Genomic DNA, 142,605 nt, shown 5'->3' on the forward strand with positions numbered 1-142,605 from the left:
GAGAAATAGTAATTTGTTCATCACTGTTTCAGACCAAAGGGTCAAGTTAATCGGAAAGAGCTTTCAGGGGGGACATTAGACCTTGGATCTGCTCGGAACCCAGGCCCAGAGGCAGTCAGCCTTGCAGAATTGTGTCATCACTTGTTGAGGATACGGCTAAAGCACAGTTGAAGAAACCGAAGGGATGGCAACACTGTCCTCGTCACAAAACACATGGCATTAAACGAATGGCTTCTTAATTATAGAGGGCTTTGTTGGAAATATGTAGTGTTCAGAGCTCTGGAAGCCACAGGGTGTATTGGGATATTCGATCACACTGTGAAACCCAAGACTGGGCTAATAAAATCAACCTTGGGTTGGGAGGTGGGGCCAGCAACTAGCTGACAGGATTAGCCATAGAGAGTGTGGAGGAGCCAGGAAGATGGATGGAGAGATGCCCAGGTAGGAGCAGGGAGGGACTTAGAGCTTTGAGGGTGTTGTTTGTTTGTTTGGTTGGTTGGTTTTTTTGGTTTGGGATAGCTGGAGAGATGCTCTCTGGCTGGGTCTCTAGTCAGAAAGGAAGGTCAGCTGATTGCTTCTCAGCCTCTCAGAGCTAGCAGGTTTTCACCCAAATGTCTACTGACACCTGAGTCTTAATGGTAAATAGAATGATAGAGACTTAGTTAAATTTCAGGTGCAGCTGCTAAGCTAACAGAAAAACAACATCTGGCACCCAACATTGGGCATGACCTCACAAATGAAGAAGCCATGCCAGCTGGTACCACCCACATCAGCTGCCACTCTCTTGAGACTCTGCTCCAGCTGCCAAAGCCACTCGTGGGGACTCCTCACTGGAGCTCCAGAGGGCAGGCTCATTCTCGGGAATTGCAGAAGGGACCCTGAGATCACCACTGAGAAGTGGGCAGATTTGGTGAGACACCTAGGTGATGTGAGATATCCTTATGTATATATGTTGCTTTTATTGGTTGTTGAATAAAGTTGTTTTGCCCAATGACTTAGCAGAGTAAAGCCAGGCGGGAAGTCTGAACAGAGATAGAGAGAGTAAGCAGAGTCAGAGAGACACCCATGTAGCTGCTGAAGGAGAAGGATGCCGAAACATTACCGGTACGTAGACCACAGCCTCATGGTGATGCATAGATTAATAGAAATGGGTTCATTTAAGATGCAAGAGCTAGTTAGGAATATGTCAGAGTCATTGGCCAAACAGTGTTGTAGTTAATACAGTTTCTGTGTGATTATTCGGGTCTGGGAGGCCAGGAAATGCACGAGCAGTCTCTGTCCACACCTGGAAAGTTCTTGAGGAGAGAGTTAAGTGCTATCCAAGTACAACCAGCAGGCGAAAGGCGCCCCCAAATGTAGATGGAGATTTTTCTCCGTCTCACCAGTCCCTCTGAACTGGTTTCTCTCTGTCCACCAGGTCCCTGCAGCCACTTATGAAATAACCACTTTGAGACTTATCAGTTACAATTGTTTGGCCAATGACCTAGACTTCTTACTAGCTAGCTCTCACGTATAAATTAATCCATTTCTATTAATCTATGTATCACCATGTGGTTGTGGCTTACCAGTGATGCCCTGGCATCTGCCCAACTCTGCCTTCTCTCTCTCTCTCCCTATCTTTGCTTTGATTTCCTGCCTAGCGATATTCTGCCTGGCCATTGGCTGAAACAGCTATATTCATCAACCAATAAGAGAAACTCATGGTCACAGCATACAGAAGGACATCCTACATCACCCAAGTTAAATGGAATCCTATAGAAATAGTAAATTTAAGGAGCTTTATGGAAGCAGTATGCACTCACCGTGCGTGAAGCAGATGTTAAATTCATGAGCAACTCAGAATAGAATTATCCACCAAGGCTGGAAGGATTTAGTTATGAAAATATTGGAAGCTGGTCCTCAGATATAACGGTGAACATGGTGGAAAGAGGAAGCTAAGGCCACAGAACAATGAAATAGGGCTTGAGCCATTAATATTTCCTAAGATCAGCTTCTAAGTGAAGGTCAATATGCTGAGTGGCAAAGACAGTGTGAATTTGATGATTACACATTGGTCCTAGGTAGTTTAGCAGCCTTAAATGCTTGGGACAAGGTTGAAGAATCAGGAAAGGGATTTGAATCATTTACTAAAATTATACAAGACCCCAAAGAAGCCTTCTCTGATTTTTTAAATAAAGATTGACTTCAGCTATAAATAGAATAGTATCAGAAAGGGTTTTTTTTTTTGGTTTTTTGTTTTTGTTTTTTTTTTGGCTCAGGGTTCAGGGTCACAGTCCATCATGACAAGGAAGTCGTGGCAGCAGGGACTTGAGGCAGTGGGTCACACTGCAACGCTAGTCAGGAAGGAGAAAAGGGAGCATGCTGTTGCAGCCAGGGAATGGCGCCACCCACAGTGGGCAGGTTTTCCTGCCTCATTTAATGCAAGCAGATAACCTCCAACATGAATACCTAGAGCCCACTCTCCGCAGGTGAATCTAGGTTCTCTCTTGACAATAAGACCAGTAAACAGCTGACAAATGAAATTAAAAGCACAAAATCATTCATATTAACATCCAAAAAGTAAAGCAACTCAGTATAAATCTAAAGACATATGAACAAGATCTACAGAACTCCGACAAAAGAAATCAAAGAACAGCTGAGAAATCAGTGTGTCTTCTATGTTCACAGACAGGAAGACCCAACAGCCAAGATTTCCATTCTTCTCAAGTTAATCTACAGATTCAATTCAACCCACAGCTACAGTTTATGTGAAGCAGGAAAAGATCTTAGAATAGTTGTAATAATAATTAAGGAGAACAAAATCAGAGGACAAACATTATTCTACTTTAAGATTTATTATAAAGATACAGTAATTTCTAGGTATAGTGCACACCCCATATAATACTAGCACTTGGGAAGCAAGGGTAGGGAGGCCAGCCTGGGCTACATAGGGAGACCAGCCTAGGCTATGTAGGGAGACTGTGTCTCAAAAGAACAAATGAAAAACAATCAAGATAATGAGAAGAGAAGCCTAGACGGGGAAAGGCATTTGCAAAAGACACATCTAAGAAGGAATCTTATGCAAAATATTCAAAGAACTCTGAAGACTTAGCAAGAAAATGGACACCTGACTTCAAAATGGGCAGAAGACAGGGCGGTGGGTATAGCTCAGTGGTGGAACTCGCCTAGGATACAGAAAACCCTCAGCATAAAAAAAAAAAAAATCAACAAAAAAAACCCACCTCAGCATGCATGTGGTGCACAGAACCACAAATAAAAATCAAAAGCTGTGGTCAGTACCTCATCCAAGAGTAAAGATGCTCCACTTAGAGGTGCCAAGGTGTACATTTGGGCAAAGGTGTTTGCTGCCAAGCCCAATGACCTGAGTCCAGTCCCTGGGACCCACATGGTAAAAGGAGAGAACTGACTACCAAAGTTGTCCTCTAACCTCTATCCATGTGCCAAGGGAAGCATGGCCCCTGCCACACACACACATGCACACACACACACACAACGCACACATATATAAATGTAATTTGATTTTTAAGTGATACACCAATATTGTGATTGATAGATTGACTATATTAAATGTATTTTCAACTGTGACTTGCCACATATTTATCAGGATATAATTTATCTATCTGTTATCAAAAGGTGTTTCATATCATATGTATCAGAGACTTGCAAATTGTTATGAGAGAGATGCTGGTATACACATACCAGAATAGCAAACATCCAAAATACTGACATCATCAAACTCTGGCAAAGGTATGAAGCAACAGACGTGGACTCTTGCTCACTGCTGGGGGAATGTAAAGTCCCCCTGACAAGTTGCAAGAGAGTGGACACTTAACAAAACCAAGCACAATCAACTATATAATCTGTCAGTTGCACCCACTGGTGGTCCAAATGAGTCAACAAACTGTCTCCATCCTTATGTGTTGTTTGTATCTGCTTTGTCTATGATCCTAGGAGCAACCAAGATGTTCCCCAGTTGACAAATGGGTCGAGTTTGGTATAGCCAGACAATGGGAAATTATTTACAACTTTCAGAAGAAATTGGCTAAAAAGGCAGGAAACTTAAATGAATACAACTAAGGAAAAGAAGGGAAAGAAAAGGCTACAAACTATGATCCTGACTCCATGAAATTGGGGGTATGGGAAGGGTCCAGACCACACCCTCTCCAGAGGGCTCTGTCTCTGAAACAGTCAACTGTACATTATAAGTGTGATTGAGAAAACGAATTTTCATTACTGAAAGAACCTAATTTTATTTTATTTTGTAGCTCTGGGCATACATCCCAGAACTATATATATGTATATGATGCCTGGCTATCATGCTATCATTGGGTCCTAATCCCAGCCACTCTTTATGTGATACACACATGGTCAAAGATTGCTAACATTGAAAGCTACTCATTTGTAGGAGATTTTTTTTTCTTTCTCTTTCCTCCTTTCCTCCTTCTTCTTTTTTTCTTCTTCTTCAAGACAGGTCTCACTATACAACCCTGGCTGACCTGGAACTCACTCTGTAGACCAAGCTGCTTTCAAACTCACAGAGATCCGCCTGTGTCTGCCTCCCGGGTGCTGGGATTAAAGGTGTGCATCACTACAGCGGCAAGAGATCTTTTAACAGGATCTCTTTTTTGCTCTTTTAAAAAAAAAGACTATTATTTTTATTGTACACTATTAATTGTACAAACTAGTGGGATTCATTATGGCTCAACAAAGTCCCTTTCAGTATGATCTTTTCAAGTGTTTGTTAAAAAAAAAAATCAACCATCGGGACACAAAGAATCTCTCCAAAGGTAACAGAACCTGAGAGGATAATAACTAAGCGAGACCTCTGCACATTTGGCAATTTTCCAGCCAATTGACAGCAAGGCAAACGCCTGCTGTCCTGTCTGCCACAGTCCTCTTGTCAGGGTTGGCTGCTGTGCCCTGCACCTTTGTCCAGCTCCGCCCAGCGCTGTCTGGCTGGGGCCCCTCTTGTCTGTCCATCCACCTCGGAGTCAGCTCTACCCCTTGCTGAGATGGGGCTGCCCTGGCTATGGCTGTGGCTGAAGCGGCTAGGAATATTCCTGCAGGTGGCCGTGGAGGTGGCTGTGGGCAAGGTGCTGATGACACTGTTCCCAGAGAGAGCCAGGCGGAACATCCTGGCCATGGGTGAAAAGACAGGCATGGCCAGGAATCCCCGATTCTCTCCCGACAACTGGGTCCCGACCTTCTTCAGCATCCAGTACTTCTGGTTCGTCTTGAAGGTCCGGTGGCAGAGACTGGAGGACAGGGCTGAGCTTGGGGGGCTAGCCCCTAACTGCACGGTGATCCGCCTCTCAGGACAGAAGTGCAACATCTGGGATTTCATTCAAGGTCAGCAGGCTGAGGGCTTGGAGCAGGGGGGCCAGTGGGTGGAGAGGTAAATTGGAAAACACCAAATTTTCTATCACTACTCAGGCTGCTCCTGTGGGGCTTCCTGTCCTCAGGGCCAGCTCACGGAATCCACGGGATCAGTTAACTGTCCACTCTGACTTAAAAAGACTTCAGCTTTCCAGGCACGGCAGCAAACACCTGCTGTCCAGCACTAGGGAAGCAGAGGCAGGAGGATTGGAGTTCAGAGCCAACCTGGGATGTGTAATGAGAGCTACATTAAAAACCACTGGTTGGGGACATGCTCAGTGGTGGGGCAACTTCCCTAGCATACCCAAGACCCCGGGTCTGATCTTCAGTACAGAAATAAGAACGCGTCAGGCATGGTGACAGGTGCCTGTAATCTTAGAACTCTGGAAGTGGAGGCAAGGGGATCAGAAGTTCAAGGCCATGCTACCTTGAGAGTTGTAGGCCACCATGGTCTACATGAGATGCCCATTAAAATAAAGAAAGTGGGATGTGGTGAGCTGGAGAGATGACTCCGCAGCTGAGAATGGTTGCTGCTCTTCTAGAAAGTCCAAGTCTGGTACCCAGCACCCACGTTAGGCAGTTCTCAACTGCCTGTAACTCTAGTGTCAGGGGATCTATCCACCTCTCTGTTCTGGTCTCTGCGGACACCTGGACACATGTACACATGTGTGTATACACACACAAAAAAAATAAGCCCTTTTTAAGAAAAGATAAAGGAGTGTACACTTTGTGCCTGATCCCTGCAGCTGCATCAGAGAATAAACCATGTGAGAGGCCGAGCTAGACCTTCATTTATAAAACGGAGTTGGCTTTCAGCACCTTGACCCGGTGTGCCCTGAAGTCACTGGCCCTGGTGAAACAGACATGAATGCCGCTGGCCTCTGCCCCAGCATGCCAGAGGGAGAAAGATGGCCCTGAGCAAGGATGTCCTTACCTGACACCCTCACGATGCGGACGGTGGCCTGTGGACACCAGCAGGGCACCAGGCATGAGCACCCATCCTTCCTCTCTGTGCTGCCAGGTCAGCGGGGCACCAAGTGTAGACTTTACCCCCCCCTCCATACACCACTCATCACCATGACGACCACTCTCTGGATACGTAAACAAATGAGTCTGTCCCTTTTAGGGCCTGTTGAATTTTTGCCCACTGAAAGCAACATTCCGGAAGGCTAACATTTCGAGCTGGTCTGACCTGAAAGCACTTTTCTTATCTGAAGAGCGAGTCTCTAGGGTCATTACAGTCCAGTGATCAGCCACTCGTCAGTATGACTGGCCTCGGAGCTTCCCCTGCTAAGGCCGGGGCCTCCCTGTCATGTGGTAAGAAATCATCAGGCAATCAATGGTCAGAGAGGGAGAAGGCCCCACTCTGGGACCTCCTTGGGCCACCTAGGAAAACAGTCTGCAAGCCAAACAAGGAGGGCTTTGTGTCTGCAGAGAAACCAACGTGTCTACCTCTCACCCTGAAGGCTGAAAACTTTTTTAGTTAGCATGTGTTTACATGTACACATGCCACAGTGCACACGTGGGGTCAGGGGACAACACAAAGGAGCAGGTTCTCTCCTTCCACCATGTGGGTTCTGGGAATCTAACTGAGGGTGTCAGGCATGTCCGCAAGCACCCTTACTTCTGAGCCATCTCGCTGGCCCCGTATTAGGAAATTATAACTACTCGTGCTTCTCCTTTTCCTTGACTACTAGAACACTCAAGGTCAAATGTACAACTCTGTCATAATGAATGCCCAGTAGCTGGGGACCCAGGTCAGCGGTAGAACTCTTGTCTAGCATGTTTGAGGCCTTGGGTTCAATCTCCAGCATCGCCAAAAGCTAAGCTGAATTTCTAAAGGCACATAGCACCCGAGAGCCTCTTTGCCCTGCTTCCTCTCCTGTTCTACACTTCTCAGAAGGCCAGGATCTCTTCCCTTGGTTACTATTTGCTATTTCAACATACGTGCAAGCTGCTTCAAATCCTGTGCAGAGGAAGGGAGATGTGTAACTGGTGACACGAAGCACAAGCCAGCTGAGGAGCCCTCTGCCACCATCTAGCAGCCTGTCCTTTGGTTCTGCCTGCCTCCTGCTTGTGTATTAGCTGATGCTCCCACCTCTCCAGTGCTGCCCAGCTGCTGCCTGCCCCCATCCCCACTCTGGCTTCTCTCCACACGATAGCCAGTATGCCTTTCAAATGTGAATCCAATTGCTACGTGAAGCTAGGGGTTTCTGTAAGCAACAGACCTCACCCTGATCTCCTTTCTAAAATTTTATTACATATTCTAATTTATTTTTATATGGATGTGTGCATAAATGTACATGGATATGGGTACAAGTGTTCCACAAGTGTGCCATGATGCATGTGTGGAGGTCAGAGAACAACTTGCGGCCCGGCAAAATGGTTCAGTAGGTCAGCGTATCTGTAATCAAGTCAGACAACCTGAGTTCAATCCCCCAGGACACATAAGGTGGCAAGAAAGAACAGACTCTTGCAAGTTGTCATCTTCTGACCTCCACAGAGGCACCTACATACACACACATACATATACACACATATACTACATAAATACACACATACATACACATATACACACATATACACACACATGCACACACATACATACACACACAAATACACACCACACACACACACACAGCACGCTTGCACTAGTGCCAAGGAACAAATGAGAAGGAGCTTGGATTCCCTAGAACCCAAAGCCTCTGGAGACTTGGGTATGGGACCTCTTTTAACATCAACGCTTAGAACAGATCTTGCAGTCACCGTGGTTGGGATACCCATCGCAATCCCTGAGGTACCACCAGGCTCTGAATGAGTTCTTCCATCTCAGTCAGAAAGACCTGAATGGGGAGTGCTGCCCGCCCCCACTGCTGGGGCAGAGGGCATTCCTGCTTCTTCTGTCTTCCACATAGCAAAGCTGGGCACTGGGAACAGGGAATTCCACATGAGAGAAAGGACTAAGGACAGACGGACAAGGATTACAGCAAACACCTACCACCCTTGCCTTACAGCTCCAGGACTTCCCACCACAGCTAGAATAAAACCCAGCGCCTCCTGCTCTGGCCCATGGCAGTCTGTGCCAACTCTGTCCTCGGTGCCCCCTTGCCAGGTTCCAGACAGCGGTCTTGCAGGGCCTTAAACAAACTGGGCTCTGTCCCTCCTCCAGGACTTTGTCCATTGACTTCTTCCATTCCCGGGCTGGTTTGTTCCTCCCCTTCCCCCTCTCAGGTTGAATGGCCGCTCCCTAGAGGCCCTCCCTGCTCCACATGTCTGCACTGGGTCATTCCTCCAGGATCTCTTTCTTAACATTTATAACAGTTTCACAACACTTCACTTACTGTCTACTGGCTTGTGGCTAGTCTCCCTGCTGAACACACCTCACTGTACATGGCGTCTGATGGCCTTCCCCACAAGCTTGAAACTCTGCGTCCAGCCCGGTTTTCATCCTTGCGTCTATATTTAGTTGTTAAACCTTGTGGGACAGTGGATGAGCTCCGAGGGCTTGGACCCTCAGCCCACACAAGTACAGCCTTTTTCTGAACGCCTGAGACATGTCCTCTGGGTCTCACTCTTCTATTGCTGGGTGTGCCTTCCTGCTCCCACAGTGGCTGATGCCACCTTCTGCTCCAGAAGGGGCAAGATCACTGACCAGGAAAGGCAGGATCTGCTACGTTCCTGGCTGAGAACGTTTTAGTCTGCAGGGGATGGGAGACACATGCAGAAGCCCACTGAGCTATGGGGCTGCAAGATGACCATGGGGGCCTGTTCTCACCCTTCCAATGTCCTTGGCTTAGGAGAGGATGGCATTAAATAGCAGTGTCCCAGCTGATGAGAGAGACCACAGAAAGCATGAGGCCTCTGCTAAGCAAATTTAGCAGCATCAGCTTTGTTTCTGAAGATTTCATTTTGCAGCAGGTCCCACCCCTGTTCCCTTTGAGATGCGCTCTATGCTCTTTCTCTAACCGAGAGCTCAAGGAGTAGATACAATGATGTACATTTGCTGAGGGTCTAGCTTGTACTATGTACGGTATTAAGACCTTAGCAGCATTAGTTTACCTAATCTTCATAATGATGCTGTAAAGTGTGTATTCTTTTAAGATTTACATTTTTATTGTATGTGTATGTGTGAGTGCCTATGTATCTGTATATGTACCAGCTGTGTGCCTGGTGCCGTAGAGACCAGAAGAGGGAGTCTGATCCCTGGAACTAGAATTGCAGGCAGTTGTGAGTCACCTAATGTCCTCTAATGTGGGTGTGGAGAACAGAACCTGTGCAAGGTCAGGAAGAGCTCTAAACTACTGAGCCATCGTCCCAGCTTCCTGTAGAATGTGTATTATCATGTCCATTGTGAAGGGAAACTGAGGCACTTTTCATAGAAAGAGCACCGACTTCTAAGTCCATTTGAACTTCACTGCTGACCTGCTGTGTGTGGGTGCTGAAGCAAGTCCATGAATTTCAAATGCTTCCTGAAAATGACAGGCCTGGTGGTGCACTTAAGAGGCAGATCTCCGTGAGTTCAAGGCCAGCCTGCTCTATGCAGTGAGTTCCAGGCTAGCCATAGCTACAGAGTAAGACCTTGTCTCAAAGAGGGGGGTAACTGCTCACCTAGAATATTAGCAACCACACTGCACAGGGGATGGATATCTGCCTACTTTATAAACTGCGGTCTGAGGGGACTCTTCTGCTATTTTAATTAACATCTAGTATCTACAGTGGTCACTGAGACCCCTAACAAAATGTCTGGTTTCAGGGGACAAAAGCCATGCTTAGCCCCCAGTAGCCATGGTGTGTGTAGCCTTGGGCGCTACACTATCCCGCAGGGACAGAAGGGACTCATCCCACAGGGACAGAAGAGACAGATTTGCATGCAGGAGGGAAGATGCTACATGCAGAAAGAAAACTGTGCAGGTTGTAGCTCCCGATGGCTCCTTCTGTTGCAGGCAACCGGCCGCTGGTGTTGAATTTTGGCAGCTGCACCTGACCTTCATTTCTTTTCAAATTTGACCAATTTAAGAGACTCGTAGACGACTTTGCCTCCACAGCAGATTTCCTCATCATTTACATTGAAGAAGCTCATGCGACAGGTACAGAGACTCTGCCTCCTCTCCTCCCACCCCTCTCTCTCCCATCCTCTGAGCCCACCTTATAGTTGGCAGGGAAGGGGGAGGAGGAGGGAGGACCAGAGAAGCCCTGCCCTGGCTCTCCCACCACCTCTTCTCCGCCCCCCACAGTCTGCTTTTAATCAGGGCACACAGAGCAGAAGTCTGAAGAGGAACATATACAAGGGCGGGGGAGGAGGGTGTTCCAGGGAGGGCAACTGGTTTGAACTCAATTTACAAGGAATTGAGACCTGCTGTGTCACAAATGAACATGGCTGCCCTATAGCTATTTTTCAGGATATAGCCTAAGATCAAAGAGACCTTATTCCTGTCTGGATTGTAGCTCACCAAACTTTAGGGAGGCCCCATGCTCCTAGGGGACCTGCCATGGCGGACACCTTCACAGATCTGGATTGAGATCTAGGAGATGACTCTGCCTCTGGAGTGAGGACCAAACTCAGAGGAGCACTGCTATAGGACAGCTCTTACCCGAGGAAGCTTCTGCTCTCGTTCACATCTGGGGGACAACTAAAATATGATGGGCTAGTAAGGGCGTGGTTATGCGCATACCCTTCTCTGCAGTTTTATGCACATTTAAACTTCTTCATAATAGAATTTTTAAAGAACAGCTTAGGCAGCAGAAGCTCCAGCACAAGGCACAGTGACTCTCTTTGTGAGTAGTGGGCCCTGGGCAGTCCACCGAGATCTATGAGAGTCTCCATAGCCGAGATGAGACAGGGTGTAGACAGTCCCCAAGATGACAGAGCTGATTAGGTCCTGGGGTGGCACTTCTCAGACTTCCATAAGGTCACCTGGAGATCCTACTGGGATGCAAGAGGACAGGAGTGTGGCCAGGTGGAGCTGGGGCAACTGGTCCAGGGACCACACTTTGAGGAACGGAGTCCGGGAGGACCCAACTTTTATTTCCAGAAGAACAAGTTGCTTGCTGTAGTGGGGGTGGGATCACCCCCAGCACTGGCTTGTGGTTCTGATGCCTGCTGCAGTTTCCCTGAAGTCAGACCCAGGAAGACCCACCCTTTCTAGAGCCCAAACCTGTCCACCTGAGCCAAAGAGGAAAAGCTTCCTGTCACTGTCCTGCTGTAGTCATCCCCCCCCCCCCCGCAACTTGCTCCATTGCAGCAGACAGTTCTTCCTCCCTGCTTCCTGCTTTTTTCTGTCAGTTACACAGAACTGGACATGAACTTGAGAGAGAAAGTGTGCAGAGTCAAGGGTCCACCAACCCTAGGGGCTCAGGGTCTGTAGCCAAAGTCAGTTGGTTGGCTTTCCCATGTTTATCCAGCTAAGATGCATGGGCACAGGGCACCAGGGTGTTGTCACAGACTGGGTGTTAGACCTGGGTGTGATTCCTACTCCATCACTTGCTGGCCATATGACCTTGGTCAACCTTCAGGCTTGTTTCTCTGCCTCGGAGACCATGTTCAACCTGCACTGGCTCTGCACTCAAGCAGGTGCTGGAGCCAGCAAGAGGGAAATAAGGTACCTGCAGCTCCTCCTTCTTGTATGCACTCAAGCGGGAAGACACTAAGGAGCCTGGGATCGAGCTTGAAAGTGATAGGGACCCCTCAAAAGATCTAGGCAGGAGAGTGGCAAGGGCAGGTTTGCATACTGGAAAGAACAGCATTGTGAGAAAGAGTTAGAGGAGGAAGTTGTCTAGATTCCACAGTAGTAGGGTTCGTTGTTGTTATTGTTGTTGGTTTTCCCAGACAGGGTTTTTCTGTGTAGCCCTGACTGTCCTGGAACTTGCTCCATAGACCAGGGTGGCCTCAAACTCACAGACATTCCCCTGCCTCTGACTTCCAGTGCAGGGATAAAGGCACGTGCCACCACTGCTCAGTCATTCAGTCAGGGTAGTAGTTCTTAAACTGTCTTGTACATTAGAATAACAGAGAAGACTGAAAACACACACTTCAGAAACTGTTCCTCTATGGCCTAGGGCAGGACTGGGAATTCCGGTGACTAACAACTTCCCAGGGGGCCACACACCTGGATAACCACTGCTCTGACCTTTGCCTTTAAATGCAGTTGAGGTACCAGCAACCTTGAGGGCTACACTCTCCCTGCCCCCCTCGACAGGCTCTTCCTCTATCAGAGTCCCACATAGCTCAAACGTAGGCTAACAATCAAGAAACACTTTGCCCCACCATGTCTCACTGAAGACCCGAGGTCTGTCAGTCAGCATCCCAGGTAGCGCATGAGTTCTCTGGTAATCCCTGTGTGGCCTTGCATTTCAACTCTGACAGGAGACTTGACTGATCTGCTATGTTAAAAGTGGGTGGGACTGAGACCATGGTCACTGTGTGCCACATCCACGGGGCTGCAGTCTAACTTTCCTCTTGCAGATGGCTGGGCTTTTAAGAACAACGTGGACATCAGGCAGCACCGGAGCCTCCAGGACCGCCTGCGGGCGGCACACCTGCTGCTGGACAGGAGTCCCCAGTGTCCTGTGGTGGTGGACACAATGCAGAACCAGAGCAGTCAGCTCTACGCAGCTCTACCCGAAAGGCTCTACGTGGTACAGGAGGGCAGGATCTGCTACAAGGTGACCTGGGCTCAGAGGTCCAGGGAAGGGTAAGGGGTTGGTGTCCCAGGGGCAGAAGAGGGAGAGCCATATCTCATTGCTTCTCACCATGTGACCTGGGAAGATCCTTTCACCTCAAAGCCTTCCTGTCTTCTCTGTTGTAAAATGAGATTGGTCTCCACCCAATGCAGTGTGAAACATGCCCCAGAACATGCCAGTATCTGAGCAGAACTGCAACCTCCTGCCTCAGCATCCAGAGCCTGGCTTAGTTCTTATCTCTTCTTGTTTAGTATTTATTATTTATTTTATTGTGATTTATGTATTTTATTATTTGTTATTTGAGACAAGATCTCTCTACATTGCTCTGGCTGTCCTGGAACTCACTCTTTAGCCCAGGCTGGGCTTGAACTCACATAGATCCACCTGCCTCTGCCTCTGAATGCTGGGATTAAAGGTGTGCACACCATGCCCAGTCTTTATTTTTAATTTTTTAAATTACATTTTTTTATTTATCTTCCATGTGTGAAGGATGGCACCTGCATGCCACTGTGAGTGTGTGTGTGTGGGGGGGTCAGAGTGTAACCTGGGGGGGTCAGTTTCTTTCACCAGATGAGTCTTGACGGTCAAACTCAGGCCATCCAACTTGGCAGCAGGCCATTTACCCACTGAGCCATCCCAGGGGCCTTTGGCTTTAAGATGAGTGGGAAAATGTTTCTATTTTATCCATGGTGCTCAGAGAAGGGATAACTTGCCCAAGTCACCAGGCAAGCAGAAGAGGAAGGCTCTGGAGCTGTCACTACCGAGAAGGACCTGGTGACTAGAAGCTAGAAATGAAGTAGGTAAATGAAGTAGGAAACCGAGTCAAGCCAGCCTCAGCAACCATTTCCTAGCCACAGTTTCCCCCAAGGACTCTGCCTGGCTAGGGTAAAGAGGGTAATCATAGCTGTGACCCATCAGGCACAATTGGCCTACCCAGAAAGTATAAGCTAAAATGTGTAGTTCTGAGGGGATTTCAAACCCTGAGAACAGACTAGGAATGCCTAGTCGCATAGAGGACAAGCTGCCTCTACAGTCTGCTGGTAAAACAAAGAACAATCTACAGATGGAGCCCCAGGGTGCAAGGGTCACAGTAGAAGACCCATCTTCCCTTCTCCCTGAAACCTCATCTTCTGATGCCACTATTAAGGCAAACTGGGCACCGAGTCCCTATCCTGCTGGGCAGGTACAAGAAATACAGAATGCACTTAAAATGATCCCTGACTTACGTCAAAGGGATCCGTAGTCTAAAGGCTAAGAAAGATCCAAACAAGAGCAGTGGCAACGGAAAGATGGGTCAGCCATTAAAGAGCTTGCCACACAAGCACAGGGCCTTGAATTTGGTACCCAGATCCCATGTGAAAAGCTGAGCCCAGTGGCATGCATTTGCAATCCCCATGCTGGGGACTGGAAACAGGCAGATGGACACTGCCCTGGACTGACAATCTCACACAGACATCGTTACTGGGTTGCCAAGACTGTAGACAGGCAGATCCCTGGGACTCTGTAACCATGAGTCTAACCTAATTGGTAAGTCCCAGACCAGCAAGAGACCTTATCTCAAAAAACAAGGTTATAGCTGGAAAGATGGCTCAGCTGTTAAGAGCTTGTTCTGCTCTTCCAGGGGACCTGAGTTCAGTTCCCAGCTCCCACGGCAGGCAGTTCACAACCTCTGGTAACTCCAGCTCCAGGAGTTCTCACACCTTCCTTTGGACTCCATGAGTATTTGCTCTGGAGTGTACATCCCCCTTTCTATATAGAGGATGGAAAGAGAGAGTCAGAGAAAGAGAGAAAGGGGGAGGGAGAGGGAGAGAGAGAAGAGGCAGTGACGTTAAGCGGCTGAGAGCTCTAAGATCCAGAGCAGAGGTCAGTGAAGCTTTTCTGTTGATGAGTAAATATTTTACTTTATGAGCCAAGTTTCTGAATCCACAGCAATTTGATGCTGCTGTTAGAACACCAGAGCTGTTGAGGGCAACATGGAAATGAAAGAGCGTGGGTGTCAGGATTGATCTGGCTCTCAGATTTCAGGTTTCCAGCTTCTGGGGGAAGCACAGGCTTTTCTGAGGATCTGGTCTGCTTGGGCCTTGAGCTGCATGAGGAGGAAAATTTGTTGAGAATATCGGAAACAGGTGTGGGCAAGGTGTGAGGCACATTAGGGCAAGGCATGAGGAGGGAGGAAATTAAGCATTGAGACAGCCAGAGAAATTCATCTTCCCCCAAAGGCCAAGAAGAGTCACAGGAAGGTTTTGAACAGGACAGGCATGATTTGATCAGATCCGCACTTTAGAAAGATCACTGGTGTCTGTGGAAAGAGAACAAAGCGATTGGGGACCGAAGACAGAAAGTACCGCAGTTGCCCCAATCAGGATGGAGAGGACTGAGTGAGGGCGGAGGGTCTGGGGAGTCAGAGGCGTTTCTGCAGAATGGAAAGAACTCAGTGTGAAGGTTGGTGTTGCAAGGACTTGGGGTTTTGTCCCCTTCTCCTAAACCTCTGTCATTTTGCCTCTGGCCTCCCTCCTAATTCCCTGCCCAGTCTTCAGGTTAAATGTTGGTGACACTCTCCACAATTTCCCTGAGCAGCATGACCTACCTCAAGGCTGCATCTGCCCTGTGTTGACAACTCCGTAGATATCATTAGCCCAGATCTCTCAGCCAAGCCGCAGACATGACACTGTAGGAGGGGATCGATGACACCTGACTCGTCTCTCTTGCAGGGTAAACCTGGCCCTTGGAACTACAATCCAGAGGAAGTCCGCGCCGTCCTGGAAAATCTTTGCACTTCATCTGAACACACGCCTCAGCTCTAGGGAACCAACAGGGTTCCCCAAGCTTGGCACTCCCCCACCCCAGTCCAGGTGTCCTTTATCTTTGACCTGTGTTCCCAGCTGAACTACCAGCTCAGATTTTTCTGATCTAAACAAATAACTCCCAGGGAGGCAATGTAGGTCGCAGCAGACAACCAACACAAATCGTTACAACCAAAAAATAAAGCAACACTGAGTAGTTGGAAAAAGTCAATGCTCAGCTCCACACTTTTTCACAGTGGAGACCAGCGCAGTGCACAGCATCCTCCGGCAGCAGGACACACAAGCGCCACTGGCAGACTTCTGGTGTAGTGACTCTTCTAATGGTGTCAAGAGCTCCGACGTGGCGTCCTCGACATTCAGCCAATCCATCTGACCAAATTTGTCACTCTGAGAATCAATCATTTAAAATGCAGAACAGTTCTGTTTGTTTATGGTTTTTTTTTTTTTTGTAACAAGCAGAGGATATATTTCTACTTGTTAATGAGAAAGTGTGAACCAGAGACAATAGAAACCCTTTTCTGGCCAAAAGATTGAAATCAGTTGGTATCGTTACTGGTAGGTGTTTCCATGGCAACATATATCTGATTCGCCTCTGGTTCTCTGGTGCTGACCAGAAGCTTCATAACTTTCACCAAACCGAACTACAGGCATCAGCTAAAGCTGCCGTGCAGGCCCTGTTGAAACTCTGTCCCACTGACTCACGTGTCTCTTACTGGTCCTTCGTGTTAGATGACATTGGACTGACGGGCAACCATGGGTCCAACTGTTGTGACTGCTTCTTTTCATATTTGCTTATGATGGTCACAGTGTAAAGTACACACAGCTGTGACTTGATTTTTAAAAATGTCGGAAGAGGCAACAAGCTAACAAACAACAATTAAAATCTGTCTATTTTGAGTGGTGTCGGTGTGATCCGTACATCTTCTTTTCTGACTTGTGTTGGTCTGATCTATCTTTCGTGCTACCCCACATGGCATTTCATCAGCGGAACTTACATAGGCTGGAGGGGTTCCGTGCTAGAGGAAGAACACTCACCCGTGGCCCGTGTCAGATGTGTGTATCGTCTTGTGAGAAGTTGCTGGGGGAGAGTGTAACTGTTCATATCACAGCAAAGCGCCTTTAAAGGTGATGAGAGAATGCACGTGGGAAACACACCAGTGTACAAACAGCTTCTCCTTGACTTTGCCTCGGGGGCTACACTTTAAACAATTTAATGTTGCCCTTATTTATCCATTTGGGTGAGGCAGGATCTAGTTATAGAGTCCAGATTAACCGTGAATTCACAATCCTCAGACTCCAAGTAGGAACCGAAGGTGTGTATAACTGTGTCAAACCATTTTACACTTACATGTACTTAGTTTATTTCATTTGAGACAGTGTCTCACTTATCTCAGGTTGGCCCCCAACTCTAAGATATCCACAACTACCCTCAAACTGATCCTCTGTCCCCACCTCCCAAGTGCTGGGGATAAAGGCGTGTGCCACGATGCTTCGCTGCTTTACTTTCAAAAAATTAGGCCAGGTATGGTGCTGCACACCTTTGATCTCAGCTCCTGGGAGGCAGAGCCATAGACAGGTGGATCTCTGTGAGTTCAAGACCAGCTTGGTCTATATAAAGAGTTCCAGGCCATCCAGGGCTACATAGTGATACTGTATCTCAAAAAGGGGGTAGGGCTAGGAGACCCTGTTGGTCAGAGGTTGCAGTCTCCCATAGCTTGGCAGCTCTCTCTGAGCTCGGCAACATGGAGGACTCCCTCCCATTGGTGGAAGGTGCCCCATTCTCTACCTGACCTTATTTGGAGATCTCCCAGCCCGGATGCCTGACTTACCTGGGGTATGACCCTTGATGCAATTCATTGCAGAAGTCTTCCTCCTGCTGCCCACGGTAATTAGACACTGTGTCAGGAGCTTTACAATAGGTTCATGCTTCCACAGACGATAACTGAGACTTGTGCTAGGAGCTTCACGAGAGGAGCATGCTGTTTAATGCAGATTAGATGATGCCACTGTCCCAGTCCTTTAAATCTCCCCTCACTCTGGAATCAAGTTGAGCTAGCTCACTGAAGCAATATCCCAGAAGGCTCTTTCTGTCATGTTCAGAGACCATACAAAGTTCTCTATCATTGCTTCTGTCCCTTTGTCCTCATGGACTGGTGGCCAATGGACCACAAGGAAAAAGGGAACCCCAGGTAGTTGAGAACTCCTTATTCTTATAGAAGGCCTGAGTTTGTTCCTGGCACCCATCCAGTTGGGTCACAGCCACATGTATCTCTAGTTCTAGGGGTCTGATATTCTCCTCGATCTACAAGGGTACTCCAAGATAACACAACAAACAGTCACACAGACACACATACACATACTCAAAATAAAAATCTTAAATAATAATAATAATAATAAAGAGATGGATCAGTGGTTAAGAATCAATCTTTGCTGTTCTTGCAGAGACTATGAATTCAGTTTCTAGCACCCTATGGTAACTTACTGGCATATATAACTCCAGTTATATTGGTAGTGATGCTCTCTTCTGGCTTCCTTGGGTACCAGACACACACACATGGTACACTTGGTACACATACATGCAAGCAAACACTCATACAAGCCTCAAACTCTAGGGTCGCCATGGCTATTTGCAAAGTCCTGATCCTCCTGTCTTCCTCCCAAGTAAGGATTATAGACCTGTGCCACTCTAAAATAAATTATTTCTTAAAAAGTAATAGTGCTGGTGTGTGGTGCATGCCACTTGAAGGATGAAGCAGAAGGATAAACTGAGGCCAGCCTGGGTTACATAAGACTCTGTCTCAAACAAAGCCAATAAAGCCCTCCAAATCAGTTACTAATGACTAGTTACCGTAGGCACCTTTAGATGTATTCTCAAGTTCTTGTATCCCCTGTCTTAGTTAGGGTTTCTACTGCTGTGAAGAGACACCATGACCATGGCAACTTTTATAAAGGAAAACATTTCACTGTGCCTGGCTTACAGTTTCAGAGGTTTAACCCATTATCATCATGCTGAGAAGCATGGAAGCATGCAGGCAGACATGGTGCTGGAGGAGCTGATAGTTCTTCATCTTGATCAACAGAAGTGAACTATGTGCCACACCGGATGTAGTTTGAGCATATATGAAACCTCAAGGCCCGCCTCCAGTGACACACTTCCTCCAACAAGGCCTCACCTACTCCAACAAGGCTATACCTCCTAATAGTGCCACTCCTTATGGAAGCCATTTTCTTTCAAAGCACCACATTGCATTCCCTGGTCTCCAAATGCTTGTAGTCATATCGTAATGCAAAAATACATTCAGTCCAACCTCAAAAGTCCCCATAGTCTTTAACAGTCTCAAGCTTGTTTCAAAGTTATTCCTGAGACTCATGGCAATCTCATAACTGTATCCACCTATAAAATTAAAATCAAAAGCAGATCACAAACTTCCAGCATATGATGACACAGGATATATATTACCATTCCAAAACATAGGGAAGGGAGCATAGCAAGGAAATATGGGACCAAAAGCAAGACTAAAAACCATCCAGGAAAACTCCAAACCTGCATCTCCATGTGTCATGTTAAAACTCTCTTCAGATTTCCAACTCCTTTCAGTTTTGTTGACTGTAACATGCTTCTTTCTCTTGAGCTGGTTCCACTCCCTGTTAGAAGCTCTCCTCATCAAGTATCCAACGACTCTTGGCATCTCTAACATCTTGAGTCTCCAAGGTAGTTCAGGCTTCAACTTCTTAGCTTTGCACAATGGCCTCTCTAAGCCTCCATTCAGTTACACCCCTGACACATGCCTGGCCTTAGCAGCTTTCCTTAGTAGCGGTGGGCATCCATAATGCCTTTCTTCTATCCTTGGCTCTAAAGCCAGAACCACATGGCTGAGCTGCCAAGTTCTGCTGCTTGCTGGGGCTGGAACATGTCCCTTCATCCAACTACATCTTCACCAGTTTTCTATTTTCCACCTTCACTGCCTAAGCTTGACTGTGCTGAAACTGAATTTCTAGACCAGGCTGGTCTTGAACTCACAGATCTGCCCGCCTCTGCCTCTCAAATTCTAGGATTAAATGCATATGCTGCCACCACCCAGCTTTAAGCTTTTCTTTAATTCCTTTTTACAAGTTGAAAACCTATCTGGTCGGGTTCTTGCCCTGAAGTCACCACTCCCTTTATTTCATTTCTTAGTTTGTTTATCTCCCTGAACAGGGAATTTGGCTCCATTACACTTCTTGGTGCTTCCTTATTCCCGGCTCAGCTTGCTCAATTTCATTATAAATCTTCATAGGCATGAACACTAGTAACCACATGACAGAGTCTACACTAGGCTGTCTTGAGAGTTCATTAATTCATTAATCCAACTCTCTTCACTTTAGCCTCAGGCAGACTCTTTGGACAAGGACAAAAAGCAGTCACTTTCTTCACCAGCTGCAAGTCCACCAGAAACCACTCCCCTGTCATCAGAAACTCTTGAGGGTCTCGTGCTAAACACAGGAAAACAAGTTGTTTAGTCAGAGCAGCTGCAAGCATAGGAAAACAAGTTGTTTACCCCAGCAGGCAGGGGGGGTCACAGGAAATTCAGGGTCTGGGGGTCCACAGTCCTCAACATATACACACATGTATTATATATTCATATATGTGTATATATATGTATGTGTATACATATATGTATGTGTGTGTATATATATATATGTGTATATGTAAAGCTAACTGAGTAGGAAAGAGTGGAAGGGGTAGTGGAGACAGGGTGCCAGTAAGCAACATTGGTCCATGGTCTCTGATTCCAGGTTCCTGTCTGGAGCTCCTGCTATGACTATCCTCAGTGATGGACTGCAACCTGGAGTGTAAGAGGGAAAACCTCTTTCTTCTCCATGTTGCATTTGGTCAGGGAGTTTATTACAACAGGAAAGCAAACCACAGTGGCATTTCAGGAGGCTAGAACCGCACCAAAGAGAGAAGCAGGGACAGGTGACTGCAATGCTTGAGCTTGATTCTATCTGATTGATGTAGTGCGGTGGTGGCTGTGGTGGTGGTGGTGGTGGTGGTGTGTGTGCGTGTGCGTGTGCGCACGCACGCGTGCGTGTGCTCACGCACGTGTGCTTATGTATGTGAACTTGCTAGATCTAGATTCCAAGAATAAACCCATTTTGCTTGCCTACCATCATGAGTTCAGTACTAATGACCCATTTAGTAAGATTTAGCTCTCAGAACCACTGACCTAAAGGACAAAATTCATTACTGGTTACCACTCTGGTTAGTTAGCAGCATGAACCTGGGAGAGTGGGCCTAAAACTGAGGCGGAGTAAAGTCTCATACAAAAGCCAACTTGATTCAGAGCATCAGACAAGGTATACTCTGAAGGCTAAGAAGAGTCGTTTGAGAAAGGGGTTCAAGCACAGGGACATGCCACATGTGGCAAAAACATGTGTTTCCATAGAAACGTGAAGAGCAAGAGCTGAAGTCAACCCAGTCCTGTCCTCTACACCTGGGAGGAGCATGAAACACATTCCAAGAACGAGTCCGCGTTTTTGAAGACGCCGAGGTCACAAGACTCTTGTTTTCTTGGCCTTTTCTCATACAGCTGCATTCCCGAATTGTATTTTGACACATTACTAAGTATATGCTTCCTTCCTTCCAGTACTTTTTCTGGTTTGTTAAATGGGATCAAGTCTAGACCTCTGAATGCTGGACAAGTGCTCTCCCATTGAGCTACACTCACGGTATGGGTCTGTCTTTGAAGGAGGGCTCCTGCATCATCATCTGCTTGTCTGTGAGGGTGGTGCCCTTTGAGTGCTTGGCTTTATGTAAGGATTCTGAGCCTACACTGATGTTTGACAGGAACTGATGTTTGATGAAGCAGTGTCTTCAAGGCAAGAGGCTGCGGAAACCAAAGCTCTGCAACATCAGAGCTGTTCATCTTCCCAAGTTAGGTCCAACCCATTACAGGGAACAGGGTATTTTATTTCGGATAAATACAGCCATTAACTTTAAAAGGTTTATTAAAATAGTACATCCAACCCAGGAACGGTAGCACACTCTTGTAACCCCAGCACTAAAGGGTCCAAGACAGGAAGATTTTGTCAAGACCAGCCTAGGCTGGATAGTGAGTTTTAGGATAACCTGGGCTAATGACACATGACCACATTCCTTCTCCTCTACGTACATGTGATTTTAGCAAATATCATTAGCTATTTTAGAAAAGATTCCAAGATTAGGATCCCCCAGGAGATTAGTTCACTGGATCTACCAGTAGTTTGCCAAGGAGGCCACACGGACCGTATGCCCTGAAATTGCACAGACTCACAAAGCCCAGATGTCATCTTTAAGCAGAAACTGTCATGGCTAGGCTGAGGAATCTCACGCTCCAATCTCTGCCTGAGATTTGTGGACATTGCTAGATGATCTTCTGGCTGCAGTCATAGAGGAGGCATCTTGGAGCAGCTTAACTTACTTCTCTCTTGGCACTCGCATCACTTATTCTGCCTGGAAAGCCATACATCCTTTTATATTGAAGTCCAGCAACTCTACCAAGGCCTATCCCAGTGGAATGCATGTGTCAGAGGAAGTGGCAGGTGCCCAGAGTTCTTGCTACTCTGCCAGGGGATCACGAGTCTGAGGATTCTGTGTGTAATCTCTCTTGCAACACACGTTCTTCATTTTCCCAGGACTTGGCCTGTTTTACAGTTCCCAGTCATCCGCCCCCCAGCACAGTGGTTCTCACATGTGGGCACGTACTAAAACTACCAGGAGGCTTGATAAAGTGCAGATGCTTGAGCCTCATTTCCAGGATGTGAGGTTCAGTAGACTTGGGGGTGGACTGAGGGACCTGCCTCTCCAAGTTTCCAGAGACGATGCTGACGCTGCTGCTCCAGGAGCAACAATGCAGACGCGCTGCCTCCGTGGATGCTGCCGGTTCTCTGCCCAGGCGTCAACTCGTGTGTCAGCTTCTGTGAGTGCTGGCTGCTTGGGGCTCCCTGCTCCTGAGACTGCCCTAACAGATACGAGTCATCTTACCCAGAAATGCCCAAGAGATTATCCTCCACCTGAGTGTTGGGATGGTGCACGCAAAGACTGGTCTGAATGGAAGCCACTTTGGTCAATCCCAGCATTCCAGGCCCCTGGGTTCCCTCAGCTCAGTGTGGTCTAGCCTGGTTCTGGAGAAAATGAAGTTTGTGCACAAAGAGGCTCATCGGCTGAAGAAGTGCCACTTTGAGGGCCAGAAGCTTCAAAAGAAGTACCCAGAGCAGCCCTGGTGGTAGTAGAAAAAGCTTCCAAAACTTGGATAGGAGACTGAACAAAATATAGCTATGCCTTCTCCTCTTACAGTTGGTCAACTCTTTTGATCCTGAAGCAAATGCGCCTGCGTCCTGCCTTGTTTCCCTTTGTGAACAACATCATTCCACCTGCCAGGCAATGGGGCAGGTAAACTAGGAGTTCCACGGAAGACATCTTTCCATATGCTGCCTACAGTTACCAAGGGTCTGCAGTCTTCAAAGCTGCTGTCTGAAGAAAGGAGAAGCCCTTTCTTTGATTCAACCCTCACCTCCCCCTTTGGGAGCAAACACATCTTCTTTCTTCAGGACCCACCCTTCAAGCTTGAGGTTCTCTCTCTGGGCCCTTAGCAGGGGTAATGGGAAACCCAGGCCTCCTGCACTTGTTTTTGTTTGCCCTCCATTCCTGCTCTGCTTCTTCATTGTCAACCCTCGTGACATCCAAGGATTGTTTTGTTTCTATTCCCTTGCTAACCGCCCAAGGAACTCAGAACCCTAACAGTTCCTTCTGTTTCACTACCTTCCTTTAGGGAATGAACTTAGGCAGGGGACACACAAAAAGGCAACCACTAAGATGAACTGGAAATAAAAACAGTATACACTGTTAGCTAACTATATTAAAAACTCGGGCCTGGGATTGGAGCTTAATTGGTAGTATCTCTCAGCATGAAGGAAACCCTGTATCTGATACCTAACATCCCATAAACGAGGCATGGTAGCTTCACCCTATAAGGCCAACATTCTGGATGATGGAGGAAGGTCATTGGTTAAAAAATAAACTGCTTGGCCCTGATAGGTAGAAAATTAGGTAGGCATTGTAAACAGAACAGAATGCTGGGAGAAAGAAGCTGAGTCAGGAGTCGCCATGTTTCTCCCACTCCAGACAGACGCAGGTTAAGATCTTTCCTGGTGAGCCGGTGGTGGCGCATGCCTTTAATCCCAGCACTAGGGAGGCAGAGGCAGGCGGATCTCTGTGAGTTCGAGGCCAGCCTGGGCTACAAGAGCTAGTTCCAGGACAGGAACCAAAAGCTACGGAGAAACCCTGTCTCGAAAAATCAAAAAAAAAAAAAAAAAAGATCTTTCCTGGTAAGCCAGCTCGTGGGCTACACAGATTATTAGAAATGGTTAGATCAATATGTAAGAGCTAGCCAATAAGAGGCTGGAACTAATGGACCAAGCAGTGTTTAAAAGAATACAGTTTCCGTGTAATTATTTCGGGGCATAAGCTAGCCAGGCGGCCAGGAGCCGGGGCAGCAGTAACACAGCCCGCAGCTCCCACAACATCTGGAGGTAAGGCAACTTTTCAGTTTAGGAACTTGGCGAAACGTAAACCCTCAGCATTTCTGCTACTGAACATGAAAGCAATTGCTCTAGGTCATATTTTCAAAAACCTCTTGGCTCCATGTTACAGGAAAATACTTGAAAGCTGCACAGGTTCTTTCCCTCACCAGACGTCTCCATTCACACTGCCCCAGGTGGGATGTATGAGCCAGTACTCACCTTCCCATCTTTGAGAACAACATGGCTGCTCACGTGTCTTTCTGACTTCCTTTGCTCACTCTCAAACCTTACTTTTCAGCACCAAGTTGGTGTCGCAGATTATTGCAAGCAATTCATCAGAAATCCTAAGAGCCTTAAAACCCTGGGCTGAGGAGGTAGCTCTGTGAAAGAACACTTGCCTAACAGCTTGAGGCTGGGTCCTGACTTCTCCCTGCAAACAAAATAGCCCACCGTACACCTAACATAAGCACAAGATGTCTTCTGAGGTATTCCTCCCTTGGAGCCCTATACTCAGGGGTTCTCATCACATTCTTTCAAAAATATATGTTCAGGCTGCTAAAATACAATAAAGGTTTTCTGGGGCATTATTTTTACTTTCATCCTCAACAATCTTAAGAATATATAAAGGTAGGCTTCCATATAGAACCCCCATATATCTAACACCCACATTCAATAATTCACGGATATACTTGCTTCAATTATTTTCAAAAACATTACTAAAAATCTAATTAGGCTGTAGTGTAGCTCAATAGTAAAGCACTTGCCTGGTGTGCTCAAGCCACAGAACAGTAAATATCCCTGCTTCTGTGTTTAAAATTAAATCCTAGCAAGCTCCCAAAGTCCCAATGAGGAGCAGAAGGAGGGAGAACATGAACATGGAAGTCAGGACCACGAGAGGTGCACCCATCCACCGAGACAGTGGGGCTGATCTATTGGGAGCTCACCAAGGCCAACTGGACTGTGACTGAAAAAGCATGGGATAAAACCGGACTCTCTGAACATGGCAGACAATGAGGGCTGATGAGAAGCCAAGGACAATGGCATGGGGTTTTGTTCCTACTTCATGTTCTGGCTTTGTGGGAGCCTAGCCTGTTTGAATGCTCACCTTCCAAGACCTGGATGGAGGGGAGAAGACCCTGGACTTTCCACAGGGCAGGGAACCCTGACTGCTCTTCGGACTGGAGAGGAAGGGGGAGAGGAGTGGGGGGAGGGGGAGGGAAATGGAAGGCTGGGATGAGGCAGGAATTTTTTTTTTTTTTAAAGATTTATTTATTATGTATACAACTTTCTGCCTCCACACACCAGAGGAGGGCGCCAGGTCTCTTTACAGATGGTTTGGAGCCACCATGTGGTTGCTGGGAATTGAACTCAGGACCTCTGGAAGAGCAGACAGTGCTCTTAACCACTGAGCCATCTCTCCAGCCCCAGGAATTTTTTTTAATAAAAAAAAGAAAAATAAATCCTAGCTATTACTTTATTTTTTTACCCACACATAGTTCCATGAATAATTTTTGAAATACCTGAACAGCTTTTTATAATTTAATTTTTGTATTTTGAGACAGGCTCTCTCTACATAGCCCTGGCTGTATTGGAACTCACTATGTAGAAAAGGTTGGTCTCCAACTCAGATCCACCTGCTTCTGCCTTCAGAGTGCTGGGATTCAAGGCTAATGTCACTATGCTTGGATCAACAGGCTTTTTAAACATAAGCTCCATCTAGGGTATCTAGAAAGAAATACAATACCCATTCCACAAGCAAATATCCCGATTTATCTCTAAATTATCTTTTCCCAGTTGTTTTGTTCAAGATGCCTCCAGAACAAGACCCATACAGGACCATGGCTGAGGGAGCTCTTGCGTCTTGGAACCTAGGGTGGAAACCCTTCTTTAACATTTCCCACGACACAGACAAAGCCAGGTCACTTGTGTTTGGCTTGGGATAGGTAAGGGCAGACTGTAAGGACAGGCAGCTCCAGAAGCTCCCAAGCACAGAATGCCTTCCCATTCCTACACAGTCGATTCAGGTTACGCTTTGCTATCTGGAAACCACTGGCCTCAATCCCAGACCCAAGCTGGATTTGCTACAAAACATTGCTGGCCAGAGGAGCAACAGAGAAGAGCCTTAAAGGTTCCCACCAAGGCAATTAAGTGCTTAGTCTTTAACTATATTACTCTTCATCTCATTGGCCTGAACTGGTCACATGGCACTACCCAAAGAAGGCTAGGAAGTCAGACCAGGACATTTCAGTTAGCTGCATTAATGGCCGTCTGTCTATTTACCTTTCTTCAGCTACCCTGTGAATTTACTGAAGACAGAAGTTAATTCTAGAGCACAATTAGATGACTCAAACTCTGTCATTTTGGCCAGAGTATCTCACAGGCTGCTCTACACTACTCCAGGAGAAACTCGGTATAATGGATTGCAGCAGCAGCATTACTAGCCCCCATGCACACCTCGCTATACACATGCCCTTGGGTAGACAGTTTTATTGTGGTACTGGTCTTTGCCCTGTGACAAGATCGGGAATGAGGGCAGACGTAAGCATGCCTGCATTTGGGCTCGCCTCGCCCTCTTGCTACTTTTTAGAAAACTGAAGAGGCTGAGGGTAGATCACTGAAGGAACTTCCGGGGCTGAGCACTATCCCAGCTGAAGTCACCTAGATCCAGCAAACCTTTGCTACCTAGACTAAGTTGCCAGCTGACCAAAGAAATCAGCCAATAAGGTGCAAACTGGGAAAAAAAACCTACCAGGACTGATGGGTGAAGCTGTTGCTTTCTCCAGGACATTTTGGGCTTGTCTGTAACTAAGCAGAAGCTAGCTTATACATACATCACTTAGCCCAAAGAAGCCAGTAAGCGCCGACTTGCTAGGAAGCTAGGGAAGGCTGGCAAGAGGAAGACTCAGGGAGAAGCCAAAGCCGCAGCTTGAGTTTTTGTTGGGGAAGAAGTCTTTATCCTGTTAAGACTTCCAGACATCTAAGCAAGGCCTAGCACTTTACGGAGTGCAATCCACTTTACCAAAACCTACCAATTTACATGCTTAGTTTATTAAAAGTGAACACCTTCACAGAAGCACCCAGAATAATATTGACAAACCTCTAGTCACCATGGCCCAGTCAGCTGATAAATAAAATAACCATGACAAATACACTATGTAGTGGGTTGAACTTCATCTCCCCAAATGACACAATAAAATCATAATAACTAGAGGCTATGAATATGGCCTCACTTGGGTCCTTCAGTGCAGTTATGACTAGTTAGGATGAGCTCATACTGAATAGGGTAGACCCTTAATTCAATATGACTGCTGTCCTTAGAAGGGGAGACACAAGGAGACAGTCAGTCAGAGGGAAGAAGGTGTATTTTGTAATTGTTTTATAATTTAGTTTTTTGCTAAATTTGTTATTTAAGTAAAATAAAACAATAATAAGACATAGTCAGAAGTCTTGATCAGTCTATCCACAAGGTTCCTTGTTTCATAAAAATATCAGGACTTAATGCCAATAATGACTGTTTTGGGAAAATAAAGATGTTTTTAAATTTCTTTGACATCTTTTCAAATCATAAATAAGTAAAAAAAATTCATCAAAATCAAGACAAACTATCAAAAAACAAAAACACAACAATAACAAAACAAATAAAAAAAAAACCCAAAAGCCCACAAAGCTTGATTTTAGTGTGGCTGGGTCCTGGGACTGTGGTCACACCTTCCCTTCAGTCTGGCTGGGTCCTGGGACTTAGCCACACCTTCCCTTCAGTCTGGCAGGGTCCCAGGACTGTGGTCACACCTTCCCTTCAGTCTTGGCTGGGTCCTGGGACCTAGTCACACCTTCCCTGCATACTCTCCCTCTTCTATACCCCCACACTGTTTACTGCTTACACTGCTCTCTCAGCTTTTGCAACAATCACTTAATAATTTAGAAACTTAGTGCACAGAGAGCTGAGAAGCTCTTATAGTAGGTGCTATAGAGGCACAATGAATTATAAATTTAATGAAGCATTCTGAAGTCAAAATTTCCTCATTGCCGCCAACAGTGCTGATTCATGTAACCAGAATTTGCCAAAAATACTGAAGAAAATATGAATAAACATGGAAACAGAGTGATACAAATCTCTTTAATAGCAAACATATCAAAGATAACTTTGTGTTTCTATAAATATATTTTTAGAGTAGTTCAGAGCATTTTGTTGTAATTACTAAGAAATATTTGAGACTGTTAGTCCCTCTGCAGAAATGCTATGAACAGATGCAAAATGGTCGAAGGCTGAAACAATAATGAATCTCAAGAAAGTGGCGTAGCCATCTCGTGCCTGTAAGGGGAAAAAAAATCAATATGGATGTTTCTAGCAATCCTAGCAATCTGTTAACAGGCAGCTGGCAGAAGAAAGGCCTTGATGAAGAGAGCTTTCTAACATGTAACAAAATGTAAGACAAGTCAGCTCCGTCTAGCAGTTGTCCGGGAGTGAGTCAGCATGGTATCTATCACTCCTGCTTTTATGATACACAGTGGGAGGACTGGACTATACATTACAAATGTACACTGCTGACCAACTGTTTACAAGTGTCTTTCTAAAGTACTGTTTGTGCTAAGCGGTTTCTGTTGGTTAGTGATGACTTGGAATATACTATACTGAAGCATGACTATACTCTCACATTTATATAATTTCCCTGGAAACCAATTTGGAGATATATATATCTTGTGACCAGCAATTTCATTCCATAAAATTTAATCCTAGAAAATTAAAAATAAAAAGTTGAAGGTCATAATGTTCAGAGCATGTACTAATGTTCCCTAGGAATTACTTGTAATGACAGAGAAAAATAAACTATCTTAAATATATGTAAATATGTAAATAGTACCTTAAAAGCATAATTATAAAGCTTGGGATATAATATTAAGTTTAAAAAGATGATATAAAGTTTTCTACACGTCTTTGCTGTACCATCTGGGGTTTATGGTCAGCAGCTAGAACACCGAATGGAGCTGATCTGCTGACAATAACAAAGTGCCCATTCCACCTCACCACTTTCCAAACGTTCCATAACCCTCCCCAGTGAGTCCTCAACAAATACCAAAGAATGCAGAGGCTTCCTAACCTGAGCCATAAAATTCAGCATAATTAATCTTTTTTTTTTTTTTTTTTTTGAAGGGGGGAATCCCACTGTCCTCTCCAGTCACTGGATGAACTTAGGTGGGAGAAAAGTGAACTGTGGGATTCAAACACTGCCATGGACTTTCTGTGTGTGCATGTATATGTCAGTGAGCCACAAAGATCCCTCTGTCCCTGTCTCACCAGCACTGGGTTTACATGTGGGTGCCACCTTGTTCCACATCTCTGTGGGTGCTGGAGAGCAAGCTCAAGTCTTAACACTTGTATTGCAAGAGGACTGAGCTCTCCCCACCCTCTGAGGAGTCTTTGAAATGCTGATTTCACAGCTGCTCTGGGCAGGATGAAAAGCTACAACCCTGCAGGTAGATGTTCTGGAAGAAAGCAGCTGAACACCAGCACTGGCACCTAAACACACTTGGAGTGGTTTACTAGTTCCTGTTTGTTTAAAACTAGGGCATGACAAACTAGCAGAGACAAAAGACTCCTGACGTCAGCGGGCATTCATTCCACTTGACAGGAGAGTCCAACGGAATGCTGTCGGAAAACATTGGTTCATTTCCACTTCAGCTGTCTCTGGCTTATTTGTTGCTGATCCTATGCTCCAGTTCCCTTATCTAAACCTCTCTTGTCCTTTCACGCGTAACTAACACCCAACTTTGACATCTCAACACTTTTAGTCTCCTATTCTAAATGGCCCCCAGAACCATATGAAAGAAAGTAAAGAAATACTTTAAAAATAAATTATTGAGCAAAATAAAACAAATAAATGAATTCAATTCTGTTTTTCCATACAGCCACTTTCTCCAAGATTGGTTTTAAAAAAGAGCCTAATTAATAATACATTTAGCTAATAATATTATTGAGAATAATCTCTAATGGTTAAGAAGGCAAAAGGCTACTAATACCATGAGGATATTCATCATGAATAATTCATACTAGGAAAGTTTAAAATCTAAATTGGGCTCACTAAAGATAATCTTATCTCTAAAAAGTATATACACTTACCATAATTTCTTCATTTTGAAGCTGCCCCTCTGTATGTACCAAATCTAAAACACAAAATTTAATAAAAATAGATTAAGGCTCAAAGATATGAGGATAGCTATGGAAATTTGTGAGCAGCAAAACTGATTATTTGGCAAACTATAAGTTAAAGTCAGATTGAAAGAAATTATCATTACTTAGGGGTTGATTTGATATAGACATTTGACTTTAAAACAACTAATGAGCTATAAAATACTCTAGTCAGTATAAACAAAAGACAATTCATATGTAAATATAAAGAAAGAAATTGATAAAATGCAGAGATTCTCCCCCTGCTTTTACTGATCAAGCTCCTAACAGTAATTTCAGACTTTTATGGAAGAAACCATCTTTCCCGCAGGAAAACTTCACTGTGAGGCAGAATGGCTGTAACATGATCTCTCCTGGCACTTAAGTCTAATAATATACAACTGGAATAATTTACTTAGCCATGAGTTAATTATTTTGAGTATTCAGAAGTGTGAACTATTTAATTAATATAATAATACCTTTTGACATTAATGTGTTCCAAATAATGTACAGAATTTCAAAAGCTACCCAGGACCAAAGGGGAAGACTTTGGGAAGTATGATCCCAGCGACCTTTTCTCTCCATCCTAATGCTTTTCTTAGATAATGAAAAACTATTATCCCCTGCTTTCCTCTGTGCCTTCTCCTCTAGCTATGCTGCCAATCAGTAAATGTTTCCACTTTCTAGCTTGGTATCGGGTACATACCCGGAATCCCAGCACTCAGGAGCCTTAGGCAGAAGTTCTAAACCAGCCTAGGCTACATACAGAATAAAAACATGTATAAAAAGTGGGGTGGGAGGTGGCGGGGAGGGGGGGATGAAGGTGGGGGCTGAAGAGATGGCTCAGTGGTTAAGAGTACTAAATATTCCTCTAGAGGACCGGGGTTCAGTTCCCAGAACCCACATAGCAGTTCACAACTGCCTATTAACTACAGTCTCAGAGGATTTGACGCCTACCTTCTAGCCTCTGTGGGCACCAGACGTGGATGTGGTGCATAGATATCCACGCAGACAAAATATCCATACACATTAAATAAATAATTCTTTTTTAAAAAATTTAGGTTGTTTTTGTCTGGAATTTTATGTTTATACTCTTTTTCTTATTTATCTGTAAGTTAAGTTTATATTGTGGTAAGTATAAATCTAGGTTTCTTTAACCAATACCCATGCCCTGGTCTAACTACATGAACAGCAAGCAGACTGCTAAAGTAAGAAACCAGTTATGAACCAGTTATGAACTAGTCTCATTTATACTTTCCACATCACTACTCTCAAACTCTAGGCCTTCCTGGAGATCCATGTAATAAATTAGCTTACTTCTTGATATTTTCCTCGGAAGGAACTAGGTTACAACCTAATCTGCTGTGTTCTAGAAGTTACTGCTATCGCTCTGGCAATAACATCTATTGATCTACATTTGCCTGGTTTGTTTTCTTTTCTCGCTTTAGTTTTATATGTTTTTATTCTACTGTTTTGACAATATTTTCTAAGAGAAGGAGATAAACACATGAAGTTATTCTGTATGTTTGTGCTTAAATGGATAGCAATTTAGTTGGTTATGTTTATCGAAAAGAATTTTTTTTTTAAACTGGGACTCAATATGTCATGCTGGGTAGCTTAGAAAGATCTATGTAGATCAAGCTGGCCTCAAACTCAGAGATCTCCCTGCCTCTGCTTTCTGAATCCTGGGACTGAGGACATGTGCCATCATGCCTGGCTTAGCTGATAATTAAACAGTACCATTAATCAGGAAAAAAGGTACAAAATCAACATTTGTTTGTCATACATAAGCCATTAGCTCACAAAAGTCTTAAATGTGTCATCTCTATATCTCTATTTTTTTTTTAAAGTTTTTAGTTTTTCAAGACAGGGGTTCTCTTTGTAGCTCTGGCCATCCTGGAGCTCGCTTTGTAGACCAGGCTGACCTCGAACTCACAGACAGCCTCCTGAGTGCTGGGATTAAAGGTGAGCACCACCACTGCCCAGTTTCATCCCTATTTTTGAAAATGTTAATTGTTATATAAACAGCACATGAAGAAGACTACAAAATATGTGGGGTTTTTTTTGCTTTATCTGTGTTAAAGAATCATTAAATCACATTTATTTACCAAAATGCATTTGAACTGATAGCATAGAGTCAGAGGCCAGGCATTTACTCACTCATACTCAAAACAGTACTGGCAACATACACACCTTTTTCAACCCACTGCTCAAAATCGAATGGCTCTTTAGATGTGGTCTTTTCAATCCTCAAGGTTTGCACTGGCATTATAAACAGAATAGAGATGTTAATTAGCTATTTAATTCCATTTTGTTGTTTCCGTTCTTCTTTTCCCTGCTACTTGACTGCCATAAATTGATGGGTATTAATTACACAAAGTGCTAGGACCAGGAATAACACATTCTGGATGCTATGACTGTTTTTCCTTAAGTCCCTATGGCAAAATATAACACTGTATCATGGCAATCTTGCCAGTGTTTATCACTACAGAGCACAAATCTAATAGAGCTTTTCTGAATCTGGCTATGATACTTCTGGTAGCCATGATCATAAGCCTTTATGGAGAACAGGCTTTGAGTCAGGCATGTTTGTTTATTCTCTCTTGGCTGAAGTCTTTATGAGAAAGGTATTACTAACCACTTTCCTGATGAGGACACAGGCTTACAGTGCCAGGCAAGGTGTCCAAGGGACTAAAGCTAGCAAATGCAGACAAGAGTCCACACATGAGGCCTGCCTGGCTGTAGAGTCTCCACATTCATATGAGAAGCATACCAAGCATCAGTTAACTTCCTTCTGCACAGGCTTTCATCCATTGTCCCCACATGACCCCCAGAACCATCCTTCCCCTTCTCTGTCCTATTCTGGAGGGGCTGACTTCTATAGATTAGATCTCCTGGACTAACTTACCAATTAGCTTCTCTGTGGAGTTGGCTAGAGGCATGCACCAAAAGATTGGAGGGCAGAATATTTTATCTACACTCTGTCCTGATTCATGCCATGTCTTTGATAGTGGTCCTGTCCTTTCAAGACTAAAAAAGCTCCTGCTAGCCAGACCCACTGCTAGTACAATCCCCAAATCTCCCTGGGCTTTAGTAACACTTCCCTTTCCTTGTCCCAGGACAGCAGTGGCTCCCTGCTGCAGCTAGTTTCTGAGGGCCATTATCCTTTATTCATTCCTGCAGCCCAGGCCAGGATTTCATAAGTAGATCTATTAATAAAGTCTCTTCATTGGAAACATCTGGGATCTAGTCTGTTTCTTGCCATGATTCTGTCTGATACACTCACTGTATTACAGATAGGACTTGATGTTCCAAGGGGAGATTCTACTCTTACTCCTCAGAAAATATCATCAGCAATAGACGAATCAAAACTATCCAATGGGTATAATTGGGGTTATCAGATTTACAGAAAGAATCTGAGAACTACAGGCTAAATGAACCTAGGATGAAGATGTCATAGAACCTAGTATCTTGGCAAGCCAACTTCTAGCATTCCTAACAGAATCTTCTGCCAAAGACTTTCACCTAGTAAACTGCATGGCGATTATGATGTGCTTCGGAAGGGTCTCAATTGAACAGCGGCTAATTGTGCTGAAGGTAGCCAACCCACCCATACTTCCCACCTCCCGTTTCAGCAATGAAACTCAGTCCCATGCTGTAAAGAAAGACTAGTCTTTTGCCAAAAGTTGACATCTGTCTTCTGCCTATAGAAAAATTAAAAGAATAATAAAAAATTAAGTGTGATTTGCTTACCTAAGTAACTTTGGATCACGAGTTTTTCAATCTTTACGTGTTTGTGAAAACAAATAATGAACTCCTGGGGAAACATACCCGTGGTGGTCCAAAAGGTTTCTGGATTCCTAATGGTAATTTTAAAGGAATAAAAGAAATAAACAGATATAAAAATGTAATCATAATGTTCTAATGAATAAATATTAAAAACGGTTACTGTCTTATTTTAGAATCCTTTTCTAACTTAGTTCTGCCTATAATCTCCCCAATTTAGTACTTTAATTGACAGATATTCTCTTCTTATGCTGAAACTGAACTGATGTCACTCTCATCTAAAAGGCTGCAGCGTTCCCCTACTGACTTTATAGCCAGCCTCTTCAGTTCCATCGTTAAAGTATATTGCCTCCCATCACTACGTCACCCCATCACTGCTGCCACAGCCAGCTGCTACCACTCTCCAACACATCATGCAGACACATGCTTCTATACCGAACCTAATGAGTTCTCTTGATCCCAAAGTCCTTCTTCCTCTTGCAAAAGTTTATGGTCCCTTCTCCAACACCAGCTGATGAGAATCATGTCCTCTGTGCTTTTCACTTGTCTCACAGCATCCGTTCCCACCCTAGACACGTATCTCTTGTGCTTTTATGACTCCTGTGGACCCAGGCACTTGCCTTTCGGTATTTTTAACAGGCTCTTATTTTTTAAAGATTTACTTATTTATTAAGTATACAGTGTTATGTCGGCATGTATGCCTGTACACCAAAAGAGGGCATCAGATCTCATTATAGATAGTTGTGGTTGCTGGGAATTGAACTCAGGACCTCTAGAAGAACAACCAATGCTCTTAACCTCTAAGGCATCTCTCCAGACCCAACCTTTCTTTATTTTTATGTTCTTAATAACTACTATAATAGTTATTAATATACCCATAGTATATTCACTATGTTTGCTGGGGAAAAAAAGCCATGAAGTTCAATTCAGGTCTCATTTACACACACTTTATATATATAAGCATATATATATAAGTATATATATAACATATATATATGTTAAAGACATTTGTATAGTCAATATGATATGTGAAATAGTCTATTGCAGGTGTTGGTGTAGAATGTCTGTCTTTGTGTTGCTTTCATTGGTTAATAAAAAAACTGCTTTGGGCCCTTCATAGGGCAGAATTTAGGTAGTTGAGGAAAATTAAATGGAATGCTGGGAGGAAGAAGGCAGAGTCGGAGAGACACCATGAAGCTGTCAGAGTCAGACATGCTGAATTTTACCTGGCAGTGGCAATAAACAGATTAATAGAAATGGGTTAAATTAAGATGTAAGAATTATCTAATAAGAAACTAGAGCTAATGGGCCAAGCAGTGATTTAATTAATACAGTTTCTGTGTGGTTATTTCGGGGCTAAGCTAGCCAGGCGGCCAGGAAGAACAAGTGGTACGACATTGGCTAAAGGAATATTCATTTCTATTTTAACAATTTAAGCCTTTTCTTTCTTTTTTGGGAGTAAAAGTTAAATACAATAAAATTTAAGTGTAATGAGTTTTGATAAATGTATATTCTCATGTAACTAATTCCCTAAGGTAACCAATACCCCCAGTGAGGATAGAGAACATTCCCATGACTTCAGAAATTCCCTCTTTCTTCCAGACAATTTCTACACTCCCTTAGTCAACAACTGCTTTGATTTCTATCATAGATCACGCAATGGTTTACGCAATGAACATTACTTTATTCATTCCTTTGCAGTTTCTTTTTCAGTGCTGGGGCGTGAACTGGAGACCTTGCATGTGCTAGGCAAGGGCTGTACTGCTGAGCTACATCCTTAGCCTGTTCTGTCCCTGCCTCCCTCCACCCCCCACCCCCCCACCCCCGCCCAAGATGGAGTTGCTCTGTGTAGCCCTAGCTGCCTTGGAATTCACTCTGTAGACCAGGCTGGCCTTGAACTCACAGGTATCTGTCTGCCTCTGCTCCTGAGTGCTGGGATAAAGGTGTGCGCCACCACTGTCAGGCGTCTGTACAGTTTTTTTTGAAGCAAGGCTTCCCTAGGTTGCTCAGGATGGCCTGAAACTTGCTACACATCTGAGGATGACCTTGAACTGTTCATCCTCCGGCTTCACAGCTCTCCACTTCCCAAGTGCTGGGCCTACATGTGTGCACCACCACACTCAGTTTTATACCATTCGGGAACTAAACCCATGCTTCATGCATGCAGGCAAGCACTCTACCAACTAAGCCACATCTCCAACTGCTAAGTGAAATTCACAAATCGTTACTTCCAATTAATATACAGCAATACAATTTATTTTAATAACCCCTTGATTTTTTTGCATCCACTGCGTTTACTTACTAGTTCTACTAATCTCTCCCCCTCCCTTTTATCTTTCGAGTCAGGAGGTTGAGACAGGGTTTAACTATGAAGCCCAGCTTGGTCTTATCTTCCTATCCCAGCTTCTCAAGTGCTTGGATATAGGCTTTTGCCATCATGGCCAGTTTTTTTTTTTTTTAAATATTTATTTGTTTATTATGTATACAATATTCTGTCTGTGTGTGTGCCTGAAGGCCAGAAGAGGGCACCAGACCTCTTTACAGATGGTTGTGAGCCACCATGTGGTTGCTGGGAATTGAACTCAGGACCTTTGGAAGAGCAGGCAATGCTCTTAACCACTGAGCCATCTCTCCAGCCCCCAATGGCCAGTTTTTTTGTTGTTTTGTAAATTTTATGAAGACAGCCACATAATGTGAGAACAGACAACTTTGCTGTGTTTCTCATCTCTCTCCCTTTTATGTCTGTTCCCATCTTACTGTACTCACTAAGATCTCCAGAAGACAGAACCAGCAAGAACGTTTCCAATCTTAGGGGGAAAGTATTTTCAGTTTTACCACTGAGCTAAAAAGGTCTTCTATGTCTTTCTTAGACTGAGAGATTCTCTTCTCTTAGGGTTGAGAGCAGATACCAAGATGAACAATGGAGTTTGTCAAATGCTTTCTTAATATAAGATTTTTTTCTTTCTTTTTAAAAAATTCTATATACAGTGCTCTGTCTGCATGTATGCCTGCAGGCCAGAAAAGGGCACCAGATCTTACTACAGATGGTTGTGAGTCACCATGTGGTTGTTGGGAATTGAATTCAGGACCTTTGGAAGAACAGGTAGTGTTCTTCACCACAGAGCTGTCTCTCCAACCCCAGCTCTTTTAAATCTTGAGGCAGGGATCATACATATAGCCCAGGCTACCCCCAAACTCATGCAACCAAGACGAGCCTTGAACTTCTGATCTTGCCTTTACCTCCCCAATGCTGGGGTTATAGACATGTGCTCATTCTACTAATATGTTCTAAATTTCACCTTGTATTCATGTGATATTATGAATGGATCAGTCTTGTTTTCCCAGGGTAAACTATACTTTTTGAATTCAGTTTTTTGGGTTTTCATCATTTTTTGTTTGTTTTTGTTTGGTTGAGACAGGGTCTTCCTACAAAGATCAGGCTGCTTCTGCCTGGAACTCATGATGATCCTGCCTCAGCCTCTCCAGTGTGGGGATTACAAGAATGTACTACTATGTCCAATTAAATTTAAAATCTTTTTATTAAAAATTTTCAATTTAGGGCTGGAGAGATGGCTCAGTGGTTAAGAGCATTGCCTGCTCTTCCAAAGGTCCTGAGTTCAATTCCCAGCAACCACATGGTGGCTCACAACCATCTGTAATGAGATCTGGTGCCCTCTTTTGGCCTGCAGACATACACACAGACAGAATATTGTATAATAAATAAATAAATAAATATTTTTAAAAAATTCTCAATTTACTTTCAGAAAGAACAATGGTCTTCAATATTCTTTCTTGCAATGCTCTGCCTGGTTTTAATAATAGAAAAATGCTAGCATAATACTTGATGGAAAATCTCCCCTTCCCATCTGTTGAGGGTTGATTTCAGGCAGCCCAAAACATGGTAGGCAAGTACTCTATCACTGAGCTATTCTCCAGCTTTATTATTATAAGGGTTTGTAAAACATTGGTATTGCTTGAGTGTTTGATAGTTTCTGTAATGGGTAGGAGTTTGTTCTAGTTTTCTACTTCACCTTGTATCATTTAATTTTTAAGTTTTATTTTATTGTATGGGTGTTTTCCTGCCTGTATATCTGTGCATCATGTATCGAGTGAGGCCAGAAGAGGGCATTGGATTGCCTGGAATGGAGTTACAAACTCCTGTGAGTTGTCACATGGGTGTTGGCAACTGAACCAGGATCCTCTGCAAGAACAGCCAGTGCTCTTAACTCCAGCCCAACCTCATGTCATTTTTACAGTTTAATTTATTAGCTTGATTTTGTTATTTATAATGTAATGGCTATATTTTCAGACTTTGTATGAATATGGTTTCTTTCTTTTTAGTACCGAATATTTATGCTTTCTGTATTTGTTTGCTTGTTGAAACAGTCTCTTTATGTAGCTTTGCTGGTCCTGAATTTAGGAGTCTCCTGCCTCACCTCCTAAGCACTAGAATTACAAATTAGAGCTGGAGATCATGCTCACGGCTTCACGCATGAGCAGGTAAGCAATCTACTAACTGAGAGACATCCACGGTCATGTTACATTTACTTCCATTTTCTCTGGGTCTAATTTGTTTCTTTTTCTAGATTCCCAAGTTGAAATTTTATATTGGTTTTATTTTTTTCACTTTTTCAGACAGGGCCTCCCTATGTAGCCTGGAGGTCTTCTGGGTACTAAGACTGCAGGGGTGAGCTAGCTTTCCCAGCTGAGAGCATTCTCTCCGTGACTTCAGTCTTCTGAGATCCACAAGACTTGTTTTCAGTACACTTCAGGGAAATTCAATGTGCGCTTGTTTCAGATCCCAGCGATGACAGTATTTCAAGTCACTTAATCAAGATAACTGAGAGCATTGTTGAGATCATCTGAATCTTTATTGACTCACGTTGTTGTAGCTTTATTGAGAGACGGATGTTAAACTATCCAACTGCAGAGTTCATTCATCTTCCATACATATATGGACTCATGTAGAATTGTAACTTCCTAAGTAATTGATCCTCTTACAGTATAAAATACCCCTTTATTCCTAAAAATCCTGCCTTGATTTCTACTTTATTATGAATGTAGCTAAGCCTTTTTTTTTAAAATGTATTTATTTATTATATATATAGTGTTCTGTCTGTCTGTATGCTTGCTGGCCAGAAGAGTAGCTAAGCCTTTTTCAAATATATAGTTTGCGGGGAAGATAATTTTTTATTTACTCACTTTCAACCTATTTACATTTAAAATTTTTGATTATAGTTTCTTGTGTGTGTGTGTGTGTGTGTGTGTGTGTGTGTTTATACACACACTTTCTGAAGCCAGTTTTCCTTCACCGTCTGGGTCTCAAGGACTTAACTCAAGTTACTATGCCTGGTGGCAAATGCCTTTATCTGCTGAGCTATCTCACTGACCTCTATGCAGGGGTTTCTGTTTTAAAGAATGTTAGCATTTAATTAATCTCCTTATGTGGCTTCAAGCCATCAGGACACAGAAATTGCCAAAACCCTTAATATCCTCAGCTCTTCTTCTCAAGCATTTGGCTTTCATGATGACAGGTTGCTAAGGGAATGTTCTCTTCCACAGAACAATGTGTACATCAGTGATTGGGGCAGCTCTGGTCTTGTTTTTGGAAGCAGACTGCTCACTGACCAATGCCCACAGTTTATCCAGGTTGTCAGGGCAGAAGCTCTGGGTTTTTTTTGTTTGTTTGTTTGTTTGTTTTTTGTTTTTTGAGACAGGGTTTCTCTGTAGCTTTGGAGCCTGTCCTGGAACTAGCTCTTGTAGACCAGGTTGGCCTCGAACTCACAGAGATCCTCCTGCCTTTGCCTCCCGAGTGCTGGGACTAAAGTCATGCGCCACCACAGCTTGGCTTAGAATGTTTTTTTTAATCACTAAGTGATTAGCTAGCTCTCAAAAATACTCAGAAAAATATAGTTATCCAAATATTTTTTTATTTCTAGTACATTTCATATAGTTTTTTCTGGTATTATACTTCTTCAAAATTCCTTTAATACTTTCTGTCATGCAGGTTTACCTGTAACAAATAAATTATCTTTGGAAGTATGTTTAGCAAGAGAAAGAATTCTGGGTTGACAGCTTGTTATGTCTGTTTCCATCTCTTTTTCAGCATCTGTCAGACCCTACACTGCTGATGCACTCTTTCTGGTAAACAGGCTTGTCATCAGGCTTGTGTAGCAAGTGTCTTTACTTACAGAGTCCTCTCACTAGCCCTAAGCTGGTGTTTTTATGTAAAATTAGAAAAGCAGAAATAGTGTCCATCTACTTTAAAATGCATAAATACTATGTTCTCTATCAACATAATTGAATATTGTTTGACAGTAAAAGTTAAATAGTAGTGTGTACTACCAGATATAGGAACCTTAAAATCACTTAAGTGAGATTTAACAGTCCCCATGCTAAACAAGGTGCTAATATAAGAAAATCCTGGCAAGTTCAAGGCCAATCTTATTCACACCAGGAGTTCTAGGTCAGTCAACTCCACACTTAAGCTTTGTCATAAAAACACAAAGGGGCTAGAGGGTGGCTCAGAGATTAAGAGTACTAGCTGTTCTTGCAAAGGACCTGAATTTGATTTCCAGTACTTACATGGTGGCTCACAACTATCTGTAACTCTAGTGCTAGGGGATTTGACACCCTCTTCTGGCTTCTGTGGGCACCAGGTGCACAGAGTGTACAGGCAAAACACCCATACCCATAAATTAAAAAAACAAACAAGTCACAAAACCCAAAACAAATCAACAACAGATCTCATGTGAGACAGGCATAGTGATGCACATGTGTAACTCTTAGCATCTGGAAAGCTGAAGCAGGAAGATTGCTATGGGTTTGAGGCCAGCCTGGAATACACAATAAATTGTTTCAGCTAGGGACATCCTCAAAAAAAAAAAAAAAAAAAAAAAAAAAAAACCCTCAACCCACAATATGTATGATTCCATTAATATAATTCAACTATAATATTCAACTATACTATGCAAAAAGGACCATCTCTTTCTCACCGTGTGGGGTGGATGGATATGTATTGGAACTGAACACAGATTACATGTGTCCAGTGATCTACCATTATAGTCCTAGCTTTTCTTTTTAATTTGAGACAGTATCTTGCTAAATTGCCCACACTGGCCTCCAATTTCATTGAAGCACCCCTGTCTCAGCCCTCCAAAGGCTGAGACATCTTACATCCAGCTTTGTTGTTCTTCTGTGGCGTTTCTTTTCTCCTTTTTCAATGATATATTAAGTACAGAGGGCAAAGGCAGGGCCAAGAGGAAATAAGCACATTAGTTTTAACCCTTCTTTCTAGTCAAGTGTAATCCCAGGATTGGGGGAATAGAAGCAGAAAGAGCAGGAACTCAGGGTTATCTTTAGCTACACAGTGTGTTCTAATGCCAGTCTAATTACAAGAGACTCTATCTCAAAACAAAACAAAACAAAACAAAACAAAAACAAAAACAAAAAAAAAACCAGGACAAACAAACAATAACAAAAAAATAGTACAGCTAACTTTTAAGGAAAGTTAAAGTATTCACCAGGGGCATAGGATAATCCTCACTGTAGGGATACATTTACAGCATCACTTTCTCCAAGTAACTGTAGCTATTTCCATTTAGATAAAACAATCTGAGCAGAAAATCATTTTTAGTATCTACTATATAAAGCATGTTTGTGTTTTCTAGAACTACATAAGATTAAAAATCTCTGGGGCTGGAGAAATGGCTGATTCCTTAGAGAACTAGGTTCAATTCCTGGCTCATGACTGCCCTATAACTCAAATTTCAGGGGAACTGATGCTTTCTTCTGGCCTCCATGGCACTAGACATGCACATGATACACATGCATACATGCAGGCAAACACTCATACACATATTTTTTAAAGACTTTAAAGGAGGGGGGAATAAATGGCTGATAAACTGATCTTGTCTTAGAAAAATTATCCATCTCTAATTAAAGTGAGGGGTGTTTCTGGAAAGAGCTCTATTCATACACTGTAAAGATTTGTCACTCATATTGGTTTAATAAAACGCTGACTGGCCAGTAGCCAGGCAGGAAGTATCAGTGGGGCGACCAGACTAAGAGAATTCTGGGAAGAAAGAGGAAAGGCAGAGAGACAGAGTCACCAGCCAGATGCACAGAAAGCAAGATGAGAATGTCTCATGGAGAAAAGGTATCAAGCCACGTTGCTAAAGATAGACAAAATTTATGGGTTAATTTAAGTTGTAAGAGCTAGTTAATAATAAATCTGAGCTAAAAGGCCGAACAGTTTATAATTAATATAAAGCCTATGTGTGTTTCTTTGGAACTGAACGGCTGCAGAACCAGGCAGGACAGAAACTTCCATCTATACCTCTATTCTGAATGAACAACTTAAGACAAATTTCTGCAGTCCTGTGTATACATGTACACTAATTTTTCTATACCACGTCAGAGTCATCCGAATCACTATTATTTGTCTTTCACAGGAAATAAAAAACAAAGGAAAACTGTGAGAAAAAGGCAAAGGCAGGCATTAAGTTTTTGATTCAAGCTTTAGGTTTGAGTTATCATATAGAACCTTTAGTTGGGAGTTAGAAGACAAGTGTGTTAGTTGATTCTCTCATTTGTTTATCTGTGTGTTTTTTTACCAAATTGTTTTACCTTTGGTAATCCTTTTGCTTATCTTTAAAATGAGGATGAAAATACTTTCTTTTAAAAAAAAAAGGTTTATTTACTTTATGTGTATATGTGTGTGACAGGAGGTTGTGATCCATCGCCCTGTATGCTAAGAACAAAACTCTAGTCCTCTTCAAGAGCAGCAAGCACTCTTAACCTCTGAGACATTTCTTCAGCTCTTTTTTTGAGACAGGGTCTCACTATATGGTCCAGGCTAGCCTTGAATTCCAGACAGTTCTCCGGCCTCAGTCTCCCAGTATTATAAGATTATAGGTATACAATGTCCTGTTGAAAATGGTTTTTATAAGTTTAGCACTTCTCAAATTGTAAAACCCTATACAAATTTGCAGTCACATATATGTGTGTGTATACATTTATATATGTGAGTAGACAGAAGTTTGTGTCCCACCTGGTTCCATAGTAATTCAGTCCCAAAGAAACACACAGAGGCTTATATTAATTATAAACTGTTTGGTCTATTGGCTCAGGCTTATTAGTAACTAGCTCTTACATCTTAAATTAACCCATAATTCTTATCTATGTTTAGCCATGTGGCTTGGTACCATACTCAGTGTGGCATCAATGGCATAGGAGGTTCTTCTGTTTATGTGTTGCTTTCATTGGTTAATGAATAAAGAAACTGCTTTGGACCTGATAGGGCAGAACTTAGGTAGGTGGAGAAGACAGAACTGAATGCTGGGAAGAAGGGCAGAGTGAGAGATGCCATGTATCTTCTGCCTGAGACAGACTCTGGTTAGAATCTTGCGGGTAAGCCACAGTCATGTGGCGATACACAGATTAATAGAAATGGGTTAAATTAAGAAATAAGAATTAGCCAATGGGAAACCACAGTTTCTGTGTGGTTATTTCAGGTGTAAGCTAGCCAGGTGGCTGGGACAAACAAGGGACCCTCTCCTTGTAACAATTGACACCCAATCCTTGTAACACATTCTCATCTTGTGTCCTGTGTCTGGCTGGTGACTGACTCTTCTGCTTTCCTCTAGTTGCCCCGCCTATACTTCCTGCCTGGCTACTGGCCAATCAGTGTTTTATTAAACCAATATGAGTGACAATTCTTTACAATATACAAGAGCATTATCCCATAGCATATGTGTGCATGTAAATAAACTACACTCTCAAGCTTTCCAACATTAGTAAACCTTAACAAATATTTGTTGTTCTAAATCAACAAACTAGTCAACATGCAATTCAAGACTCAGTAGCATCAAAGATAAGCTAAATACAGGTTAATTTCCAAGAATTCACTGCGAGAGATGACACTAACATTACAGATAAACAATTACCAAAAAAAAAAAAATCAAATCACATAATTCCATAATAGGGACTTAAACCAAATGCTACTGGAGCCTAGCAAAGACATGAAGTAACCTCACCTGAGGGAAAAGGTGCTAGAAAGGAGCAGCAACTGAACCTGAGGAAAGATCTTGTCTTGTCCAAGTACAATATATTATGGAGACTTATAAAAGTTCCATCTTACAACTGGATCTGCTTCAATAATTAAAACCAGTGTTTAATGTGTATACCTGTCTTACTATAAGTCTGAAATAAAGATAATCTAAAAGATCCTTTCAGCTCTAAAATAATATAATTTCACCAGTCAAATTGTGGTTAAGTATACACACTGAGAGGATTTAGAAGAGTAATAAGCCAGAACTATTTAAAAGAGGTATTCTCAGACTAGAGAGATGTCTCAACAATTAAGAGTACTGGCTATTCTCCTAGAAGACCCAGCACCCACAAAGTGGCTCACAGTGATCTGTGAGTCTAGTCAAGGGGATCTGACATCCTCTTCTGGCCTCTCCAGGCACACTGCACACATCCAATGCACAAACATACGTGCAGGCAAAGCACCCACATATAAAGTAAAATTTTAAAATAAATAAATAAAAGGGGTGTGTTTTCTATTAGTCATTTTTTCTTGGTGTTACAGTTCTGAGGATACCACTTATCTCTGCCAGAATAAGCTTCAGTCCTACCCAAATGGAACCTGGAATGAAGCACACAATGCAGGATGCTTTGGAATACTTGTGTACACTGTAAAGATGCGTCTCTGCCTAAGGCGGCTTCTGATTGGTTTAATAAAGAGCTAAACAGTCAATAGTTAGGCAGGAGAGAATAGGTGAGACTTCTGGGCACACAGAGAGAAACTAGAAGGAAAAACCAAGGCAGAGGCCAGAGAGACACAGAGAGGAAATAGGAGAATGCAGAAAGGTATGCACAAGGCAGAATGTAGATTAATATAAACATTAATTTAAGTTTTAAGAGCTAGTTGGGAAAAAGCCTAAGCTAAGGACAAGCTTCCATAATTAATATTAAGTCTCTAAGTTGTTATTTGTGGCTGGAGGGCCAAGAAAGTCTGACTATAGCAGGAAAGGCAAGAAGTGAGGCATTTAGCTCAGCAAAGATGCTGTTTAGACCAGTAAGCAAACAGACTGTATATAGGAAGTAACAATGTTTATATAGTTCTATTTCCAAGAAAATTTGGAATTAAACCAAAGCCAGATATTAAAATTTATTCTTCCATAGAATGAAGTTGCTGTCTTGGTAAACCACTCTTAATATCTATTTATGGACTAAGATATAGCTCAGCAGTTAAGAGCACTGGCTGCTCTTGCTGAGGATCTGGGTTTAGTTGTTGGCACCAACATAGCTGCTCACACTAACTTACATCTCTAACTCCAGTTCCGGGGATCCGACACCCTCTTCTGTCACTGAGCATTGCACACACGTTGTACATATGCATACATATAAGCATAACATCAGTATGCCTCAAATAAAAATGAATAAAATTTAAAGCACACATACACACCTATTTGCAAACTACGAATGGTAGAACAACTCTAATCCTGGGCTTTGGGGGCTAAGACAGGAGGATTTTGAGTTTGGGACAAATCTAGGTTATACAGTAAGACCCTGTCTTAGAAAACCCAAAGCACAAATAAATAGAAAAACAGCTGAGGGAAGAGCATGATGGTAGAGTACTTGTCTACTCTGGGAGGGGTGGTAGAGTACCTGTCTACTCTGGGAGGGATGGTGGTAGAGTACTTGTCTACTCTGGGAGGGATGGTGGTAGAGTACTTGTCTACTCTGGGATGGATGGTGGTAGAGTGATGTGGGAGTGATTTCTTACTAATAAAGAAACTGCCTAGGCCCATTTGATAGGCCAACCCTTAGGTAGGCGGAGAAAACAGAACAGGATGCTGGGAGAAAGAAGCTGAGTCAGGAGTCGCCATGATTCTCCCACTCCAGACAGACGCAGGTTAAGATCTTCTCTGGTAAGCCACCTCGTGGGCTACACAGATTATTAGAAATGGGTTAGATTAATATGTAAGAGCTAGCCAATAAGAAACTGGAACTTATGGGCCAGACAGTGTTTAAAAGAATACAGTTTCCGTGTAATTATTTCGGGGCATAAGCTAGAGCTAGCTGGCGGCCGGGAGCTGGGGTGGCAGGGAAGCGGCCCGCAGCTCCTCACAACAGTAGAGTATCTGTCTACTCTGGGAGGGATGGTGGTAGAGTACCTGTCTACTCTGGGAGGGATGGTAGAGTACTTGTCTACTCTGAGAGGGCCCTGGGTCTAATTTCCAGCATTGAAAGATAATAAACTGAAAAATTAATTGAACCTGTCTGCCCAAAGAGGTCAGTCTAAGAATTATTGAGGTTAAAACCTTAAATACTCACAATTGAATTAGTTCAAAGAATGACTCCACAAATAGACACTATGAAGTCATCTAGCTCACTAAATGATTATTAAACTTCTTAACAGTGCCAGTTGTTATAAAATAGGCCCAGTACTCGAGGGGCTCCCTGATCTAACCGTAGCCTGGAAGCAGGACAGAAGGAAGAGCCCCTCTTACCCATCGATGATATTCTCAGGTGGGTGCTTCTCATCACTTGAGGTAGCCAGAATCACTTCAGTCCCCTCAGTACTCGAACAGAGATCAACCTTCCTCATCTCAAAGTGTTTAACCTGAAAATTTGATAAAAATACAGTAATAAAAAAGTAAACTCTTGACTCTCAACACAAGAGAAAGCAAGGCTGTAGCCCGGCACACAGTTTAACAACCAAGCTATTGGAAATGTGGGAGGAGCTGGCACATGTTTGCGTTGCAAACTCTTGCCTTCTCCTGGGATGACCTATAGAACATGATCCCCACTTCTTTTTTTTTTTTTTAATATTTATTTATTTATTTATTATGTATACAATATTCTGTCTGTATGCCTGAAGGTCAGAAGAGGGCGCCAGACCTCTTTACAGATGGTTGTGAGCCACCATGTGGTTGCCGGGAATTGAACTCAGGACCTTTGGAAGAGCAGGCAATGCTCTTAACCGCTGAGCCATCTCTCCAGCCCCCATGATCCCCACTTCTATACTCCACAAAATGTCTTTGACTGCTTTTAACTGACATCATGATTCTGCTTCTAAAATTAAAACCCTCAGTTAATTTTATATATATTATATAGAGATAGTTAACAACCTATGGTGACATAAATAATGGGTGATTTTTTTTTACTGTAGTTATCTAGCTGTATTTATGAAATTTTAAAATTTAGAGGATAAATACAGGTATTTTGTGAGTATCTCTACCCTTACCAATCCAAGTATCAAACAATATTTACTTTGGGGTTTTTGTTTTTGAAACTGGGTCACTCTGTAGTCCAGGCTGGCCTAGAATTTACAGTAATCTTCCTGCCTCAGCCTCCCAAGTGCTAGGATTATAGATGTGCTTCACCATGATTGGTTTACGGCTTGGGTTTTGTTTTTGATACAAGAGTTGCCTACCCAATTGTAACATGCACAAAAAAGGGACCGAATCATAAGCATATATTCAACAAAGCTTTGCAAAGCAAACACATCAGGGTAAGGAAGTATTAGAGCTTGTGAGAAGTCTTCCTCACCCCTTCCTGATCCTACCTCTCCTTCCTCCCTACAAAGAATAATGGTGCTATTTCTAACACGGTGAATTAATTCTGTTTAAATTTCATGTAAGTGGAATCTTAGTCCAGGCTTGTCGTTGCTTGGCTTCTTTCCCTCGTTATGTTTGTGAAGTTTATCAATGTCATATGCGGCACTGTTGAGTACAGTTAGGTACAGCTGCAGCACAGCCCCCGTGCAGGTCACCTGAGATGAGATCAAAGAAACAAGCCCTTGTGAAGTTTCACCGGAAACTGGTGCTAGCTGAAAAGCAAAGGAAGGTTTCTTTGGTTTGGGGTACAGAAGAGACAAACCCAATGAAGGAGAAGTTACACTTACTACTTAGTTATTTGAAACCAGAAGTAAACTGAACATTTAAAATTGCCACGTGGTCTAACCCAGCAGAATTGATTTGTCTCTTCCCCAGCTCCCAAAGGAAAAGTGTGAAAGACATGAACTCTCCCGGGGGAGACTACCTATTTACTCCACCTTCTGCTGAGATAACTGCATCAAGTAAGATTAGAAGCAGCTCGACAGATGAATGTAGCACAAAATTCTAATTGTCCTTAATAATAAAAACTCAGAGTCAGATCCAAGGGGGTGAAAGTTAAGGGCTCAGAGAAGCAAAGCAGCCAGCCACTAGAAAGTTCTTACCTCTACCAATGCTCAGAATAAAAGGGCGAGATCCCATCTCCATGAATCTTCAGACTGAATGCTATCTCTATGAAACCTCAGATTGCATCTTTGAGCTCCTTCCGCCTTATATTCCTCTCTCCACCCAGCCATATCACTCCTGTCTCCATCTCCCTAGTGCTAGGATTAAAGGCACAGTGATCCAAAGTTCTGGAATCACCTTTGTGCGAGCTCTGTTTCTCTTTGAGACTGGATCAATCTAGTGTAGCCTAGGGTGACCTTGAAACTCAGAGACCTGTCTACCTCTGCCTCCTGAGTGCTGGGTTTAAAGGTGTTTGCCACCACTGCCTGGCCTCTATGGCTAACTAGTGGCTTAGCTCTGCACTCTGATCTTCAGGCCAGCTTTACTTGTTAGATTGCAAACAAAATATCATTACAATGATTCAAGTGCTGGAGTTACCCATGTGCTAATTCATATTAGAATATACAAAAATAACTATATATAAATCTGTTAATTTAGAAAAAACATGGACAAAATGGATGAACAGAAAGTGAGTTTTACAAGACAAATGAAAACTCAAAAGAAACAACACAGAAACTCAGGAATTGAAAAATACAGTTATCTAAAGCTTTAAAAAAAAATGCTAGCTAGGCTTAACATCAGATAGAATTTAGCATTAAGCAAAAATCAGCGAGACTGGCAAGATGGCTCAGTCAGTAAAGATGCTTCCAGCCACACTGATGTGGCTTTAATCCCAGAACACACAGTGGAAGGAGGAATCAACTCTGCAAGTTGTCCTGACTTCCACGTGTGAACCGGCATACACACGCAAACCAACACACAATAAATAAATAAATAGAAAAAAAAGATCAGTGAACATAAATATGGGCTGAAGGTGTAATGTAATGGCAAAGTACTTGCCTAACATAAAAAAGAGAGATACTCAGCAGTTAAAGCACTTGCTGCTTTTCCAGCGGATCCAAGTTTAGTTTCCAGCACCCATATGGCTTAGAGCTATCTCTACCTCCATCTCAGGGGATCTGACACTCTTTTCTGGTCTCCACAAGCACTCATACACATACAGCATACACACAGAAACACAGGCATAAACAAAAATAAATCTTTAAAAACACACACACACAAGTGTAGGGAGCTGGAGAGATGGATCAGTGGTTACCAGCACTTGTTGCTCTTGTAAAGGATCCAGGTTCAGTTCCCAGCCTAACTACCATCTGAACTCGGGTTCCAAACGGTCTGATGCCTTCTTCTGGCCTCTGAGGGCACTAAATGTATGTGGTATACAGACATACATGCAAGCAGAACACCCATTCGCATAAAAAAAAAACTTAAAAAAACATGTGAACAGAGCATCAGAATTATAAAATAAAATCAAACTAGTCTGAAATATGCACAATTGGAATTGGTATCTTAGGAGAAAGAAAGACTAATGTAAGAAAAAATTATGAAGAAAATATGGCTAAAATTTTCATCAAATCTAAAATATAAACTCACAACTCCAAGAAATTCTGAACTTTAAGTTGAACAAACACAAAAGACGATTCTACTTAGTCACATTAGTCAATAGCTAAAAAACCAAAAGCAGTCAGAGCAAAAACCACAACACCACACCTCAGGAAACACCGACACCTCCAGAGGTATACTTTACTAATGGAGGTATTGTTAGATCAATCAAGACTAACCATTACGGTAAATGGTTCTAGGCTATCTACATATGTGAAAAAGAATAAAACACATGAGAGATGATAAATACACTGTTAACAGAATAGCTTAAAATTTTCTCAAAATGACTACTGACCTGGGCTGCAAGTGTGACTTAGTAATAGAGTACCTGCCTTATATACAAGAGGCCTGGGCCGATATCCCCAGCATCAAAACAAGAACAACAGAAAAAACCCAAGTCTACTGAATGATCTAAAGGTAATAGCAACTGAAAGTAGGGATGATGCAGAAGCAGCTAATACAAGCCTGGTGGTGGCATACGCCTATAATTCAAATACTCAGGAAGTGGAGGTAGGAAGGTCAGAAGCTCAAGTTTATCCTCAAGCTGAACACCAATCTGGGCTATACAAGACATTTCCCAAAAATAAAAAATAAAACAAAGCAAGAAGAAGGTAATGAAATTGTACTTACAGATCATGTTAGTAAAGTTCTTAACACTGAACATGAGTAATACAATATTAATTCAAAACAGACTAGGGGGCTGAGGATGCAGCTCAGTGGTGGAGTACTGGCCTCACATGCACCAAGTCTTGGGTTAGATCTCAGCACTGAAAAACCAGAGACAGACAGACACACTAGGATGATAAGGATGCATGTCATAATCCTAGGATTGTATAGTAACTAATAATGATAAAACCAACAAATAAAGAAAGAAGGCTTCTCTGGTTTAGATGCCGGAAGTTTGGTCCTAGTCTCTACTATAAATATATTGTATGGCGGTGGGACCTTTAAGAGATGAAATCTACTGGGAGGTGAACAGGTCACAATAGGTCTCCTGGAGGGATTATTAATGCTAGCCTCAGAGAGTAGGTTGGGTTTTATAGAAGTGGATTCATTTATGTGAACAGGCCTGGTCCCTCCCTGCTCTCGTCTTCCTCCTCTTGCCTTGTGATCTCTCTCTCCCCGCTACATGCTACCACCTATGAGGTCATCACCCAAGCCAAGCAGATGTTAGCATGTTCTCTGCCCTCCAGAATGGTGTGTTAAATAAACTTATTTTCTTTACAAATTACCCAGCTTCAAGTAATTTATCATAGAAATACAAAACAGGCTAAGAAAAAAGCTAAGAGAGAAGATAAAAATGCAATACCAGAAAAATACTTGACTATACTGAAAGAGGGCCAGAACACAGAGTAAAACAAAACACATTATTTCCCCACTTACCATTAGTATATTAAACATTAGATTAGACTGAATTTAAAAATCAAATAATATTTTCAAAAGACATCTCTAATTTAATAAAGACACAAACTGAAAGCAAATGATAGAATATGGTATGCTTTGTTTTTATTCTTTCTTTCTTCTTAGGCAGAGTCTTTTTAAGCAGTCTGAGCTGGCTTTAAACTTGCTATGTAGTACAAACTGACCTTGCATGTTTGATTTTCCTGATTTATATGACAGGTATGCATTTTAATATTTAGGAAGGTTAAGTCTATTTAATATTTAAAATTTGTTTGGTACTATACTTTGAACCTTAATAGAAACAATTCCGTTAAATGTATAGATTAAATTGAAGAGAATTAGCATGGTTCTATGAATAAGTGTCACAGAGCTAGGATATATATGCATTTACTTAGGACTTTTTAAGTCAAAAAAATTACAGTTTTATTAACATCTCTCTACCTCATCTTAGATTTTTTTTAACTGTTGGTCACTATAGTTTCTACTGCTACTGTAAAGGGGATCTTTATAAAAATAACACTAGACAGGCGGTGGTATTGCACGCCTTTAATCCCAGCACTTGGGAGGCAGAGGCAGGTGGATCTCTGTGAATTTGAGGTCAGCCTGGTCTATAGAGAGAGTTTCAGGACAGCCAGGGCTATTACACAGAGAAACTCTGTCTCATTAATAAATAAATAAATAAATAAATACTCAAAATTTCTTATTCTTAGCCAAACAATGGGTATTTACCACATTTTAGCACTAAATGCCACATTCACTGATATTTTATTAGATTATTGTAAGAATTTTTTACTAGTTTGTTAAGCTTTTCTTTTAAATATGAATAAGCATTGCATTCTGTCAAATACATACTATTAAAATGGTGTTTTAAATTTTTTTTAAAAAACCTATTTATGCATTTTTTTAGGTATGAGTACTCTGTTTGCATGTATGCCTGCATGTCAAAAGAGAACATCAGATCCCATTACAGATAGTTGTGAGCCACGATGGGGTTGCTGGGAACTGAACTTAACTCAGGACTTCTGGAAGAACAGCCAGACCTCCGTATGGCTTTTCTTTTCTTTATCTCTTTTATTTGGTGGGGGATGTTTCAAGACAGGGTTTCTCTGTATATCTCTGGTTGTCCTGGAACTCACTCTGTAGACTAGGCTGGCCTCGAACTCACAGAGATCCGCTTGACTCTGCCTCCCAAGTGCTGGGATTAAAGGCGTGCGCCACCACCGCCTGGCCCATATGGCTTTTCTTAAGGGATTAATGTGATAAATTAAGTAAAATGTTTCTAATGCTAAGTATTCTCAGGTCCCGTCCCCCGACCCAAAGTCTACATGTCCAAGAAGTATTATGTTTATCCAGAGATTTGCTATGAAACTTTTTTCCATTTAATCAGTTTTATAGCCCTAGGATTAAGATGATATTTCGAAGGAAATAAGGAGCTGAAAGGTCTTTCTCTAGCTATTGGAACAATTTTATACAAAGTAGGGATTATTAGAGGATGGAGAAGCAATTTAGTGGGAAAATACTTGCCTAACATATTGTCAAGGTTTGGTAACACACACATACATACACACACACAAACAGGGGAGGGCAGTGTTTGATCCATACCTGGGTAAGTGTTTGTAGAGCCTGTTTTTGTTGCTGCCATTTGTTTGATAGAGACAAGTTCTCACTATGCTTACAATGCTGGCCTCAAATCTGTGTTCTGGCTGCAGCCTGCCTACTGCTAGAATCACAGGTGTGTGCCTGTGTAACATCCAGAGCAGCTCTAGAGCAGTCTTTTTACTCTTTCAAATTTGATAGTTCAGCAACTTTTTATTATTTCAAATTTGATAGTTCTACTCAGGATTTCTACAACTTCTTGAATTAATTTTTATATTTTAAATATGTTTAAATAATTTTATTTATTATTAATGAGTGTGCATACATGACGTTTATCTGGGTGTGAGCTCTATGGTGCCTGTGAAAGTCAGGACAACTTTAAGACATTCTCTCCTTCTACCTTAATGTGAGTTCTGGGGTATTGAATGCAGATGGCCCAGGCTTACGTACCAAGCACTTTCCCAGCTGAGCCATCTTGTAGGCGTTATATTAATTACTGATAACTTTTAATTCATTTATTTTCAGTTTTTAGATGAGTATAAAGTTCACTTTCTATTATAGCTTATAAACCAGTATTAATAGTGCTGACAGCCGTGGTTAAACTGTGAAAGTCATGTTCTAACACTTCTGTGTGCATTTTTCTTGACCAAACTTACCATGACCTTCAAACTATTGATACCAGAGAACTAGTACTGGATTAATATTGCTAATCCTTACTATAAAGAGGAGAGAAATGGAGAATTCCTACATATATGTTGATGGACCTAGATATTAATTACAAACAAAATTCTTAATTTATTAAGAACTGAAAATGTAGACACAAGTAAAATTGCAGGCAATAATAACAATAACTAGCAAGTTACACCAAAGTAGTTTTTTTTTTTTTATTTCTTAGAGTTCCTATCAATTAGGAACATGTTTGTTCTGAAAATTTTTAACAGATACTTTCAAGATACACTTTGGACCAGGAAAATATGGGCTGAATGACAGTACTTTCAACAATTATTTATAACTCTCTGAATAGCTATATTTGGAGAATAATTATTAGTAAAACAAAATAAACTTGTGGAAGATTTATATTATTATCCTATTTCACACTTCCTAAATTTAAAATTTATCTTTTACAGTGCTAGGAACTGAACCCAGCTAGAGAGGAAGATCCTAAGGCCCCCCCCCACCATGGGATTAAGATTAATTAAAGATATTTTAGATAACATCTTTGTTAATTAAGGATATAAAAAGCGTGTTTATCAACCCTGCAAACAGCCCAAAGCTGAGATGCCACCTTATATGCTGAATGACAGAACTGACCCTCAGAAAGAAACGGGGGAAGGACAGAGGTGTAGTTCAGTTGTACAGCAGGTGCTCGGCATGTTCATGACCCTGGGTTCCGTGAGGAGGGGAGAACGAGCCAGAAAAAGTTTCATTGGCACAAGGTCACGCTCACCCATTTACACGTCTGTGTACGGCGGAAATTGTCAGACTATAAGGCCTAAAATACTGTTTGACCCTTTGGACCCTTGATCTAGCTGTATTAAAATTTAACTGGTTTGGTCCACAGCAAAATCAACACAAGACAACACTGTTCCAAAGGTAAAATTTTAAAATGCTATTTTAGATTATACTAAAAGTTAGGCTGGGGGTGTAGCTCAATGGGAAAGTGCCTGCCTGGCAAGCATGAGACCCCAAGTTTGATTTCCAGCACCCCAACAAAACAAAACATAGTTAAGAAGTTAAAGAGGCACTACATTCCATCAAATTCTTTGACCACCAACCAGCAAGGGGCCCACGTGTACTAAGTACCAAGGCACTATACCAGCAAAGATTAATACAATCTGTAACTGACATTTGGTTCTTGTCAAACTGATAATAGACACACAAATAGTAGCTGGGTGCTACCAGTGTGATTCACATCTAGACTACTGTATCCAGTTCTAGCTAGAGCCTTTTAAGGGCATTATGAAGTTCAATACTGTTTGGGGGAGAGAAAATGTTCAGAGCATGTCCCCCCACAAAAACAAATAAATGTAATAAAAAGGTAAAGGAACGAACGTCTTAAAAAGTTACAGTGCCCCGGGCAGGCATCTACCAAAGATGCACGTCCTCTGCCAGAGATGACACATTTGTGATGTGCTTTCTAATCCTACTTTTGCTAGATGAATTGACACGAATGTCTCAAAACAGGTCAATGTAGTATGTATATTTCACTTGGATAAAAACGGATAAGGGAGAATCAGCACATTTAAGAAAGGGATGATGTCACCTATACTGGGAAGGTGAAGGCTGGAGGACTGGAAGTGAGTATAAGGCAGTCCTGGGTTATAAGAGAGCTGTTCTCAAATAAATAAGAGTTAATATTTGGGGAAGTGTTCTCACATTGATGTATTAGTAGATGAATGGGATACAGTGTGTACTCTTCAAGTGTTTTCTTGTCTTACCTCATTCTTAAATGATCTCAGACGTCTATGGAAAGAGCAAACAAGTGCTCGATCACATAATGTATTCCGTACCTCCTAAAACAATCAGTATCTGTTCTGTTAGAGAGGAAGAAAGGGGTAGAGATTGGGTTTCCACTAAGCTTTTGTTGCAATTAATGAGAAAGAGTTAGCCCATGAAGCCAATTAGTAGACATGTTTCCACAGCTTCAAGATGCAGGCATGTTTGAGGACATGCTTGATCTGAGGAAGCATGAATTCTCTTAGGGAACTCTCTGTTTGTATACGGTAGGCGCTAGGGTATCGTCTTTCTGTATTCTACAATCAGGGAGCCGGGTGTCTTATCCTTCACCAGGGCCATCTGTTTACTTCTCTTGTACACAGCGTGACCATTTCTGGTACTTCTTTCAGAAAACCTCTGGGCCAAGCCCTGAGTTGATCTTGTTGGCCAGCGCCCTTAGCTCTGGGTGCTCTTAAATCGGCACACCCCACATCCTTTCCTATACCACCCACTGGTAACTCTTGTGTAAATTTTAAAAACGGACATCCTCTGTCCCCCAGGGTGGCGGGCCCAGACACAGTCCTCTCACCTCCTCCGCAAGCCCCAGTCCCAAAGGATTTAAAATAGCCTAAATGCACCCATATAGACTTTAAATATAATTTGTAACAGTTTGAGTTTGGACGATGCTGATGATGTCTTACATTTAGGTATATTAACTGTGATTTGTAACTTTTCTTCCTTTTGAGGGGTCAAAGTATCATTTCAGGTCACTAAAAGGTTCTTGGGGAGGGGCCTAGGTCTCCAGGCCAGAAAGGGGCCAGGCCCTCTCCTAGCAACGTCGCCGCACCTCACGCGGTTGCCTGCCGCGCATCCCCTCACAACCCCTCCATTCCCGTCTGCATCCCTCCGCCCGCGCCCGCCACGCCACCAGACTCCCACCTCTGCCGTGCCCGCCCAACGCGCAGCGCAGACCCGCACGCCTGGGCCTCGGGTAGCTCCGCGAAGGGACTGTGGGCTCGCGATGCCCGCCCGCCGCACCGCGCCCGGCTCCGCCCCGCCCCCGCCTCGGCGGAGTTCCCAGGCGCGCGCCCGGCGCAGCCCCGCCCCGCCCCGCCCCCTCCCGGCACTGGATCCGCCCAGATGCGCCACCTCGCCGGCGCGCCTTTCCTCGGGACAACCCTTACCCGGCTCTGAGACGCCTCGGGGGCCCCGCAGAAGTCTCAGGGGACACGCCCCCGCGCGGGCACGCACGCGCGCCGTTCAGCCCCGCCCCTTCCACCCTTTCCCCGCTACTACCCAGCTTGCTCGGAGCCTCTGTCCCACCCCACTCCCGGCCCCGCCCCACTCCGGCCCCGCCCAACTCCAAGATAGGCCACGCCCTTCATGCCGGCCCCGCGCACGCGCGCCTACCCAGCCGAGGCCTCCCCCGCCCCGCTGGTCCCGCGGTCCCGCGGCGCCAGGTCGCCCCCAGCCCCTCCCTCTTGCCACCCTCTGTGTGTGTCCCACCCTCACGGGCTTTGTGGCCTAGGTGCCGAGCCGCCTGCTTCACGGTCAGCCGGGCTGTGGAGGAAGGAGCTGCCTGTGAGGTGCTGCCGCTCGCTGCCCCGGGCAGGGGCACAGGTAGGTGGCGGCCGCGGGCCGGGCCGCTCGCCGAGCCTCCGGCAGGGCAAGGGGACGGGGGCGGGCAGAGTGTGAGGGGCTGGGGGAGGGGAAGGCCCTAGGGACGAGGTGGAGCTCTCCGAGGGAGAGGTGGAAGGATGGAGATGTAGGGGTGTCTGAGGTGGGCTTGAGGGTGGGGTCAGCAGTGTGTGGGGTTAGTCTGAGGGTGTGTGGGAGAATTGGGGTTCTGGGCGGGAGAGGGAACGGATTCAGCTTGGGTGGACTTGGGGAGAGGCTTGGGTGGGAATGCTGGGGAAGGGGCAGAAGAAAAGGGGTTGAGGCGTGCACGGAGGGAAGGAGCTAGGATTGGAATAGGGGGAGGGGTGGGGCTTGGGGGCCGGGAAGAAACAAGTTGAGGCTGTGGGATCGTGAAGTTGGGGATGGTGAGGCTTGAAGAAAGGGGGTTGTGAAGGTTGAGGACGCAAACCCGGGAAAGAGATGGAGAGACTAGGGTGCTGGAGGAACCCCGATGGCGAGAGAGAGGAGGATGGGGGCTGGAAAAGGGCGCGGGGAGGCAGATGGAGGTGGGGATTGAGTCTGGAGGTCCGGGGCCGAATTTGGAGGGGCACGAAAGAGTCTGAGGTGTGAGAGGAAGATGAGTCGAAGAGCTGGGAGTGGTGAATGGGTAAGGTTAGAATTAGGAGGGTGGGGATTTTTTTTTTTTTTTTTGTATGAAAAGCTATGGAGTGGGTCAAACTATCAGGATGTGGGAGAGATTAGCTTGCTCTTGGGGAGAGAGGGGCCTAGATGTGCCTGAGTGTCTGCAGCTTGGGGGGGAACGCAGGTAGGGAAGTGCAAGTTACAGGAAAAAAAAAAGAAGTAGTGGCAAACTGAATAATGGCGGTGACACAGAACAATGAAGGTGAATGGTTAGTTGGTTAGAGATAGTTTAGAACTACTTGCTGTTCGGATTTCAAAAGTCACTGCGTTTTCAGATAAACCAAAGGTGTCTGCAGTCTTGCGATGAAGGTCATGGGTTGACAGATGTTTTCCTGGTGTGTGGATATGGCGGATTTCTGCCGGGGCAGAGAGGAGGAGGAACGCCTCATCCTTAAGACAGCCCTGGTTCTGTTTCCACCCGCTCTTTCCTCAGATGACCACTGTTTTGTTTTTTAATCTATTCCCTGTCCTCTTAACCCCCAGCTTGAGCCAGTGTGTGAGGACCAAGGTGAGGCTGATTTTTGAGTGTTTTAAAGACATTTTTAGGGCTGGGTGTTGTATTTTTATTCTTGAGGTACAGCATCCAGCAAGTGGAAAGATCTTGTGCTTTGGAGTTATGCAGCCCTGTGATTGAATCCAGCCTGTGCCACTCAGCACTTGTGAGCCTTAAGTAAGTTATGCCATTTCTCTGAACCTCTTCATCCATTAAGAGGCAATATTGACCTCATAGAATCCATGACTGCATGACATCATTTTATGCTGTACCCAGCAGTGCTTGCCAGCTGGTAGGTACGTAGTAAATGGTAGCTTTCAATCACGTCTGGTATCATTAACATCTGTCATTTCTTTGGCCTATTTATTATTCTTAAGAGATTGTTAATTGATCTACTGGTTGGGTGGGTGTTCATTTTGATTTTGTTGGTTTTTTTCCCTTCAGATTAACTATAGGCTCAGCTCACAGTTTAAGCACTGTTATCCCGTTGCCTTGTTTCTTCTTTTCCCCCAGTTCACCTGACTGGGATAATTGTTATGCTTTTTCCTTGGAAACTGGCTTCAGGGCTTAAAAACTATCATGTTTAGTTATCAATTATTTTAGCTTGTCTCTTATTTAAAGAAGTTGTAAAGAATTGAACTTTTGTTTGTTTGTTTGGGTTTTTTGCTTTTCCAGGCAGGATTTCTCTGTTGTAGTGTTGGAGCCTGTCCTGGAAGTCACTCTATAGGCCAGGCTGGCTTTGAACTCACAGACATTCTCCTGCCTTTGCCTCCCAAGTCCTGGGATTAAAGGCGTGCGTCGCCGCCACCACCACCCAGTGGAAACTGAAGTTTTAACGTACTAAGGTTACATTTCATTTATTTGAAGAAATGATATGCTCTGTGCTCCCTTTAGCTTCACGTATGGTGATGGCACTACTGAACCAGACTGTTAGCTAGGTCACAACCCTGCTTCTCTGTGGTGGCCGGAAGACCCACCACACTGCTTGTCACTCTGCTAATCTGACGTATAGCTACAAGAGAGCTACACTGAACATTGTTATTCTATTATCTGAATTTTCCAATCTGGATGAGCACCCCCTCCCCCAAGCAAGAAAAGGCTCTGTCTCTTAAGAGGTCAGTTTGTAATAGGCCGCCATGAACAATATCCAGTATAGAAGCTCTACCCTTTATGGTTCTTAAAGTTGAAAGTTCAGACATTCGTTTAATCCTTAGATCATTTTATAGTACCTTACAAACTTCAGGAAGTGCCCTATTGGGAGAATACAGGATGTTAAAAAAAAAAAGTTACCATGATTCCCTAAACTAAGGGTAGTTCTTCAGGTAGTATAATTGAAGAAAGTAAAGCCTTGGATTACTGCCTGGACAAATGGTGTGGATTTACTCTTAAGGAAATACTGAAATTTTTTTGTCATTTAAAAGGAGAGTACTATTTGATGACTAAAGATATGATATAGTCATATAACTGCCCCCTTTTTTGAAAAATGCTCCTTGGAAGGTAAAGGTGTCAGGATTTGGGGTAGAGTGAGGGAATAGCATCCGCACTCTGGTTCCAACCTACTTGTGCCCTCTGCTGGATAGAATCAGACTTCTAATTTTCATGAATCCTTGCCATGCATTCATTCCGTTTTACTCCAAAGTTTGTGGAAGGTTATTGTTAAAGATGAGGATTAAGAGCAGTTCATGTATGTAGAACCTGGGTTTTTGTCTTTTTCTTCCCTCTTTCTGCTTGTCAGAATTCTGGTGTGTTGGTCCACTAAGGTACATTATCTTCCATAGGATTTGCCTTTCTGCTGTTACAGTTAAATCATTAGGCTAAGCATGGTAGCTTATGCCTGTAATCCCAGCCCTTGGAAAGCTGTGGTAGAAGGATCGCTGTGAGTTTGAAGCCAGCGTGGACTATATAGTAAGCTTCAGGCCACTCTAAAATGGTGGTGATGATAAAACATTTTCTTTCCTTCATTCACTCATTTGTTCATTTTCTTGTCTATGTATCAAATAATTTCTTTTTGGGGCCATATCGAGTATCTACTTTCTGATACTTAGAGTTGCCTCTGAAGATCTACTCTTAAAGATCAAAGGATGTTTTCTTTTTCTCCTGGGTAGGATTATGGTCTGTGAAGTCGAAGGAACCAGATACTTGCCCCTGCTGAAAGAAGCGCTTAAAAGAAGTGGGAGGGGGCATCTCTTCAGCAGCAGACCCTGAATGCTGGCAAGAGAAGAGTATGGAGTGTTAGAGCTGGCACAATCACAAGGCTTTTTTTCTTTTTTAAACTGGTTTTTACTTTAGTTGTTTTGTTTTTCTCCCTTGGCAGTACCAGTAGCAATATAGCCCCATCATCTGCTCCGTTTCTACCACCTGCAGAAGAGCTGACAAGTGGGGGGAGGAGCTTGCAGCTGTTGCCTGGAAGAGGCGCTGGCTCCTAGCAACAATATCAGAGCACTAAATCTGCCCCTTTGAGGTCTCATTCAGTTCAGCACATATCTGTTGAGTGCTTACTCAGCACCATGTTAGGCCTGAGTAAGAGATATCAAGTGCCTTTCCTTCAAAGAACTCCGTTTGGGTACAGTAACAAGTGAACATAGTACACAGTGCTAAGTGTTGTGTACAAGGAAACACTGGGAGCTCTGGGAAAACAAGACAGGCATGGACTGGTACAGGGCTTGGAGAAGTTTCCCAGGAGAATGGTGAGTGATGGTTGAGCTGAATGTTAATGATGAGCAGGAAATAGCTAGGTCAGGCAGAACAACCAAAAGCAGTAAACTAAGCCAATTCCAGTGGGTCGAGTGAGTGGCCAGTTTACCCGTGCAGTGTTGGCAGGGCCACAGAATAGGTCTTAGTGGATGAGCTGGAAAGGATGAGGCTCCAGGGCTGGGCTGGGCCCTCTTTCCTGCTGTACTTTATACACATAATTATTCTCAGGAGAAAAATGGATAGTACTGATTCCCACAAACCGGATCGCTGTTTGATCTCCAGAGACTCAGCATTTTTGTCATTCCCTTAATTGTTTGCTGACACTTGTAAGTGGCTTCAGGGCTACGTTGTAGGCATTGTTACAGAAGCTGAGTTCACTCTAAAAGTCAGCCAGAGTCTTTGAGGGATAATTTCAAATCCTTTAAAAATGCTGACAGGCCTACATTACACTAAAATTCACATTTTTTCCCCTTTCTTGTTGTTGAAATAATAATCTGGTCTCTTCACTTTATTTAACATAACCATTTCTCATATAATTTGAAATCTCATTTATCCAAGAAAACAAGTATTTATTACAGTTAATTCTTGGATGCATAATGTCACCAGCGTGACTGAAGAACACCCAACTGCTTTTTTTTTCTTACCTTAGAGTGCTCTAACAGAACCTGAACAGATCTGACACTCTTGAGGACTATAATAACTTTATTTATTCTTTTTTTTGGGGGGAGGGGGGTCTTTACTTTAAATTCATATTCAACATCTTGTTGCTTGTGGTTTACTTAAGGCTTATGGAACTAAACTAGTTCCATAGCATTCCCCACAGGGACTGTAATGTGCCAGAGTCCTGTTATGGAGTCTGGATGAATTAAATGTGGTCTTTCTCTCTGTGTACAAAGCAGCAAAGACAGGCCCAGAAGCAAATCAATAGGACAGCGAGCCAAGTACAACAGAGAGATGTGTGGAAGGTGCCAAAGCAGTCCAGGGTTACTTACTTCTGTCTTTCTTTCTGTGTGTAAACATTTTTAATTCCAAGATTTCAATGTGTTCATAATATCTAATGAAATGGAGTATATACTTTATTTATTAACACCCCAGTGTTGGACATTTAGGTGTTCCTATTGCTCTGCTAACATAAACTGTACTGCTGTGAATTTACTTGTAAAAGAATTGTTGCTGGGGGGGCTGGAGAGATAGCTCAGTGGTTAAGAGCATTGCCTGCTCTTCCAAAGGTCCTGAGTTCGATTCCCAGCAACCACATGGTGGCTCACAACCATCTGTAATGGGGTCTGGTGCCCTCTTCTGGCCTGCAGGCATACACACAGATGGAATATTGTATACATAATAAATAAATAAATATTTTAAAAAAAAGAATTGTTGCTGGCATTTTTGGTAACTTCGGAGTGAATTTTAGAAATGAAATTTGAGCTTAAAATTGTGAAGGATGAGTAGATTATTAAATCGGTGAGAAAAGTGAAAAGAGGCACGTCAGGTAGAAACAGTTAGGTGCCTCATAGTGACAGAGTTCTCAGCAACTGGTGGGTTTTGCTTTCCTTGGTGGTAGGATCATAAAGCTGGGGACATAGTAAGGTGAAATTCATGTTACAGATAACATTTTAATTGGATTTGCTTTCGTGTGCCTTGCTTTTACAGCTGAAATCAAGGCAATGGCTTACTACCTCAACTCAGAAACCCATGTGGATCCGGGGCCCATCTACGTTCGAGAAAATGGGCAGCTCCACATGGTCAATCTGGCTCTGGATGGTGTGAAGAGCAGCCTGCCGAAGCCACGGCCGTTCAGACTCTTTCCCAAAGGCTTTTCTGTGGAGCTGTGCATGAACAGGGAAGACACTGCACAGAAAGAGAAGACTGATCACTTCATCTTCACATACACCCGCGAGGGAAATCTGCGTTACTCTGCCAAATCCCTCTTCAGCCTGGTGTTGGGCTTCATCTCCGACAATGTTGATCACATTGATTCCCTTATTGGCTTTCCGGAGCAGATTGCTGAAAAGCTCTTTTCTGCTGCTGAAGCCAGACAGAAATTCACAGAGCCAGGTGCAGGGCTCAGGGCTCTGCAGAAGTTCACTGAGGCCTATGGGAGTCTGGTGCTTTGCTCGCTGTGCTTAAGGAACAGGTGGGTATTCTCATTAGGATGTTTGAGTACTTCAGTGGATGTGTTTATCCTGCCAGCCTCCGGGGCTTAGTGGGCTTATGAACTCTGCCATCAGACAGTTCTTTCAATTTCAAACTTAAACATTCAAAGTCCAGGCCATTTTAAAGGGAGGGGGGCAATCACCATCTTCCCTCATCTCCTACAACATTTAGCCCTACTTTTAAGAAAATAAGGATTGGGCTGGAGAGATGGCTCACTGGTTAAGAGCATTGACTGTTCTTCCAGAGGACCCTAGTTCAATTCCCAGCAACCTCATGGTGGCTCACAACCATCTGTAATGAGATCTGGCGCCCTCTTCTGGCCTGCAGGCATACAGGGAGGAAGAATGTTGTATACATAATAAATAAATAAAATCTTTAAAAAAAAAAAAAGAAAATAAGGATTAGGTTGCTGCCACAATTCTTTCAATAGATAAAAATATTTTGCAACCAACTTCTCTTTTCCTTTTTTTAAAATTTTTCCATTTGAGGTACAGTTTTGCTATATTGACCAGGCTGGTCTAGAACAGTTGGACTTGCCTGGTAGTGGTGGTGCATACCTTTACTCCCAGCTCTCAGGAGGCTGAAGCAGAAGCAGGTAGATTTGAGGACAGCCAGGTCTACAGAGAGAGTTCTAGAACAGCCAGGCCCACACAGAGAAACCCCGTCTGACAAAAGAAAACACAGCTGGGCTCTAACTGTCGTCCTCCTCAGCTTCTTGAGTACAAGTGTGTACCATCATGCTCCCTTGGAGTCAACTTTTGTCATAAGAGAATACAGGAAAGACAAACTATGACCTGCCAAATATCTCTTGGTATACCCTTGGGAATGTGAAGATTAGTACTCATAATTCTTGGTCCTGTTTCAGTTTAAGAACACTAAATATTGGGGCTGGAGAGATGGCTCAGTGGTTAAGAGCATTGCCTGCTCTTCCAAAGGTCCTGAGTTCAATTCCCAGCAACCACATGGTGGCTCACAACCATCTGTAATAAGGTCTGGTGCCCTCTGCTGGCCTGCAGGCATACACACAGATAGAATGTTGTATACATAACAAATAAATAAATTAAAAAAAAAGAACACTAAATATTGAATGTTAGATTAAAAAGTAACATTAAAAAAATGTGTGATTAAAATTTCAAACATCCCGGGGCTGGAGAGTTGGCTCAGTGGTTAAGAGCACTGGTTATTCTTCCAGAAGACCCAGGTTCAATTCCTAACATCCACATGGCAGCTCACAACTGTCTGTAATTCCTGTTTTAGGGGATCAAACACCCATGGCAAAACACCAATGTACATAAAAATAAATAAATTTTTAATATGTCTGTATATTTTTAAAAAAAAAATCAAACATACAAAAGTTTGGAAATGTTCAGAAAAGTTCCCAGCACCTAAACCTGTCTTCTACTTTTTTTTTAAAATATTTTATTTATTTATTATGTGTACAATATTCTGTCTGTGTGTCTGCCTGCAGGCCAGAAGAGGGCATCAGATCGCATTTCAGATGGTTGTGAGCCACCATGTGGTTGCTGGGAATTGAACTCAGGACCTCTGGAAGAGCAGGCAATGCTCTTAACCACTGAGCCATCTCTCTAGCCCCCCAAACCTGTCTTCTTACAAAGCAGATTTTTTTTTTTACTAATTTTCTGCTGCTCATGTACCTTTATGTATTTATTTGAAATACAATATTTATTTCACTATCATTTAAGAGAATTTTAAGAACACCTACTACTTTTAAAAGAGTAAAAACTAGCAGACAGTTCAATGAGCACAGAAGATTGTAACATCTCTCTCCTCTTATGTTTCCTCTCCCAGAGACCAACTACTGTCTTTTTATTTATTTATTTATTTTGATTACTACAGAGATACTCTGAACATTTACATCTTTTTGTGGCTTTCTAGCGTGTCAAACTGGAAATGTAGATTGCTACATGCTTCATATACCTATGTACCTTTCTTTACAATTTTAAACTCATTTATAATCAGTATTGGGGTTTTTTGTTTGTTTGTTTTTCCAGGCAGAGTTTCTCGTGTAACAGTCCTAGCTGTCCTGGAAGTCACTCTGTAGTCCAAGCTGGCCTCAAACTCACCTACCTCTGCCTCCTGAGGGCTGGGGTTAAAGGCATGAGCCACCACTGCCCAGCCCATCTGAACTTTTTTATAATTAAAAGGCAGTTTGCTATTAGTTCATTTGTGTGTGTGTATGTGGTTCTGAAGATCCAACCTGGACCGTATGTGTGCTAGTTAAGTATTCTATCTGAGACACATTTCTCCAACCTGCCAATTTACCATTAAGATGAATTTAATAAATATGACCTTATAGGTCATATTTTATAAATGAGGCCAGACAAAAGGTATACAATAAAAGAGAGAAAACAATACCAGAAAAATACAAGATAAAACTCATAAAACATGCAGAAAAGCACAACTAGCCTTTATTTAATTGGCTCAAGAGTTAATGATTTCACCCCAGGTCAGGTCACATATATTACTTTAAAAAGGCAAAGCCTAAACCGGGCGGTGGTGGCGCACGCCTTTAATCCCAGCACTCAGGAGGCAGAGGCAGGTGGATATCTGTGAGTTCGAGGCCAGCCTGGTCTAGAAGAGCTAGTTCCAGGGCAGGAACCAAAAAGCTACAGAGAAACCCTGTCTCGAAAATCAAAAAAAAAAAAAAAAAAAGGCAAAGCCTAAAGAACATGCAGAGCGGAATCTTGCATTTGCATGAAGCAGGTATTTCCTGACAGCTCTGTCTGCTGTGGCCTCAGTTGTGGCAGGAAATGGGATTGCTGCCAGTGAAAGGAAAACACTTATCTTGATAAATGACAAAGCCAATTTATTCCACATTTTATCCCCCACCTCATTCTTTCCTTCCTTGGTAGGATCTTGTACTAGCTCGGGTTGACCTTATACAGCCAATCTCCTGCCTCAGCCTCCTAGGTGCTATAGGCATGTGCCACCTTGCCCTACCTCACTCTTATTCCAAGTTATTTATGTTTATTGTAAAAAATTAGAAGGATGAAAAATAAAATTATGTATAAAAACTTCATATTTTGGAAATATAAGAAATTTTACAATCCCACCACAAGAATCATGTTCAGATACATAGTTTTATTCACTTGAGAGTGTATGCTGTACAACTGGTGTTCTACTTTGCTACTTTCCCCAAGTTTTTTTTTTTTACAGCCTAAATATTTCTAATGGTTTGGAAAATGCTATTTGTCCCTATTATTTTGTAGTCTAATTGGTTAGATTGTGAAAATAATCACTTTAATTCACATTTGAGGAGCATATTAATAATGTAACAGCTCCAGTACCAAAATAATGCATAAGTGTAACATTTCTGGAAAGTAGTTTGGCGGTATGTATTGAGAGCCCTAAAAACAGTCACATGATTTGTTCAACCCATGGCTCACTTACTTGTTTGTTTCGGTTTTTTGAGACAAGGTTGCACTGTGAACTTGTGCTTGCACCTCAGTGTAAATCCAGTTGCCCTCAAACTCATGGCTAATCTTTCTCCCTCTTCCCTGACTGAGAATAAGGCATACACCACCATGCTTGACCTATAATTCTACTCATTACCTATTTCAACAGGTATTATGATCCCCTATAAAGTAGCATCCACCTTACAGAGGAAATTTGGGCTTCAAGAAGGTGGCTATTACAAATGTTACAGTGAGAGGAGTCAACCTTCTTGTTTCTGTTCTTCTGGCTTCAAGCATAGACAGGAACTGAAACTTGACTGAAAAAAGAGCCTCTCTTGTGAGCCCAGCCATGATGGCACACAACTGCAATCCTAGTACTCATAAGGCTGAAGTAGAAGGCCCAGGAGTTCATGGCCAGAGTGGGCTACACATTGAGGTCTTGTTTTAAAAATAACTTAATCTGGACATGGTGGCCCACACCTTTAATCCCAATACTCAGGAAGTAGAGGCTCTCTGAGTTCCAGGTCATCCTGGGCTACATAGAGAATTCCAGGACAGCCCAGGCTGCATTGTAGGATTCTGTCTCAAAAAAGGAAATAATAATAATAATTTTTTAAAAATCTATTCAATCTAATGTGATAACAGTATTCTTTGTAGCACTATTTGTAGCAGTGAGAAGCTGAAAGCTAGAGAATTTGTTAAGCACATTATGGTACAGTCAGATAATGAAGTTAAATGATGTGGTAAAATGTTCAAAATGTGATAGATGAAAAAAGTGAACCTAGGCGTAAATAACACCTATAATTCTAGCCCTCAGGAGCTGAGACAGGAAGATTGCAGTGAGTTTAAGGCAAGTTAGGGAGCCAGTATAAGGCCAAAGAGAGCTATGGAACAAAACCCCATTTCTACGATTTAAAAAAATATTTTTTTAGGCAGATTTTTTTTTTTAATTGTTTTGTTTTTCCGAAACAGGGTTTCTCTGTATAGCCCTGGCTGTCTTGGAACTCACTCTGTAGACCAGACTGGTCCTGAACTCAGAGATCCGCCCGCCTCTGCCTCCCAAGGGCTGGGATTAAAGATGTGTATCACCATGCCCAGCTGCAGATGCTCTTTTTAAAGAACTTCATTGTATGTATGAGTAGGTACGTGCATACCATGGCCTGTACGGTGTGCCATGACACACAGAGATTAGAGAACAACCTGTTGAGTTAGCTATTTCTTGGACCTTAGGGATTTTACTTCAGTCCTGAGACATGAATGGCAAATGTTTTGCTGGACATGTTTTTTTTTGTTGTTGTTTTTTTTTTTTTTTTTTTTTTTTTTTTTTTTTTTTTTTTTTTTTTTTTTTTTTTTTTTTTTTTTTTTTTTTTTTTCTGCAACCTACCTGACTGTCCTGAAACTCACTTTGTAGACCAGGCTGGCTTCGAACTGACAAGTGTTGAGATTATAGGTGTGATCTACCACACCTGACCAGATTCCTTTTTTTAAAAAATTTTTATTTTTTTATTTTTTTGGTTTTTTTTTTTTTTTTTTGAGACAGGGTTTCTCTGTAGCTTTGGAGCCTGTCCTAGAACTAGCTCTTGTAGACCACGCTGGCCTCGAACTCACAAAGATCCGCCTGCTTCTGCCTCCCGAGTGCTAGGATTAAAGGCGTGTGCTATCACCGCCCGGCAACAATAATTTTGTAGTACTAATGATTGAATTTAAGGTAATTTGGGGTGACTTAAATTTTTTTTCCTATTTTAATCCAAAATTTTGTTTTAAAAAAAATATTTTTGTATGTTGTTGAAAAAAAAAGAACCTCTAATGTCTATGTGGGAATATTGCAATCGGTTTTATTTTTCTTTGTACTTTCTGTAGTTTTTTAGTCTCTCCCCCATTTACTTTATGATCATGTATTATGTTTATAATAAAATATAGGGAACATTTTCAACATAATCTTTTGATTATGTTTTGTTAAAGCAATTCCAAACTTGGCATTTTTATTCAGGTACAAGTGAGTTTTCAGTTGTTACCTAAACCCTCTCTTTTGACCCAGAAGAACATTTAGAGACCAGGGCTGTGGGGATGTGTTTGCAACCCAGGGCTGCTGTGGCAGAGGATGTACCAACACCAAAGGGGCCAGGCCAGGAGGAAGGACTCTGAGAAAATAATTGAAAATAAGAGAATCAGGCAGGTGAGACATTTGTTTGCGGTCTTATGTCAGGCCCAGAAGCTGTGTGCCAACAGGAGAAGCCATGTCTTCACAGCTGTGCTCCAGCTAGACAAGACTCCTCCGTCGTGCTTTAGTCCAATGGTGGTCACAAAGAGCAAGTGTGTCTTCCTAAAAATATCTTCCTATGTTAATCAAGTAGTTATAACCACCACTATTTAAAGATAATTCTGGAAAAAGAAAGAATGGGAAGATGCAGTCTTATAGCTGGAAAAATTGAAGCTCAGAAGGGTTAAATGATGGAGCAAGTAATTGAAGCTGTTAGAGTAGACACTGGGGCTGGCAGGAAGGCACATTGTGTAAAGAGAGGCACTTACTCCCAATGATACAAGCCTGACAGCTAACAACTCCTCATTCTCTCACCACCCCCATCTCTGTGTGTTCAAACTCAGGTCTGTGTGACGCTAAAATGTGTGTGTGTTGTATTGTTTTTCTAATGTTTGGGCCTGAAGGTCATTTGGAATATTAGCTGCAAACGAGAATCTGGAGCCTTTGTATCCTAGATTAACATTTAGTACTGCCTGTGCCTAGAATGCCAGAGCCTTGAGTTCCATAATGTTTCTTAATCACATTACACAGCATTACTTCCTTCACCCTTATTTCAGAATTACTGAAAATGTTTTGGTAATTGATCAAAGGATGTGTGTTTTCTTTTCTCTAATTACCAGTAATCCCCTAAATCCCCCTTAACACACTTCAGCACTGTGATTGGAAGGTAGAAAACAGCCTTATTTACAGTGCAGCCACAGTAGTCTGAGTAAGTAATGCTTGCTTGTGTCCCCAGCTGAGCTGTCGCTGGCAGCTTAAACTTTTCAATTTAAAGAGGGTCTCAGTACCTCAAACTGTCTACCTAGTAGGTCCATTTGAATACCAATAATTTCAGTTGGCTATAGGAAGGAAAGAGTTTGCCCTTCTGAGTATCCATCCTGTTTTTGGCAGTTAAGATCCTGCTGAGTAAGAGAGCTGTACTCTCACTAACCCTAGCATACTCTTCTGCTGTAGAAACTTCCAGGCCTCCAAAAGGAAAGTATATGAGAAATAGATGGTCTTGGCACTGTCAAACTACCCTAGTATCTTAGAAACCTCTTCTCTGTTTCTGTCACACCTAATCCCTTTTATTTTTTTTTCCCCACTGACCTCATTAGAAATAAATGGACAACTAGAAGGCAGGGCAGAGCCCAGCCAGGCTGTGAAATGCCATCTTGATCTCCTTTCCTCTCCAGAGGCCTCCCTGATGCTTCCTGATAACCACTTGGCAAGGTGCTCCATTGTCATTAAATCACTCATGCTCATAGTTTGTCTTAGTAAGCATCCAAATGAGAATCATGCTGCCACATACTTTCGGGCTAGTTAGGGTAACAGAGCTCCAGTGGTGTGGACAGGCGCTCAGACTTAAGGGTTGGTAGGAAGATAAAATGTGATCTGCTAGATAACTTTTGAAATATTTTAGAATATATGTAGATCAAAGCTTGGGCTCATGCCTATAATTGAGGCAGGATATTTATGCGTTCATGGCGAGCCTAGATTACAGAGTGAGACCCTTCCTCAAAAAAAAAAAAAAAAAAGAGTAATTGAAATTTTGAGTGTACTAAAGAGTTTGGAAATTTCCAGGGGAAATCCCAGCACTACCACTAAGGTCTGACTAATTACAAACTGGATGTTTTTTCTTGTGGCTTGCCTTGTCATGCACTTCTCTTTATTTAGAATGTTTGTCCCACCATTGTGCACCAAGCTTTTTGAGGTATGTATTAATTAGTCCTGCTCATGTGATACAGTGTCAGGGATGTGAGCTAATTTCATGGTACTCTGGGATTGTGGCACGTTTTTTGTGCCACAAGGCCACAAATCATAAGTTCTAAAAGATAAGATAAGCTCTTGATTGCTCTCCACACCACACAGGTATTTGGTGATTGCAGAAAAACTTGAAGAAATCAAGTCTTTCCGGGAGCTGACTCGCCTGGATCTTTCCTGTTGCAAGCTTGGAGATGAACATGAACTTCTAGAACATCTCACCAATGAGGCCCTGTCTAGGTACCAGCCTGCTGTCGCTTTAAATAATTGTTTTATTTTTAAAAGGATGAGCCAGTGGGATCATCTTAAGGAATGCAACTTAGTTTCCTGTGTTTATTTAATAATTGTTTTTCTAAAATCTTTTGAACCTTTGTTTACTTGATATAGCAATATAAATTGAATAACTCTTAGAATTGATTTGTTCTTTTTTTCTGATTAACCTTTACTTCACCTGTAGTAATTGAAACCATCAGGACTAAAAAATGTTGTTCCATATTTGTCCATTCCTAGTTTATTATAGCAAGAGATAAAAAATTGGGACTGGAAACCTGACTCATTGGGTAAAGTCACTTGTCACCAAGCCTGATGAGCTGAGCTCAATTCCCAGAACCCTTAGGGTTGAGAGAACCAATTCCCACAGCTGTCCTCTGACCCCCACACTTTCACCATGGTATATCTATCCCTCCCACTGTCCACACACAAAACTAAATACATGTAACAAAAATTTGGGACTGGAAAGACGGCTCAGTGGTTAAGAGCACTTGCTGCTCTTGGAGAGGACCTAGGTTCAGTTCCCAGCACCCTCATGGTGGTTCACAGTTGTCTATAATTCCAGTTCCAAAGGATTTTATGCCCTCTTCTAGCTTCCTCAGGTACCAGGTACACACATGGTGCACAGACATGCATGCAACCAAAACATGGTACATAAAAAATTTATTTTAAGGGGGCTGGAGAGATGGCTCAGAGGTAAGAGCACTAGCTGTTTTTCCAGAGGTCCTGAGTTCAATTCTCAGCAACCATAATGAGACCTGGTGCCCTTTTCTGGCCTGCAGGTATACTTGTAGACAGAATACTGCATACATAATAAATAAATCTTAAATTATTTTAAGAAATTTAAAGTTCAAGAACAGCAGCAGCAGGAAAGGATAGTTAAAACAGAACAACAGCTTAGTAGGATTTGGGTAGACTTTTATAATATTTAGAGGCGGTAATATTTTGTTTTTAAGTGAAATATCTAAAAACAGTATTTAAGTAATACTTTTTGTGGACTTTGTTTCTCTAGTGTAACTCAGCTCCACTTGAAGGATAATTGCTTATCTGATGCCGGCATTCGGAAAATGACAGCACCAGTAAGAGTGATGAAAAGAGGCCTTGAGAACCTAACGCTGTTAGATTTATCATGTAAGTTATGGGATAGCAATGTCTGGAGAATGGCTTTAGGGTCATCATCCCTCTCATCTGAGAGGATAAAAGGCAGCTGACCTTCTAGGAGCCACAGTAGCCTAGTGGCAGGACTGAAGCCAGAGGCTCTTGACTCCTGGCCCAGTGCCTTGAGCATCTTATCACCACTTTCTACAGGGAGCAAAAGGCTTTTCAGATTTCCCTTGCCATTCAGTGTATCGCCAATTTAAGAGCATATATAAGGATATTTGCTGTACTTTGAGTCACTGGTCCATGGCACCTGTCATTTAGGTTCTTTTCATCAGTATTTATTTAACAAGAAGCTGAATAAATCCACTCTTGTGGTAATTTTAGATTACCCAGATTCTCTGGGCGGTGGTGGCACATGCCTTTAATTCCACCACAGATGGATCTCTGTGATTTCAAGGCCAACCTGGTCTACAGAGTGAGTTCCAGGACTGCCAGGGTGGTTACACAAGAAACCCTATATCAAAAAAAGGAAAAAAAAATAGCCAGATCCATTGACTCCGGTGGTAAAGTCAGCAGTTGGAGAGTCCAGCAACACCATCTGTGGCAAGGTGGGTTGGTTCCCAGTGAGTGGAAACTGCGAGGCAAGAGAAGATGACGGCTTTGTACCCTTGGGCAAGTTACTTGACTTCTCTGCGCCTTGGATTTGGCCTCTGCACAGTAACGTTATTGAATCCCCTGGCGTACTTCCTAGGGAAGTTACCTATTTGGTAAATACTTTTTGAGCATCTGCTGTATAGCTGGCACTGTGTCTAGCATTCCTAGAGGAAATGGCTAAAGCAGCATCCTCTGATGTGAGAAAGTAATATGTAAGAAAAGCTTCTGGAAAAACACGAGGTAGTAGTCCCTTTGTAAGTCCGTTGGAAGTCTTTTTTTTTTTTTTTTTTTTTTTTGGTTTTTCGAGACAGGGTTTCTCTGTGGTTTCAGAGCCTGTTCTGGGACTAGCTCTTGTAACCAGGCTGGGCTCAAACTCACAGAGATCCACCTGCCTCTGCCTCCCAAGTGCTGGGATTAAAGGCGTGCGCCACCACCGCCCGGCCCTTGGAAGTCTTTTCAAACTAAACACATGCCTTTGCTTCAGAGGTGAATGGTGATGCACAGAGGTACAAACCATTTCATTTGTTTCACGCAGCCCCACTGGAGTTGTTTGGGATTACTGCTTGATCATACATCTTTCTGCCCATCCAAGGCCTAGGCAGTTGGAGCCATGAAGGGTCTAGTGTGGCTTCTTTGTGTTGTAAGAATTTGCTCTGCAGAGTTCACCCACTGTACTTTATAGCTTATTATTGTCTGGATTTTTTTTTCTGAGTTTACTGTGGGGGTTTTACCAACAGTTATGACAGAATGCTGCCTTATTTTTGACATCTAGGTAACCCTGAGATCACAGATGCTGGAATTGGATACCTATTTTCTTTTAGAAAACTAAACTGCTTAGATATATCTGGTACAGGATTAAAGGTAAGGCTTTTGGTTTCTTTCATTTTTACAGAATTTATGATTTGGTACTTTGCTTTTGTTAATTGGTGTTTAGAAAGAGGTATTATTTATGATGGCCTTCTTTTGTTTTTGTTTTGCTTTTTTGAGATACAGTATTACTATGTAGCCTTTCCTGGACTTGAATTTCCCATGTAGCCCAGGCTGGCCTCAAATTTACAGCAATCCTTAGCTTATTAGAATACTGGAATCACAGGCCCAGGTCACCATACCCAGCTGTTTTGGTGTTTTGGTTTCATTGGATAGCCCGGGCTGGTTTGGAATTCATGATCCATTGCCTCAGTCTCCCTGGTGTTGGAATTACAGGTGTGTACCACCACACTTAATTTATGGTGGGCTTTGCTACTAACAGCAAGTAAGAATTGGAGAATGTATTCACGTCTTTGGTGTTTCTCCCTCCCTAGGATATCAAAGCTGTCAAGGACAAGCTCCAGACACATATAGGCCTTGTTCACTCCAAAGTGCCTTTGAAGGAATTTGATCATAGTAACTGCAAAACAGAAGGATGGGCTGACCAGGTACTCCAGACTTTTCACTACAGTGTTCATTTTTATTCTAAAAATTGAATAAACATTAACCCTTTTGATACTCTTTTGGCTTCATTGTAGTCTTCACCTCAGTCAGCATTGGTGATAGACTGTTACAGACCCATCTTCTTATGTAGTACTGGATTTTAATGAGTTATATGTTTTTCTCTGCTCCCGCCTCTCCCCTTCAACTCTCTCCCTTGGTCCCCGTGCTCCAAATTTACTCAGGAGATCTTATCTTTTTCTACTTCCCATAAATTAGATCCATGTCTCTCTTAGGGTCCTCATTGTTTTCTAGGTTCTCTGGGATTGTGTATTGTAGGCTGGTTTTCTTTATGTTTAAAAGCCACTTATGAGTGAGTTCTTATGATATTTGTCTTTCTGGGTCTGAGTTATCTCACTCAATATGATGTTTTCTAGCTCCATCCATTTGCCTGCAAATATCAACATGTCATTATTTTTTCTGCTGTGTAGTACTCCATTGTGTAAATGTACCACATTTTCCTTATTCATGGATGTCAGATCTTAATATTCCCTGCTCTGGTTGATAGACTGGGTGCCATGCCTAGAATGCTGTCTTATTCTACAAATGATTCAGGAAATAAGTAAATTATGGCTTGCTATGCAAAAAATAAAGAAGATCTGATCTAATTGTTTTTTTAACAGTGTACTACACTCCACAGAGAATTAGCTGGTGTCACACACTGTAAAGGGTTCAAATCTGACTCTTCCCTTTCTTTTGGACTTCTTTTTCCATAGCCTTCGAGAGGAGTCTCTTGGTCTTTCTCTCTCTTGGCGTTTGCCATTGAAAAACCTGGACTTTGACTGTCTTGATTTCATAATGCCCTTGTCCAGATTGGTAAAGTACAGCCTTGAATTCAGAAAGTACCAGGTAGATGGCAGTTCACCTGTGTGGGCACCTTTCCCCTTCAGACACTTAACAGTTGTTTCCTGGTGGAAACGTGGAAGACTTTGTCCTGAGTCTCTCCCTGGCTTTAAACCAGAAGGCATGATAGTGAACCTGTCCAGCTGCCTGAATATATTATCACCTCCTGTAGATAAGAAGATAGACCTATGTCGAGTGTTTCAGAAGCACTTGAAGCTGGCTCCAGACTGGGCACGATGCAGTAATTACTAGAGTGGAACCCAGGTTGCATCCCAGGTGCATCTAGAAGACTTGGACACATGTGGGATGCTCTTGCCAGGACCTCCTATAAGTTGGTAGCAAGTGTCATGGTGGAAAGAACATAGGTTGTGGAGTCAGAGACTGAGATTTGAGAGTTCTGCCTCATAAACCCAATAGCAAAAACAGGATTTCTCTTTGGGTTTAGTACAGATCAAATAAAACACCTAACACTGTGACCTCAAAGTAATTGACTGGGCCAGCATAGCTTCCTGCCATCACCCAGGACCTCCAGGGCTTGAGAGAGTACTTTCCATCCTCCTGTTAATCTTCTATGGGAACTCCAGCCTGACCCATCCCTGAAGAGGGAAGCTGTCTAACAGGAGCCCACTTCCTTTTCTCTCTCCAAATTTCCTCTACTTTTCCAACCATACTCCACTTCCCTCCTTTCTAAAGGAAATAACTATGCCAGTTTATTCCAGTGGTCAGCCCTTGTTTATTTTTTTCTTTCAGTCTTATTCCTGAAGGCCTTCAGCTTCCTGTGTCACAAGTATTATATTCCCTTGCTTCCTCACCACCATATCCCCAGTGTTACTTCCTGATGGTGATGGCATTCTGTATGGAAATGTCAGTTATTCTTATTCTAGTGAGTCCCTCCACCCCAGTGTTCTTAGCTCTTGTCCCTCTTTGGTGCCTTCCTTGCGATGTGGTTTTAGCCTCCACTTCTATACTTAAGTGTCTCTGGAAGCTGCCAGATAGCCTTTATGTGACTTAATATAAACATGCATACCTCAGGGTTTTTCTCTCTCAGCTGATTCCTCTTTCTTTTCTCATTTATACCTCTAGTTCCCTGGTGATCTTAAGTTTCTCAGTGTCCTGAAAGAATGTCTCACATCTATCAGAAACCAAATATATTCCCAAATATTATCTACAAGATTCTTTCTGGCACCTCAAAGTCGGTTTATCCAAACTTGCTTTCTTTTTCTGTATTCACAGTTAGCCCTTCTGTTTCTGTTAGTGGAAGGATCGTGTCTTTATTTCCTACTAAATCACAAAATTGATTTAGTCCATCTTGGCTTTCCCTTGGACTAGTACCCATTTTCTATAACCAGGAAATATTGAAGGGTTCATAACCAATATATTCCAAGTACTTTCTGCATGATAGACAGTGATAGACCCTTCATGCGATTCTTTAACATCTCTGTGACTTATTCCATTACTAAGCTCTATGTAACATGTCAAGATTCAGAAATTAAATCCAGAGGTAAGGGCCCTCTGCCTAGTAAATGTGCTATTATAACTTGTGGTTTTATTTGTATCGTGAGTCTCACTGTGTATCCTAAATGAGCTCAAATTCACAGTTCTGGAACTACAGTTGTACTCCACCATGCTAGGTCTGTATTCTTAATGCTTGGACTACTCTGTATCTGCAAGTGTTTTTCCTCGTTTGTGGTCATCATCGTTGCATTGCATTACTAAGAAATATTAGATGCAAAGTCCTTGTTACTCAAGATATGCTGAAATGATCATTTAGTTTTCATTTTGTCATGTATGTTTTATATTCAGTCAAATTTCTAAAGAATTAGCAATAGCTAATAAGTAAAATTACATTTGTAACAGTTAAAAATAGTAATTGAGGGGCTGGAAAGATGATTCAGAGGGTGAGAGCACTGACTGCTTTTCCAGATATACTGAGTTCAATTCCCAGCAACCACATGGTGACTCACAACCATCTGTAATGAGATCTGGTGCCCTCTTTTGGCCTGCAGCATACGTGCAGACAAAACGCGTATAGATAATTAATAAATAAATCTTTAAAAAATAGAAATTGACATGCTACGAGAATACAGAAATGTGGGCATTCTGCACACATAGATGAGATGAGCTATTACAGATTCATTTCAAGGCATAAGAAGGGTCTGGGGGTATGTGAAAAGTAATATAACCAAGATTTTAGACTTTAGTGTTCAGTTTAAAGATGGGCAATTCGTGCAGTTGATTCCTAGTTTAGAACAAGAGTGGAACTGGGCAGGAGTGGGCTCAGCAGACTGACCTGCATCACACAGATACACAGATCGTCATACTTGCGTGTCCAGTCTGACCTGCATCACACAGATACATAGATCGTCATATTTGCGTGTCCAGTCTGACTTGATTCTTAGAAACAAAATTTATCAATGGGTTTGTGTTTCAAGAAAGGGAGTAAAGACTAGCTCAAAAGTATAGTGCTTTCCTCCCTGGTTTAAAAAAAAGAGGAGAAAAAAGGGAAGAGACCAAGGGGAACGGAGAAAGTTTGAGATTAAGACTGCAAATTTTGGTTTGGGTTCAAATCTTCCAAATTCCTTTTAGATCGTTCTACAGTGGGAGCGAGTGAGCGTGGAAGCTGTGCGGCAGCGGAAAGATGCGGAGCCTCGGAAGTCAGCCCAGTGCTTCTGTGAGGAATTCTTTGTTTTGGAGTTTTTGCTCTTGGGATTTACACTCTTAAAACACTCAGCCTGTCCAGGTAGTGGTGGCGCACACCTTTAATCCCAGCACTTGGGAGGCAGAGGCAGGAGAATCTCTGTGAGTTCAAGGCAAGCCTGGTCTACAGCACCAGTTCCAGGACAGGAACCAAAGCTACACAGAAAAACACTGTCTCAAAAAAACAAAACAAAACAAACAAACAAAAAACAACAGAAAGAAAACAGCCTGTCTTCTCTCTGAGGGAAAATTAATTGTAATAGTATTGTCTTATTTATGACCATTAAAACAAATCATTCCCTCAACGTCGCCTACAGTGTAAACAGCACCATCAGAAAAGTTGCTTTTTATTACCTTTGTCTGTCTCGTCCCAAAGAAGACTTGTAGTGGCACAAAAGAAACAGAGCACAGATTGTCACCAACAGGTAGAAGCAGGACTAGGGTTGTAGTTCAGTGGACAAGGGTCACCTAGCATCGGCAAGGCCCTGGATTCAATCTCACCTAGAGAAAAAAGAAGTGAAACCCAAGTGCCCTTCAATAGACAGATGTATGAACTGAATGCAGTATTTATGTACAAGGGATTGTGATTCAGTCTTAAAAAGTAAGGACGTTTTGGGCTAGAGAAATGTCCCCGTGGTTAAGAGTGCACACTACTCTCACAGAGCACCTAAATTCAGTTCTCAGCAGCCGTGCCAGGTGGCTCATGACTGCCTGAAACTCCTCCACCTCTGAGGGACCCAACATACATGGTCTCCCAGGTTCCTACATTCATGTGTACATACTTATATACATACATACAATTAAAAATGATACAAGTTTTTTATTTTTTCAAGGTAAGGACATTTTGACAAATGAGCCTTGAAGACGTGTTACATGAGATAAGGCAGTCATGATAGGACATATACTGTGTTATGATTGTTCCTTTGTGAGCTTCCCAGAGCATCGGGGTCATTGAAAAATAGTGGTTGGATGGAGGAAGTAGGGGATTACTGTTTAATTGCTACAGACTTTTAGTCTACAAGATAAAGAGTTCTGTGGACTGCTAAGATGGCTCATTGGGTAAACGTGCTTGCCATGCAAACCTAGCAGCCTGAGGGTGCTCCCAGATCTCATGGTGGAAGGGAGCACTAACTCCGAAAGTTGCCTCTCACCTCTGTACATGCACATGTACAGGCACATGTGTGCACACACACACACACACACAAACACAGAGTAACGGAGGGAATAAAGTGTCTGGAGGGCAGGGGCTGCAGCTGGTGGGAGAATGCTTGCCTGGCATGCTTAAGGCCCTGGTCCATCCAGCTCTGAAAAAAGAAAAGTTCTGAAGATAGGCTAAAACGGTGAATTCTGTTGTGTTTTTTGTCATTTTAAACAAGAATTATTTGATAAACTGAAGGAAACAATAGAGATGACAAAATAAGATCCTAGGACAGCCAGGCATTGTGACACACACCTTCAATGCCAATCAGGAGGCAGAGGCAGGTGGATCTCTGTGAGTTTGAGGCCAGTCTACAGAGTGAGTTCCAGGACAGCCAGGACTACACTAAGAAACTGTCTTGGGGTGGGGGTGGGGTGACTTCTAGGACATAACAGACACTCCAGAGGCAGATCATGTGCCTCGGAGGGCACAGCCAGGTCCAGGTTTTGAAAGAAAAAAAGAAGCCAACAATTTGTGAGGTTTGAGGATGTTCCTGACCCTGACATTTTATATACATTATTTATTTCTGTGTCATTCTGTGTAGGAAGCTGAGAAGATTTTGATTCTTGGGGTATTAGTTAGACTCACTTAAACCCAGTAAGAACCTACTAAGTATCTCTGCCTTGGTAGGGTTTCCACCACCCATGCTGCCCAGCACTCAGCCCAGACCACCCCAGGGCCTCATCTTAGTCCTAGGCAGTCTCTCAGACTTTTGGCACCCTGACCCACCAGTACAGAAAACTCCTCACTAGCCCCTTAATACTCTTACAGATCAGAAACGAGCTCTCACGGAAGCCTCAAGGAAATGTCCCCTGGCAGACACCCACATGAACTCTTCTGGAAAACTCCAGTTCTATAGGGAGAAGGCTCCGGACTGCCATGGGCCACTGTTGAGCCAAGAATCAAAGAAGAGCAAGAAGAGAGCTTTCGAGGAGTCAGAGGAGAAGCAGAGCACAGCACAGCCGGCCAAGCAGAAGTGTATGTGTCTGACCGTGGAAGACTGGGACTTGCTGAATTCCTACTGACAACACATACCGTCAACCTTTCCCCTCATCTCAGCACATGAGGAGGAGAGACTGCTGGTGATTTTCCTTTGGTTTGGATTTACTTATGGTATTAGCATAGCAAACAGATATTTCTACTTTTGTGGTGGGGGAGGGGGATGATATGGACGTATGTAATAATTTCTAATGTATATTTTCAATACATAGTAATTTTTTCAATAAACTCTTTTGCTCTCGTTGAGTTCTGCTTGTGGATTGCAGATTGAAACCATAGGAAGCAGCACCATGAGAACTAACACGTTTGGCTTCGTTTGCTCCTGCTATGGTTTGGCACAGCTGACAGAACAGAGATGAGAATGAAGCTGCCACTGATGGGATGCTGCCCTGGGCATGCGCTAGCCTCATAGCAAGCAGAAATGAAACTAGCTGAAATGTAGAGCCAAGAACATTCAACCTCGAGTTAAGAGTCATGTTTAATGTCACAGAGCTTACAAGTGGAAGTTAGGGTTTACACTCCTGTCTAGTTGGCTGCAAAGTCCATTTTGTTACATTTACTCTCAACAGTAGTTAACATTTATAGAAGTCCTAGCCATTGAGGGTATTCATCAAGATCCCAGTGACTCATAGCAGCCTTGGAAGTAACAAGACAGAAGCTTTTCCATCTTAAGACCTACTGAGAAAGACCCAATGATAAATATTGTAGGTTTTTCAGGCCACAGGAATTTTGTTACAAATATCAGCTATACACAGTAAATAAATACGACTGCCTGCCAATACATTTTTGTTTACAAAGACAGGTGACTGGCAGATTAGCCAGAGTGTGGGTGTGTGCCACCACACCTGACACCTGGGGGCACTTGTTAAGAAGCAGGCACCCTTGTAAGGACTGTACAGTTGAGGCAGCTTAGCAAGCAACAGTTTGCTGGTGGTAGTAGCACACTGCTTTAATCCCAGCATGCGGGAAGCCAAGGCAGGTGGATCTCTGAGTTCCAGGTCAGCCTGGTTTACATAGCGAGTTCTAGTACCACCAAAGCTACACAGAAAATCCCTGTCTCGGGCGGGGAAAAAAAGGGTCAGCTTGAGCAGGTCTGAAGGAGGCTTATGATTCATAATTTCTAGTTGAGTATGACACATACCTATCATCAAAATTTGGAGATTCATAATTTCTAGTTGAGTACGACACATACCTATCATCAAAATTTGGAGGTGGAGGCAGGAAGGTCAGGCATTCAAGGCTAGGCTGGGTGACATTTAAGGAAAGATGGCCTGGCGGTGGTGGCGCACGCCTTTAATCCCAGCGCTTGGGAGGCAGAGGCAGGCAGATCTCTGTGAGTTCGAGACCAGCCTGGTCTACAGGGCTAGTTCCAGGACAGGCTCCAAAGACACAGAGAAACCCTGTCTCGAAAAACCAAAAAAAAAAAAAAAAAAAAAAAGGAAAGATGGGGCATTTCCAGCAGGCACCCAGATGATGCCAGCGCTGCTCGTTTGCAGACCATACTGAGTACCGAGAGGCTCGAACCCTAGCTGTAGGCACACTGGGCATTAGGTAGCAAAGTGTTCATCTCAGAAGGCTTCCATTTTCAGGTGTCAGTCACATGTTAAAAAGGTGATGAGGGGCTGGAGAGGTGGCTCAGCAGTTAAGAGCACTGACTGCTCTTCCAGAGGCCCTGGGTTCAATTCCCAGCACCCAAATGGCAGCTCACAACTGTAACTCCAGTTCCAAGGGATCCAACACCTTCACACCAGTGCCCATGGTAAATGAGTGAAACGGTGATGAAAAATACTCTGAGCAGAGGTGGTGACAAGTGCCTGTAATCTCAGTGCTTGGCAGGCTGAGTCAGAGAGTCGAAGAGTTCAAGGTCTGTTTTTTCAGAGATAGGGTTTCTCTATGGATTCCTAGCTGACCTGGAACTGTCCTTGAACTCAGAGGTCGGCCACCCTCTGCCTGTCGAGTGGTGGGATTAAAAGTCATTTTCAACTGGTGAGTTCCAGGCCTGCCTAGCCTATATGAGACCATCTCAAAAAGCACACACACACACACACACACACACACACACACACACACACACCTATATAAAAATAAAGTGCCTGGTTTTACTTTTCTAATTGTGGCTACTAGAAAAATTTTCATAACATGCATACCTTGAATTTGTGGATTACATCTTATTTCTGTCTCTACAACAATGGTTCTCAACCTTCCTAATGCTGACCCTTGAATAGAGTTACTCATGTTGTGACCTCCAACCATAAAATTACTTCTTTGCTACGCCATAACTGTATTTTGCCACTGTTATAAATCGTCATGTAAATATCTGATATGCAGCCCCCAAAGGGGTCTCGACCCACATTTTGAGAACCCCTTCTCTAGACATGCCCACCTTTTAAAGGGCATGTTAGCAGCAAGTCTTAGAGCAACTAAGGAAGGGAGATACCATCTCAGTAAGTTAAAAACATTGATTTGACATTCAGAAACACTCTGGAGACTAACCGAGTTTCTGCTAAAGGTGGGCCTCGGGTTTCATTCACTGTTTTGAGCTATACAAGGTGCTACCGCTGTGCAGACGACCACCAAAAGCTCAGACTTGTAAAATTTATGACAAGGCAAACATTGCATGTTACAGCTCAGAGGCTGTTTTTTGTCTTGCTGTTTGGAGACACTATGTCTCACTATGTAGTTCAGCTTGGGATTACTGGTGGGCACCACCACACTAAGCTTAGGATCTTTTTAAAATTTTTTTATGGTTTATTTAACTTTATTTTATGTGCATTGGTGTGAAGGTGTCAGATCCCCTGCAACTGGATCTTCAGACAGTTGTGAGCTGCCATGTAGGTGCTGGGAATTGAACCCAGCTCCTCTGGAAGAGCAGTCAGTGCTCTTAACCATTGAGCCATCTCTCCAGCCCCTAAGCTTAGGATCTTAAATGTACCCAAAAGTTCAGGTGTTGAAGGCTTATTTCCCGGAGCCATGGTGCTCACAAGTGGGTTTTGGGAGGTGACTGGATCATGAGAATATTCATCTTGTCAATGGATTAACCAAGCCGTTTGTGGGTTTTTGTCTAGTGGGTCGGGGTTGGAATGTTAGAAAAGCCAGGACTCTTCGCTTTCTTTGTAGCAGTTGAGCCAAGCGGTTTTCATCTCACATGTTGTGGGGAAGCCACCGGAGAAAACTGCTCGGACATGGATCTAAGCCAATAGAAAGTCTTCCTTAGCTGGCTGGGAACTAAAGTAGGTGTTCAGGATCCCAGTGTAGCACGGAGCCTTTCTCAGGGTAAGCTTTTCTTTCTTTGGTTTTTGGTTTTTTTGAGGCAGGGTTTCTCTGTGTAACAGTCCTGGCTATCCTAAATCTCACTCTGTAGACCAGGCTGGCCTCGAACACACTGAGATCTGCCTGCCTCTGCCTCCAAAGTGCTGGGGCTAAAAGTGTGTACTACCACTACCCAGCTTCAGGGTGAGATTTTAAGCACAAAACCCATGTTCTAAATTAACACACTATGCTGGGCGATGGTGGCGCATGCCTTTAATCCCAGCACTAGGGAGGCAGAGGCAGGCGGATCTCTGTGAGTTCGAGACCAGCCTGGTCTACAGAGCTAGTTCCAGGACAGGCTCCAAAGCCACAGAGAAACCCTGTCTCGAAAAACAAAAAACAAAAAACAAAAACAAAAACAAAAAAACACTAGGAAAAAAAACAAACAAAAATAAATTAACACACTTCAGTTAACAAGAAAAGTTAGCCAGAAGTGGAACTACAGAAGGCACAAAGAAAATTTAGTACATTTATAGACTTTCCCAGAACTGTGGGTTTTGATGGATTAGGTCTTTGTTTTAGTTTTGAAAGGTGGTGCTGTCTATGTGCTGAGTTTTATAGCCTGAATGGCCTTTCATCATGGAGTCAGTTGTGCTAAGGTCCAGGGGCCTATCAGGATCTAGACTCAGCTCTTGTATGCATAATATCTGGCCTTGCCACAGGCCTAAAAGCTCTGTCAAGCAATTAATAAGTCCTCCCTTGTGGAAAAAAAATTGTGTGTGTGTGTGTGTGTGTGTATGCACATGGAGAAGAGAGGACAACTTGGGTCATCAGGCCTACACCAAAAGTGTTTTGCCCAATGAGCCATTTAGCTAACCCTTTTCTGTTTTGTCTTTAAGACAATCTTACTGTGTAATCCATGCTTGCCTAGAACTTGATATGCACGTAGTTAGGACTGACCCCAAATAGCCCTCTTGTTCCAGCCTCCCAAATGCAGGCATCACAAGCCTGTGGCACCATGCCCACTCTCAGCCTTTCTTCTTTGAGTTTGTTTACCACAGGTATTTTGGCTGTTGGGAGCTAACACAGAAAACTGGTACTGAGAGAGATGTGGCTCAGTTTGGTAGAAGGCTTGACTAGCGTAAGTGGAAGCCTGGGTTCAAGCCCCAGCACCGCGTAACAGGGACTGAATGTGGAAATGCCTGTGATTCATGTACTCAGGGGTTAGAAGCAGGAAGATCAGAAGCTTGAGGTCATCCTCAACTGTGTAGTGAGTTCAACTTCAAGGCCAGCTTGGGCTCCAGGAGCTTTACTGACAGAGAGGGGGTATTTATTATAAAGGTGAGGTCTCCTCCCTGGCTCCCCTTTGCTCCACCACACACCACCACAGAGCATCTGAGCCAAGTGCATCCTCCTTACGTTGTTTATCCCATATGCTGTGCTGTGACCAGCACAGTGCACTTTGGGTTTTTTTTAAAAGACTTATTATTATGTATACAGTATTCTCGGTATTCTGTCTGCATGTATGCCTGCAGGCCAGAAGAGGGCGCCAGATCTCAATACAAATGGTTGTGAGCCACAATGTGGTTCCTGGGAACTGAACACAGGACCTTTGGAAGAACAGGCAGTGCTCTTAACCAGTGAGCCATTTCTCTAGCCCTGCACTTTGGGTTTTTGTGCACATAAAATTGAGTTTTGAAATGTCATTTGTAGGGCTGGGGAGATTTCCCGGTGGCTAAAACTGTACTGCTCTCACAGAGGACTGGAGTTTGGTTCGTAGCACCATACTGGGCAGCTCATTCCTGCCTGGAACTTGAGTTCCAAAGGAATCCGATGCCTGTGGCCTCAGCGCCTGCACTCAAAGAACAGACAGACAGACACAGAAACACGTGTGCACATGCATGCACATAGACACACACATACACACACTCTCTCTCTCTTTAAAATAGCTCTTGCCTATTTTAAAATAAATATTTAAAAGTTTTTTTTTGGTTTTTTTTTTTTTTTTTTTTTTTTTTTTTTTTTTTTTTTTTTTTTTTTTTTTTTTGTTTTTTTTTTTTTTTGTTTTTCGAGACAGGGTTTCTCTGTGGCTTTGGAGCCTGTCCTGGAACTAGCTCTGTAGACCAGGCTGGTCTCGAACTCACAGAGATCAGCCTGCCTCTGCCTCACGAGTGCTGGGATTAAAGGTGTGCGCCACCATCGCCCAGCTTTAAAAGTTGTTTTTAAGATGCCATTTAGACGAACAGTAGCATGCCTCACCAAATTCTTAGTACCAATAAATCATTCGTCAAACACAGCATACCTGAGCCTAGTTTAATGACCCCACCCAAAATACACAGCAGCACCGCCACATCATTGCCTGTGGTCAGAGCTGATCACAGTGACAGCTGGAACATCACAAACATCTCACCTGTGTGCTTGCTTTGGAAGGAAGAGCTTCCTTCCATATTTACCCTCAGAATGACCCCTAAGAACTACTCCAAAGCATAGTGTACTTTTTTTTTAAGATTTATTAATTATGAATATGTTCTGTCTGCATGCATGCTGCAGGCCAGAAGAGGGCACCAGATCTCATTACAGATGGTTGTGAGCCACCATGTGGTTGCTGGGAATTGAACTCAGGACCTCTGCAAGAGCAGTCAGTGCTCTTAACCTCTGAACCATTTCTCCAGCCGGCATAGTGTACTTTTTTCTTTCGAGACAGGGTTTCTCTGTAGCTTTGGAGCCTGTCCTGAAACTAGCTCTAGTAGACCAGGCTAGCCCCAAACTCACAAAGATCCACCTGCCTCTGCCTCCCAAGTGCTGGGATTAAAGGCGTGTGCCACCACTGCCCAGCCTGCGTAGTGGCATAGTGTACTTTTAAAGTTCCTTTTTGTTGTTGTGTTTTGTTTTTTGAGACAGGATTTCTCTGTGTAGCCCTGACTATCCTGGAACTCACTTTATGTACCAGGCTGGCCTCAAACTCAGAGATCTGCCTGCCTCTTCCTCCTAAATGCTGGGATTAAAGGTGTGACCACAACACCTGGTTTAAGAATTCCTTTTTTTTAAGCCCTGTGGTGGTGATTCACACCTTAATTCCCAGCACTTGGGAGGCAGAGGCTAGTAGATCTCTGAGTTCAAGGCTAGCCTGATCTACAGAGTCAGTTCCAGGACAGTCAGGTCTATACAGAGAAACCCTGTCTCAAAAAAAAAAAAAAAAAAAAAAAAAAAAAACTTCCTTTTTAAAAATCCTTTCTTCCATTTTTTTCTTTGCCGATAAATTCTTTAAACAGCTATTTCTTGTGACCTGAACAATTCATTTTGTCTTTCAAGTGAGAGCCTAGGCTTTACTTTATAGAGATGAGGAAAAGGGCAAGAATTTATGGCCAGCTTGCAGGTAGTGTTCTCATCACTGCCTGCTCAGTGTCCCCGTAGTTCATGCAGTCAACATCCTACTCTGGTATAAAAGCATTATGAGCAGTATAATATGGCTAGGGTCATTCATTTGTGTTTGTCCAACATGGGAGGTTCAGTCTTTTTTTTTTTTAAACTTCCTAGTGCAAAGAATCACTGGGGCCTTGTGTGTGCCAGGCAAATGTTTTTATCATTGGACTATATCCCTGGCTCTTAGGATAAGCATTTTGTTTTGCTTTTTGAAACAGGGTTTCTTATGTTGCACTGACTGCCCTGGAAGTTGCTCTGTAGACCAGGCTGGCCTCTAACTCAGAAATCTACCTACTTCTGCATCTTGAGTGCTGGTAGGCATGTGGCTCCACAGCCCAGTCAATTTTTTTAATCTTAAATTTTCTTTCTGGTTATTTCCTATTTGTTTTTATTTTTAATTTGATTTTTGTGTTATTGTATCTTGTATATGTATTTGCATATGTGTTGTGTGAGTGCGTGTGAATGGAGGGAAGGGAAACCCACTTGGAATTTGTCTTTTGAGATTCCACTCTCCTACCATTGACTGATTTCTTTAGGTGTATGATTATTTGCCTGCATGTATGAATGTGCACTGCACGCACGCCTGGTGCCTCGTAGAGGCCAGGGAAGGGTGATGGAGTTAGAGGTGTTTGTGAACCACCTGATGTGGGTGTTGCCAACTGAACTCAGGTTCTCTAGAAGAACAGAAGAACACATACTCTTAACTACTCTGCCACCTCCAACCCCTGCTTCCATAATTTGTGCTAAAGCATAGTCAAGGGCAGAGCAGCACAAACTGACATGTATTTTGTTTCCGAGACAGGGTTTCTTTGTGTGGCTTTGGAGCCTGTCCTGGAACTAGCTCTTATAGACCAGGCTGGCCTCGAACTCACAGAGATCCGCCTGCCTCTGCCTCCCCGAGTGCTGGGATTAAAGGCGTGCGCCACCACTGCAGGCTTCAAGTTGGTAATTCTTAATCCACCAGGTGTTAAGGCCTGGCTATGCTTGTACTCTGTCTCCTGGGAAAGAGAAATTATATCCAGCAGTTCCTAGGATGGGCTGGGATGCTTGTGTGCCGAACTGAGACCCGAGTTTGAGCCCGGGATCCCACAAGGTGACAGGATAGAACTGATTCCTCTGAGGCGTTCTTTGACCTCCACATGGACACCACGTCATACACATGCCTGCACACACACACTTAGACACAATAACAGACAAACACTAGTGAGGTCAGCTCCTGCTTCGGTCGGTTTCCTCTCTCCCAGGTGTCAAAGATGATCCTTCAGGGCCCAGGCAGATCAGCACTAGGCTGAGAATCCGAGAATCCAGTCTCGTCCATTTTCCTGCTACTCAGTAAATCTCGGCCTCCTCATCTGTAGAAAGTAGTTAACCTAACCGTGAACTTCCTTGGCGGAATTGCAGACACCGAATGATGGATTTGAGTGGACGAGCAAGCCAAACCCAGATAATTGCCGATCCTGAGTTCCTGAGTTCTTTGTAGGGTCCTAGGATGCGATATTTATTTTATGGACAGGGAAGCTAAGGTTCGTCATGGTTGCCAGTCTCATGTCAAGATGACTCAGGTATGGTGCCCGGATGTGGTCACACACCAGCCTGCATGCCAGTGTGACAATATGTTGTTACTAAGGGTGACATTTAGGGCTTCACACAGTAAGCAAGCACTTACACTGAGCTACATCTCCAGCCCTTGTTTTTTTGTTTTGTTTTGTTTTTTGTTTTTTTGAGATTAGAATTCCATCATTTTCCTCTTCTCTTTCCTACCTCCAATCTCTCCTATGTATGTCTCTTTATTCCCTTTCAAATTTATGGCCTCTTTTTTAAATTGTTGTTATATATTTTAAAAACATTTTATATGTATTTATGTATATATTATACATATATTTCCTAAATATCAGCCCTTTTTAAAAATAGGAGCTTAATGTTGAAATTAGTAAATTTGAATAAAACAGATTACCCTTCAAAATATGTATGCCATGCTAACCATCTTTGAAAGATAAGACCGAGGCCCCTTAAAGAAGGGAGACCTGGGCTGGAGAGAAGGCTCAGTGGTTAAGAGCATTGCCTGCTCTTCCAAAGGTCCTGAGTTCAATTCCCAGCAACCACATAGTGGCTCACAACCATCTGTAATGAGGTCTGGTGCCCTCTTCTGGCCTGCAGGCATACACACAGACAGAATATTGTATACATAATAAATAAATACGTATTTTTTAAAAAAAGAAGGGAGACTTGCAGCCTGATGGCCTGCCCTGAAGACTTCAGACTGGCCAGCCCCCGTGTCTGCACAGGCCACTTTGTTAAAGGAAGTCTCTCAGATATGTATGCAGAGGTAGAAAATGTAGGTAGACAGACAGACAGACAGACAGACTGACAAATACTACAGAGATACCCCCTGTCTGCTTCTCTGGAGAAACCTGACTAGTACAGTCACCTCCTTTACAATTATTGGGCACCTAGAGTGGCCCGAGTAGGCAGAGCTGACAATTCCTGCCCTCGAATGAGAAACAGAAGTGACTTTCCACATTCAGCTGAACGTAGCCAGTGCTGTGGTTTCTGCATGCTTTGGGAACTGTTAGTCCACGGCAAGATGTTAGAACGGGTCATCAAGACCTGTGAGGCGAGAATGTTTCCCAAATGATAACGATGCCCAAGTGGGTTTGAGGGATGAATATGAGCTAGCAAATCACGAAGGAGGGGAGCCAGGCCTTCGGGGCTGTATGGAGTGTGGAAACTAGTGATAGCAGTCCCTCAAGAAAAGCCCAAGGGAGCCACGGGTGGGCTGAGCTGAGGGGGGCGGAGAAGAGTAGTCCTGATTAAGCCAGGGCGGGCAGCAAGGACCGCTTTCAGGAAAGGGCTTGGAGATCCCCGAACACTGAAGCTTTTAGCCTATGAACAGGGATCTGTGTTTCAGAAGGGCGCCTCTGAAGCTGAAGTGAGCTGAGGCAGGGGGATGCACGAGAGGACGTGTTCATTCACTCCATGTGTATTGGTGAAGCACCTGCTGCCAGGATGGCTCTCTACTCGGTGGTGAGGAGCCAGAATAGGCAGACACCACAGCTGCGGAGTGCCGCGCGGGAGCTGGGAGGATGCAGCACCAGACATGGATCCCTTAATTAAGAGCGACGAACCCGGAAGAGAGATTGAGCAGAAGCCAGACGTGAGAATAAAATCAGGCAGAAAAAGCCTGGAGTTGTTCGTCGGCCATTGTTGGTTTGGAGGTGAGTTTTTCTCCACAGTCCGGGCAGAAGACCCGCGGTCATCATATTCCAAAGGAAGGAAAGGAAGCCCTCAAATAGACGGTGACACGCAGATGGCTAAGGACGGGGCCCTAGGGGAGGCAGTACTTACAGGGAAACAGAGGATGGAGAAGGGAGAAGAAATGCTCAAACAGGGAAACAGCACAGCGCACCATTATAGAGACAGAAGGAAGGAATCGTCGCCATGGCGGGAGCGCTCAGCTCCGGCTTCTGCGCAGAAAGGGCACGGGAGGCGGAAACAGACAATTGGACTGGAAGTGAAAAGGTCAGAAGAGAACCTGGGAGAACCTAGGGGCTGTTTTAACGTCAGAAAGATTAAGCTGTGACCCATGTGGGTATGCTATAGGGAACGAGCCCTAGAAGAAAGCAGTCTCTACCCTTCAGAGAGCGCCAGTCACGTTTGTCCTTACCTTTCAGGATAGCTGTGGCCGTGGCCGTGCCAGCTTGACAATAGCTCATCAAGAACAAGAGGAAGCCAAGATGAAAGAAGGGCACCGTGTCCAGCTCTGCTCCCAGGCTTGTTTAACGCTTTGGGACCATGCAGCTTGAAATGTCTCTGGAGAGACGGTCCCCAGTTTGCAGAGGAATGCTCTCCAGGAACAGAGGGAGCAGATGCGTTTTCTGGATCTGGACCTAATCACTGAAAACTGAGTAGAATCAGTGTCCCAGAGTTACAGCTGTCAGAGGAAGCCAGCTCCTCGTGTTTAGAAGTGCCGAAGGCTGGGAGGCTCTTTGGCAGGGCTGGTAGGCAGGCAATTCAGTCCTCAGCTAGGGGTGGGATTTGGTGATCTTCAGGCTCCCTCCAAGCTCGGCAGCCTCACACCAGGTTTCTCTGGTCATCTTGAAGGGATACAGAACACATATTCTCAGCAGTCTTGTGGCCAGCTCTACAGTAGACCACCTCCCAAGCCAACCACCCTTTACTAGTGGAAAGAATGGAGATGATCTCTTGCATAGTATAAAATCACGGTGTGGTAAAATTAGGAATTGATTGAGAAGTGGACACAAGCTTTTTCTTTTGTGTCACCAGCTAGCTCCCAAATCATGACAGGGAGACTTACTGTTAGTTTTGAATGCTTGACCTCGTTTAGGCTCATTTCTGGCTAGCTCTTTTAACTTAACCTGTTTCTCTTTATCTACCTTTTGCCTTGGGGCTTATTACCTTTCTTAATTCTGTATATCTTACTTTCACTGCTTCTCTATGTCTGTCTGTCTGGTGGCTGCCTGGCTTCTGGCCCCAGGAGTCTCTCTCTTTCTTCCTTTCTTGAGCCCAGAGTTCGCCTCCTAATTATTCTCTCTGCCTCTCAGCCCCACCTATCCCACTCCTGCCTAGCTATTGGCTATTCAGTTTTAGTAGACCAATCAGATGCCTTAGGCAGGCAAGGTGAAACAGATGCAACACATCTTTACATAATTAAACACACATCCTTACTTCATTAAACAAATGCAGCATAAACAAATGCAACACACCTTTACACAGTTAAAATAATACTACACAACAGAGAAGAGTTATATAAATTACACAGATGCATGAAAACTGGGCAAAAACACTCTTGAATAACAAGAGTCGATGAAGAAATCAGGGAAACATTTAAAAGCTCTTAGAATCCAGTGAAAACAAAAGTACAAAACCTTTGGGATAGAGCCAAGGCAGTTCTCACAGGAAAGCTTCTAGCTAGAGAATCAGAAAGATCTTATAAAAACCAGAATAATCTCAAGTTAATTTCAGTGCAACTCAAGGTCCTACAAAAACAAGAAGAAGCTCAACTCAAAAACAGTGCATAGCAAGAAATAATAAAGGCCAGGGCAAGAAAGGAAATGGGAGGGCCACAGAGATGGCGCAAGGGGCAGAGGCACTTGTTACCAAGCCTGACATCTGAGTTCAGTCCCCAGGACCCTTGTAATAGAAGGAAAGAACACACCCATGCACCACACTGAATAAATGTAATAAAAGTTAAATAGGAAAATAAATCAGATGAACAAACGCAAACAAATCAAAGACAGAGCAGATCTAAGCTAATGAAAACAGAGGTAAAAAGGAAAGATCACTACAGATTCAGTGAGACAGAGATATGATTAGAGAATGTTTATATAACTTTGTTTTTAAAAACCCAGGAAATCTCGTAGAAATGAATAAATTTCTAGACACAGAGGCACCCCTAAAGCTTTGTAAGTAAGGGCAGGTATGTAAACGGACACGCAGCACTCGGTGAGACTGAGATAGTAGTAAGTCTTCTAACAGAGGCTGGAGACTGCTCAGCAGGGAACCTGGCTTCAGCTCTGGCACCTACACGACAGCTCACAACCATCTGGAACCCCAGTTCTGCAAAGCCAGATATGAATATAACAAAAAGCTGTAGACTGATGCCCCTGAGGAACATCGACAATGAATTCTCAATAAAATCTTTGTAAACCAAATTCAAGGCCACGTTAAGATTATACACCATGACCAAATCGGTTTCATTACAAGGATGTAAGTTTGATTCAACACACACAAATCAGTATAAGTGCAATTCAGCACATAAATAGATGTAAGGACAGAAACCACATGACCAGGGCCAGCAAGATGGCTAAGCGGATAAAGGCACCTGCCGCTAAGCATATCCGATAAACACTCTCAGTAAAGAAGCAAAGCCAGTAGCTTTTCTGTATGCCAGTATCAAACTTCCAAGAAAAAAAATAAATCAGGGGAAAAAACCCCACCTCATTTACAATAGCTTCAAAAAGATGCCTAGGAATCTACCAAATCAAGGAGGTGAAAGACTTCTACAGGAACAACTATACATACATTAAAATTTTTTAAAGTTTAAACACTAAAATTAAAAAATTTCCTTATAAAGCTTTTTTCACACATACCCGAACACTCTTCTTATAGGACTTAATAAAATGTTTTATTTGAACTGTTACACAATTTTTTGTTTGTTTTTGAGACCAGGCTGGCCTCGAGCTCACAGAGATCAGAGATCTGCCTGCCTCTGCCTCCTGAGTGTTGAAATTAAAGATATGTGCCACCACTGCCCGCCTACAAATACATTTTTATTATAAACTGATAATTCTTTAGTGTCTTACTTATTTGTGTGCACAGGCTACTGCATGCACGCGTACAGGCCCAAGCTCTCAAACTCTGGAGAGCACAGGACGTTTAGTTTGAATCAGTTCTCGCCTTCTACCATATGAGACCTAGGGATCGAACTCAGATCTTCAGACTTGGCAACAAGCACGTTTATCTCCCTGAGCCACCTGACCAACCTCAGGTTCATCATTGAGGGGCTGAGTCAGGAAGACTGTGAGCTCAAGGCCAGAAAAAGCAACATGGCAAAATTGTTTTTCGGAAGGGAGGGAGAGAGGGAGAAAGGGAAAGAGGGAAAGAAGGGAAGAGAGAGAGTGTTCCCAAATGCAAAAGTTTTTGAAGCTATAACTTATCATTAGCTATTTTTACTATGTGTGTTCAAGTTTTTGAGACAGGATCTCCTGTCCTGCCCCCGTGTGTGTGTGTGTGTGTGTGTGTGTGTGTGTGTGTGTGTGTGTGTGTTGTAAAGACACATGCCAGACTTGAATACAAAATGAGTTTCTGGAATTAGTGTGGCGTCAGAACCCCATGTCAGTCAGCAGGCAATGCAGCCAATCCCTATCCTCTCTGGGAGGCAGTGTCCTCTTTAGTCGGAAGCCTGCCTGAGCCTCTTGCTGGCTCTAGCCAGTGTGGTTCTGTGAGCTTAAGGATGAAAGCAGAGCCCCAGCAAACAGAGATGGCGCCGGCTAACCCAGAGCAGGTTTCAACCCAAACCCTGGGGCCTAGCTGGAGCCACTTTCAGTTCCATTCATCTAGCCCTTCGTGTTTGCACAGCAAAGAACCTGTTGTCTTTAGAGCCTTGATCGTGGGGCTGGGGCCAGGGGAGGCGGGGCCAGGGCAAATATTGGCACTGGCTGCTGAGCTGTGTCTTCTGGCTGTTCTGTGGCCTGGCGCCAGGGGCGGGTCAGCTTGGCCCAGACCCCGGGCCTGGATCTTCCTGGAATATCTTACAGAGAATTGTTTGGGTGGTGGCTATGGCACCCTTCTCCTTTATGAAGGGAAGGACCAATAAACAAGAAAGGAAGCAGCCACCTCCAGCACATGTTCTGTGGCGCCTGCCAGGTTCCACTTTCCCTCCTGGCTGAGAGAGCAGGGTTTCAGGAGGGTGACCGCAGCCTCTGGACGAGGGCCTGAGAACCTGGAACCCCTGGCTCTTGAAAGCTGTGTGGTTTTAAGCAAGCAACTCCATCTCTCTGTGCCTCTGGGCAGTGTGAGCAGCTATACCAGGCCCAGGAGTCGCCGTCGGTGGGGTGGAGACAGAGTGAGAAGGTTGAGATAGGCTGATAGGGGCAGGGTGAAGATGCTCACAGACGCCCTCCACTGATGCTCATGAGAGCCACAGGTCCATCTGGGCACCCCAGTCTTCTACATAAAGCTTTACAAATGTACCTCCTCTCAGTGAGCCTGCGCAGTAGCCTGGGCTGGATCCTTATTCCCCAGCCTTCTTTAAAGTCCTCTTCACATGAAGAAATCCAATGTATTCTTCCTCTGAAAACAAACTGTGGCCTGAAGCCATGACCCCTCTCCAAAGCCAGCCCCAAGGCTGCTCTGCACACTCCAGGTACTAAGCCTACCCCAAGCTCCTCCAGCAGCCAGGTAAAGCCCTGCCCATGCCCTGTCCCTGCCAACACCCACCTGTCCACCCTTCCCTGCCTCCTACTGGGCTGCGTCCTCTCCAAGGCCCTGCTTGGGCCTCTATTTGGATTGGTCAGCCTTCATAGGTCTCCTGAGATGGCACAACAGTGACGGGGTCCACAAATGTCACGCTACCCCATCTGCCCTGTCCTCCACCACGTTCTTCAGCAAGCTGCATTGCTTCTTTCTGACAGGTTTTAATTAATTTATTGTGTGTGGTGCGTGTGTGCATGAGTGTGTATATATATTTGTGTGTGTGTGTGTGTCCATCCGTGAATGCACATATGGAGGCCAGAAGTTGACATGGGGTGTCTTTGTTAATCATTATTTATAATTCCGTTTATTTTATTTTGTGTGAGCTGTGTGGAGGCACACGTCAGCAGAGGACAGGCCCCTGTTTGTCTCACTTTGTTTGTTCTCTCCTTGTGGGGCCTAGGAATCAAACCCAGGTTATCAGGCTTGGCAGCGGGAGCCTTTTCCTGCTGAGCCACCTCACTGTAACTCCACCTTCTTCCTTGAGAAAGGGTCTCCCACTGAACCAGAGTTCATCAGGTCGACTGATGGCCAGGGCATGCCTGTCTCTACACACATCTGTCACCCCACACCTGCCTTGCATGTGACTGCTGAAAACCAAGCCCAGGACATCATGCTTACATAGGAAGCCCTTAGCTCACTACCTCCTAAGACACCAAGAGACAGCTTTTATTTTATTTTATTTTATTTTATTTTATTTTATTTTATTTGGGTTTTCGAGACAGGGTTTCTCTGTGTAGCCATGGCTATCCTCAACCAGACTGGCTTTGAACTCAAAGATTCTGCCTCCTGAGTGTTGGGATTGGAGGCATGTGCCACCACTGTCTGGCAAGAGACAGGTTTTTTTAGATACTCTTAAAGCAGCCCACATTCCTGACTTAATCTCCCCTGTGTCACCCCACCACCTGCGGGATGAACTGAGATACTGTGTATTGATCCAACACTCTACCCACTACTGTGTCTGCCCCCCACCATGGAAAATCTGATGATTCATTTTCGAAGATGCCTTGAGCCAACTGAGGCCCAGCACAAACTGAACAGAAGATGCTGGCCCTCTGCTAATGCCTGCTAGTCTTCATATCCCTACCCAAACTCTGCTAAGTTACCCTACATCCATACTAGAAATTTAGGATAGAAAAATTACTCATAGCCAAGCTTGCCTGCACACATCGGATAAGCCTTAAAATAAACAGGATGTAAAACAGATGAACACGTGCAAGGTTTTGTTGAGAAAAAGACAAATGCAGAGGAGAGAGGGACCGGTGGGAAGGAGGACAGGTGGGACCCGCGATGGTGCCCTCCCGATTAGTCAAGAAAGGGAGGGAGGGTCATACCTTAGGGTTTATAGACGCTCTCTGTACTCACGGGGCAAACCTGCCATTCTGGGCTGATGCCTTACAAGATTATAAACTAAATTGATTTTCTTAGGCTCTTCTGAGTCTTCAGAGCTCTTACTATGAAGTGACGATCTTTTCTTTCCACATATGCCTGTGCTTTGGCCACCCCAGCCTGTTGGACTGTCCATGGTTGAGGAGAACCGTCATAGGGCTCACTTGTGCTAAGCATGGAATGCCCCTCCTCCTGAAGATAGCCCCTACCTTTTGTAGAAGGGTCAAGCTGAGGCTAACCATCCCTGGAGCAGGATCGCTGGGGCCCAGCATTCCCTGCTGTCCCACTCATCCTGTCATGGTGTGACGCAGGCTTCTCACAAGGCCTCACACTGCTCACAGGCTGGGACCCAGGCCTCTTTTCTGGGGGCCCAGCTCCCAGCTTGGATCAGAAATGGCTGAATGAATGCACAAATTAGTGAAAGAATGAATGAATGCCCAGAGCTCACCGGCTTCTTGGGTGCCATCTTCAGTTCAAACCTTGCAAGACACTAGCATAGAGCATCAGTTTTATTAACTTCTAGCAGACTACTTCTGTGTCTTCCAACAGGGGCCTTCCATAGCCAGATCCCAAGTCTCTCTTTCAGGACTAGGACGAGTTACTTTTGATCCCTCAAGCTACCTCCTTTTTTTTTTTTTTTAATGGTTTTTTGAGACAGTGTTTCTCTGTGTAATAGCTCTGGCTGTCCTGAATCTCATTCTGTAGACCAGACTGGCCCCTCGAACTCATAGAGATCCACCCACCTGCCTGTGCCTCCCGAGTACTAGGATTAAAAGCACGCACCACTACCGCCCAGTCAAGCTCCCTCTTTAAGACCCATCCCCTGTGCACAATGTGTGGCTATATTGTCTAACAGTGGGAAAGGCCCTAAGGTTAGAGTTCCACAGACTGACTTTAAGTCCCAGTTCCAGTGTCCATCCTGGGCAAGTCATTCCCTGGGCCTCAATTTCCTTATCTGTCTAATGAGTACATCCATCCTTGCCTGCCTAGGCGCTATGAAGCTAGAAGGAATGCAGGGGGATGGCTTACTCTGGCTTCAGGACCAAAATATAAACCCGCAGGAGAGCGTGGGGTGCAGCGGGGCCAAGGCTGAAGGCACGGATCCCCTCTCCAGGCCTCCCATTCCACAGTCACAAGCCTCCAGGAAACTGGGGAACTAGAAGAATACCATGTACAGTCCCATATAGTCCCATACAGTCGGGGGCTGCTGGTGAGTTGAGCAACATGCTACAGTGGCTTCTGAGCTCCTCAGTGGTTCTGTCTCAGGCACCGAATGGATGGTAAATGTGTGTACTTCATTTTCTATCCATGGGGCTATACACCTCTGCTTGACATTTAAGTCACACATTTGTCTATCTCTCCTAACGGTGATAAGACTGGGACCTTCAGGCCTGCCCTGGAGCCAAGGAGCATAAAATGATGGAGGCAGACTCACCTCATTGTTAGAAGCTGACTAACACGGTAGTGAACTCCTTGTTAGCGGAGGTGCTCAAGTAGAGGCTGAGACACTAGAAACGAGAAAGCTAATTCCTGTTTAGAGACAATGGGGAGATGTCGCTGGATGACGTCAAAGGCTCCTTCCCGCCCTTGTGATCTAGGGTTTGATGCTCTGATGAAAGGGTCCTGGTGCCAGCTTCCACGCTGCAGAGGGAGGCTCTCTCAGGGACCAGAACAGGTGTACTCGTCTGACCAATCAGAGCAGTGCTGCACCTGGTCCCGGCACAGAACCCTGGGGATACAGCTGCAGTACTTGAAGACGGTCGGAGTGCAGCGCCACCAGCCGGGGCCACAAGGCGGACACGTGGTTACTGGGGAGACAAGAGCCAGAGGAAGAAGCTACTGGTCCTGGACTCAGCGTACACTAGGGCACTCTAGCTCCACAACATGCCATAGCTCCTGCAGCCGTAGGCCATCTAGTGCGGGGCGACTGTGTGCCCGGTCTCCCTGCGGCGGAGATTTGAACAGCCACGACTCATAGACTGTGAGACCTGCTCGCCCTGTCAAAGCCTCAGTTTTCATCTGCTCAGTTGTTGAGTAAAAGAAACAAGGCATTAATGAACACGTAGATCCCGCTTCCCCCAGCTCAGCTTCCGGTTTCACCCTGACTCCTGCCTTAGCGACCCCTTGGATGCCCTGGGGCTCCCTCACTCTTCTGTCTTTTGCCCTGTGCCGGTGGCTCAAGCATTCCTCTGCACACACCATCTCTGACTGTTGACCCTGTTCTCCACTTGGGAAGCCTTTTCTGAGAAGTCCGTGGATTCCTCCAGGGCTCTGGCACTTCCTTTTGGCCCCAGCACGATGTGTCCAGAGATATGTCTGGCTCCTGAGTATTCCCTCCCGGAACCTGGCACAGGCCTCCCTCAACAGTGATCAGAACATGTTTGTTGATTTAACACTGGGGCTAGAATGTGTGCGCATGTGTGTACACGCAGACACGTACACACATGGATGGATGCATGTACCTGCATGTGTTCATATATGGTCTACAATGTCTTCCTCAATTGCTCTTCACCTTTTGTCTTTTGAGACAGGGTCTCAAGCCGGCCTTCAACTCCTCAACTCTACAGCCAAAGATGACCTTGCAGTTCTGATCCTCCTGCCTCTGCTCTCAGAGTATTGGCATTATAGAAATGAACCACCGTGTCTCACTTATGTGGTGCTGGGCATCAACCCTGGGCTTCATGCATACTGGCCAGGCGGTCTACCAACTGAGCTGCGTCTTCAGCGCCCTACCTTAAGACTTCCTACTTCCATGTATTTGTTGTGTGCACACATGTACCTGACATGTACACATGTGCTATTCACCAGACCCGTGGTCAGTGCTTCCATTCCAGCACGTGGATCCTAGGGATAGAATTGGGTCCCCATACTGTGCAGCAAGTGCTTTGCAGAGCACCCCCCTGTCCTGGGGAAAGGCTCTAGGGAGGGCTAGGGTACCCCCCTGTCCTGGGGGAAGGCTCTAAGAAGGGCTAGGGCACCCCCCTGTCCTGGGGGAAGGCTCTAAGAAGGGCTAGGGCACCCCCCTGTCCTGGGGGAAGGCTCTAAGGAGGGCTAGGGCACCCCCCTGTCCTGGGGGAAGGCTCTAAGGAGGGCTAGGGCACTCCCCTGTCCTGGCTCCGGACTCGACTCCACATCCCCTTCCTATGGGGGCTGCTCCCTTCTTGAGGCTTGGGATCGCCCAACTATGAATTGGGGCCACGAGTCCTGCCCTGCCCTTCTCACAGGGTTGCTGGGAGGGACCCAGGACAGAAGGCCCGGATCCGAAAATGTAGGGCAGTGTCTGCTCAGTCCCCCTCTGTGCTCCAGTGTCCTGGAAGCAAGCCCCTCCACAGGAGGGTCTCTCATACCCAGCTTCTTTATCCAGAGGAGTCCAAGTGGAAGTGGGAAGCCTCCCAGGATGCAGGCAGAGCATACAGGGGACCTGAAGTGCCCCCCACCTCTGCCCTGCCCTCTGCCCCGCCCACCCGTGCCCAGACCCCCACCTGGGCTCAGTTCGTCTGAGCAGTCCCCACAGTTGTTAACACCATCACATCTCTGGTCCGAGTAGATCCAGGAGGCTGAGTCTCCGCAGTGGGCCAGGAGGAAGCTGGGGAGGCTCCGGGGCACATCTCCTAGAGAGGGGCGAGAGGGGCAAGACACAGTTCACCTCTGACCACAGTACCTCAGCCATGTGCCGTCTGCAGCAGGATCGCTCTATCCAACCAGGCAGGCAGTGCAGCCAGGGTCTCCCCATCCATTCTGGAAAGGGTGCAGCAGACCTTCCAGGAAGAAGGTCAGGTCCAAGGAGTAGAATGTTCTTGCTCTGTGTACCTTCTGCTGGGTGGCAAGAGGCCTGGGGAGCATCTTCATTCCCTGCCTAGCCCTGGTATGTCCCCACCCTCGGTCTTGTGTATGCTCCCACCCTCAGCACCACATGCGCCACCACTGCAGAAGTCCTCCACCTTCAACCCGGGGTCAAGTTCCTTCCCACCAGGAAGCCTTGTCTCATCAGGATGTAGCAGGCTGAACCCAGATTCCTTCCACTGGGCCCCAGAGTTCCAAAGTAGCTTCTACGTCAGGTGATAGTGCACAGAGAGACCCAAATTCTCACAGACCCGGGACAGCCTCATGTAGCGAATGCCCCGGCATAGAAGCTATTAAGGAGGGGCCGGGTAGTCCCTGTTGGGCTTACTGGAGCGGCACTTGGGATAGGAGCTGCAGTGTGGACCAGGTGACCTTTCTGTTATTATTGAGAAAGGCGTCACGTAGCCCAGGTTGGCCTGAAACTTGTGGTATAACCAAGGAGGACCCGAACCAAGGAGGATCCTCCTGCATCCACTTCCTAAGTGGTGAGATTACAGTGTGTACCAGTACTCTTGGATTTGAGCTAAATGATTCTTTAGAGTCCCAACCGCTGCCTCCAGCTCACAGCTTTCTCCCTGCGGCGCGTCTCATTCATGCTTCATGTTTATTCCACACAGCCGGGCTCCTCGCTCCTAAAAGCAGGTGTTTTAAGGCATGGGGCCTTCCAATTCATTCATTCACTTGCTCATTCATCCAGCAAGCCGTTCTGAATACCCTCGTCCCATGAACTGGAACAGATTGCCAGAGGCAGTCACAGCCTGACGGAGGTGGCCAGTGTGATGCCAGTGTGACTAGGGTCAAGGCAGGGAGGCAGGGTCTGTAGGAGCCTAAAGAAGAACTGTTGAGGGGCTGGAGAGATGTCTCAGAGGTTAAGAGCACTGACTGTTCTTCCGGAGGTCCTGAGTTCAATTCCCCGCAACCACATGGTGGCTCACAACCAGATGTAATGAGGTCTGGTGCCCTCTTCTGGCATGCAAGCATACATGGAAGGAATGTTGTATACACAATATATAAATAAATATTAAAAAAAAAAGAATTGTTGACTCCCCCAGCAGGACTCAGGGAAGGCTCCCAGGAAGAGACAGCTTGTGAACTCTGCCTTGAAGGATGGCCACAGAGGCTGAGGAGTGAGAGGACGGTGAATGATCCCTCAGTGTACAGCAGAAGGGCTTGACTAGGCATGGCGACGCAGAAGTGGTGCCTGAGAAAGCTCCACAGGGCTGTAAACAGAGTTAAAGTGGCTGTAGGGGGGATGAACAGGGACACGGAACTGAGGGGGTACTCACGGCACAAGCTTTCATCCTCATCCTCACCGTGGGGACAGGTGCGAACACCATCACACACCCCGTGGGCTGGGATGCAATGCCTTCGGTCATGGCATAAGAAGCCCGTCCTGTTGGTCAACGTCACACAGGAGTGGGTCTCTGTAGGGGCAAGAGAGGCCCTGGAGTGAAGGTGATGCTCACAAAGGCAGCCTTGAGAGGGGCAAGGTGGACCCTGCATACGGTCCCCTAGTGAGCCCTTTTGATCACTGGGAAGGCCTGGCGGGGAGCGGAGAAGCAGACCCTCAACTCCATGGCATCTCTGGGGTTGAAGCTGCTACTCTGCCACTGCCACATCATGGCAGGAACAGGTGACTTGGCCCCCCCCCCGGGTCCATTGTCTACAAAATCAAGGTCAGAGCCTAGCCCCAGGGGTATGTGGAATGTTGGGGACAACATGAGAGTTCTAGACACCGTGGATCGCACAGTGTGCAGAGCAGTTCACTCACTGGTTTGGTCACGCAGGAAGCATTGAGGGCAGTGTGCCATCATTCACGTGGCCTTAATGGTGGATCTCCTGGAACCAGTTTAGCTTGTTGCAAATTGTATGTCTGTGCTGACTGGGGACAAAATGTCACAATCCCTTGCATCTGGGTATACCTTAAAGAGTCTGCAAACTTCCGTACTCTTACTGTTCCTCCAAGTACTCCTGAGAAGAGGTATGCCTAAACCCTACCAGAAGAGAAACACTCACCCCTAGAGGCAGCCCCAAGATTTAAAGGAGAAACTAGGGAGATGGAAGCCATAGCCTGTGCCTCTGGGCACATGTGTAAGTGAGGGAGGAGAAGCTGCAGGCCCGTCGGTGTGTTTGTGCCAGTATGAGTCACGTCCTAGTTCTCAGAGCTACCTCAGCCAGTCACAGGAGGCACCCTTAGGACACACGCTCACAGATGCAGACGGGAAAATGGACACATATCTGCACTTCGTGCACATGCATAAAGACAACAGATGCACACACAGACAGGCACACATGCACTGACACACATGCACACAGATACAGTGACATGCACACCAACATGCACATAGGTAGGCAGGCACCTGTACACACATGGGTGTTGTGGAATATTCACTGAAGGTGTCACACTTGTCTGTGCTGTGGAACATTTGTTTAATAATGCAAAGATGTGTTGTGTTCTTTTATGTTGCATCTGTTTAATTCTGTGAGGCTGTTGTTACTTTACTTGTCTAAAATACCTGATTGGTCTGATAAAGAGCTGACCAGCCAACAGTTAGGCAGGAGAGAGAAATAGGTGGGGCTGCCAGGCAGAGACAATAAATAGAAGGAGGAAGAAGAGGGAGGAATAGGAAAGGAGAGAGGATGCCAGGGGCCAGCCATCTAGCCACACAGCCAGCTATGGAGTAAGAATTAAAGAAAGGAATATAGAATAGGGAAATGTAAAAGCCCAGAGGCAAAAGGTAGACAGGATAATTTAAGAAAAGCTAGCTAGGGGCTGGAGAGATGGCTCAGAGGTTAAGAACACTGACTGTTCTTCCAGAGGTCCTGAGTTCAATTCCCAGCAACCACAAGGTGGCTCACAACCAATCTGTAATGAAATCTGGTGCCCTCTTCTGGTCTGCGGGCATACATGCAGACAGAACACAGCAAACAAAATAAATAATAAATCTTTTTAAAAAAAGAAAAGAAAAGAAAAGAAAAGCTGGCTAGAAACAAGCCCAGCTAAGGCCGGGCATTCATAGAGAAGAATAAGTCTCCACACATTGGACTGAGCTCCCAAAGTCCAGTTGAAAAATGGGAGGAGTGAGAATATGAGCAAAGTGGTCAAGACCATGGAGGGGGACACCCACTGAAAGTTTACCTGAGCTAATGGGAGCTCACCAACTCCAGCCAGACTGGGAAGGAACAAGCATAGAACCAAACTAGTCCCTCTGAATGTGGTTGACAGTTGCATGGCTGGGGCAGACTGAAGGGCCATTGGAATTGGCACCAGGATTTGTCCCCACTGCTTGTACTGGCTTTTTGGGAACCTGTTCTCTTTGGATGGTTCAGCCTAGATATAGTAGGGAGGGCCTTGAACCTTCCCCAAAGCAATGTGCCTTACGCTCTCTGAGGAGTGGATGGGGGTAGGGTGGGAGGGTAAGTGGAGGGAATGGGAGTGGTAGCTTGGATTGGGTATGTATAATGAAAAAGAGATAGTTTGTTTTCTTCTTTAAAACAAACAGATAAATAAAAAGAAAGAAAAATATCACCTAAAAAAAAAAAGGAATAAGTTTCCATGTATTTGGGAGCTGGATGGTGGGCCCCCCAAAGAGTAAAGAGTCAAAAAAACAAAAAACCCAACAACATATGGGCATTTACACACACACACACACACACACACACACACACACACAAGCAGACAGACATCTGCGTGCGCACGGACACTCACACATACACACAAGCAGGCAGGAACCTGCACACACATCAGCCTGCCCTTGGGCAATCGCACACACATACACAGTCAGGCATCTGCATGCACACAGGCACCGATGCACATAAACTCGCACACATGCACACCCAGGCCCATGGCTGCAGCTCCCCCTTCTGCACTGTCATGTGGAATGCTGGGATTTTACTTTTCCTCGTCATCCCTTGCAGTGGCCCTGCCTGGCGATGGAGCCATATCTCAGAAAGCAAGGAAGAAGGGTGGGACAGTCCCTTCTCTTGGCTCCTGGAACGTGGCCACCCTCCCAAGTGCAGTTTTTAAGGTCCTGGGTACCTGACCCCACCCACTCACGTCCACTGTCCTCTTGTCTTTCCTTCTCCTTAGCTTCTTACCCCAGGACCTCCACACATGCTGTTCCCTAGGCCTGGGATGCTGTTCCTGACACCCTCTTCTAAACAAGCTCCATTTCCCTTCCCACCTCAGGTCTCTTTCACTCCCCACGGTGCTTCCCACCCTAAGTCTCACGCTGATTGGATGAGAGCCTTGGTTCCAGACTCCTGATCCCCCAGTAGGCCTGCCTTTGAGTGTTTATTGGATCAAGCCCATATGGTTCTCTAAACTGGTCCCTGAGGGCGGGGGTTGCATTGGTGGTTCACCACTGCAGCCAGACTGCAGGAAAGTTCTGGACACAACCTGGTCTGTGGCTGAGAGCACCACCCAGGGCGGTCAGACGAGGGGAATGGGAAGTGCACCAGCTGTGGGAGCTGACAAAGCCTCCAGCCCAGCTCAGGGGTCAAAGAGAGTCAGGATCTCTCAGTAGTGCATGTGGGGTCTGGAGAGATGGCTTGGTGCTTAAAAGCACTTGTTAAAGCTCTTCCAGAGGACCTAGGTTCAATTCCCAGCACCCACCTGGAGGTTCACAACCATCTGTTAACTACAGTTCCAGGAGGCCTGATAATCATCTTCTGTCCTTCCTGGGCACCAGGCACACATGTGGTGTACAGACAGATATGCAGGCAGAACACCCATATACATAAAAATAAATTTTAGCCGGGCGGTGGTGGCGCATGCCTTTAATCCCAGCACTAGGGAGGCAGAGGCAGGCGGATCTCTGGGAGTTCCAGGACAGGCACCAAAAACTACAGAAAAATCCTGTCTTGAAAATAAAAAAAAAATTTAGAAATTATAAATAAAAGCCAGCAGTGGTGGCGTACACCTTTAATCCCAGAACTCGGGAGGCAGAGGCAGACAGAGCTCTGTGAGTTAGAGGCCTGTAAGTTTGAGGCCAGCCTGGTCTACAGAGTGAGTTCCAGGACAGCCAGGGCCGTTACACAGAGAGACCTTGTCTTGAAAAACAATAAATAAATAAATAAATAAATAAATAAATAAATGGGAAATCTTGAAATGATGCAGGTCAAGGATGTATGAAAGGCCTCTCAGCTTCGTGTCCACACATGCACAGGTATCTATCTCTCTTTGCACCTTAAGGGGTCACTGGAGCCACTTCAGGAAGAAGCCCGGCTGGACTAGGGCTTCCAGCTCCCTGAGCCTCCATGCCTCCCTCTTGCCACCCTGACCTGGTCCGTGGGGTGGACGTCCAAGGATGGTGGCCACAACGAGCAAGGCAGCAAGCATGGCCGTCAATAGCAGCAGGAAGGCCGAGAGGCAGGCCCCACGATGAGAGCAGCAGAAGGGGCCACAGCCTGTGGAGGGAAAGACAGTGAAGAGGCAGAGGGGTCCCCTCAGGACCGCCCCCCCAGGACCACACCCAGCCCTGCAGGAAGCCCTCCCTCATCAGGAAGCATTAGGGCTAGAGAAAGCACTCCTAAGCCCTCCGTGACACTCTGGTCCAGCCTGCCCTCCACCATCATTAAGTGCCATCAGTGGCTAGCCTCTGCTCCACGGAGGCTGTCTCCCCTTCCCATCCTTCCTTGTCTATCCTCATGACCAGGGAGATAGGACAGTAGACATCTATGCGCCCAGTCTGTCCCACGAGAGAAATGACCACAGCTTCATCACAGCCGTTATTTCTATTTACATGGAAGTCCTTTATTTCTGTGGATGACAAATCGGGGCTCAAAGAAGCAAAGGCCCCAGCCACCCTGTGCTGGACTAAGGCATGATACCCGTCTGATGCTCAAACCTAGACCTTATCCACAATTCCAACCTAAAATCTGTCCTAATGCTGTCCAGAATGCTACCTGGAGTCCAGTTCGAGCTCCATCAGGTCCTAGCTGGGCCACACAAGTGAGATGCCTCACTTCCCTGTGCCTCAGTAGTACCATGATGGTCTCTGTAGTTTGCTGGTTTGTTGAATGCTTACCCTAAAACAACAGATGCCATTGTGCACCTGCCATGTGCCAAGTTCTTGTCAAGGCACTGTAGAAACAGCAGAAATGGGAGTAGCTGACAGATGTCCCCACACTCTAGAACTGTGCTTGGTCCCCCTAATTCCTTTTTGTTTTGTTTTGTGAGACAAAGTCTCACTATATAGCTCTGGCTGTCCTGTAACTCACTATGTAAACCAGGCTGGCCTCAAACTCAGAGAGATCTGCCTGCCTTTACCTACCAAGTGTTGGAATTAATGGCATCAAACATTATGTCTGGCTTAACTCCCCTAATTCTTGCTTGTTTATGAAAACGAAGCAAAGCAGCTTTATCAGGGACCTCCTGGATGCCTTGCTCTGTAGAAGGCATGAGAGTAGCTTCCCTTGCCTTCACAGCTACACTTGGAGAGTCAGACATCATAGGAAGGACGGTGGAGCTGGTCCATAGCTCTCCCTGATCCCGTGTGTGTGTACAAACCAGAGATACAGAAGACAAGGGCAGGATTCTGATTTGGGTCATTTAATTCACACCACTCGTGTTTCCAGTCACCTGACTGCGGTGTCACATGCCAGGCTGGCTGGGGAAGTGTGGACCAGGCTCTGAGGAGCTTCAGCTGACTTATAAGGTGGGGCAGGGCAGAGGCCTCCCAGAGAGAGCAGGCTTTCCAGGCAGAGGGGGTGGGAGGAGAGGCTGGTGGGTGGCTAGTGAAGATGGAGGCAGGAGGGTGTGTGTGTGCTGGTCAAGGAGAGAGCAGCAGGCTGACAGGAAGCACACTGGACCTCAGAACCTATAATCCTACAGCTCTAGCTGGTTGCTTCTTTGTGGCCAACAAACACAGGGTAAACTTGGGTTACCAGGGAGATTGTGTTTAAACTGGGCAGGAGAGGCTTCTGTCCAGCCAAGCGGCTGCTCCTCAAATATTTGTGCAGTATACACTGTGTGCAAGGTGGGTTTGCAGGCAAGACTGGAACGGCAAGCAGAGCTCTTGACTAGGCGGAGATGCCCACTTTAAAGCCAGAAATTCCTTAGCTGCTGCCCACCCGAGCAAAGGAAGAAAAGTCACAACTACTGCCAGCCGCACCGAATGACAACGTGGAAAAAGCCACCAGCATGGAGCACGGAAGGTCCTGAGGCTTAGCCGCCTCCTTTTCAATGCTGTATTAGCTTGGCCTGATTACCTAACCTCTCTTAGCTTCAGCTACCTCTAGTACCTGACTCACCCGGGGCTGTCCTGAAACCAAGGTCTGCGATTCCAGGCAACCAAGGCAGCTCCTTCAGAACCATTCTTGGCATCTACCCTCTTCCTCCTTGCTCAACGGAGGGCCAACATGGTGCCCAGGGAGACATTCCGTATGTTTGTACTCCTTCCTTATCTCATGAAGGTCCTGGCCACACAGGAATAGGGGAACCATAATAGGTACAACTGCGTGGTGCTCACCTACTCTATCCTAAGATCAACAGAGGCACCCGGATCAAGCATGGGGTCCAGAAGTGGATTTGGAAGTCTTTGGTGTTACAGACTCAGTGTGGTGGCCTAGGAGGTAAAAGGCACATGGTACCCACTCAGAAAATGCTGGTAGCTGGAGAGAATGAACAGTTCTGTCCAGCAAGTGGCTGTCCGTATGGCTGGGCAGACAGCATCACCATCTACACTGGGATGGGTGCCGTAGTAGTAGCAGCCTTGGACTCCTTCTGTACCAGCTTCAGGGGAGGGAGTTCCTGGGGCGGACCTGCAGCACTCAGCCTGACTTCCACCTCTGTTCTTACCTTCCCCTCCAGGGCGGCCTTTCCCTCCAGCAGCAGAGTTGATCTCAGCATCTCCCTGCCCAAGAGATCAGAAGCAGACTGGGCAAACCGCGGGTCCCCACAGCCCAGACTCACCCTGCCTCTTCATGTTTCCACACTTTTCACCTGAGCAGTGGGCGACTTCTACCCAGTACCTGCTCCTCTTTGTTCTATTGACTCTGGCAGGTCCTCCTACGGACAATGCCCGAAACCCCTGGGCTTCTGCCTACCTATTAGCACTCTTGACTCTCACTGGGAGTGAATCCCCAGGGCAGGTGAATGTGGCCATAGGTCCTTGGGCACCCTCTTCCCAGAGCCCTTTCCACCCCAAGGCTGGTCCCTAGGTCAGGAACCAGTTCAGGCTCCGGTAGCTTTTACCTGGGGGAAGATCTTGTTCGAGGCTCCAACACTCATGTTCAGGAACCGGGGTAAAGAAAGCTCAGTATAGGTCCTCGGGCTGGTCACCAAGGGCAGCTGGGGGGAGGGAGGGACAGCAAAAGGCTTTGCCAAAGCTGTTCCCTCCTCTGTGACACTCCCCTCCCAGGCTGTCCCCAGTGGTGAAGGAAAGGGCAGGGGTGCCCTCTCCTACCAAGCCTTTCCCGGGGTTGTGGTTGGATAGTGATACCCTGGGGTTGGAATCCTCACCCCATCCCACAGATGACAAACTGGTGTTTCCGAAAGGGAGAGAGGGCTTGGTGCCTCATTCACACTGTGAGTGGAGGAAATGAGCCGGGCCTTAGCACACTATTCACGTCGGCATCAACAGAGTGCACGATTGTAAGCCGTAGGAAGCCATGGGCAGAAGTGTCAGGAGTCTTGGCCAAGTTCCTTTTCTCACTGATGGGCTGTTCAATAAGCAGGTGACCTAGATCAGAAGGGTACACACTTCTGAGGGCCAGCAGGACGGCTGGGCCGGTACAGGTGCTTGCCATGCAAGCCTGACAACATTAGTTCAAGTCCCAGAATGAACGTGAGGGTGCAAGGAGAGAACTGACCCCACAGTTGTCCCGACCTCTACACATGCGCTAAGCACACCCACCCACGGACACATTCATAAACATAAGAGTGTTCATTTCCCACTAAAACTAACATGTAAATAGAGTCTTGCTAAAAGTATGCAGACATGCATTTTTAACTTTTGGGATGTTCATGTCCGGGTGGGAGTTAGCTGCTTTCTAGACTGTCTTCCTTCACAGCAGGGAGCAGATTCCTTAGCGATGTAGTCCACAGAGGAGACTGAGGCCTGGAAGCAGAAGGGACTGCCGAGGCCCACCCCAGGAGTTCCCATCAGGGATTCCCCGCTGGGCCATTCTCTCAGTGGGAAATAAATGCTAAAGCTAACGTAGATCAGGGAGCCAGGGGGCTGGGAAACTAAGCCTGGGTTCTCCCAAGGGCCTTACCAAGGGCCGGGGAAAGTCCCTTCCCTCACACCCACGAAGATGCAGGGGTGCTCGAGTGTAGGGTCCTCAGAGTTGGCCTTCTGACAAAACAGAGGGCGATGTGTTTCAGCGGGAAGGACCCGTGCTGGCGCAGGGTGGGGGAAGATGAAAGGGAGGCTCCATTCACTGTTGTGGGGCCGGCACCTGGATTCCGTGAGGTTCAGGGACACTGGTGAACTGGGACACTTGGCCCATCCTGCCAGCCATTGACTGAGCTACTGGCAACTGTTGATCCCTCGCTCCACTGGCCTGTGGTAGGCAAAGGGAGGCCAATGGCAGTTGTAAGGTAGGCTGCTAAGCTATGAAAGGGAAGGGTTTTCTGAGCACTTACTTCACCACCCGCCGTGCGGCATGCTTTCTGTAAGTTAACCCAGCTCGTCTTCTCCGTCTCCATTTTCCAGATGAGGAAACTGAGGTCTAGCGGCATTATGTGCAAGGCGCTGATCTGAAAGGGCAGAGCCAGGATTGCAAGCCACGGGCCCGCGTCATGTCAGCCCACAGCCGGGATCGTGGTAGCCATACCCACTGCTGGTCCTGTTATACATGTCATGAGGATTTTCTTCTCTGGTGGGTAGCTTGTTCATGCAGGCTCCTCACTTTTTAATAAGTGCTCTTTTTTTTCCCTTATTGATTTATAGGCTTTTCTGTTTTGTGGGAACATATTAGGGCTCCACCACACATGATCACAGCATCACTTGACAACGGCACAATTACTCAGGATAAAAAGGCAGGTTCTGCCATAGCTGGGGCTCAGAGGCAGTAGAGTGCACCCTTACCCTAGGTGGGCCCCTTCTTCCCATAGTTGAGGTGCAGGCTGTTGGGATGGGCGGGTGGCCTGCCTGGAATGTGACTCAAGCATGTTGAGTCCAAGATGGCCAGTAGGATAGGAAGCCCCGCCTTACCCCAGGACAAGCAGCCTATCTCAGTTACCTGGTCCCATGGAGGCTGGACCCTAGGGCCAGATCACAGACATCGTAGAAATGCTTGCAGAAGACCTCCACACTGTTGCTATTGGACTCTGGGAGGTCAGGAGGTGGACATGGATGTCCATGGTGCTGCAGAGGTAGGGTAGAGGCCAGTGTAGAGCTAGCAGACAGATGATTTCGAAGCTCTGTAATGATATTCTCAGAACCTCTGTGAATCTGCTAGGTCTATGGCAACTGGACAGCTACTGCTCTGGCTGTGGATTCCGCCACCACTCCCCTCCCTTTTTATGACGTGTGTGTGTGAATGCCACACTTGTGCAGAGTCCAGAAAAGAGCTGTGATCCCCCTGGAGTTATAGGTTGCCATGAGATGCCTGGCATGGGTACTGGGAACTGAAGGCCCTCTGCAAGAGCAGCAAGTACTCTTAACCAGTGACCATCATCTCCAGCTCCTTGTTTCTTTCTTTAAAAAAAGTTATTGGTGTGTATGAGTGTTCTGTCTGCATGTATGTTTGCCTTTGTACCATGTGTGTGCCTGGTACCTGCAAAGGCAAGAAGAGGGTTTCCTTTTTTAAGAGGGGGGGGACTCACCTTGAACTTATAGTAATCCACCTGCCTCAGCTCCCTTACGGTAAAGTAACAGACATGAGCCACCAACCCTGATCTGAGCAGCCTGTCATATGGGCTGTAAACCCTGCTGCTAGCCTATGACTAGTCACTTGTTTGAGGGATTCTACAGGTTCCCCCTACCTTTTTAAATCTGTCTCCCTTCCTGAAGCCTTTGTTGGCACTCTTCCTTCTGATCTTACTTTTCCTAGCATTCCTTAGCTTCTGTCCACAGCTTGCTGAAGGCAGGAGAGACCCACTGGACATAGGATACCCGGCTTGCATCAGACAGACCTGGTTTTCCTTCTGACTAACAAGGTACTAAGGAGACAGGTAGTAATCTCCCCAAGCCTCAGTTGTTGCATCGGGAGAATGGGGTAAGAACAAGAGTTGTGGGGGGATGAGTAAGTCCACCCTCTGTGTTCTGAGTGTCTCCATCTGCTTCCAGTCACAGAGACATTCTTGAGAGCTGGGGCGTAGCAATGGAAGCATCTAAACTAAATGGGCAGCCCAACTACAGAGGCCAGGAGCCGGGGAGAACGGTATCTAGCTGTCTATCTCAGCATTCATCGCTCCCCAGGATCCTGCCTTCCACACCTTGGGACTGTAGCAGTTCATCTCCACCGAGACTGCACCAAGATGGAGAGGGTCGTCCATCTGCTTTCCTTACAGGAATGTCAGGATTCCTCAGACAAAGAGCTCAGCTAGGAGAGCGTTATAGTTCTGTAGGTACATAGAAGACTGCTATGAGGGTGTCAACAAACAAACCCCCCAGTGAATCACCTAATTACATACTTGATTAATTCAGGTATTAAAGTCCACCCGCCTGAGCATTATGAACTCAAGCGACATGGCGCTCCAGGGAGTGACGAGGTGCACCTACGGTGACGCACCTACAGGGAGAGTGACGCGGTGCTCCAGGGAGAAGGGAGAGTGACATGGTGCTCCTACAGGGAGAGTGACGCGGTGCTCCTACAGGGAGAGTGTGGTGCTCCTACAGGGAGAGTGAGCGGTGCTCCAGGGAGAAGGGACAGTGACACGGTGCACCTACAGGGAGAGTGACCTGGTGCACCTACAGGGAGCATCACCATGAGCTTCTGTTCAGATCTTTCCTTTCCAGCCAGGTGCTGACTCCTTTCTACTCAAGTCCTCATTTACTGCTAACCCTGCAAACAGTCCAGGTCCAGAGAGCACACACAGAAGCAAGAAGTCGATCCAACAACCTGAACTGAACAAGCAAACAGAAACAACTTATCTTAACATGTCAAAGAAAACTCAGACAACCAGAGGTTAGGTGAATGTGGCTAGGGAAAAAGTTAACTCAGTGGTCACTGGATTTTAACTGAAGACCAGCAGGCCTGTGACATCATCACCAGCAGAGCCCACACTGCTGTAGATGCTTTAAACATGACTTTAAAAAATGCTTTGGGCGGGCAATGGTGGCGCACGCCTTTAATCCCAGCACTCGGGAGGCAGAGGCAGGCGGATCTCTGTGAGTTCGAGACCAGCCTGGTCTACAAGAGCTAGTTCCAGGACAGGCTCCAAAGCCACAGAGAAACCCTGTCTCGAAAAACCAAAAAAAAAAAAAAAAAAAAAAAAAAAAAAGCTTTGGATGTTGTTTTGTGTGAACAAAAGCATATACATTACTACATCTAAGTCTTGAAAATATTTTGATAAGCATTTAATTTTAAGTTTCCTTGCAATCCTTCATATTTAGCTTTACGCATTTGAAAACTCAATTCTGAGAAGGGTTTCCATAGTCTTCCTAAGATCTCCAAAAATGTCTGTGGCACAGAGAAAGGTTAAGAATTCCTGTTCTAGAGGACTGAGCAGAAAGGACCTGAGTTTGGATCCCTGGCACCTACATAAAAAGTAGGGCATGGTGCCTACGATAGGCCTGCAATTCCAGTGGGGGGAGGCAGCAAAGAAGCGGGAGGATTTCGGGGGCTCGGCCAGCCAGTTTAGACACAAAGCTGTACTCCAGCTCCAGTGAGACCCTGTGTAAAAACTAAGATGGACCGCAATAGAGGACACTGATGTTGACCTCCGCCTCCCACTCATGGATTATACCATTATACCGGGAAGTTCACCTATGCATGCATTTGCAAAACAACAACAACAACAACAAAAAAAACCCTGTTCTAAACGAGTCAGTCACTAAGAGCACAGGCAGGGCACTTAGCAGAGAAACACATGAAAATAGCTTTGATAATTAGGAATTTCAAGTAAGGTAGGAACCGTGCCCCAGAAGTCACAATTATACAATGTCAAAAGCCATACTAACTGTACAAGTCAGGTTTCCACAGAAGACAACACAGTTCCCAGTGTCTCAGCCTTTATTGCAGGCCACACCTCAGCTCCAGGCTAATGTAGAACAAATAGTCAAGGAAAGATTAAAAAGGTAATTGGAGCTGATGGTACTCAAACAGGACAACAGGACACTTAGCAACAGGAAGCCTGGCGGAGGGACAGCTGAGGGCAACCTGCCCTGTGGCTGTGGAACCGAAGACAGTGGTAAAACAGACTGGAAATGTGGCTTGAAAACTCAGCTCAACAGCCAACCGTTCTATGGCTGGGATCTGTGTTGCAGTCTTTTGTTTGTTTGGCACCACTAGAGCAGTGGTTCTCACTCTTCCTAATACTGCGACCCTCCCGTAATTTTGTTACTATTAAGAATCGTAATGTAAATATCTGATATGCAGGATATCTGATATTTGACTCCCAAGGGGGTCTTGACCCACAGGTTAAGAATCACTGACTTAGATTGTGACCATGGTGTAGGGTCCTAGACTTCGAACACCACTCAGGGGAAGAATGGCTAAGTAAAGAAACTGGATTGTAGGCCACTTGATAATAAGTATAGAATAAGGTGTACACCCAGAGGCCAGGCAGGAAGATCTGGTTCAAAACTAGACTGAGCTACACAGTGAGACCTCTTCAGAAGACCAAGGGCTAGCCTGGCGCTCTGTGGTAGAACTGATACCTGATATGAGAAAGGCCTTGGGTTTGGTCTACAGTACAAACCAACATGGGGCTAAGATATGGCTGCCTCTGCATTTGCTCCCATTCCCCAGGCAACTCCACACAGCTGTCTATGAGTCATTCTGTGAACCATTCGACACTGAGACCCTGTGGTTTAGCTCCTTTGCGATGACTCTCCACCGTGCTTGGGATGGAGGCTTAAGGAGGTTTTTATTACTCAAAGCTATGCCATGCATGAACAACCTGCAGTCCCTGACTTCTTGTCTCCCAGCTGAAGCTTATCGTACCCACTGCTGGGAGAACTGCTCTCTGTATCTTTCCTGGCTTTCCCACTTCTCTCCAGGTTGAAGCTGGGCCACCACTTCCTCCCAGAATCACTGATTCTTCCACGTGCTCTCACGGTTCTCCATGCTTACCCAGGGTTCAGATATGAAATGTTCCCACAAAAGGCTCATGTATTAGGACCTGGCCCATGGCCTTCTGTCTTCCAAATCTAGATAGACTATCTTAAAAGTACAAAGTCTTACCTGCTTAGCTGTCAACTGCATTTTCTTTTGACTTAGAGAAACCTGACAGACAGTTCAGCAGCCACAGTGAGTGTGAGCACTCTAGTGAAAGGCGGCATTACTGCAGCCTCCACCCCGGCTCTGAGATCAAGGACAGTGGTTAGCAAAGGTATTTAACACTTCCCAGTGTGATGACACAGAACCTCACTAAGATTTTGTGTATGACAGTATCTAATATTGTCCTTGTTTTAAATCTCTATCACCAGGGGCTGGAGAGCTGGCTCAGCAGTTAGGAGCATTGGCTGTTCTTCAAGAGGACCAGACTTTGAGTACCAGCACCCACATGACAGCTCACAACTCTCTGTAAATCCAGTCCTGAGGGATCTGATATTCTCTTCTCACTTCTGTGGGCAGCAGGCACACAAGTGTGTACATATATACAGGCAAAACACCTATAGACATAAAATAAATATCTAAAAAAACATTGTTGAGAAAGAAAGAGTAATAATACTAGATTATACCAAGTCAAATCTAAACTTATATCACAAGAGAATAATTTATACTGTTAAAATGTCATTTTCTCTAAAAATATCTTTATTTTTAAAAATATTTATTTATTTATTTATTTATTTATTTATTATGTATACAATATTCTGTCTGCGTATATGCCTGCATGCCAGTAGAGGGCACCAGACCTCATTACAGATGGTTGTGAGCCACCATGTGATTGCTGGGGATTGAACTCAGGACCTTTGGAAGAGCAGGCAATGCTCTTAACCGTTGAGCCATCTCTCCAGCCCCTCTAAAAATATCTTGATGCTACTTTAAAGAAGACAAAAACCTCCTTTGGAAAATTTCTTTCAACTCTAACATGTGCAAAAGCCACATCAAATGGGATCTCAGGAGAGATTATTGAGGGGACCAAAACACTAGTTCGTAGGCCCTACAACTTGAGTTTGTCACTTGAGTTCCTAGAGCTCACATGAAAAAGCTGAATAAGCTGGAAGCTCTCAAGCCAGCCCGCCTGGGGTACACAGTACAATGGGAAACATATGAGGAGAGGACCCGCTTCAACCCAACCAGGGAAGGAACTGACTCCTGGACACATGCTGTGGCATGCAAATGCCCCTCCCACCCCCACTTTAAAGACCACATCAGATGCCAGCCATCAGCTGCCACAGATCAGCAGATAAACAGAACTCTCTGGGCTGGGAAAGGGTGAGAGGGAAGAACAAGAAAGTCAATGCAATACTCATGTTTCAATACATAATTATTCAAATAAATTTTAATGATTTCAATTCAATACAACTGAAAATGTAGTGTCATTAAATAACATTTTCTGCTAATTTCAGAGTACAGGTCTGGAGGCCATTTCCAGGCAGACGCATCGCATCCTAAGCATTCAGCTTGTAAGTAAGATGACTGCAGTGTCATGGCAGGAGGGTGGGGAGGACAATCATCAGCTCATAGAATTTGGCTAAGACAGGAGAAAACCAAAAACCAATGCAACTAACAAAATAGCTACAGATATTAGTAAAATAAAAATACAACCCAATGTCCGTGTCTTAAATGACTAGAAAAATACAGGTAAAGTTACAGCAAATAAAGTCTTCAGAGTTGGGTGACTTTATTTGCACTTCATAGTGATTCCTTAAGGCCTATATCCAATGAAACCATTTTAAAAAGCTCTATGAGGAATGGAAGTTGAGGTGTCGATGACACTTTCTTTAAAAAAGCTTAGATTTCTGAATGAGCAAGATTCACCTTGGTGGGCAGAGGCCCTGCTTCCTCGTGATCTTCAGTTTGAGACCTAACAATCACAAGAGAAGAAGCTGGGTATCTGCTTAGCTTTTGTTCATTCATAAATTCCAAGTCACCATAGATACTCAGTTTCTGCAAAAGAAAAATCAACACACATCATTAATTTGATGCTCCGGAATCTTTCCAACTAAGTTTCCAAATACAATCCCACCCCTAGAGCTCATGGTGGTGCACGGCTCCTTACAAGTTTCAGGCCAGCCAGGCCATACAGGAAGATACAGTCTTAAAACACAGAAAACAAAACAAAAGCAACACGCACAATTTGTCTATGGATATTTGGTCTAAAAAATTCTTCTGTATCTTCTAGAATCGAGCATGTGTTTCGGCTGTTTTGTTTCGTTTTTTGAGACAGGATTTCTCTTTGTAGCCCTAGCTATCCCAGCTCTGTAGACCAGGCTAGATATGAGCTCAGAGATCCACCTGCCTCTTGAGTGCTGGGATTAAAGGGTGTGTGCCACCACCACCTGGCAAGAAGGGAGCATGTTTTATGGTCACCTGTAGACAACCCAAGAAAGTTTTCCCACACATCCTAACTTAAATCCTTAGAGGTGTAATGATTAAGAACCAAGCAAATGTGCTTTGGTTTAAATGAAGTTAACATGGTTACATCAAGAGCTTTCATTCTGGAGTTTTGACGGATGTCACAAGTGACCGAGTCCTCTATGTCCTAAAGTCTCCTGTTCAGTAGGCAAATGATTCGCTGCAGCTGTCTAACTTGCCAAGCAAAAAAATGACATGTTCTGCTTTTTTTTTAAGATTTATTTATTTATTATATATACAACATTCTGCCTCCATGTATGCCCACATGCCAGAGGAGGGTGCCAGATCTCAGTACAGATGGTTGTGAGCCACCATGTGGTTGCTGGGAATTGAACTCAGGACCTCTGGAAGAGCAGCCAGTGCTCTTAACCACTGAGCCACCTCTCCAGCCCATGTTCTGCTTTAAATGTCTCTAAGAGCACAGACTATAAATAGTACATTCTAACACTAGTAAAACGATCTGCATAAATATATACAACCCCTTATAGTGTTACTTTTAATAAAATATAATAAAGCAGGGTCTGGAGAGATGGTTCAGTGGTTAAGAGCCATTGCAGCTCTCACAGAAGACTTGGGTTCAATCTCAGCACCCAGACTAGGCAGCTCATAACTCCACCAGAAGATACAATACTCTCTTCTGGTCGCTTTAGGAACTCTGTACACATGGTGCACACACAGACAAGCAGGCACACACATACATGTAAGTAAAATTTTTAAAAATTAAGCTACTAAAACAAAAAAAAAATGAAAGTAGAAAAGTGGGGTGTTCCCCCAAAGAACTAAGAAAAAAATGGAGAAATTGTCTCACAGAACTATACAATCCAAAAAAGCCATCATAGCACTGACACCCTGTCATGAGAAAGTATCGAGTCATCTGAGAGGCTGGAGAGATGACTCAGCAGTTCAGAGATGCTACCCCATAGGACCTGGGTTCGGTTCCCAGGAGCCACGCACTCACTCACAACCACCAGTACTCCAATTATAGGGGATCCAATGGCCTCTTCTGGCCTTCACGGACTCTTTATACATGGTGCACATAAACTCACACAGGTGTGCATGCATGCACATACACACACAGGCTTACACATACACAAAATACATCTTTAAGAGTTATCTGAAAGGGAGGAATTGTGTGAGATCAACAAGTACTCTCAAATCAGTTGAGGGGATAGGAGGGCAAAGCATGAAGTGCTGGTCCAAGAGATGTCTGCTTTCCCAGTGTCAAAGAGGGCACTGAGGACAGCAGCTCCTGATGCCTGACTTATGACCCCAGGTCAGACAAAAGATCAATGGCTTTGGAGTTAGGCAGAGTGCCCTTTGTGGTTCTACCATTTACTGGTAAATGAAACAGTTTCAAAATTTGTTGCACATTTCCTATGGGGAAAGTGGGATGACAACAGCCGCTGCCTCACAAGGTTGCAGTGAGGGTTTAAGGAGCAAACACATGGAAAACACTTAGAACAATACCCATAAGAAAGGGCGCGAGAGTTGCAATTAAGTTTGGTGAACAGAGGGTAAATGCTGTGTTGTATTTATCAAGGCAAATTCCACTCAAAGACTGCAATTTGGTCTCGGCAATAGGCAGACCAAAGTCCATGTGTATCTTCATTTTACAGGGTAAGAAGAACAAATACAAAAGGTGGAATGTTCCTTTACACTTGTGAATATGTCACTGCATTGGTTTAATAAAGAAGCTGACTAGCCTATAGTTAGGTAGGATATGGTTAGGCAGGAGAACCAGACTAAGAACACTGGGAAGATGGGGTAAAGTCTTGGATGTCAGGAGGAGACACCATGAGATGCAGAGTGAGCAAAATGGAGAGTTCGTAGAGGAGGTGAACGAGCCTTAGGGCAGCACACAGATAATAGAAATGGGCTAATCTACGTTGTAAGAGCTGGCTGGAGACAAGCCTAAGCGATTGGCTGAGCATTTATAATTAATATTAAGTCTCTGTGGTTATTTGGGAGCCAGGACACAGAAACTGCCTATAATGAATTAAGAAGGAAGGGACTAGGACTTCACAGGAGTGAGGTCAATAACGATTTTTTACTATAGGCTATTGATTTCTTGCCATGAGTATTTTGAGTACATGAAGAGGCTCAAAGGAAGTAGTGGGCAAAGGTAACCCTATGCAAAATACTGAATTCCAACTTTACCAGGAAAAATAAAATAGCTAAAACCTTAGGGTCTGGGAATATAATTCAGCAATAGAGCATTTGACTAGAATATGCAAAGCCCTGAATTTGATTCCTAAACTGCCAAATATAAATATTAAATAAATATTTAAACATACACATGTGGGAACCAAGTAAGAAATCAGTATACTTGGGGTTGGAGAGATAGATGGCTCAGAGGTTAAGAGCACTGACTGCTCTTCCGGAAGTCCTGAGTTCAATTCCCAGCAACCACATGGTGGCTCACAACCATCTGTAATGAGATCCTTCTGGCCTGCAGGCATGGAGGCTGAACACTGCGTACATAATAAATAAATAAATCTTTAAAAAAAATCAGTATATTCATAAATAGACGGGTTCAGGCTGTCTGCTAAGTCTAACTACCTTTGCGTGAATCTCAGGGCCTACCTGATAGAAGGAGAAAAATGATTCCCACAAGTTGTCTTCTGACCTCTACACACTTTAGCGTACACACACACACACACACACACACACACACACACACACACACACAAAATACATATATACATAAATGGAGCAAAAAATTTTTAAAAATAGGTAGATTCTACTGAGATATATCAACTCATGAGTAATCTTCAATAGTGAATTTATCTTTTATACATGGGTAAAACTGTCTACCTTTCATTCTGCTAATCTACATCTGACCACCTATTCTTCAAAGTTCAGGTCAAGATACCTTGCCCTGCCCCTCTTATTTAAAAGTTGTATTTGACAATCCCAGCACACAGTGTCTGCTTTCCATGACATTTGTGCAATTACTATTTGCTCTTCTTATTCACTTTACCAAACCAGGTGTGATTCCAGCACTCAGAGATTTGCTGTGAGAGCAAGGGCAGCCTGGACTACAAAGTAAATCCTAACCAAGGAAAGACTACCAAGTAAGTTCTTACCTCAAACACCGAGAGGACAGAGGAGAACAAGAGCTAATGATAGACATATGCAGGTGTCATGATGAAACCTCTGTTGTGCGCTGACTTAGTAAAAGCAAGTGCCAGGTGCTGTGGCCACACCTTTAACCCCAGCATTCGAAAGGCAGAGGCAGGTGGATCTCTGTGAGCTCCAGGCCCACGTGGTCTGTGTGGTGAGTTTCAAAACCCTGTCTCAAAAAGCTGAAGGCAAAACCAAAAAGTTCATTGATCATGAACTTCACTCCAGTCTCAATACCCTCATAGCTAAACAATCACAGAAACATCACCTAGACTTCCTAAGGCTACTTGCTCATACATAAAATGGAATAAGACACGCTGTGTGAACCAGGCACAGGGGCTGGAGAGATGGTGCAGTGGTTACAGGCACTGGCTGCTTTTCCAGAGGACATGGGTTGGATTCCCAGCATCCACAAGGTGGCTCACAACTGTCTATTCCAATTCTGGGGGATCCAAACTCTTTTTGGCATCTGTGTGCACTGCACACACAAGGTATACATATACACATACAGACAAAACATCCACATACCTAAAATTAAAAATAAAAGCTAAAAAGAAAAGCTAGGGATAGACGTGCTGGCTTGTAATTCCAGTCTTGATCTTGACTCAGAAAACAAACAAGGGGGAAAATCGTGTAATAGATATTGCTGGACATTGGGTTGACATACAAAAAAATATTCTACAAATCTTAAAAGAACAAAGCTGACACTAGTTAGCACCTTGTCCTAGGTTCCGGGAACCTTGACTTGCTATATCATGCAATGCCTTACTACGGAGTCCATTTTCATTTCCCTCAGTGCTTTTCCCTGTGGCATTTTAGACACAGATCTCGTACTTGCTTCAGCTGGATTTGCTGTCAATAGACATTATCCCACATTTAATTACATAAATAGCTTGCTATTCTTGGAAACTAAATTGAATCAGCAAATTACAGCTTTTTCTCCAAACAAACACCCTTTACCTTAACAATTGTTTCTTCGGCCAGTTAAATTTTAATTACCAAAAGGAAGCAAGTCATAATCTTTTTGAGGGTAGGTACCAGAACACAGGAACTTGGAATCAAACACTAGTTTTGTAGCTTCTAAAACAACATCATGGCAATCGATTCCTAATTTTAAGTGGCTCCACAAGTCTTCTCTTACATCCCAGCTTAGCGAGTGCTGCCAGCGTTCTCTTCAGTTTCAGAGAAGCAGAGGGGCACTGTGCTCAAGCCAGTCAACAAAAGTGTCAATGCAGAGTGGGAACACTATGCCCGGGGTACAAACTCTTGGTTTTCAGGTGTGCCAACCTCACCTGGGTAAAGTCATAGAACCTCTCATTCTGTTAGCAGGGTCTTGTTTTTCTAGCTAAACAATGCACTTAAAATGGTTATTCATGTGGCTCTGTCTTCAAGTACCCAAGGGTTAAAATTAGACTTACCTCAGGGGGAACATACTGCTCCACAGCTGTAGCAACAGCTGCACAACAGATCCAGAGCAACACCATCACCGAGAGGACCAGAGTCGTGGTTAAAATCCACCCAGAGTTACTGCGAAAACAACAGCAACAGCTAGTCACATGCTTCGCACACTCGGAACACAAAACTCTGTGCACTAGCTCTGTAATTATTAACAAAACATATTAGCGCAAGGAAATAGTACAGCTAGTTAGTTAGGATGATTTGATGTTCTTTCCTCTATTTTTTAAAATTTCTGTAGCCTCACTATATAAATCTTACAATAATTAATAATGATAAAATCAGATAGATTTCAATCAGACTTCCTACTACATATATAAAAATTATCTCAAATTGCTGGGTGTGGTAGCACACACCTTTGATCCCAGCACTCCAGAGGCAGAAGAAGACAGATCTCTGAGTTCCAGGTCAGCCAGGGATACATAGTTAGATCTAGTACAATCAAACTAGAGTATAACCTATATCCTATAGTATAGTAAAACCGTATTAAAAACATAAACAAAATCAAAAGTAACCCCCTCAAATTACTGTAAAGAGCATTTTTATTTACTTTGGGGGGGGGGGTGAGACAAGACTTCTCTGTGTAACAGCTCTGGCTTCCTGGAAACTTGTTCTGTAGACCCAAGTGGCCTCAAACTCAGAGATCCACCTGCCTCTGCTTCCCAAGTGCTGGGATTAAAGGCATGTGCCACCAATGCCTGGACATTTTTATTTTCTTTTGAGATGGGTTTCATGTAGCCCAGGCCTCAAGCTTCCTACCCCGCTAGAATTACAAGTTTGGGCCACAACCTGAAGAAAACATTTTAGTTACTAAATTAGACAAAGCAAGCACATGATCTAAAAATTGAACATAATGGTTCTTAATTTACAAGTTATTGTAATGATATTCATTTAAGAAAATACGCCTAAAAGTTAAGAAAAATTATGAAATGATCATTTGTTTTATGAAAGAATTCACAATAAACTTCCAGAAATCAGTTTTCCTATAACATTTCAAACATGTAGAGTAAATGGATTATAAAGCATTTTGTGACCATCATATTTTCCTTATGACTAAGGTAGGAGGGCATTTAGGAGTCTCAAGATCTGCGACAGTCCCTAATTCTCACTTGTTCATTCATGGCCATTCTGATCCATCCACTTTTCACAACACCTTAAGGAGTGGCATGCTAGTCATTGTCTCCCAACAAAAGAAGAACGTGATCCCAGGAATCTACCTGGTGGAAAGAGAACTGTCTTCTGATCTCCACACATGTGCTGTGCCATACACACTCATACCCAAATAAATAAAGCAGTTTTAGGTTTTCTTTAAAAGAAGCACATTTTCTGAAAGCACGTAATTCCCCTTTGACGCTGTTTTAAATAATTCCCTTTAATGAAAAAGCATTTACCCTCCTTTGCAGAGTCCAGTCCTGTCCTGGGACTAGAACTCACTGCTCTGGGGGAGGACACATTGGATATCTGGACTGCAGCAACTAGCAGAGACAGAAAGCTGGGGCTCATCTCTAAGTGCATCTTTTTTATCAGCCTCCACAGCAAAGCAGAGCAGATCCTGTAGACGCTTAGCCATCTCCATGACTTCCTGATCTCCCTGCCCACTGCCTATATCCAGCCTCATAATTTGCTGCTCAAGCTCTCCAGCCTAGTCCCTATCTATCGGGATTCAGGAGTCTTCCTGATACTCTTTTATTCAATGTAGGACATATAATAATTCGTGTTTATACATAGAGACTTGTAGAGAATAAACTTCGAGTTAAAAGTTTGCTTTTTTCTAAGTAAGACATTCAAAAGATTATTTTTAAATTGTTAGGTTAGGGCCAGTGATGGCTCAGTTGATAAGGATAACTGCTGCCAAGCTCTGATGAGTTGATTTTGATCCCTGGAACCCACACAGTGGAAAGAAGGAACCAATTATCACATGCTATAAATACCCCCTTGCCTTCTGACACACAATATGTGTGTGTCTGTATGTATATGTGTGTGTATATATATATATTATGTATTATATACATATAATTTTATTTTTTTAAACTGTAAATATTTATTTATTTATTATGTATACAATATTCTGTCTTTGTGCATGTCTGCAGCCAGAAGAGGGCACCAGACCTCTTTACAGATGGTTGTGAGCCACCATGTGGTTGCTGGGAATTGAACTCAGGACCTTTGGAAGAACAGGCAATGCTCTTAACCACTGAGCCATCTCTCCAGCCCTATACATATAATTTTAAAATTTCACTAGTGTCATACTCAACCAAAATGATCCCCTAGAACAATGCACTGTGAAACAGCATGGCTTGCAACTTAATCAAAATGTTTGGCACACAATATAGTAGAAAATAAAATTGTGGGGTAAGGAGAGGAGGGCTCAGTCAGCACTCCTACGAGCAGAAGCAGGCACACTTTGATAAAATCCTCTCTACTCCTCAGAGTGCCTGACAGTCCTTCCTTGGAGGGAGGGCATAACGTAGGCATCACTCCCACCTCCCTGTTCCCCCTAGGAGTTCCTGGCACAGAGTTGACATGCCCTAGCTCTTCTTCGTCTATAGTCCTTACCAATCTCTTCTAACTGCTTATCTGTCCATGTGGATATAAATCCAATTCTTAATCACTCAGACATACTTTAAAGTTGAACTTTATTTTTAACATAGTGTGTGGGGGTGAGAGGACACCTTTGTGAGTGCTGATTCTCTCGTTCCATCATGTGGGTCCCAGGACTGAACTTAGGTTGTCACGCTTGGTGTTACCACGAAGTCATCTCCAGGCCCCAGAGCAGCTTAATTTAACTCTCTAGAAAAGACGTTTCTTAACACAAATCAAGAAAGCCCTTGTATGGTGAAAAACTATCTGTTCTGTTTGGGTTTTACTAAGTAGCAAAAAGAGGAGGTTAAGAGAATAGGCTGGCCTACAGATAAAGCTACAGTGAGGACAGTGACTTCTGTCCTACTGGAACAACAGCGCGACTGCAGGTAAGAGTAACATACGGTTTCAAAATGACTGCGAGAGGAAGGGTGAGGCACATGCTAATTATCCTGTCTGATCATTACACGATGCATACATGTATCAAAATAGCACTTCATACTCCATATATTTGTATGTGTCAGTTTTAAAATTTTTTTATCATATTTTAATTTGTGGGGAGCAAACATGCACTTAAGGTTTATGCATGCAAATTTTATCATATTTTAAATATTAAAAATTTTTACCCTATTTTAAATTTATCATATTTTAAATTGTAGGGAACAAACATATGCATGTGATGGTATAAGCGTGGAAGTCTGAAGACAACTTGTGGAGTTGGTTCTCTCCTTCCACCATATAGGTCCCAGGAATCAAACTTAGGTTTTTGGCTTGACACCACGTACCTTTCACCACTGAGCCTTTCACTAGCCCATTTTTTGTTGTTGTTGTTGCTATTGTTTTTTGAGACAGGGTTTCTCTGTGAAACAGTCCTGGCTGTCTTGGAACTCACTTTGTAGACCAAGCTGGCCTTGAACTCACAGAGATCCATCTGCCTCTGCCTTCCAAGTCCTGGGATTAAAGGCATGTGCTACCACTGACCAGCAATATGTGTTAATTTTAAAAATACACACAATACCTTCTAATCAGACTCATCATTCAAAAATACAAGTTTGAAAGGGAAGTTAAAAAAAAGTCTATTTAACTACGATACTTCTAATTTAAAATTAGAATTAATTTCTATATACATATATATAATTTGTATTTGTTTTTAAATCTAATTAAATTTTTTAAATAACAGGATGACTGACATAAACCAGGCTTTATCTTTTGTATATATTAAGAAACACATACAGAGATAGGCATCTTAAAAAGCCATCACTTTCTTCATCTTCAAGGTAGTTTCTGTGTGCTTGCGAATTTCTCATCTGCAGATCTGAAATAGTAAGTACAGGTATATGAAATGTATATCCTAAATGTTAGTTTCACTGACTTCTTCGAGATACGTACAACCTATAGGTAACTTCTGTGAGTATAATTTGACACATCTACACGTTAAAATTCCTTTGGCACCCCAAAAACCAAATGGGTGTTCTATCATATTATGAATTTCATGCCTTACTTTCAAATGTTGTTTGTTGTGTAGCCCACAGTGGCCTCCGACTCACAGCCATCTGTCTGCCTCTGCCTTCTGAATGCTGGATAAGGTGTGCATCACCATTCCAGGCTCAAATGTTTTTGATACTCATGTTTTCTGTTTAATTACATGTGGACTTGAGTAACAGAATCTGTTTTATTCTCATTATAACAGTCTATGTTAGCATTATCTACTCATTCCCACTCAATAAAAAAATCAGCAAGTTAATTACATCATATGTAAAATAAGGTAGTACATCTTCAAAGATAAATTCTGTTTTAATCTGATGCTTGATATTCCTATGATTTAAAAGTCACATCTAGCATAGAAATAAAAAGAGAATAGGGAACTCATACTTTAAAGTTAGTGTCACTATTCAGTTATTTTTTTAATATTTATTTATTATTTATTATGTATACAATATTCTCTCTGAAGGCCTGAAGAGGGCATCAGACCTCATTACAGATGGTTGTGAGTCACCATGTGGTTGCCGGGAATTGAACTCAGGACCTTTGGAAGAGCAGGCAATGCTCTTAACCATTGAGCTATCTCTCCAGCTCTTCAGTTATTTTTTAGGAAAAAAAAAACCCACTGTTTGGCTAGTTCATATTCAAGGCATGCTTTGAAACAGTGTTTAGAACACTTCTCCAGGTGGTCCCCAGGCGAGCAGCATCACCAGGACATGGAAATTGTTAGAATTGCAAACCCCAGATGGATTCCCAGATTCAGTGCATTAGAAAAGTCGGAGGGGGAAATTACAACAGATCTGACAGCTGAGGTTTATCCATCTATTTAGATTAAAACTTACAGGACATTTTGCTTAAAGATGATTCTCTCAAGTTTGTAGGTTCCTGCTCCAACTGAGGTGCATACTGAATTTCTGGTTTAGACTAAAATGGTAATGAAAGCAATTAAGTCATTTGTACCTCAGAAGCTGTTTTCAGTAACAAGTTCTAGAACACATCATCTATAGTATCAACATTTAAATAGAAAAGAAGTAACAGAAGTATAGCACAAAAAAAATGCATTAAACACAATATGGGTCTAGAAGCTAAAGTGCCCCAAGTTTGAGCTGAATACTATTTATATTAGTAACTGACAGTATGACTTTAAGGAAGCTGGATGCTCAGCTTCCTCATCAATAAGCAGGGATAATATAACTTCGTGAAACTACTTAAAGATTTCAGATAACACAGTCAGTTCTCTATATCACTGCATTTCATATCTATGATTAAACCAATCATGGGGGGAAATATGTACTGAATATGCATGGATGTATCCCCTGTTATTAAACAAGGCAACATAACAATTATTTGTGTAGATTTCACACTGTGTTAGGTATCATAAACAACTCGGATGAATTAACATGCAGTCATATGGTACATGACTTTTCAGTTAACTGTAACACTAATAATATTATCACCTAGCAATATTGTAGCCATTTCAGTTCAAGAAAACTTATTGTTAAATAACCCATAACTACACAGGGAGGGAGTTTGTAGGTTATATGCAAATGCAATATAACTTTATATTAGGGAATTAAGCATCCCCAAATATTGGTATTCTTAGAATCCTGGAACAATAAGTACTCTAAGACAACTGAACATAACTTTCTAGGTCAGCACCTATCAATATCTCATCACACAGGAAATTATTAGACAAAGAAAAATTACCTCTCTAGAAATGTTATCTTGTCATAATGCCTTTTTTAGTGTCTTTTTTTATATGCCACTACTTATGTTCAAAGTATATGATTATCTTCCTATCTAGATTTTTCATTTAATAAATTTAGTCACTATAAAACCAAGAAGACCAAATAAGAACCACTGAGCTTGAGGTCAGGCTTTCAAGAGACAGAAGGAAAGGTAATTACATTGTGTCCTGCTGCTCAATGTTTCCACGAAGGCCAATTAAGCAGCACTTTTTGACAAAAATATTTAAGTGACCAATTACCCAGTTCTTGCTGACATACTCATGTAAGACATGTTCCTTAACTATTGCTGTATTTAGGTCAATTTGGAAGGCACAGTTGTCACCTGGAATATAACGATTTTTCCATCATCAGCTTGGAGATAAAAAGTCCATGAAGAGGTGATGAAGCTCTGTGCGGAGTCCATCACGTCACTCCAGAATGACCTCACCAGAGTTAGAGGGAAAAGGAGATGCATTCTTGGCATCAGGGACATGAGCTAAACAAATAGACAAAAACATTTAAGTAATAAGAAATAAGTAATTTATAATATGTTTATGAAAGAGAGCAACATACTGGATATGATTCAAATTTTACTGGGAAAGGTTACAGATGATTACATGAACAGTTACAATCATCTGCACTAGACTAAATGCTGTTGCTGAAGCAAGTTAACTATAATAAAGCTTAACATTCCGGGCTACTTAAATTCACCAAATACCTTTATACACAACCCTTGACCTCCATCTATCAGGATAACAGGCATTGAGCCAAGCCCTCAAACATGGAGACTCTAAAGATCTCATTAAATAAGGATCACCAAACGACAGAATTGAATGGAAAGGACAAATCACCTCATTCTTATCCTTAATATTCCCACAGAAGGAGAAATCATGTCTTAATAAACATCAAAGGAAAAAATATATGCAGAAAATATGGGACTTGCTTACAGTGAATGCTGAGCGGGTATTTCATGGTATTAATACACGTAACAGGTGCGACTGACAAGATTTTAACACCAACTGGTATCTCAATCTACCTCCAATTGTGACTACTTAACTTATTAAGCAACACTGACCCCGAAGCACAAGCTCAGGATGTGGACTGCTGTGCTCTAGGGATAACTTTGATTCATCTTACATCAGGAGAGATGTCATCAAGAGCTACTGCAATGCAAAAAACAGCTTTTAGAATGAGATCTGTATCCAGGATCCAGTTTTCCATGTGATAGCTATGAAGCCTATCACAAATTCACTTAACAAGTATTTATTGAGGCTACAAATTTAAAGAAATCAGAGAACCAGTTGTTTTTGTTTTTATTTCGAGATGGGATATTGCTATGTAGCCTAGGCTAACCTCACCCTTGCAATCCTCCTGGAATAGCATCCTGAAAGCTGAGGTTACAAGCATGTCATGTCTACATATATCTTTTGTAATCATCAATGTACCCCTGTGTTCAATCAGAACAATTTATATAGGAAAATGATTACCATAGGGCAGCGTGTGTAAGTAAGGAGGGAGACTACTGTAAACAGGAGTGAAGACAGTTAGGATTTTACAAAGAAAATAACACTTCCCCAGAGTCAGAGATTCACTAGGCACATAGGAACAGGAGCAGAAACACAAAAAGTATGCCAGATTAAAAAAAAAAATGTACAAATTCCATGGAGGGCAATTTTGCTCTATTTCTCAAAATTAAAACCTCACAAACTTCAGCAATTCTAGTTTTATGTTCTTATTTATAGATATACTCACAAATATATAAAATATGTAATATTTATAAAAGAAAAATATTAGAAAGAACCTTTATGTTCGCAAACAAGGGGCTGCTTTGGTTGGATGTGATAGCTCAAGCTGTAATCCTAAAATTGAGGGGGATCAGGAGTTCAAGGTCAACCTGGGCTACATGAGATCTTGCCTACCAAAGTCAACCCCAAAACAATGGACTATTGATATCATGATACATCCATTTGGAATGTCATATGGTGAAAGAAGTAAAGCTCTTTACTTGCTTATATTAACAAAAATTCATTGACATATCCTTGTTTATGTATAAAATTCTTCAGCATGAGTAACCCTGGCTGCACAGTCAACAGTCACAGAGGTGCATTCTCTCAGATGGTGAGTACAGAAACAGAGGCACACTCTCAGGAATGTACAAACTGTCTCTGAGCCTCTTACCCAACAGGCTATATTCCTTACGCACAACACTGAAAAATTACTGTCCAAAAATTAATTAGTTAAAAATATTTTTATAAAAATTGAAACTTTTTTCCTTGTATATAGTTCATGAGGAGTAAGGAACTTTCAGAGATGACATTATAGAGATTTTTGGGAGCTAAACTATGATAGGCTAATTGTACTTAACCCTATATGTAATTTGGAACTACTAAATTACATGATAGAAGGATGACAAGATTTCTGCTTAGAAAGATATCTAGGCCCAGGATAAGGGAAGAACTAGTGATGTGGGATTCCCCTCTGTATGCTGTGAATATGTTTTATTACCATTGGTTAATAAAGAAGCTGCTTTGGGCCTATAGCAGGGCACAATATAGCCAGGTGGGAAACTGATATATAGAAAGAGAGTAGGCAGAGTCAGGGAGATACCATGTAGCTACAGAAGGAGACAGATACCCAGAAACCTTACCAATAAACCATGAGCCTTGTGGTAAAATATAAAATAATGGAAATGGGTTGATTTAAGATATAAGAGCTAGCTAGCAATAAGTCTAAGTGATTGGCCAAGCAGTATTTTTTTTAAAGATTTATTTATTATGTGTACAATATTCTGCCTCGATGTATGCCCGCACGCCAGAGGAGGGTACCAGATTTCAGTACAGATGGTTGTGAGCCACCATGTGGTTGCTGGGAATTGAACTCAGGACCTCTGGAAGAGCAGCCAGTATTCTTAACCTCTGAGCCATCTCTCCAGCCCCCCCCAAGCAGTATTTTTTAAAAGGAGGTATTTCCATTAACTTTTCCATCTGCAAACATAATTTTGATGGACAAAAGTTAAGTATAAAATCTAACAATAAAATAAGACCACTCTGGCAACAATCATGTCACGTAACACAACTCAAAGCACACAAGAAGGCAGTTTGGAAAGGCAGTATTGTCTCTTACTTGTTCTTGTCTCAATTCAGCAAATGGCAACTGATCCTGGCAGCCAAGATGGCAAGCATATTGCTCATCAGGTTGGGAATATGCTTCTGTGCACGCTGAAAGAGCAAAAGGCAAATTCTTAGAAAGAGGAGAAGGGTGGAAAAAACAAAGGCTGCAAAAGGGATCTGGCATATTATAAGGGTATAAAGATATAAAGACATACTTAAATATTTCATCTTTGAGCTGCCAAACTTGGCAATAACAGGAAATATTTTAATACTTCTTTATCTCTCTCCTACAAGCCCAATGTCTCATGTACAAGTCTACTAATGCCATCCCTGGGCTCTGGCTATACAACACATTCACATAAGGGATTCTCAGAGCTGAAGCTTGTGGAGTGGGAAGTACTGGTCTGGTGTCCTGAAGTTGCTACTCAAAGTTTAAAATCATCATTTGTTGGCTGTAGCCCTCAACCCGAGCTGAGGGCCTAACCCTGACTACTGGTTTTTCTAGGCCTTGTATGGGCGAGGTAAGTATTCAACCACTAAGCTATATATCTCTAGTTCCTTTATATTTCTCAGTGAGACAAGGTCTTCCCAAGTTGCCCAGATTGGCTCTGAACTCACTCTATAGTTCAGACAAGTCTTGACCCTTCTTGCCTCAGCCTCCCCAAATAATTGGGATTACAAACCTGTGCCACTAGGCCAGCTGGATTTCTATAAGACTGAAATGGAAAAAAAAAACAAACTACCTAATATAAGAGAGGAACATAAGGTATGTTAGTTATTTGTATAAATATTTGGGAACGCTCAGTTGAGAAACAAAGATATCAACATGACAAGGGGTGGGGGGGGGGAACAAAGCAGTTAGCCTATTACTGTAAATTTTAAGAAAATGGAACTAGAAAATGTTCTACAATAGAGAACTGTAAAGGTTAAAATAGAGTTGGGCTATAGCTCAGTGGCACAACAGTGGCCTGGCATATCCTAGGTCCTGGGTTAGATCCTCAATGCTTAAGAGGCAAGAAAAAGCTGAACTGGGCTCTACCAGATACACTTACTTCCTTTACCCCATTGGTCCTTTCTTTCTTGTAGTATTTCACTACTGCAGCAATTTTATTTTTCTTCTCAACTCTCATATGTACCTGTAAACACTTCTCAGGGGTTCTAGATAAAATGAACATGCTGTGGGGTATTTGCACACTGTGTCAAAGTGTACTGCTATAATAAAAAGCTGAACAGCTACTAGCTAGGCAGAAGAGATACATGGAAATTCTGGGAAGAGAAAGGAAAAGGCGGAATCTAGGTACGTGGGAGACGCCAGGAGACATGGAGAGGAAACAGGAGGTGCAAGATGGAAAAGAGGTAATCCACGTGATAGCACATAGATTAATATAAATGGGCTAATTTAAGTTATAAGATCTAGTTAGGAACAAGTCTAAGCTATAGACTGAGTTTTCAAAATTAATAAGAAGTCTCCATCTCATTATTCGGGAGTCGGCTGGCAGAACAGAAAAAGACTCATCACATGGCATGGCACTGCGAACATAAGAAGATGGCCAGTGAGGAGAATGGGCCATATCAATAAGGTCACAGTACCGCAGAAGACAGTGTGAGAGCCATGTCACTGACCACACAAATAAATGGACAAGATTCTATTACAGTTCTTTACAAAGTTAAACGTTCACTGTATCCTGATTGTAGGTTTCTTTTATCAAACACATCTCTTTCACCAAAAGGTAAGAATAGTGCTTAACTGGTGACAGAGTCTCTGATTATTTTTACTGGCATGACTGATAAAGAATACTCTGTTAAACACTTCAGAGTCAAAGGCCTGATTCAGTAAGAACCCTGGAGTTGTGTCAACTGACTGACAGGTTTAGGTAAACGATACCAGCATGAAAAGGTAGTAGTGAATTCTGAGTTGGATAATTACCCCTGCATTTGTCTAAACAGAATGCTTGGCTAAACAAAGGAGTCCTATCCACAGCACAAAATAAACACTGCTTCAACACAGATGGATTAAAGCCCTTGACATTTTTAGCAGCATCTATTAAAACTTTAATTTTATAATTACAATATGGCAGGTGACTAGTTTAAACAGGATGTCTGTCATTTTCTAGGAAAAAGACATAAAAGGCATAACTCAAAGAGAGCCCCAATGTTATGCACAGATGATGTCATTAGCATAGCATCTTACCAGATTCACATTCCAATTTGGTCCGATTTAAATCAATTCCATCATCCACAAACTGGCAAATTGAAAACAGCCTGCAACCTCTCTGACATGCATATAGCTCCTCTTCCTGAGAAGTTCAAAAACAAAGACGATTACCAAAAAATAAAATTTTTCTTTCTGCTGGAAAAAAATAAAGATCAAGAAGAAAGCAAAGCTAGTGCTTGTTTTAAACTATACTTTAAGTTTTGTACTGAAGGGGATGAGGGAAAGATGGTTTTAGTTCCTAATTTGAATTGTTTGGTTATAAACAGGATCTCTCATACACACTAGACTAGTTTCTAACTCCCTACACAATAAATGATGACCTTGTACTTTTGGTTTTAAAATATTTTATTGCATGTATGTGAGTGTAGGTACCACCTACATGCAGTATCCAGGGAGGCCACAAGAGGGCATTAGATTCCCCCGGAACCAGAGTTACACACAGTTGTGAGTTGCCAGGTAGATGGATGCTGGGAATTGAACCCAGGTCTTCTGGAAAGGCAGCTAGTGTTCTGAATTGCTGAACCATCTCTCCATCTCTCCAGATCCTGCTCTTGTATTTTTAATACTCCCGTCTCTACCTTTCTGATGCTGTGATTTCATGTACCATCATACCTGGTGGGTATGATGCTAGAGATGGAGAACCCAGACTCTGTGCACGCTAGGCAAGCACTCTAACAACTTGGTCCCTATCTCCTTATTTTTCAAATGATACTATGAGAAAAGTCAAACAGCTGAAAATACCCCCCTTTTTGCATGTTCCATGGCCACAACTTAGAAAACTATTTCTATTAGAACTAGAAATAGCAATGATAAACAATCAAAACTCTGAACAAGGTAGAAAAGAGTTAGCAATTACCCAATGGTCACTCTTGGCATGGTCAGCTACATCCAAATGTATAATCAGTTTATTAGCAAAAATATCAGGACCAGCTTCATACAGCAAATGCCAAAACAAAGGCAGGATGGCAAAACGACGGCAGAACGAAGATGAGGTGATGTATCTGTTTATACAAATATTCATATGCAAGGATTTCTCTATGTCTAAAAAAGATTTTTTAAAAAAATTTGTGTGTATGTGTGTGTGTGTGCACACAGCATGCCCATGTCAGTATATGTGTACCATGTGTGTGCAGGGCTAAAGGAGTTTGTGAGCTGCCACATGCTTACAGGGAACAGAAGGTGGATCGTCACAAGAGCAGTAAGTGCTCTTAACAGCTGAGCCATCCTCCAGTCCCAAAGATTTTTATCTTATTTTTTAATTGGCTGCCTTTAACTGAGAATCCAAACAAGAACAAGAGGGTGACATACAGGAGCAGTTACTGCAATCAGCTAGATTGCAGAATTAAATTTTTTTTCTGGTTAAAAAAACAAACAAACAACAACAACAAAACCAATGCAAGTTACTTTACCTGTTGAAACCTCAAGTTTTCTCAACAAGAACTAAGACAACACTATTATCTCCAAATATAATTCTTGGAGACTGCTAATCTTACCAAAGAGTGTAAGACACGAGGTTCTTAATAAATATTAGTAACACTAACATAATGTTTTCTATTTTTTATAATGTTTTAAAAGTAGAAAATAACAATTACAAGCATTGAGAAGTATGTGTGAAAAAATCAAAATAGGATGCTCCCCCCAGGATGGTTCTTTATGCTTAGAAAATAGTAATTGCATAATGAGACTATAAGCAATGAGACCAACAAGCTTTTCTTTCCTTTGATGAATACAGTATTTTAAACAAACTATGTATATGAGGGAGCCCTTGCAACATTCTGTGAGAACCACTGTGTACCAACTGGCCAGCACCTAACGAGGAAACATGCACATCTCAGTTAGCAACCATGGACTACAGCAGTGAGCATTTCTTTCCGGCAGAAGACTTAGTAAGCTCATGTAGCAGCAATAACCCACACGAAGAGATGGCTGCAAGCCCAACACGAAGTCAGTTTTATTACACAGCATTGGAGGTGGCACGTTTTGTGACCTTGGTTCTAGCTGCATTTATAGCTAAATTAAAAACTACATCTCAGATATGATCAGAATTTACAGTTTACAGGCTTTGTAAACAGCAAAAGAATTCTGTTTCTGGAGCACCGCATATTTCCTTATACTGCACACAGGAAGCAGGAAGAAAAAAGAGCTCTTACCATGAACTATACCAGATGACATTTTATAAACTGGTCTGGAACTCTTAATCCCCTGTCTCACTCAGCTCTTGTGTATTGAGATTGCTCACATGTGACTAAATGCCCAGCTCAGACAGTCTTTCTTTTGTTAAACCAGCTCCAAAAGTCACTGGGAACCAACATCAGAAAACCATATGGCATGCTGAAGTCTATTGGGTCTGGAATCAACCCTGAAAGCTCAGCCATATCTCTTACCCTGTACAACCTTGGGGAAGTTACTAACCTCTGTGACTTCTCAGTGTCCTCTTGGTTGTGAATGAGGGTACTCTCACATTAATCTTGCACACTAGGAGGGCTTATACATTCATATTACCTTGCACTGATAGATATAACATTAATAATAGTCAATAAACACCCACAATGTGCCAAGAGCTGTGTTAACACAATGTATTAACACCCATAATGAGTAGGCTAGGGAGATGGCTCAGTGGTGAGGAGCATTGGGTGCTCTTCAAGAGGATCCAGGCTCACCCACATGGCAGCTCACAATTGCCTGTAACTTTTACTCCAGGGGATCCATACCATCTTCTGATTTACCAGCCCAGGGTTCACATGGTATATAGACAGACATGCAGGCTAAACACCCGAACATATAAAATAAAAATAACCTTTTCTTAAAAAGAAAAGAGTCAGCTGGGCGGTGGTGGTGCATGCCTTTAATCCCAGCACTCAGGAAGCAGAGGCAGGGGAATATCTGTGAGTTCGAGGCCAGCCTGATCTACAAGAGCTAGTTCCAGGACAGGCTCCAAAGCTACACAGAGAAACCCTGTCTCGAAAAACCAAAAACCAGGGGCTGGAGAAATGGCTCAGTGGTTAAGAGCACTGCCTGCTCTTCCAAAGGTCCTGAGTTCAATTCCCAGCAACCACATGGTGGCCCACAACCATCTGTAATGAGATCTGATGCCCTCTTCTGGCCTGCAGGCATACATGCAGACAGAATATTGTATACATAATAAATAAATAAATAAATATTAAAAAAAAAGCCAAAAACCAAAACAAAAAAAAAGCAAAGAGTCATATTTTTACTTCAAGTATTTTGTATTCTACAGAATATAAATCCAAATATGGTAAATATTTCATGCTCTATGTAACCCAAGTGACTAGCAAGCTTATAGAAAATGTAATCTTCTAATATAAAGCATAAGGAAAGCGTGCTTCCCACCATAATGACTAGAGCTCAGTGATTTTAGGCCATTATCAACAGTGCTACCTGAATAGCTTTCATGTACATTTTCTTACCCTTTAGTTAACTTAGCTAAGTCAAGCTACCTATCTCCCTTGATTTTGGCTTACTCTCTTTGTGATTGGTAGCGCCCTGAGTCACAGCAATCCTCCTACCTCAGCCTCCCAAGTGCTTGCTGGCTTAGGGGCATGAGCTACAACCTGGTTTGAAGTATTCTACTCAGGGTGATAAGCACAAATGTGTGCAAACCTGGCTGCACAGCAGGGAAGAAATAGCTACCACTGGTTGTGCTAGGTAGGCCTTGTTCTAAATGCATCAGATTAGCTTCAGTCTTCACACTGGCTCTGCATACGTGTGGTTTCCTACAGTTCTAAGAAATCAAATGATCAGTGGAAACACAGTGAACAAACAGGGAACCAGGAAAGGACTACAGTCTTGCATAGTCCTGAAGCCCATACCCTGTAAAGAACTGAGCACACTGCCTCTGCCTCCTGAGTGCTGGGATTAAAGGCATGCGCCACCACCGCCCGGCTGAACTTTCTTGTAGAAGCCTTTTAATGATGTGAGGTTAACTGACTGAAGTCTGAAAGTCAAAATCCTTCTCCAGCCCCAAGGCTGGCCCATGGCAGGTCTTGAACTCACGACCCTCTGATCTCAGTCCCCTGTAGTCTGCAATTACAGGTGTTCTCTACCATGATTAGCTCTTCGGTTCTCTCAAGTATTTATTAATTTCTGACAACAAATTTAAGGCTAATCCTATCTCCTACAATTTTGTGAAGTTTTTTTATGTTTTGATTGTAACAGATGACCCTTAGATATGAAAGGTAAACAAAATGCTGGAAGGTACAGAATTTACAATTTTCCATATCAAAGACCCGAAAGCACTTGTCACTGGATCTGTCATCCTGGCCACTTTGTAGCTAAAGGAGGCGAAGAGGGATAGCCACAATGGTTAAGCAAAGAGCACATAGAAGACGAAGGAAAACGAGGAAAAAAAAAAAACCAGCACCAGCGAAAGCGTTTACAAAGCAAGGTGGGGAGGGGTATATGCCCTAATTATATATGGGAAAGGGGTGGTGAGAGTCACCACGCAATTTAGAATGTTGAGTAAACAGAATTCAGAAGGAGCTGAAAAACACGGAGGCAGAATTAAAGGCTAGGCAGCGGCTGCGGGGAGGGGCCAGGGGTAGGAATCGGCCCCTCCTCTAGCTACACGGCGTAGGTCTTCTCCAGGACGGTCGTATTTCTCGATCCATTCCACGCATTCCTTACTGCCTGCACCGAGTGACGAGGTCGATTTTACTTTATATTTCTTTTGAAGGCAGAAATATAACTAACTGCTGCCGCACGAAGACATCCAGTCCCCTGCGGCAGCGTCTCACACACAGTCACTCAACACAGACAGGAAGGAAATCCTCCCTTCCAGTGAGGCTCACAACTCCCGGGGCTGACTTCACACTTCAGACCGCAGACGACTGTCAGCCTGGAAGACTCCCGAACACAAAGCGCTCCCGACCCAGAAAGGCGCGCGATCAAAGACGGGAAGTCAACATCTTGTGCACGCGTGCACTCGCGCCTTCCTCCCCACCCCCGCGCTGCTAGTAGGTCAGGACCTCGCCTTCATCCTCATTCTACCCCGGCCAGCGATGCACTCCCCGGTGGCCCCGCGGCCCCCCAAGGGCTCGCCCTTTTCTCATCTTTGGGCCCCCACCCCCAGTCTATCGCCGAGTCCTGCAGCACAAACTTCCGGCAATTACAGCAGGAGCTGGGTGCAGGCAGGATCCGGGAGGAAAACTGCAGCTACACCGAGGGCTGGGGGAGACGCTGAAGCGCGGGTTCCCCACCAGGGTCCCCGAGCCTGCCACTGCTGTGGGAAGCCGAGAGCTGGGCAGCGAGGGTCGAGGGAAGCCCGGTATCGATGGGCCCTACCTACCTTAGGGTAGGTGTGCAAGGGGTAGGTCAGCTGACAGGCCCGGTGACAGGACGCCGTGTCCCCCAGGACCGAGTCAAACGCCTCGGCCGCTGCAGTCCCCGAGCCTCCGGCCAGCGCCATGGTCAGCAGCAGCAGTGGCGGCAGCCCCAGCTGGGCCTGGACCCAAAGCTTCCCCTTCGGCGCCGCCATCTTGTCCGCCTCTGTCACAGCCGCTCGGCTTGTTGCTGTTTTCTTTTCAGGGTTTCTCCTTCTTCCGGGCCAGCCCCTTTCCCCGCCCCTCCGGCCAGCGCTTCCGACTCGGCGAGCTCCTCGGCTCCGCCCAGGCTGCTGCCTCTTGGCCCGCCTGTGGGACTGGGCGGGCTCGAGGACCTGGCCAACCCTCTCGGTTGTGGGCACGGAGAGGCGCCCGCCTCCTTCTCCGCGAGGCCGACTGGGGCGTGTAATTCGCCTCACGGAGCCACTGCCGCCGCGCGCCTCGCAGTGCGTTCTGGGAAGTGTAGTTCTCGGGAGTCACCACCGAGGAACTGGGCCCGGCCAGAAGTGTACCAATTAATTCCGAAGCGTGGCTGGACTGGGAGGGTCTCAGAGGTCAAGAGACTAAGCTGTAGGCAGGCTGAGATTTCCGGTGGGTCTCACGTCGAGCTGTGATTCGATAACCCCTTTCCAAGCTTCCGAGTGCTGGGGGCAAGGGAAGGATGGGGTTCTTGCTCATGGATCTGGTTGGGGTCCTCTGACCACCGAGCAGTGGTTTCTGGAGCTGCTGCTGAATTTTGCCGAGGTCTGGAGATGGTTGTTGATCTTAAAGTAACTCTTGGGATTGGGCTACCGTGGAGTAGTTGTATCCTCTTCCCTTCATTAGCGTGCCCTTCTGGAAGCAAGGAACCTAACCCAGGAAGTAAACTTATTGTATGGTTTCAGTTTTTGAAAAGTGAGTTCCTTTCTGGGGGAGGAAATCTTACTTCCTGTAAATACCACCCAAGAGCCCCCATAATCCAGGAGTGTTTTTAGAAAATCCATTCTTGTCCCTTCTGGGAATACACATTGAAGTTTTGCCCCGTTTCTTGATCAGAATACACCTCCATCACCTGAAGGTAGTCGGAGCCCCCCAACAATGGATAAATTTGTCATCCGAACACCCAAGATCCAGAATAGCCCACAGAAGAAACAGCTCGGAGGAAAGGTTTACAAGCAAGCCACGATCGAATCTTTGAAGGTGAGGAGGGGCCTGGGAGCACAACGTGCAAAGGACTGTGATAATGAGGCAGGGCCAAAGGGTTCTACTGTGGGGACCATGAGGGACATTTCAGGGACCATTTTTTTCCTCTTCTCACGTACCCTGTACAAACCTTTATCAATTCCTGTACCTCTGCTACCCTGTATTAATTCAATTACTCTGGCATTGGGGTAAGGTTGCTAGCCAATAGGATCACCACCTCCCTTGATTAAAAGGTTGTTTGTTCTCTTTGTGTTGCCCTGGCTGTCCTTGAACTAGCTGTGTGCGACCAGGCTAGCCGCAAACTCAGAGATCTGCCTGCCTCTGCCTCCCCTACACTGCACCACTATGCCTAGGTAAGATGTATTCTCACGATGTGTACCAGTGTCTGTGTGTGGGTATGTTACTAGAGCGTTGGAGCTCTTTGAAGATAGAGTAACAGTGATGTGAGCTATCTGAGGTGGTTGCTGGAAACTGAGCTAGGGTCCTCTGCAAGAGCAGTATCTGCTCTCAACCACCCCTGAGCCATTATCTCTCCAGCTCCAAAGTTTTTAAGAAGGATTAAAGTTTCAGGTTGGATTCCATCTGCTCTAGAGACGAACCTAATAAAGAGTGAGGACGCTTTATCGTGCTTTGGCATCTTGTTGGCCAGAATTGTAGCATAGGGCTCCACAGCTCCACCTAGGACCACAGGGACTTGAATGTGTTATTTGCTCCCTGGAACTAAGTTTGCTTCCGACTAGTTAGGAAGAGGTGAGGAGCATTCACAAACAGGCAGTGAAGCTAAGTGTGCTAGTGCACATTTGTAGACCGCACACCTAGAAGTCTAATGCAGGAAGATGGAGAGTTCAAGAACAAAAGGCATTACATGGTAAGGCTCTCAAGAAAAGAAATATATTAGGGGTGTGGCTTAGTGGTAGAGTGCTTGCTTGTCATGTGTGAAGCCCTCCAGTCAGTCTCCATCACCACACCAAAAAAAATTTAAAAAGCTATAATCGCATAAATGCTAAATTAATTATGATTGTGCTAAAGACAACTTGCAGTGAATCTCTGGTCACCTTGCACCTCTTCTGCATTTTGATTTGTTTTTAGCTTTCCTGGTTGGTTTCTCTATACCTGAGATTCCTAATGTTTGTGCAGCCTAGAGCTCGGCCTTGGTTTGAATTGTTTATCCAGGGTGACCATACCCATCCCAAGGTGCTCTGGCTGTCCCTGACACACTTGCACCTCCAGTCTCGATTTCTGAAGTGAGAGGGGATCTGGGACTAGAAACAGAGGTGGTGTGGTAGCATTCTGAGTACTTGGTTTAGATCCTAGTTGTATTCTTTCCCTAGGTGCCCCCATATGTAAGGAGTCTTTTTTGGGGCCACTAGCTCACACACACACACACACACACACACACACACGCACGCACGCACACACACGCACGCACGCACGCACACACACACACACACACACACACACAAAACCCACAAAAACATGAAGAGTTATATTAATTATGAAAGCTTGGCCTTAGTTTAGGCTTGTTTCTACTAGTTCTTTAACCCATTTTTATTCATTTACTTTCTGTCTTGTGACTTTATTACCTCCTGTCCATATTGCCCATTCTGCTTGCTTTGCATCTCCTAGCGTCTCCTCTGACTTCTCCCTTCTTCCTCCTAGCATTTATGCTCCCAAAATCCTAGCTGTCAGCCAATCAGCTTTGTATTAAACCATTTTGAGCGACAACTCTTTACAGTGTACAAAAGGATTATTCCACAGCACCCATAGTCTAACCAGATCTGTATTAGAAGGCAGTGAAGAGGGGCTGCCCAAATGATTTGGGGTGGGGACAGTGCTGGGATCAAATTCCAGGCGTTTTGATTGCTGAGTGAGGGCTCTACCAGCAAGCTGTTTCTAGATCAACAGCCTCCATTCCTCTCTGTTCTTTTGCATCTACAATCCCTTTGCCAGGAATGCTCTTACTGTGTTGTCTTGGAAGCAGTATAGGGTAGTGATTAAGAATATGTTGGAGCCAGGCGGTGGTGGTGCACACCTTTAATTCCAGCACTTGGGAGGCAGAAGCAGGTGGATCTCTGTGAGTTCAAGGCCAGTCTGGTCAACAGAGTGAGTTCCAGTACAAGCTCTGAAGCTCCAGATACCCTGACTCAAAAAAAAAAAAAAAAAAAGGGGGGGGGGAATATGCTAAAACCAGGGTAGATGAGATTGCTCAGCAGGTCAAAGCCACTTGCTGCCAAGCCTGAAGATTTTAGTTCAGCCTGAGGAACCCTGTGGTAGCAGGAGAGAACTGACTCCCATAAGTGGTCTTGCTATGTCTCCCAGGTACATTGGAGGAGGATTGTTATGTGATGGTTTACTCTTTTGGCTTTTTGAGGGTCCCACCTCCCAGGTCCCAAATAAATCACACACAGAGACTTACTCTTAGTCATGAATGCCCAGCCTTAGGTAGGCTTGTTTCTTACCAGCTTTTCTTAAATTATCCCAACTATTTTTTGCCTCTGGGCTTTTCCTTTTCTTACTTCTGTGTATCTTATTGTCACTCTTACTCCGTGACTGACTGGGTGGTTGGTCCCTAGCATCCTCCTCTCCTTGTTCTCTTGCTGCTCCTCTTCCTCCTCGTTTCTCCTATATATTCTTTCTGCCTGCCAGCCCCTCCTATCCTTGCCCCTGCCTTGCTATTGGCCGTTCAGCTCTTTATTAGACCATCAGGTGTTTTAGACAGGCAGAGAATCACAGCTTCACAGAGTTAAAAAAAAAAAAAAAAAGCAGCACACCTCCGAATAATTTGATCCAACAGATGGTCTTTGTGTCATTCTTAAGCAGGCTCCTCTTACCGCACTTGCTTATGCTTTATCAGACTGGCTTCTTGGCAAATCTGCACCCTGCTACACTCCAGGTTTCCTGAACCTGTGTCCTAATGGTTTTGTGTCTCTACTGCCTGGCACAGGATTGACATAAACTACATGAAAATAAACTATATTTTCCTAAACAACCAAGTCATGTAGAACTCTAAAAGTTTTGGGGTGGCATGCTGTTGGGCTCCAGCATGACTCATGTGTGACTCTCCATTTATGTGAAGACATTCCAGCCACCCTTCCTTTACTGCTTTTTTCTTTCTGTTATGTTTGTTTCCTTTAAGCTGTTAGGGCTTTCTTTGGACTTGATACTGGTTTCTTTTCCTGTAAAATATTTCTCTTTGTTTTTATAGAGTTAATTTCTACTTGTTTATCTACTCAATCAAGAACTACTTTCCTTGTGAAACTTAGCTTATAAGTTACATGAATATAGGGACTCTGGAATATTATACCTCTGAACCCTTGGAATATATTAGTGTCTGGTATATATTAAGGAGTCATTAAAAATTTGTTGAAATTGAATGTTGAAGTATTTTCTGCCTCCTTTAAGGGAGTTAATCCTCCCATCTTCAATTCTTTCTCTCTCTCTCTCTTTAAAATTTTATCCATTTTTTTAAAAAATGTGCATGGCTGTTTTGCCTGCATGTGTCTGCGTACACCTTGTGTATCCAGTGCCTGAGGAAGCAGGAGAGGGCCTGAGATCATCTTGGATGTGAAGTTATGGGTCATTGTCAGCTGCCCTGTGGGTTCTGGAAACTGAACACGGGTCCTCCAGAAGAACAGACAGTGCTCTGAACTGCTGAGCTGCCTCTCCAGCCCCACTTAGAAGGATTTGATAGGAAAAAGAAACTTTATGCCCAGAACTCTGCTGGGTACGGCAGGGAGCATAAGAAAAGCCTGAGATCAAAATGTAAGCCCTCATGAGACTCCCAGTAAGGATGTGAGCGTATAATAACTATGAAATCATGCTGCGATAAACTGTATATGATTTATAGAATTTCTCTGCCAAGTCACTTATTCCCATACACCACCATCATGGCTTAGCTTTAGTTTTTACTTGTCTTGAAACAGCATCACAGTGTAGCCCAGGCTGGCTTGTGATCTTCCTGCCTGGCCACCTAGTGTTGGGATTAGAGGCATGTTGTAGCTAGTCTTTGTCTGTTCTGCCAGCCAGCTCT

The 142,605-nt window shown here is 44.0% G+C and overlaps 6 protein-coding genes across 18 annotated transcripts in view; 3 read left to right on the forward strand and 3 right to left on the reverse strand.

Moving 5' to 3' along the window:
• The first annotated feature begins 4,931 nt into the window (after window positions 1-4,931).
• On the forward strand, window positions 4,932-16,757 carry Dio1 (iodothyronine deiodinase 1). 4 transcript variants are annotated; one of them, XM_050136227.1, is made up of 4 exons: window positions 4,938-5,349; window positions 10,320-10,463; window positions 12,839-13,067; window positions 15,768-16,757. In XM_050136227.1, exons 1-4 carry the CDS (start codon window positions 5,013-5,015, stop codon window positions 15,940-15,942), a joined length of 885 nt encoding a protein of 294 aa, XP_049992184.1. In that variant the 5' UTR covers window positions 4,938-5,012; the 3' UTR covers window positions 15,943-16,757. The 4 variants fall into 4 exon arrangements, with proteins under 4 accessions (XP_049992186.1, XP_049992187.1, XP_049992184.1 ...); XM_050136228.1 differs by having other exon boundaries at window positions 4,940-5,349; window positions 12,839-13,038; XM_050136229.1 differs by lacking the exon at window positions 10,320-10,463 and having other exon boundaries at window positions 4,932-5,349.
• An 11,747-nt stretch (window positions 16,758-28,504) lies between these two features.
• Ift25 (intraflagellar transport 25) lies at window positions 28,505-57,171 on the reverse strand. Of its 6 annotated transcripts, XM_050136183.1 has the most exons (7): window positions 56,460-56,575; window positions 55,523-55,618; window positions 46,875-46,987; window positions 34,321-34,427; window positions 32,761-32,829; window positions 30,520-30,563; window positions 28,505-28,713 (listed from the first exon to the last, which is right to left on the reverse strand). In XM_050136183.1, exons 3-7 carry the CDS (start codon window positions 46,970-46,972, stop codon window positions 28,600-28,602), a joined length of 432 nt encoding a protein of 143 aa, XP_049992140.1. In that variant the 5' UTR covers window positions 46,973-46,987; window positions 55,523-55,618; window positions 56,460-56,575; the 3' UTR covers window positions 28,505-28,599. The 6 variants fall into 6 exon arrangements, with proteins under 6 accessions (XP_049992140.1, XP_049992142.1, XP_049992141.1 ...); XM_050136185.1 differs by lacking the exons at window positions 55,523-55,618; window positions 56,460-56,575 and adding an exon at window positions 57,033-57,171; XM_050136184.1 differs by lacking the exons at window positions 55,523-55,618; window positions 56,460-56,575 and adding an exon at window positions 57,027-57,145.
• On the forward strand, window positions 56,999-80,074 carry Lrrc42 (leucine rich repeat containing 42). The gene is made up of 8 exons (XM_050136168.1): window positions 56,999-57,140; window positions 62,677-63,160; window positions 70,708-70,839; window positions 71,882-72,000; window positions 73,397-73,485; window positions 73,926-74,039; window positions 77,521-77,605; window positions 79,601-80,074. The coding sequence occupies exons 2-8, from the start codon at window positions 62,691-62,693 to the stop codon at window positions 79,852-79,854; spliced, it is 1,263 nt and encodes a 420-aa protein (XP_049992125.1). The 5' UTR covers window positions 56,999-57,140; window positions 62,677-62,690; the 3' UTR covers window positions 79,855-80,074.
• Window positions 80,075-87,326: 7,252 nt separating this feature from the next.
• Ldlrad1 (low density lipoprotein receptor class A domain containing 1) lies at window positions 87,327-108,790 on the reverse strand. 4 transcript variants are annotated; one of them, XR_007590720.1, is made up of 9 exons: window positions 108,189-108,781; window positions 107,922-108,017; window positions 107,526-107,580; window positions 105,008-105,133; window positions 101,011-101,148; window positions 99,364-99,492; window positions 97,317-97,689; window positions 90,165-90,594; window positions 87,327-87,852 (listed from the first exon to the last, which is right to left on the reverse strand). XR_007590720.1 is itself a non-coding variant. In XM_050136178.1 (7 exons), the coding sequence occupies exons 2-7, from the start codon at window positions 107,955-107,957 to the stop codon at window positions 97,541-97,543; spliced, it is 606 nt and encodes a 201-aa protein (XP_049992135.1). In that variant the 5' UTR covers window positions 107,958-108,017; window positions 108,189-108,790; the 3' UTR covers window positions 96,484-97,540. The 4 variants fall into 4 exon arrangements, 3 of the variants coding, with proteins under 3 accessions (XP_049992135.1, XP_049992134.1, XP_049992133.1); XM_050136178.1 differs by lacking the exons at window positions 87,327-87,852; window positions 90,165-90,594 and having other exon boundaries at window positions 96,484-97,689; window positions 101,038-101,148; window positions 108,189-108,790; XM_050136177.1 differs by lacking the exons at window positions 87,327-87,852; window positions 90,165-90,594 and having other exon boundaries at window positions 96,484-97,689.
• A 6,478-nt stretch (window positions 108,791-115,268) lies between these two features.
• Tmem59 (transmembrane protein 59) lies at window positions 115,269-137,611 on the reverse strand. Its single transcript, XM_050136171.1, has 8 exons — window positions 137,360-137,611; window positions 132,031-132,136; window positions 129,853-129,947; window positions 127,073-127,225; window positions 125,845-125,926; window positions 124,754-124,835; window positions 120,904-121,012; window positions 115,269-115,894 (listed from the first exon to the last, which is right to left on the reverse strand). Exons 1-8 carry the CDS (start codon window positions 137,546-137,548, stop codon window positions 115,739-115,741), a joined length of 972 nt encoding a protein of 323 aa, XP_049992128.1. The 5' UTR covers window positions 137,549-137,611; the 3' UTR covers window positions 115,269-115,738.
• Window positions 137,612-137,821: 210 nt separating this feature from the next.
• Tceanc2 (transcription elongation factor A N-terminal and central domain containing 2) overlaps window positions 137,822-142,605 on the forward strand; it is a 43,760-nt gene continuing 38,976 nt past the window's right edge. The window contains exons 1-2 of one of the 2 annotated variants that reach the window (XM_050136179.1): window positions 137,822-137,984; window positions 138,429-138,572. In XM_050136179.1, the coding sequence (XP_049992136.1) occupies window positions 138,471-138,572 (102 nt within the window). In that variant the 5' untranslated portion in view covers window positions 137,822-137,984; window positions 138,429-138,470. The other variant, XM_050136180.1, reaches the window with a different exon arrangement.

This window comes from Alexandromys fortis, unplaced genomic scaffold, assembly GCF_014885135.2.
Source record: "Alexandromys fortis isolate MF-2015 unplaced genomic scaffold, M_Fortis_MF-2015_v1.1 scaffold_13, whole genome shotgun sequence".
Lineage (NCBI taxonomy): Eukaryota > Metazoa > Chordata > Mammalia > Rodentia > Cricetidae > Alexandromys > Alexandromys fortis.

Coding starts and splice junctions, on each gene's coding strand:
- Dio1 (XM_050136229.1), top strand. CDS start 5,013: ATGGGGCTGCCCTGGCTATGGCTGTGGCTGAAGCGGCTAGGAATATTC. Junction 5,350..12,838: donor CATCTGGGATTTCATTCAAG/GTCAGCAGGCTG, acceptor TTCCTCTTGCAG/ATGGCTGGGCTTTTAAGAAC. Junction 13,068..15,767: donor GCTCAGAGGTCCAGGGAAGG/GTAAGGGGTTGG, acceptor TCTCTCTTGCAG/GGTAAACCTGGCCCTTGGAA.
- Ift25 (XM_050136185.1), bottom strand. CDS start 46,972: ATGAGGAAGGTTGATCTCTGTTCGAGTACTGAGGGGACTGAAGTGATT. Junction 34,428..46,874: donor CCTGAGAATATCATCGATGG/GTAAGAGGGGCT, acceptor AATTACCATTAG/GAATCCAGAAACCTTTTGGA. Junction 30,564..32,760: donor TGAGCAGTGGGTTGAAAAAG/GTGTGTATGTTG, acceptor TTTGTGTTTTAG/ATTTGGTACATACAGAGGGG.
- Lrrc42 (XM_050136168.1), top strand. CDS start 62,691: ATGGCTTACTACCTCAACTCAGAAACCCATGTGGATCCGGGGCCCATC. Junction 72,001..73,396: donor AACGCTGTTAGATTTATCAT/GTAAGTTATGGG, acceptor TTTGACATCTAG/GTAACCCTGAGATCACAGAT. Junction 74,040..77,520: donor CAGAAGGATGGGCTGACCAG/GTACTCCAGACT, acceptor AATTCCTTTTAG/ATCGTTCTACAGTGGGAGCG.
- Ldlrad1 (XM_050136176.1), bottom strand. CDS start 107,957: ATGAGTGTTGGAGCCTCGAACAAGATCTTCCCCCAG. Junction 107,581..107,921: donor CGAACAAGATCTTCCCCCAG/GTAAAAGCTACC, acceptor TCTCTTGGGCAG/GGAGATGCTGAGATCAACTC. Junction 105,134..107,525: donor AGGCCGCCCTGGAGGGGAAG/GTAAGAACAGAG, acceptor TTCCCTCCACAG/GCTGTGGCCCCTTCTGCTGC.
- Tmem59 (XM_050136171.1), bottom strand. CDS start 137,548: ATGGCGGCGCCGAAGGGGAAGCTTTGGGTCCAGGCCCAGCTGGGGCTG. Junction 127,226..129,852: donor CTGAATTGAGACAAGAACAA/GTAAGAGACAAT, acceptor CTATTTGTTTAG/CTCATGTCCCTGATGCCAAG. Junction 125,927..127,072: donor GAAAAATCGTTATATTCCAG/GTGACAACTGTG, acceptor TTACCATTTTAG/TCTAAACCAGAAATTCAGTA.